This window comes from Gopherus flavomarginatus, chromosome 10 (genome assembly GCF_025201925.1).
Source record: "Gopherus flavomarginatus isolate rGopFla2 chromosome 10, rGopFla2.mat.asm, whole genome shotgun sequence".
In the NCBI taxonomy this organism is placed as follows: domain Eukaryota; kingdom Metazoa; phylum Chordata; order Testudines; family Testudinidae; genus Gopherus; species Gopherus flavomarginatus.
Window position 1 is genome coordinate 82,203,250 of NC_066626.1, and position 142,429 is coordinate 82,345,678.

The 142,429-nt window shown below is 54.8% G+C and overlaps 1 protein-coding gene and 1 long non-coding RNA gene across 3 annotated transcripts; one reads left to right on the forward strand and one right to left on the reverse strand.

Annotated features, from left to right (window-relative positions):
• Positions 1-12,420: 12,420 nt before the first annotated feature.
• Positions 12,421-65,959, forward strand: ASIC4 (acid sensing ion channel subunit family member 4). Of its 2 annotated transcripts, none has more exons than XM_050969673.1 (11): positions 12,421-12,462; positions 12,819-13,502; positions 16,568-16,712; positions 17,219-17,346; positions 19,084-19,243; positions 39,425-39,481; positions 39,778-39,931; positions 47,013-47,104; positions 47,707-47,786; positions 48,227-48,331; positions 65,332-65,959. In XM_050969673.1, the coding sequence occupies exons 2-11, from the start codon at positions 12,906-12,908 to the stop codon at positions 65,443-65,445; spliced, it is 1,632 nt and encodes a 543-aa protein (XP_050825630.1). In that variant the 5' UTR covers positions 12,421-12,462; positions 12,819-12,905; the 3' UTR covers positions 65,446-65,959. The 2 variants fall into 2 exon arrangements, with proteins under 2 accessions (XP_050825630.1, XP_050825629.1); XM_050969672.1 differs by lacking the exon at positions 12,421-12,462 and adding an exon at positions 12,580-12,621.
• On the reverse strand, positions 59,924-63,772 carry LOC127030032 (uncharacterized). Its single transcript, XR_007768270.1, has 2 exons — positions 63,555-63,772; positions 59,924-60,223 (listed from the first exon to the last, which is right to left on the reverse strand). It is a non-coding gene; the product is annotated as an uncharacterized LOC127030032 (long non-coding RNA).
• Positions 65,960-142,429: the final 76,470 nt, after the last annotated feature.

Consider the following 142,429-nt stretch of genomic DNA (forward strand, 5'->3'; position numbering starts at 1 on the left):
GCATCTCTCCCTCCCACTCAGCCCCAGGGGGCTGGTTACAGGTAGGCAGGTATCCTGAGCCCAGCAGCCCCTGCCAGCCAGGTTATTTGCATTTTCACTGACCATTTCCATCCTAGCCAATTGGTTCCCTGGATTTGAATTCAAACCCTCGGCCGTTACAGGAGCGGGGCCTGGATCCTGTCCCAAGGGGAGACAGTCACCCCCCAACAGGGCCTCCCAGCCGATTTCCTGGAGAACCCCAACGACCAGCCAGCCCGACCCCTCCTGGGTCTGCACAGGGATCTGGGCCACAGGCAGGACGAGGGGCTTCACCCCAGGGACCTTCACCCAGGTCCCACAGTCCCTCAGCATCTGGGGCTGCACCACCCCAGTTCTCTCTGTCCCAGGGTCTCGCCACCCCAGGCGTGTTTCCCCACTGACCCCTGGGCAGCCCCCTATGTCTCTCTGCTCCACCATCACCAGTCCACGCTGCTGCTGCTTCTCCTGCAGCTTTTCCTCAGGCTCTTGCTCTCTCTCACGGTCCTTTTGCTCTCTCGGGCTCTGCTCCCATCCCATCCATCTCCAATTCCCTGATGGGGAACCCGATCGTGAAGACCCTCGTCTGGTTGGGGACCAGACTCTCAGGGATGCCTGGCTGCTGCTCCAGCTGCTCCCAGATCCTCTTGTAGCCCCATCGGGGTCAGGAATCTGCTCCTCAGAGCGGTCCTCCTCCTCCAGCTGCACGATTAACTGTGCCTTGTTGAATTTCCCCATGCGTAACCCTCTCTTTGTGCACAGGATCACAATGTCCTTCTTAAGGGGATGGTGATAGGCCTTCACTTCAGCGTTCCCACGTGGCTCTGGACTCACAGGCCTGTGTGCTCTTGGCTTCCCCATGGTTTCCAGGAAGAACCCCTGGTGTGCCAGCCCTTCTCGTGATCACCACCTCTTTGCCAGGGTCGAGCTGCAGACTCCTCCGCCCCTGGGACTGCTCCTGCAATCCCCAGGGGAACCCTGCTACTGCAAAATCCTTCTCTCTCCCAGGGTCGAGTGGCAAGCTCCTCCGCCCCTGAGACTGCTCGCTGCAGTCCTCAGGGGGACCCCGTTACTCCAACAGTCCTTCTCGCTGGTCACACACTCCCAGAGGTTAACTGCCCCCTGAAACCGTCCCTCTCTGAGCCTTCAGCACGCTTGGTTCTCATTATCCCCTCTTTGTTTTACTGCTCCCCAGTCACTTACTGCAAGAATCGCCATTCACTGGGTGTAGCACATCCCACCGCTGCCACCAGTTGTCACAGAGTCCCTGGGCGATGCTCTGGAACTGCTCCCCATCAAGCCAGTCAGGACTTTGGGGAGCCTCCTCTCCCTTGGAGCAGACTTGTTCAGGGCAAGAAGCTCACACGGCTTCACCTCCTGGGTCTCTCCTTGGAGCATTCAGCATCCTCTGCCCCTCCGTGTGCTTCTCACAGCGAGTCCTCCCAGGCGGGGTCCTGGGGAAGCCAGAGGGTCCTGCACCCCCACTTCGCAGTCAGACGTGACTCTCAGCCAGCCAGTAACACAGAGGTTTATTTGATGACAGGAACAGGGTCTAAAACAGAGCTTGTAGGTACAGAGAACCGGACACCTCGGCCGGGTCCATTCTGGGGGGCAGTGAGCCAGACCCCCCCACGTCTGCACTTCACTCCTCATCCCCAGCCAGCTCCAGACTAACAACCCCTCCAGCCCCTCCTCTCTGCTCAGCCCCTTTCCCGGGCCAGGAGGTCACCTGATCCCTTTGTCTCCCACACCTTTAGCATCCCCTCGCGGGGGGGGGGGGGGGGAAGGGCCTGGCTATTAGTTGCCAGGAGACAGAGGTTCGCCCAGGAACTGAGCCCCCCCAGTATTCAGAGGGAACATTAAGAACATTCCTAGTTTGTCACACTCCCCTCTCCAGCTGATTGCAATCAGCGCTGCCCTGAGCTCTCTGAAATGCTCTTTGCCTTCGCCCGGCAGCCGCTGCTGAAAGGAAACGAATTGAAAGTCCTTGTGTGAAAGGGGCTGATGGTATCAGGCTGCTGGCGCTCAGCACCACAACAGCCTCACCAGCTGCCACCGGCCTGCAGCTCAGAGCCCCCCCAGCACCAGTGAGGGGCTGCGGGGCCCACGACTGCCAAGGGTGACCCGGCCACACGGGACAGCCCAGTGCTAGAGGGCGGCACCGCTGGGCTCGCAGCCATTGCTGCTACAGGGCACACGTGGCCAAGGGGGCACCAGGGCAGGACGGGGGCTGTGCCATTCAGTGGGGGCTTCTGGCTGCTGCTGGGCCAAACCCAGGAGAGTCACCCCCATCTCGCCTGCCCCGGCCCGACCCCTGCTATCCTACCTATGCCAGGTTCACCATGCACCATGCAGCCCTCTCCCATCCACCTCCCCCGGGGGGCACCCTGCACACCTCCCTCACCCACCTCCCCAGGGGGACACTCCACCCCTCCCCCATGTACCTCCCCTGAGGGGCACCCTGCACACCTTCCGCACCCACCTCCCAGGGGAACACTGCATCCCTCCCCCATCCACCTTGCCTGGAGGCACTGTACACCCCTCCCCCATACACCTCCCCGGGGGAGCACCCTGAACACCTCCTCCACCCACCGCCGCAGGGAGACACTGCACCCCTCCCCCACCCACCACGCCTGGGGGGCACCTTGCATACCTCCCGCACCCACGTCCTGGGGGGCACCTGCACCTGTGGAAACCAGGCCCCTGAGCACCCAGGGACTGCTGGGTCCTGAACGTACAGCCCTGAAAGCTGCCCCGGGGCCCTGTCTGCTGGATGGGCCCTGCCCCACCGCCGGTTACTGCCCCAGGGGGATGCTGTGACCAGGCCATGCAATGGGGCTGCACAGGGGGCTCTGGGGTTCAGTGGCTGGGCCTTGCAGGGGGCTGCTGCAGCCAGTGTGTGTGGCTCTGGGTCTGGCTGCACTCGGGTCATCGCCTTTGAAATGCAAAAAAACCTAACACCTCCCCCCGAACTCCACAACCTCTTCCCTGCACCACCCACGCACCGTGTCAGACAGAGGGCAGAACATCAGTGTCTGTCTGACCCGATGTGATGAACTGGGAATGTTCTTAATGTTTTCTCTGAATACTGTATTGGTGCCTCAGTGTCCCCTAGGCAGTTCTTAATATCTAGGTGATGGGATAAGGGTGTGTGATTGCTGCAGAGGAAGGGGCCAGTGCACCTAAATCCCTGGCACTCTGTCTCCTAGCAACTGATGGCCTGGACCCCCCCTCTGAAAAGGTGCCAGCTGAAGGTGTTGGAGACAAAGAGATCAGGTGACCTCCTGGCCTGGGAAAGGGGCTGAGCAGAGAGGAGGGGCTGGAGGGGTGGTTAGTCTGGAGCTGGCTGAGGACAGACGTGGGGGTCTGGCTCATTGCCCCCCAGAATGGACCTGGCCAAGGGGTCCAGTTCTCTGTACCTACAAGCTCTGTTTTAGACCCTGTTCCTGTCATCGAATAAACCTCTGTGTTACTGGCTGGCTGAGAGTCACGTCTGGCTGCAAAGTGGGGGTGCAGGACCCTCTGGCTTCCTCAGGACCTCGCTGGGGTGGGCTCGCTGTGGGAAGCGCACGGAGGGGCAGAGGATGCTGAATGCTCCAAGGAGAGACCCAGGAGGTGAAGCATGTGAGCTTCTTGCCCTGAACAAGTCTGCTCCAAGGGAGAGGAGGCTCCCCAAAGTCCTGCCTGGCTTGGTGGGGAGCAGCTCCAGAGCGTCGCCCGGGGACTCCGCGACACCCTGTGGCTGCATGTGGAGCTGGGCACAGAAACTTTTCATTCCATCGCTACGTCCTGTGATGGTGCAAATCGCTCAAGCCCCGTCAAGCAGCCCAGCAGATTTCATTATCTTTCTGGTAACTGGCAAATCCACGAACCCTGGCCAGGCTGGTCAAATAGCCGCATCTCCGGTAACCCCAGGGCGTGTCCAGTGACCCTAGGACGGGTGTGCATGGGGGTAGCCCCAGGCTGCACCGAGCTGGACGCGGGGGTGGGGTGGGGGGGGTCCCGGCTCAGCGCCTGCCCTGGGTGACAGAAGCTGGAGCCTGTCCGTGTGTCTGCTGCCACCTGCTGGGCAGACCTGGCATTGCTGGGTGAGACCAGCTCACTGGGGCGGCTCTTGCCCGGGGGCGCTGCAGGTGCCACTCAGCCGGAGACGGCAGCGCTATGTGAGGTCTCTGCACTTCAGCCACTCGAGCCTCACTGCTGCATGGCCAGCGCAGTGAGAGCGTTTGCACGGACGTGTCAGCCCAGTCTGTGCCCGCCCAGCGCAGTGAGAGCATTTGCATGGACGTGTCAGCCTGGCCTGCACACGCCCAGCGCAGTGAGAGCATTTGCACGGACATGTCAGCCTGGCCTGCACATGCCCAGCGCAGTGAGAGCGTTTGCACGGACATGTCAGCCCGGCCTGCACACGCCCAGCACGGTGCAAGTGTTTGCACGGACGTGTCAGCCCGGCCGGCACACGCCCAGCACGGTGAGAACGTTTGCATGGACTGTCAGCCCGGCCTGCACATGCCCAGCATGGTGAGACCGTTTGCACAGATGTGTCAGCCCGGCCTGCATATGCCAAACACAGTGAGAGCATTTGCATAGACGTGACAGCCCAGTCTGTGCCCGCCCAGCATGGTGAGAGTGTTTGCACGGACGTGTCAGCCTGGCCTGCACATGCCCAGCGTGGTGAGAGTATTTGCATAGACATGACAGCCCAGCCTGCACACGCCCAGTGTGGTGACAGCGTTTGCACGGACATGACAGCCCGGCCTGCACACGCCCAGCATGGTGAGAGCATTTGCATGGATGTGTCAGCCCAGTCTGTACCCGCCCAGCGTGGTGACAGCGTTTGCACGGACGTGTCAGCCCAACCTGCACACGCCCAGCGTGGTGACAGCGTTTGCACGGACATGACAGCCCGGCCTGCACACGCCCAGCGTGGTGAGAGCATTTGCACGGATGTGTCAGCCCAGTCTGTACCCACCCAGCATGGTGACAGTGTTTGCACGGACGTGTCAGCCCGGCCTGCACACGCCCAGCATGGTGACAGCGTTTGCACGGACGTGACAGCCCAGCCAGCACATGCCCAGCGTGGTGAGAGCATTTGCGCAGATGTGTCAGCCCAGTCTGTACCCACCCAGCGTGGTGAGAGCGTTTGCATGGATGTGTCAGCCCGGCCTGCACACGCCCAGCATGGTGAGAGCGTTTGCACAGACGTGTCAGCCCGGCCTGCACACGCCCAGCATGGTGAGAGCGTTTGCACGGACGTGTCAGCCCGGCCTGCACACGTCCAGCATGGTGAGAGCGTTTGCACGGACATGTCAGCCCAGCCTGCACACGCCCAGTGTGGTGAGAGCATTTGCACGGACATGACAGCCCAGCCTGCACACGCCCAGCGTGGCGACAGCGTTTGCACAGACGTGACAGCCCAGCCTGTGCCCAACCAGTGGTCATGGAAAACATTACGGTTCACAGAAAATATTAAGATCCTACCCCCCCACCCCCCCGCCGGCTTTGTCATGGCCCAGATGGCTACACCAAGGCTGCTACTGGGTGTGTCCTGGCTCCCGGCCGGGGCGGGTGGCAGTGAAGGGGGCAGGGTTTGCAGGGGGCTGAGCTTGGCACTGACCGTCAGCGTTGGCTGAGGAATGTGCACCGCCAAGTTCACAGCCAGTCCGGCAATGGGCCCAAATCAGCCTGATTCAGCCAGAAGCTCCTCGCCGGCCCAGCTGTACAAGGGCTGGCAGTGCCGAACCACCCGCGATGCACCGGAGACGGGACCGGCGTTGCTTCGGGCCTTGTCCAGGGCCAACGCGGAGCTGCTCGCTGCAGCCAGCCAGGACAGGCTGGGTCAGGCCCAGTCTCCGTGTCCCCAGTTGCTGGGATCGTTTCAAGCCTGGAGAGGGGCAGGACGTTCTGGGGAAGCCCCCTTCCTCCAGCCAAGCAGAGACAGGATCCCAGTCCCTGCACCAACGTCTGGGACCCACCGGGGCGGTATCCCTATTGTGCTGTCACGGATCCACCAGCCCGGTGCTCTCGCACGGCTCAGTGGGTCAGCCCCCCTCGGGCTCACACTGTCACTGGGCTTCCCCGCCTCCTGGGACCGACCCGCCAAGCTCTTTGCCCCCCTGCTGATTGCACCCGCTGGCTTCCTATGGGTGGGGGCATTCATGGGTATTTGTTGCTAGGTGCCAAATGTCTGAGCTATTGGAGTGGCCATTGTCTTCTGGGTAGGAAAGTATCTTGTATCTCTGGATCTCTGCATAGAGCAAACACCCTAGTTATCCATGCACCACCTAGGGGAAACTGAGGCACACACACTATTCATCCATAATATTATGACAAATTTCCACTCCGTCACATGTATCCAGGCTGCATGGGCTCATCCAGACCATCTGGTGCACTTCTGTCCCCTGTGCTGACCAGACGAAGGGGTTACTTGGCTGCTGTTCGGAAAGAGCGGTGCGGTTGAATGTAGCAACCCCGGAGCGCGACTCTGCTGTCGGTCCAAGGAAAGTCTTTACATCTGCATTAATGCAGGACACACAGGGCAGCTTAGAGCAGGTCATCCCACCACTGCCGGGAGCTTTAGCTTAAGACGCTCTAGGAGCTGGTGGCTGAACACAATGAGCTGTGCGCAGCACTTCTCTTGCATGGCCTCAGGCCTGTGAGCCGCAGCACGCGAGTTCGGGGCTCTGAGGTGGTGTCTTGGCGTCATACACAGAAGAGCTCGGTAATGGCCCAGACGCTGTTCCGATACTCATGGCCCCGTTTCCATCGGCGCGGGAACGAGGGGCGCAGCACCCCCGGGTGTCACTGTCCGACATTGGCCAGCGCTGCCAGAACAAAGTTGCGTATTTCATGATTCTGGGGAGCCCCGGAGCTGTGCTGAGCCGTGTGGCGTGAGCGGGAATCGCCCCTTGCCACCATGCGTTTGAGCAGCAGGGTTACTGTCATTAGCCAGTTTTCAGCACCCCTGAAACGTGGCCCAGCACCACTGCCGGTCTCCGATCTCCACGGGCAGGCGCAGAGCTGGGCCTGGGGGCACCGACTGGCTGGTGCTAAGTGGCTGTCGGCAGCGTAGCTCTGAGCGTGGTTCTGTTCCCAGGGGACACTGGCCTGTTCGCTGAGGCAGGCACATCGCGGGCAGGTGCGAGCAGAAGCGGACGCATGGCAGGCAGGTCCCCGGATCCTCCTCCTTCCCTTTTTTAAAGATGGGCACCACATTAGCCTTTTTCCAGTCATCCAGGACCTCCCCGGATTGCCAGGAGTTTTCAGAGATAATGGCCAGTGGCTCTGCAATCACATTCGCCAACTCCCTCAGCACCCTAGGATGCAGCACATCTGGCCCCATGGACTTGTGTTCATCCAGCTTTTCTATATCGTCCCGAACCACTTTCAGCGGCAGCTTCTCCGTCTTCCGTCCTTGGCGCCGCCCGGGGTGGCAGAAAGGTTGGTGCCACTCCTGGGCTGACACAAGGCACAGAGCAGGCCAGGGGCATGGGGCAGGGCCCAGCCCGGGGGCAGGGCAGGAAAGGAACGACCCGAGATGAGTGGGGAGCCCCGAGTGCAGCAACCTGGGGAACAACGGAGCAGAGAGAGTGAGCAGGGATCCCCCTCAACCAGAGAGCAAAACACAAATTGATGTCAACATTGCTCCCCGTACGATCACAGAGCTCCCCTGCCTGGTGACCCTGCCCCCCGCCCCCGTGCTCTGCCCCCAGCCAGCACCTCCGGGGCAGCCCCAGCTCCAAACACACCAGCCTCTGCCAGGGAGCTCAGAGCCAGTCCCTCCCAGCCTGGCAGGAGTCCCCCAGAGCGGGCAGCGTATTCACAACTGTCGGTGCGCCTGCACATACACACACACTGCACATGCACTGCACACACACACACACTGCACACACACACACTGCATTCTCACACACACTGCACATACACTGCACACATACATAGGCACACACTGCACATACACACACTGCACATGCGCAGCACACACACTGCATATGCACACACACCACACACTGCACATACACAGTGCACACAGACACACGCACTGCACATACATTGCACACACACAGACACTGCATGTACACAGCACACAGACATAGGCACACACACTGCACATACACACACACACTGCACACGCACAGCACACAGACACACACACGGCACATACACACACACCACACACACTGCACATACACAGTGCACACAGACACACACACTGCACATAGACACATTGCACACACGCTGCACATACATTGCGCACACACAGCACACAGACACACACACTGCACATACATTGCACACACACACACACACACACAGAGCACACAGCACACAGATACAGGCGCACTTCCACAGGGCCCTCCTTGGGGTTTATGGGGCCCTGTGCAGTATTATTAAACTGGTGCCCCTATGCCTGATGGCAGCCCAGGCTCACGTGTGTGTTTTAGATAAGGGGGGTGGGGTATTTTGAAGGATGTATTTAAAATACTCTGTCTGAAGATCCAAGCATTTAAGGCTAAGATGATTGTGCATATAAAAATCTGTGCAAGGATTTTTTAGAGATATGATTTTATAATTTTCACCAACTCACTAATGAAATATTTGTAAAGCAAATTTTAAACTAAGGGTCCTGTAGACTGACGTTCTGAGAAAACAGGCCAGTGACGCACAGCTGGTTTTGTCAGTAAATTCGGAAATGGAGAGTTTATCCTTGGGCGCTGGCAAGTGCCTGTGAAATGGCTTCATTACCCCTCGAATGGCTCTTTAATGGTTTCACTGTTGTGCTGACAGGTCTGGCAGCTGGAGGCTTTTTCACTATGAAGTCCTAGATCCCCTCCAGAGTAAGTCACCAGGCTACAGCAGCCAGCTGGGAGGCTGCAGGAAGGGTCAGAACAGGGACAGGAAGAGCCGAAGGGAGGGACACTAAGACCCAGGGATGCCCCAAATTTTCAGGTGCCCTACCTATGCCTAAGGATGGCCCTGCACACACCCGTACATACACCATGTACACACAGACACAGCCGCACAATACACAGTGCTCAGACACACACACAGTGTGTATGCACGTCATGCAAACACTGCCACAGGGGCACGCGCGCACACACACGGCATGCACACGCGCACACACACACACACTGCATGCACACACACGTACACACACACACTGCATGCACACGCACACAGCATGCACATGCACACACACACACAGCATGCACACACACAGAGTGCATGCACACGCACACGCAGCATGCACACACGCAGCATGCACACACACACACAGCATGCACAGCATGCGCACACACAAGCAGCATGCACACGCACACATGCAGCATGCACACACACGCAGCATGCACACACACACACACACAGCATGCACACACACACGCAGCATGCACACACACACACAGCATGCACACACACGTACACACACACAGCATGCGCACACACAAGCAGCATGCACACGCACACACGCAGCATGCACACACATGTAGCATGCACGCACACACACACACAGCATGCACACACACACGCAGCATGCACACGCACACACACAGCATGCATACACATGTACACACACACAGCATGCGCACACACAAGCAATATGCACACACACACACACAGCATGCACACGTGCACACACACAGTGCATGCACACGCACACATGCAGCATGCACACAGAGTGCATGCACACGCACACACACAGCATGCACACACACAGAGTGCATGCACACGCGCACACAGCATGCACACACACACACAGAGTGCATGCACATGCGCACACACAGCATGCACACACACACGCAGAGTGCATGCACATGCACACACAGCATGCACACGCACACACACAGCATGCACACGCACACATGCAGCATGCCTGCTCAGCATGCAGACCAGCACCGGCACATGGCCTAGCCGTGCGTGAGTGTGATGGAGTAGGGGCTGTCTGTGTGGGGAGCGGGAGAGCAGAGGAGGACTCTAGGGGATGGACGATGCCAGAGCCTGTAACCTGAGCTAGGTAAGGGAGGGGAAAGGTCAACACCTTTGCCCGGGAAGGGGGACAAAGGAAGGGAGTGGCAGGAGGGAAGCAGTTTGAGTTTGGGCTTGGGGCTGGGTGGTTGGAATTCAGGGTATCCTAGCTAGGATCCAAGCACCCTGAAAGCCCAGAAGGACTCGGTGGAGGGGTCCTGACTGTGCCTGCAAGCTCTGCTGTAACCTGTGTTCCTGTTGTCCAATAAAACTTCTGTTTTACTGGCTGGCTAAGAGTCACTGTGGGTCCCAGGAAGAGGGGTGCAGGGCCGGACTCCCCACACTCCGTGACAGTGAGGCACGCAGACACCGATGGAGACGTGTGCACACTGGGGCAGTCCCGCCCTGGCAGGATGCTGAGGGGCAGCAGGCAGAAGCCACGCCCGGGTGAGGTGGTGAAAGCTAGAGCCTGGCACCCTGTGTCCCTACCCCTGCTGCCCCGCCAGGCTGGCTCCCAGTGCTGGCGTGGGGAAGGGGAAGGGCTGCACTGGCTCTGGGGGTCCACGGCTGTGCCAGGAACCTCTCCCCACCCCGTGCTAAGCGCTCGGAGCCGGCTGGCCTGCCCCCAAGCAGCCTGGTCTGCCCCACTGGCTCAGGGACAGCTAAGGAGCTGGCACCCTCCCTGCTGCCCAGTCTCTGTAGGGGGCACAATGGGAGGGGGGAGCTGGGGGGAGCACGGTGCTGTCCCTAGGGGAGGTGGGGCAGAACAGAGCACAGGGATGGGGAGAGCACAGGGGATAGGGGTGGTGCATGGGGGCAGAGGGTGCAGGGCAGGCAGGGGCTGCAGTGCCTGGGGCGGGAGGATGCTCTGGTGTCGAAGGAGACGAGACAGTCAGGTTTTGTGCTGCCCCATCGGAGGCAGGTACAGGAGTGGGTGCTGGGTACCAGCTGGGGTCCCAACACCGGGGACCACCCCTCATCACCCCATCTTGGGATCTTAGGCTCCTGGGATGTGGCTGCTGCTGGCTTCTTCTGTGGGCTGAGCCATGCCCAGGGCTGCACACGCCCTGCCCCCGGGTGGCAGCGGGCACTTGGCCGTGGCCGGAGGGGCACCGACTGTTCCAACGGGGGCCCGGGGCAGCCCCTCGGCTCTTAGGAAGGGGAAGCCCGTGGAGATGCCAGGCCCCAGGTCCCGATGCTGCCCTGCGGGAGCTGCCGAGTGCCAAGGGGGGGCATCACGGGGTCTGTACCCTGGGCACTCTCCCTCCCCCCCACAACTGCCCCTGTGCTGCCAGCTGTCTCACCAGGGCCAGGGGATGGGCTGCCGAGCTGATCAGAGGCTGCCAGGCAGCACTGAGAACATGGAGACGCGGCTTTGAAGCCGCCCTGATGAGCTGTCTGGGTGTCGGAGCCGCGCCGACAGCGTCTCCCTTTGAGGAGCCGACAGGGGGACCGCAGCCCCCCCCCCCACCGTGTTAGGCCCCGCGCTCTGATCACCGTCTCGCCTGCCGCATCAAAGAGCCGACTGGCGCCCGCATCAGACGCCAGGATCGGGCGCCCCGGCCCAGCCCCGGTGTGGGGGACCCCGCCTGCCGGCCTGGGGTTGGAGGAGGGAGCTGGGGGGGCAATGCCAGGATGGGTCATTCAGAGCAATGCTGGCAGGCAGAGGGAAGTGTTGCTGCTGCCTGTGAACGGCTCACTCTGGGTGGGGGAGCCTCCCCCAGCCTCGCAGCCCCTGCCCCAGCTCTGCCCCTCCTGTCGCTCCCCAATTTGTGCGGCTGTGCTGGGAACCCCCCGAGGGAGCCCCCCAACTGGGGGCAGGGCCAGGCACTGTCTGAGGGGCACAAACAATCTGGGGCAGGACCCTGCGTCTGGGGAGTGGGGTGATGGGGCCGAGGACGGGCAGAAGCCAGGGTTCCTGGGGCAGGGGTGACCACACAGCCCTGCCGGGACACAGCACCTGAGCCACCAGCTGTGGTGGGCTCATGAGGGCTGGGACGTGGACCCCCCTGGGCTCTCTGTCCCTGCTGGGCACCCAGATCCTGCCAGCCTCCTTCGCCCTGATGCCAGGGCCAGCACAACGCCACCCGCCCAGCCCGGTGCCAGAGGAGCTCTAGGAATTTTCCGTTCCTGCCTGGAGCTTGTGGGGAGGGCGTCTGTCTGCACTAGCCCCCGCCCCTCGCCTCGCCCGTCACTGGAGCAGCTCAGGAGGCACCTGTCATGCTCAGCTCGCGCAAGGCGCTGGATACCGGGAGCTGCACAACAGGCTCCGGAGAGAGGAACCTCCGTGGAGGGAAACTAGGGCAGGCTGTGGGGCCAGGCACCTCACAGGGCAGATCCAGGGCAGGCTGTGGGGCCAGGCACCTCTGGGCAGAGCCAGGACAGATCCAGGGCAGGCCGTGGGGCCAGTTGCCTCTGGACAGAGCCAGGGCAGATCCAGGGCAGGCTGTGGGGCCGGGTGCCTCTGGGGCAGAGCCAGGACAGGTCCAGGGCAGGCCGTGGGGCCAGTTGCCTCTGGACAGAGCCAGGGCAGAGCCAGGACAGATCCAGGGCAGGCCGTGGGGCCAGGCACCTCTGGGCAGAGCCAGGACAGGTCCAGGGCAGGCTGTGGGGCCGGGTGCCTCTGGGGCAGAGCCAGGACAGGTCCAGGGCAGGCCGTTGGGCCAGTTGCCTCTGGACAGAGCCAGGGCAGAGCCAGGACAGATCCAGGGCAGGCCGTGGGGCCAGGCACCTCTGGGCAGAGCCAGGACAGGTCCAGGGCAGGCCGTAGGGCTGAGTGCCTCTGGGGCAGAGCCAGGACAGATCCAGGGCAGGCTGTGGGGCCAGGCACCTCTCGGCAGAGCCAGGGCAGGCTGCGGGGACGGACGCCTCCCAGGGCAAACCGACCACTGGCTGAAGCCTGAGGACACCAGGCCCAGCCGGTGACGATGCCCCAGCCCCATTCCTGCTGCCCCAGGGGGGCGCCCCTGGCCCCAGCCCTGGGCAGGTCCTTTGCCCAGATCACCGCCCGGTTCCTGCGCGTCACCAAGATCCACGGCCTGCGCCACATCGGCTCCCACCAGCGGTCGCGCCCGCGGTGCCTGTTCTGGGGCCTGGCCTTCCTGCTCTCGCTCGGCCTCCTGGGCACCTGGTCCAGCAACCGCGTCCGCTACCTGCTGTCCTGCCCCGTGCACAGCCGAGTGCGCATGGAGTGGGCCACGCGGCTGCACTTCCCGGCCGTCACCCTCTGCAACAACAACCCCGTGCGCTTCCCGCAGCTCACCAAGCCCGACCTGTACTCGGCAGGGCAGTGGCTGGGGCTGGCCGGGGAGAACCGCTCCCTGCTGCCCGGGCTGCTGGATGGGCTGCCCAACGCCCAGCGCCACTGGCTCAGCCGCCTCGCCAACTACTCGCGCTTCCTGCCGCCGCGCCGCTCTGAGCGCACCATGCACAGCCTCTTCCACCGCCTGGGCCACCAGATCCAGGACATGTTGCTGGTCTGCCGCTTCCGGGGGGAGCCCTGCGGCCCCCAGCACTTCACGCCCGTGAGTCCCCTGCCGTGGGGTTGGCACACGCGGGACTGCGGGGCTGGCAGGGGCAGGGGGGCAGCTGGCCGGGGTCCGTGGCAGGTCACTGGTTCTCTGTGTGGGGGCAGGGCAGGCGCACACAGTACTGGGGGGCTGGGTGGGGGCTGGCCGGGGTCCGTGGCAGGTCTCTGGCTCTGTGTGTGGGGGCAGGGCAGGCGCACATGGTACTGGGGGGCTGGGTGGGGGCTGGCCGGGGTCCGTGGCAGGTCACTGGCTCTGTGTGTGGGGGCAGGGCGGGTGCACATGGTACTGGGGGGCTGGGTGGGGGCTGGCCGGGGTCGGTGGCAGGTCAGTGGCTATGTGTGTGGGGATAGGGCGGGTGCACACGGTACTGGGGGGCTGGGTGGGGGCTGGCCAGGGTCCATGGCAGGTCACTGGCTATGTGTGTGGGGATAGGGCGGGTGCACACGGTACTGGGGGGCTGGGTGGGGGCTGGCCGGGGTCCGAGGCAGGTCTCTGGCTCGCTGTGTGGGGGCAGGGCAGGCACACACGGTACTGGGGGGCTGGGTGGGGGCTGGCCGGGGTCCATGGCAGGTCACTGGCTCTGTGTGTGGGGATAGGGCGGGTGCACACGGTACTAGGGGGCTGGGGAGGCAGCTGGCCGGGGTCCATGGCAGGTCTCTGGCTCTGTGTGTGGGGATAGGGCGGGTGCACACGGTACTGGGGGGCTGGGTGGGGGCTGGCCAGGGTCCATGGCAAGTCACTGGCTCTGTGTGTGGGGATAGGGCGGGTGCACATGGTACTGGGGGGCTGGGGGGGCAGCTGGCCGGGGTCCGAGGCAGGTCTCTGGCTCTCTGTGTGGGGATAGGGCGGGTGCACACGGTACTGGGGGGCTGGGGGGGCAGCTGGCCGGGGTCCGAGGCAGGTCTCTGGCTCTGTGTGTGGGGATAGGGCGGGTGCACACGGTACTGGGGGGCTGGGGGGGCAGCTAGCCGGGGTCCGAGGCAGGTCGCTGGCTCTGTGTGTGGGGATAGGGCGGGTGCACACGGTACTGGGGGGCTGGGGGGGCAGCTGGCCGGGGTCCGAGGCAGGTCTCTGGCTCGCTGTGTGGGGGCAGGGCAGGCACACACAGTACTGAGGGGCTGGGGGGGCAGCTAGCCGGGGTCCGAGGCAGGTCGCTGGCTCTGTGTGTGGGGATAGGGCGGGTGCACACGGTACTGGGGGGCTGGGGGGGCAGCTGGCTGGGGTCCGAGGCAGGTCTCTGGCTCGCTGTGTGGGGGCAGGGCAGGCGCACACAGTACTGGGGGGCTGGGTGGGGGCTGGCCAGGGTCCATGGCAGGTCACTGGCTCTGTGTGTGGGGATAGGGCGGGTGCACACGGTACTAGGGGGCTGGGGAGGCAGCTGGCCGGGGTCCATGGCAGGTCACTGGCTCTGTGTGTGGGGATAGGGCGGGTGCACACGGTACTGGGGGGCTGGGGGGGCAGCTAGCCGGGGTCCGAGGCAGGTCGCTGGCTCTGTGTGTGGGGATAGGGCGGGTGCACACGGTACTGGGGGGCTGGGGGGGCAGCTGGCCGGGGTCCGAGGCAGGTCTCTGGCTCGCTGTGTGGGGGCAGGGCAGGCGCACACAGTACTGGGGGGCTGGGTGGGGGCTGGCCAGGGTCCATGGCAGGTCACTGGCTATGTGTGTGGGGATAGGGCGGGTGCACTCAGTACTGGAGGGCTGGGGGGGCAGCTGGTCGGGATCCGAGGCAGGTCACTGGCTCGCTGTGTGGGGGCAGGGTAGGCGCACACAGTACTGGGGGGCTGGGTGGGGGCTGGCCGGGGTCCGAGGCAGGTCGCTGGCTCTGCGTGTGGGGACGGGGGGAAGGGCGCACACGGTACTGGGGGGCTCTGGGGGGGGGGACTCTGCGGGCATTTGGGCAGCTCACACGTGGTGCTGATGGGGACTGTAGAGAATGGGAGGGATAGGAGCCCCCTCCCAGATCCCTGCCCTGCTCTGCCCCAGTTAGGTGGGATCCCTGGGACATTGCTGCCTTGGGGGTCGCTCCCCAACTCCTCCAATCCTCTCCACCCTCCCCACCCCCCGTCTCAGAGATGCCACATCCAAATGCCAGGGAGGGGCCGTGTGTTACTTTGCTGGTGGGGGGGGTGAAGTGGGTTGGGGGGGCGTGTGCTGAAGCCTGGGGGGTTGAGGAGGGGCTGTGTAGCTGGAGGGGGGACATGTGCTGAAGGCTGGGGGGTTGGGGAGGGGCCATGTGGCTGGGGTGCAGGGTCACGTGTGTGTGTGGGGGGCTGTGTTGTGATGCAGGGAGGCGGGTGGGTGGACCATACCTTAACCAACCTGCCTGGTGCAGGGCAGACAGAAGCGACAGCCTCAGGGTGGCATCGCCCCACAGTGGGTCCTGGGGTGACCCTCCTGCACCCCCTACCAGATCCAGCAGGTCCCTGGGGACACGTCCCTAGGCACATTGGCATCAGCCACTGAAGGCAGGATCCTGGCTGAAGCCTGGTGCCTTGGGGTGCATCCAGGTCAGGATCGAAGGGCCCCCGGCAGAGCTGTGTGTTGGGGGGGAGCTCAGGACTGGGCTAGCAGGGCCTGCGGGTCAGGATTGAGTGGCCCCGGCAGAGCTGGGATGGAGCTCAGGGCTGGGCTAGCAGGGCCTGCGGGTCGGGAGTGAGGGGCACTGGCAGAGCTGTGTGTTGGGGGGAGCCCAGGGCTGGGCTGGGGAGGGAGTGAGAGGTTCTGAAGTAGCTATTCTGTGCTCCCCAGGACCCATGGGTGCGGTTCAGGGGCATGGTCAGGTACTCTGCGCTGTGGATATTCTCTGTCGCCCAGGGCCCATAGGGGGACAGATCCGGGCCCATGGGTCAGAGCGTAGGTCAGTGCAGTCCCAAGGCTGCTCTAGCAGACAGAGGGTTGGGCTGGGCTGGGCCGGGCACAGCCTCAGACAGGGGAGCGCAAAGTGGCTGTAAAGCCCCACGTCTCCCCGGTCCCGAGCGTGGGGCGGTGTAACAACCCAGCCCCAGGGCCGCAGGCTGAGCTCCCGCAGCGGCACTAACCCCTCCCCCACCTCCTGCCCAGGTTTACACCCGCTACGGCAAGTGCTACACATTCAACGCCGACCGGAGGCGCCCGCGCGTCACCCGCCAGGGCGGGATGGGCAACGGGCTGGAGCTGATGCTGGACGTCCAGCAGGAGGAATATCTGCCCATCTGGAGAGAGACCAGTGAGCGGGGGGGCTCCCGCAGCACCTGGGGGGGAGCTGGGGAGGGGGTCTGTCCCGGGCTGAGGGGCAGGAGACGGGGGGGCCTGTCCCAGGCAGGGGGCGAGGACTGGGGGGGGGGCTCGTCCCAGGCAGGGGGCAGGAGATGGGGGGGGGCTGTCCCAGGCAGGGGGCAAGGAGCCGGGGGGGCTTGTCCCAGGCAGGGGGTGAGGAGCCGGGGGGGGGAAGCTCGTCCCAGGCAGGGGGTGAGGACCTGGGGGGGTGCTGTCCCGGGCTGAGGGGCAGGAGACGGGGGGGCCTGTCCCAGGCAGGGGGCGAGGACCTGGGGGGGGGCTCGTCCCAGGCAGGGGGCAGGAGATGGGGGGGGCTGTCCCAGGCAGGGGGCAAGGAGCCGGGGGGGCTTGTCCCAGGCAGGGGGCGAGGAGCCGGGGGGGCTGTCCCAGGCAGGGGGCGAGGAGCCGAGGTCCGTCTGCAGCGCTGAACCTCTGGCCTTTCCCTGCCTCCCGCAGATGAGACGTCGTTCGAGGCCGGGATCCGGGTGCAGATCCACAGCCAGGACGAGCCGCCCTACATCCACCAGCTGGGCTTCGGGGTCTCCCCCGGCTTCCAGACCTTCGTGTCCTGCCAGGAGCAGAGGGTGAGGCTGGGCCGGGGTGCTGGGGCGCTGGGGGGTCGGAGGAGGGCAGAGCTACGTGAGGCTCTGGGGGGTGGAGCTGGCCAGCTGGGGCCAAGTGGGGACAGAGTTGGTCAGATGGGCTGGTGGGAGGGCAGAGCTCGCCAGGGGGCAGAGCTGGCCATGTGGGGGTAGATGAGGTGTAGTGGGGGTGGAGCTGACTGGGGGGGCAGAGAAGAGCTGGCTGGGGCGGGGCAGGCTGGGGGGCTGGGCAGGCTGAGGGGGTGGAGCTAGATGAGGGGCGGGGCAGGCCGGGGGTGGAGCAGGCTGGGGGTGGAGGGGCGGAGCTGGCCAGGGGCAGAGGGGGCGGAGCTGGCTGGGGGGGCGGAGGGTGGAGCTGGCTGGGGGGCTGGGCAGGCTGAGGGGGCAGAGCTGGGTGGGGGGGCGGAGGGGGTGGAAATGGCCGGGGGGGGCAGAGTGGTGGAGCTGGCTGGGGGGCTGGGCAGGCTGAGGGGGCAGGGCTGGGTGGGGGTGGGTTAGGTGTAGTGGGGGTGGAGCTGGCTGAGGGGTGAGGCAGGCTGGGGGGCAGAGCTGGCTGGGGGGGCGGAGGGGGTGGAAATGGCCGGGGGGGGAAGAGTGGTGGAGCTGGCTGGGGGGAGTGGAGGGGGCAGAGCTGGCTGGGATGCTGAGATGGCCGAGGGGGTGGAGCTGGATGAAGGGGCAGAGCAGAGCTGGCTGGGGGGGTAGGTGAGGTGTAGTTGGGGGTGGAGCTGGCGGCTGGGGGGGTAGGTGAGGTATAGTGGGGGTCGAGCTGGCTGAGAGGTGGGGCAGGCTGGGGGGCGGAGGGGGTGGAGCTGGCCGGGGTGGGGCAGGCTGGGGGTGCAGCTGGCTGAGGGGGAGTAGGTGAGGTGTGGGGGTTGAGCTGGCTGGGGGGGCGGAGCTGGCTGAGGGGGGGTGGGTGAGGTGTAGTAGGGGTAAAGCTGGCTGGGGCAGAGCTGGCTGGGGGGGGTAGGTGAGGTGTAGTGGGGGTGGAGCTGGATGAGGGGTGGGGCAGGCTGGGGTGCTGAGATGGCTGAGGGGGTGGAGCTGGATAAGGGGGCAGAGCTGGCTGGGGCGGGGCAGGCTGGGGGGCTGGGCTGGCTGAGGGGGAGGAGATGAGGTGTAGTGGGGGTGGAGCTGGATGAGGGGTGGGGCAGGCTGGGGGGCAGAGCTGGCTGGGGGAGCGGAGGGGGTGGAGATGGCCGGGGGGGGCAGAGTGGTGGAGCTGGCTGGGGGGAGTGGAGGAGGCAGAGCTGGCTGGGGCGGGGCAGGCTGAGGGGGCAGAGCTGGATGAGGGGGGGTGGGTAAGGTGTAGTGGGGGTGAAGCTGGCTGGGGCAGAGCAGATTGGGGCGGAGCTGGCTGAGGGGGCGGAGGGGGCAGAGATGTCTGAGGGGGGCAGGATGGGGTGCTGAGATGGCTGAGGGGGCAGAGCAGGCCGGAGGGCGAGGTGGGGCCCAGGTAGCTCCAAGGCTGTGGGGGGCCAAGCCGGCGGTCGGTTCCCCTCCCTGGCGTGGGGGGGGCAGTACCACCCCCCTGCGGTCTGGCGCTCCTGGCACGAGCCCGGCTGCGTTGGGCGATGGGCCCCGGTCCCTCCAGCCTAGCACGGGGCGAAGGCGGCACCAGGAGTGTCCCTGCGCCCGGCTCCGTGCGGGTGCTCTCCCGGGGGGCGGGGGGGCTGCCTGCTCACTTCCTCTGCCCTCACCGCCCCCTCCTGCCTGCAGCTCACCTACCTGCCCCAGCCCTGGGGAAACTGCCGGGCCAGCGTGGCCGGGGAGCAGATCCTGCCGGGCTACGAGGGGTACAGCATCGCCGCCTGCCGCCTGCAGTGCGAGAAGGAGGCCGTGGTGAGCAGCTGCCAGTGCCGCATGGTGCACATGCCAGGTGAGACCCCACTGCCCGTCCCCGTCCTGTGCCAGGTGAGGCGCCCCCCAACCCATCCCCATCCTGTGCCAGGTGAGACCCCCCCACGCCCCGCCCCCAGTCCTGTGCCAGGTGAGTCGCCCTCCATCCCTGTCCTGTTCCAGGTGAGACCCCTGTGCCCCCCAACCCACCGTCCTGTGCCAGGGGAGTCTCTCTACCCCTGGGCATTTGCCTGTCGCACTCACCTCTGTGCGCAGTACCCTGTTTCCTGGCAGTCTGGGTGAGCTCGGGGTCACAGAGCCCCAGGATTGGGGCCACGGCCCCAGCGTGGGGACAGGCTCTGGGAGGCCTCTTCAGTGGGCCAGGCCCCGAGGGGTCTCGCTCTCCCTCCAGGGGAAGTCACGCGGCTTCATCGCCTCCTGGGGCTGGACCCCTGGGCCTGCAGCCCCCCTGCCTCGCCCGCCCCGTGAGCCCCGGGCAGCGAGTCCCCCTGAGACAGACCCCGAGGGAGACTTGTACCATCTTGGGGGGCAGTGCCCCCTCCGCCAGCGTCTGCAGGGACATGCAGCCAGCACGGCCGACAGGCGGGTGATTAGTCACCTGGACCAGCCCGGGGACCTCAGAGAACAGAGAGTTACAGCTGAGACCATCCTGGTCAGCCCAGAGCCCCGTCCCTCTGACCTCCCTTTGTCCCAAGGCAGGTGCACCCAGAGCCCTCAGCAGCCAGCACTTAACTTCCTCCTCCTCCCTCCCCGCTCCCAGCCCTTTGTTCCCGAGCCCAGCGGGGGATGCGGCTCAGCTCCCTAGAATCACAGTGTAACCCTTCTGCCCCTCTGAGTTGGCAGCAACAAGGGCCGGGTTCAGTATCCAGGGGTTCCGTTTCAGTAACACAATGCATAACCGGCTCGAGCCCCCACCCAGTGACCTGGGACACTTACATACCACCCCCCCCCGGGCTCTCTAGGAGGCAATACTTCCCCTCTCGCAAGCACGGAGTCTGAGTGTAGCAAAATCTTTTTTAATAAAGGAAGGAATCAATGCGGCATCCCATTGGAGAAACACCACAAACAGGGTTATAACACAAACCATAAACAAAAACCCACCTCCAAGTACGTTTGGCACTGTCCTTTTTCCCCTTAGGGTTTTAAGTCCAATCACCCTAAAGTCCAACAACCCAAAAGTCTCTGGTCAATGCCACCCCAGAGTTCGAGAGTTTATCTGTAGAGGTCCCTTCCCCCAGCCTGGGTAGAAAGGGGCACCTTACGTGGTCTGGGGCCAACTGCCCTGCCTCTCCGTGGGTTCTGCTTCCGCCTTCTCCACGAACTGCCCCGCTTTACCAGCTGCTCCACTCTGCTCCTCCAGCCGTCCTCAGAAACTGCTCCGCTCCACCAGCTGCTCTGCTCCATGAGCTGCTCCAGTTCTCTCTGCAAACTGCTCGGCTCCAGGCGCTCTGTGGGCCGCTCCACCCATCCCACAGCTACTCCGCTCTGCCAGCCGCTCTGCTGCCACCAGCTGTCCCGTGATCCGCTCGAGCCGGGCCCATAAACTGCTCCACTCCGCCAGCAGCTCTGTTCCACAGTATAGCTTTGGGCTCCCCACTAGTTAGCACCGTACTCAGTGCTCTCAGCTCAGTGATTTTAGCTTTTTAGTGATTTTCAGCTCTTAGTGATTCCAGCTCATAGTAGGGGAGCCCCAGTGCTAGTGCACCATTAGCCCAAAGTGAGTTCAGCTCAGTCACCTGTATTTAAATTCTTAAGGGAATAAAAAAATCAACTCTGACATTCCACAGTGGAGAGAGGAGGGGGTGGAAAAGACAGTTACTCACCTTTGTAACTGTTGTTCTTCGAGATGTGTTGCTCACATCCATTCCAGTTAGGTGTGCGCGCCGCGCGTGCACGCTCGTCGGAAACTTTTTACCCTAGCAACTCCAGTGGGCCGGCAGGTCGCCCCCTAGAGTGGCGCCGCCATGGCGCTCGATATATACCCCTGCCGGCCCGCCCACTCCTCAGTTCCTTTTTGCCGGCTACTCCGACAGTGGGGAAGGAGGGCGGGTGTGGAATGGATGTGAGCAACACATCTCGAAGAACAACAGTTACAAAGGTGAGTAACCGTCTTTTCTTCTTCGAGTGATTGCTCACATCCATTCCAGTTAGGTGAATCCCAAGCCATACCTAGGCGGTGGGGTCGGAGTGAGAAGTCGCGGCATGGAGCACTGCAGATCCGAAGGCCGCGTCCTCTCTTGACTGCTGGACCAGGGCGTAGTGGGAAGCAAAGGTGTGGACCGATGACCAGGTCGCTGCCCGACAGATTTCCTGGATGGGCACACGGGCGAGGAAAGCCAGCGACGACGCCTGCGCCCTGGTAGAATGCGCAGTCACACGGCCCGTAGGAACATGGGCCAAGTCATAGCAGGTCCTGATACAGGACGTTACCCATGAGGATAACCTCTGGGAGGAGATAGGAAGCCCCTTCATGCGGTCCGCTACTGCCACGAAAAGCTGGGGGGATTTGCGGAAGGGTTTGGTCCTCTCCACATAGAACGCGAGAGCCCTACGGACATCAAGCGAGTGGATCTGTTGCTCCCTGCCTGAAGAGTGAGGTTTCGGGAAAAAAACCGGGAGGAATATCTCTTGGTTGACGTGGAAGGCTGAGACCACCTTGGGGAGAAAGGCAGGGTGTGGCCTCAGCTGCACCTTATCTTTATGGAAGACTGTATGCAGGGGGTCTACCGTGAGAGCCCGGAGTTCCAACACCCGTCTAGCTGAGGTGATAGCTACTAGAAAAGCAGTCTTCCAAGAGAGATAGAGTAGGGAGAAAGTAGCTAACGGCTCGAAGGGGGGCCCCATGAGCCGAGACAACACCAGGTTAAGATCCCAGGTCGGGGCAGGGAGTCGGACGTTAGGGTACAAACGTTCCAGCCCCTTCAGGAATCTAGTCACCGTCGGGTGAGAAAAAACGGAGCGGCCATCCCCACCCGGGTGAAAGGTGGAGATAGCCGCCAGGTGGACCCGCAAGGACGATATCGCCAGGCCCTGTTGTTTGAGGGACCAAATATAGTCTAAAATATTGGCCACCGAAACTTCCATCGGGCGGAGACCTTTCTCCACGCACCAACAGGAGAAACGCTTCCACTTGGCCGAGTATGTCGCTCTAGTGGAAGGCTTCCTGCTGCCCAAGAGTACCTCCCGTACCGGGGTGGAGCAGCGCAACTCAGAACTGGTCAGCTACGCAGGAGCCACGCCGCTAGGTGCAGCGACTGTAGGTCCGGGTGACAGAGAGTTCCGTGTTCCTGGGTGATCAGGTCCGGGTGAAGGGGCAGGGGAACTGGGTCGGCTATGGCCAGGTCCAGCAACATGGGGTACCAATGCTGTCTGGGCCACGCCGGGGCTACCATGATCACGCGGGCCCTGTCCCTGCGCACCTTCAGAAGGACCCTGTGGACCAGCGGGAACGGGGGAAACGCGTAGAACAAGTGGGTCGTCCACGGAATAAGGAAGGCATCCACTATAGACCCGGGTTCCCTGCCCTGAAAAGAGCAGAACGCCTGGCATTTCCTGTTCCCCCCGGACGCGAAGAGGTCCACACGGGGACAACCCCACCTCTGGAAGATCGAGAGGGCGACGTCCGGGCGAAGGGACCACTCGTGTGAGAGGAAGGATCTGCTCAGGCGGTCCGCCAGCGTGTTCCGTACTCCGGGGAGGAAGGAAGCCGTGAGGTGAATGGAGTGGGCTACACAAAAGTCCCAGAGTTGCATCGCCTCGTGACATAGGGGAGAGGATCTGGTGCCGCCCTGCTTGTTGATATAGTACATGGTCGTCGTGTTGTCGGTAAACACCACGACACAATGACCCCGAAGCTGGTGGCAGAACGTTTGACAAGCAAGGCGGACCGCTCTCAACTCCCGCATGTTGATGTGCAGCTTCACCTCCTGCGGGGACCACAGGCCCTCTGTTCTCAGGGATCCCAGGTGGGCCCCCCAGCCGAGATCTGAGGCATCCGTCGTTAGGGACACCGAGGGCTGGGGTGGGTGGAAAGGGAGCCCCGCACGCACTACGGACTGGTCTAGCCACCAGCTGAGAGAATCCAACACCCCCTGGGGGATTGTGATTAGCATGTCTAGTGGTTGCCTTGCTGGCCGGTAATGTGCGATGAGCCACGACTGGAGGGGCCTCATGCGGAGCCGAGCGTAACCGGTCACAAATGTGCATGCTGCCATGTGGCCTAACAGGGTTAGACATGTCCGTATTGATGTTAAGGGGGCTGCCCGCAATCGCTGAACGATCGCCGACAACGCCTGGAACCTTGGCAACGGCAGAAGGGCCCTAGCCACGGTGGAGTCCAGGACGGCCCCAATGAACTCCACCCTCTGCGTGGGGAGCAGGGTGGACTTGTCCACGTTGATCATGAGGCCCAAGGTAGCAAACAGGCCGGTGATCCTGCGGACGTGGCTGCAAACCTGTAGCTCCGACGTGCCCCGAATTAACCAATCGTCTAGGTAAGGGAACACGTGGATACGACTGCGCCGAAGATGTGCCACAACGACGGCCATGCATTTTGTGAATACCCTCGGAGCCGTAGAAAGGCCAAATGGGAGGACTGCAAATTGGTAGTGAAGGCGGCCCACCACGAATCGAAGGAAACGTCTGTGGTGTGGCCAAATGGCAATGTGAAAATAAGCGTCCTGCATGTCGAGGGCGGCATACCAGTCTCCCGGATCCAGGGATAGGATAATGGTCCCCAGGGATACCATGCGGAACTTCAACTTCACTAGGTACTTGTTGAGCTCTCGCAGGTCGAGGATAGGCCTGAGGCCTCCCTTGGCCTGGGGATCAGAAAGTAGCGGGAATAAAACCCCTTGCCTTTCTCGTTTTCCGGAACCGCCTCTATAGCTCCTTTGTTGAGGAGCGTCTGTACCTCCTGCCGAAGGAATTGCTCGTGAGAGGGGTCCCTGAAGAGGGACGAGGAAGGGGGGCGGGAGGGAGGAAATGATACAAACTGCAGGCGGTATCCCGTCTGCACCGTGCGTAAGACCCAGCGGTCCGATGTTATTTGGGTCCACGCCGGGAGGAAAAACGAAAGGCGGTTGGAAAACGGGGGGGAAGGATCCGTGGGGGAAACTGTTATTGCGCCCTCGGGCGCACCTTCAAAACGAAGGCTTGGGCCCAGGCGGGGGCTTGGAGGAGCTTTGATTCTGCCCCCCTTGGTTCCCCGACTGTCTACGCCTTCCATTCCTGCCGCGGCGCCTATTAAGGTCCTGCCGCTGGCGGAACTGGGGGTATGGCCTACGCTGCTGTTGCTGCTGCGGCCGGAAGGGTCTGCGCTGCGTTCCTGGCGTGTGCATCCCGAGGGAGCGCATAATGACCCGATTGTCTTTAAGACTTTTCAGCCTGGGGTCTGTCTTTTCTGAAAACAGGCCCTGGCCTTCGAACGGGAGGTCCTGGATGGTGTATTGGAGCTCCGGTGGAAGGCCAGAAACCTGAAGCCAGGAGATGTGGCGCATCGTTATCCCCGAGGCGAGGGTACGGGCAGCCGAGTCTGCAGCGTCCAAAGAGGCCTGTAACGAGGTTCGTGCAACCTTCTTGCCCTCGTCAAGAATCGCCGCAAATTCTTGACGAGCCTCTTGTGGCAGCAGCTCTTTAAACTTGTCCGCTGCCACCCACGAGTTAAAAGCATAGCGGCTAAGAAGGGCTTGCTGATTTGAAACCCTGAGCTGAAGAGCCCCAGCCGAATAGACCTTGCGGCCTAGGAGGTCCATATACCTGGCCTCCTTGGATTTGGGGGCTGGGGCTTCCTGTCCGTGGCGCTCCCTCTCGTTCACCGACTGCACCACCAGGGAACACGGTGTCGGGTGAACGTGGAGGTACTCGTAGCCCTTGGAGGGGGCCATGTACTTCCTCTCGACGCCCCTCGCCGTAGGGGGGATGGAGGCCGGTGACTGCCAGATTGTATTGGCGTTGGCCTGGATCGTCCTAATGAAGGGTAGGGCGACCCTGGTGGGAGCATCGGATGAGAGGATGCTGACGACGGGGTCCTCGATCTCAGAGACCTCCTCGGCTTGCAGGCTCAGATTCTGTGCTACTCGCCTAAGGAGGTCTTGGTGTGCCCTGAGATCTAGCGGAGGAGGGCTATTGGAGGAAGTACCAGCCACCGCTTCGTCGGGAGAGGAGGATGAGGAGACCCCTGGCAAGAAAGTGTCCAGTGGGGGGTCCCCCTCAGCCCTCGCCTCTGTCTCAGGAGCAAGACCAGGGTCTTGCTGCTTCGATCCTTCCTCTCCATCCGGGGAGGGAGGGGGGCGAGACAACGAAGCCTCTGGCACCCTGTGCTCCGCCGTTGCAGGCCTAGCAGGAAGCTGTTGGGGGCCCTGGGCTTGATGGTACGCCCAGGGTGTCCAAAACCCCCACTGCTGCGGACCCTGGTCCTGTTGCGGAGGGTCCTGGAATAATGCCGCCTGTCTGTCGGTGCCCAGCGCATATACGCTGTCCGCTTGTGATTACACCGATGGCTGTCTGGAAGGCCATGGCGGGGCCGACCGCGGCTGATAAGAGTCTGCGCGGTCCGGCACCGAAGATCTTCTCGGTGCCGGGGATCGGTACCGGGAGTCATACCGGCGCCGGGATCAGGACCGGGTTCTGTCTCGGTGCCGGGATCTGGACCGGTACCGGCCGCTGCTTCGGTGCCGGGATCGGGACCGGGACCTGCCACCGACGTGGTGCCGGGAGGTCGACTGAGACCGGGACCTGCCACCAGCTCGGTGCCGGGAGGTCGACCGGCGCGCTGAATGACGGCGAGACTGGCTCCTAGAGTCACGGTGCCGGTATCGACGGCTGGAGTCAGACCGTGACCGTCTGGAGGTCGATCGGCGCCCCGAGTGCGACCGGTACCGCCGAGGGGAGCGGTGCCGGGACTGCGAGCGGCGGCGGGATCTCGAGCGACCGTGGCGTCGGGACCTCGATCGCGAGCGTGAGTCCCGAGACGGTGCCGTCATCATGGGCTTGCCCTTAGATGCTACCCGCACCGGAGGTACCGGGGGTGGCGGCTGAGTTGACTCAGTCAGGGCAATAAGGTCCCGTGCCGAGGCGAAGGTCTCCGGAGTGGATGGGACCAATAGCTCAACCCCAGATCTTATGGGGGAGCTCGGCGGTACCGGACTCGACGGACCCATCGGGCCCGGAGTCGACGGTGCCGGTAGCGCCGCGGCAGATGTCGATGCCGGGCGCTCCATTCGAGTCTGCCTGGCTGGAGTTGCAGACGTTGATGGTCTCGTTTCTGCACCCGGTGCCGGGGAAGGTCGGTGCCGGGGAGTCTTTCCGGTGCCGGTGCGATCCGGTGCCAGCGTAGAGATCACGGCCTGCGAAGCTGCTGGGTCAAGTGCCGCTTCCATTAGGAGAGTCCTGAGTCTCTGGTCTCTCTCCTTCTTTGTTCTGGGCTTAAAAGCCTTGCAAATGCGGCACTTGTCCGACCTGTGCGATTCCCCCAGGCACTTTAGACACGCGTCGTGAGGGTCGCTGGTTGGCATAGGCTTTTTACAGGCTGCACATTGCTTAAAGCCCGGCGAACCAGGCATGAGCCCGGTGCCGGGTGCCGGGAAGGGCTACAGCCCAGACCGGCGAACAACTATGTACAAAACTATTTACACTACAAACTAATTAACTAACTATACTTAACCACTAACTAACAACGGTAGTAACAACAGTAGTAACAAGGAGAGCTAGGGACGTGGAGGACAGCAATGCCGCGCTCCACAGTTCCAACGACCGACACGGCGGTAAGAAGGAACTGAGGAGCGGGTGGGCCGGCAGGGGTATATATCGAGCGCCATGGCGGCGCCACTCTAGGGGGCGACCTGCCGGCCCACTGGAGTTGCTAGGGTAAAAAGTTTCCGATGAACATGCACGCGCGGTGCGCACACCTAACTGGAATGGATGTGAGCAATCACTCGAAGAAGAACTGGGGCTTCTGGCTCCACAAGGAACCTGCACCACCAGGCACAGATACCTGTCCCCAGCCTCTCTCCATTCACTGGGTTTTGGAACCCATGTCCCTTGTCTAGCAAGTACCACCCAACTGAGGGTGAGTCATTTGTCACCAAGCAGTCCCACAGCTCGGCAGTCTGGGATAGGGTAGGCGTGCCTATGCAAATACACTCTCTGACATTCTTTCCACCAGATGTCCGTGTAGAGCTTATCCTGACTCTGCTTACAACAGAATCTCAGGGTTGGAAGGGACCTCAGGAGGGATCTAGTCCAACCCCCTGCTCAAAGCAGGACCAACCCCCAACTAAATCATCCCAGCCAGGGCTGTGTCAAGCTGGGCCCTGAAAAGCCTCTAAGGAAGGAGATTCCACCACCTCCCTAGGGAACCCATTCCAGTGCCTCACCACCCTCCTAGTGAAATAGTGTGATGGAGTAGAGACTGTCTGTGTGGGGGATGGGAGAGCTGGGGATGTCTTTAGGGGAGGGACAGGATCTTTAAGCCTGTAACCTGGGCCAGGTAGGGGGGAGGGGGTTAGCACCTTGGCCCGGGAAGCTGGACAAAGGAATCGCTGGCGGGAGGAGGGGCAGTTCAGTTTCGGTTTGGGGCTGGGTGGAGGAATTCAGGGAAGCCTATGCTGGGATCCAAGCGCCCTGAACCCCGAGAAGGACTCGAGCCTCCAGGCTCTGCTGTAACCTGCATTCGTTGTCCAATAAACCTTGTTTTACTGGCTGGCTGAGAGTCACTGTGGGTCCCAGGAAGAGGGGTGCAGGGCCAGACTCCCCCACACTACGTGACACAAGCACAGGGGGAGAGCAGAGCCAGTGTGCAATGGGTGGGGGGGGGGAACAGCAGGGGAAGAGCCAGGCTGTGATGGAGTAGAGTCTATCTGTGTGGGGATGGGAGAGCTGGGGATGTCTTTAGGTGAGGGACAGGATTTTTACACTTGTAACCTGGGCCAGGTAGGGGGGAGGGGGTTAGCACCTTGGCCCGGGAAGCTGGACAAAGGGATTGGCCAGCTGGAGGAGGGGCAGTTCAGTTTCGGTTTTGGACTGGGTGAGGGGAATTCAGGGGATCCTATGCTGGGATCCAAGCGCCCTGAACCCCGAGAAGCCTTTGAGACGGCCTGCGAGCTGCACCAGGTAGATCCTGCGGACAGGCTCCGGGTTCTCACCCCCTTACTGGACCCCAAGGCCGTGGCATTGTACTGCCAGCTGGGAGAGGAGGAGAAAGGGAACTAGGAACTCTTCAAGCAGGCCCTGCTGCGCGAGTTTGGGCTGACTCCTGAGATGTACCGGGAGAGGTTCCGGAGTCAGTATAAAACCCCTGAGGTCTCATATCTGCAGCTAGCCATCCGCGTGGAGGGATACGCCAGCAAGTGGGCAGATGGGGCGCAGACGAAGGGGGATCTGGTTAAACTGCTGGTACTGGAGCAACTGTATGAGCGGTGCCCATCCGACCTGAGACTGTGGTTGAGGGACCAAAAGCCAGAGAACCCGCGACATGCAGGGCAGCTGGTTGATGAGTTTGTGAAGTGCCAGTCGGGGGGTGACAGGGAGGAGTCTCAAAGAAACAGGCCCGCCGCGATGCAGAGAGAGTCATCCTGGGACCTCCCAAAGGGGGAATAGGGAGAACCCCCTCCCAAGAGGAACGCCCAGCATCAGGGACAACCGATCGGTTCGAGGCCACCAACTGGACATGAGCTGCTATCAGTGTGGCCAGAGGGGCCACATACGGTCTCAGTGCCCCAGACTCAAGGACAGACTGAGCAGACCAACCCCAAACCAGGTTAAGTTGGTAGAGACCCAGCTGGATGAGGGGCAGCGTTCGCAGAAAAGGGGGGCTGACCACGTACCACCTGCGAAGGAGGGAGGAGGGCCCCAGATCAGCTCCTCTGATGCTCCTCGTCTGATGCTCCAGGCTCCGAGTTTTTGGTTTACAGGGTGGGCGCAGGGCTGCCCCTCCGGAGAGAGTGCCTGGTTTCCCTGGAGGTAGATGGGAGGAAGGTCACTGGGTACTGGGACATGGGCGCAGAGGTGACGCTGGCCCGGCCTGAGGTGGTGGCCTCAGATCGGATGGTGCCCGACACCTACCTGACCCTGATGGGCGTGGGTGGGACCCCATTCAAGGTGCCAGTGGCGAGGGTACACCTGAAGTGGGGGGCCAAGGAGGGCCCCAAGGATGTGGGAGTACATCCATATTTGCCCACGGATGTGTTAATGGGAGGGGACCTCGAGGACTGGCCTAGTAACACCCAGAGTGCCCTGGTCGTGAGTCAGAGTCAGCAAAGGGCACTGCACTCCGACAACGGGGAAGGTACTCGACTTGAGGTGCAGGACCCTAACCCGGGGGCAGGGAACGCCCAGGGGCACGGTTCAGAGAGGCTGCGGCCTCAGACCCAGCCAGCGAGAGAGAGCCGGTCCCCATCCCTGTCCCAGCTGCTGAGTTCCAGGCCGAGTTGCAGAAAGATCCCTCCTTGCGGAAGCCCAGGGACTGGGCTGACCTCAGTGCGGTACAGACCATGAGGAGAGGTTGCAAGGAGAGGTTCCTGTGGGAGAAGGGGTTCCTGTACCGAGAATGGGCTCCCCCAGGGGAAGTAGAGTCATGGGGGATCAGGAGGCAGCTGGTGGTTCCCCAGAAGTTTAGCCACAGGCAGCTATACCTGGCCCATGACATCCCTTTCGCAGGGCACCAGGGAATCCGACGCACCAGGCAGAGGCTGCAACAGAACTTTTACTGGCCTGGGGTCTTTACCCATGTCCGACAGTACTGCCAATCCTGTGACCCCTGCCAGAGGGTGGGGAAGGCCCAGGACAAGAGGAAAGCGGCTTTGAGGCCTTTACCCATCATAGAAGAACCTTTCCAGAAGGTGGCCATGGACATAGTGGGATCCCTCAGCAAGACGACCCGGTCAGGGAAGAAATACATCCTGGTGGTGGTGGATTTCGCCACTCGCTACCCCGAGGCGGTGGCCTTGTCCTCTATCGAAGCAGACACCGTGGCAGATGCGCTGCTGACAATTTTCAGCCGGGTGGGGTTCCCCAAGGAGGTCTTAACGGATCAGGGGTCCAACTTCATGTCGACCCTGCTCCGGTGCTTGTGGGAAAAATGTGGGGTCCAGCACAACTAGGCCTCAGCGTATCACCCCCAGTCCAACGGGCTGGTAGAAAGGTTCAACGGGACACTAAAGATGATGCTAAAAACCAGCACCCGCAGGACTGGGACAAGTACTTACCTCACCTGCTGTTCGCGTACACGGAGGTACCCCAGGAATCTACCGGGTTTCGCCTTTCGAATTGTTGTATGTAAGGCGGGTAAGGGGGGCCCTGGACCTGATGAGAGACGAATGGGAGGGGAAGGCCACTCCCGAGGGAGAGTCAGTGGTGGAGTATGTCCTGACCTTCTGTGAAAGACTTGCCGAGCTCATGGGCCTGGCCAGGGAGAATCTGGCCCGAGCCCAGAGGAGGCAGAAGGTCTGGTATGACCGCACGACGCGGCCCCGCGCCTTCGCCACCGGGGATCAGGTGATGGTTCTTATCCCCGTGAGGAGAAACAAACTCCAGGCAGCCTGGGAAGGGCCCTTCAGGGTTATCAAGCAACTAAATGAGGTAAACTATGTGGTGGAGCTGTCAAACCGGGCACATCACCGTCGGGTGTACCATGTGAACATGATGAAACCATACTATGACCGGGGGAATGTGGTGTTGGCCGTGTGTAGACATTGGGAGGGGCAGGGAGATGACCCCTTAGTGGATCTATTCCCTGGGACAAAAGCTGGTTCCCCCCTGGAAGCGATTCCCCTCTCTGATTAGCTGATCCTGGCCCAGCACTCTGAGATCAGGGGGGTGCTGCATCTATACCGACAGCTGTTTTCCAACCAGCCTGGATGCACTAATTTGACTGTCCACCGGGTGCAGACCGGATCACATCCCCCTATAAGATGCTCCCCTTTTTGGGTCACCAGGAAAACTGCCCAGGACCTAGAAAGAGAGGTCAGGGACATGCTGGCTTTGGGGGTGATCCAGCCGTCTTCCAGCCCTTGGGCCTCGCCAGTGGTGCTGGTCCCCAAAAGGGATGGGTCAATCCGGTTCTGTGTGGACTATCGAAAGCTCAATGCCATCACCGTATCTGATGCCTACCCCATGCCCAGGCCTGACGAGCTCATAGACAAGCTGGGAGGCGCTTGGTACCTCACCACTATGGATCTTACAAAGGGCTGCTGGCAAGTGCCGCTGGACGCAGATGCCAGGCTGAAATCGGCCTTCATCACTCCTCTGGGGCTCTACGAGTTTCTGACCCTGCCCTTCGGCCTCAAGGGAGCACCGGCCACCTTCCAGCGCCTGGTGGATCAGCTACTGAGGGGGATGGAAAGTTTTGCCGTGGCGTATATTGACAACATCTGCGTCTTCAGCCAGACCTGGGAGGACCACGTGTCCCAGGCTAAACAAGTGTTGGACCGACTCCGAAAGGCTGGGTTAACCGTAAAGGCTGAGAAGCACAAGGTGGGGATGGCTGAAGTATCTTACCTGGGCCATCGGGTGGGGAGCGGCTGCCTGAAGCCGGAACCAGCCAAGGTGGAGGTGATCAGAGACTGGCCCGCTCCCCAAACCAAAAAGCAGGTCCAGGCCTTTATTGGGATGGCGGGGTACTATCGAAGGTTCGTGCCCCACTTTGGCGCCATAGCCGCCCCCATCACTGAGCTGTGCAAGAAGGGGAAGCCAGACCAGGTGATCTGGACCGAGCAGTGCCAGGAGGCTCTCCGGGCGCTGAAGGAGGCTCTGGTTAGTGGCCCAGTTCTGGCAAACCCAGATTTTGACAAGCCCTTTATGGTGTTCACTGACGCCTCAGACACGGGACTGGGGGCGGTGTTAATGCAGGAGGATAAAAAGGGGGAGAGACACCCCATCGTGTACCTGAGTAAGAAGCTGCTACCCCGGGAACAAAGCTACGTGGCCATCGAGAAAGAATGCCTGGCCATGGTGTGGGCCCTTAAGAAGCTAGAGCCATATCTCTTTGGGCGACAATTCACCGTGTACACCGACCACTCTCCCCTGACCTGGCTGCGCCAGATGAAAGGAGCCAACGCCAAGCTCCTGAGGTGGAGCCTGCTCCTGCAGGACTATGACATGGACGTGGTCCATGTGAAGGGAAGTGCCAACCTGATAGCGGACGCGTTGTCCCGGAGAGGGGGCCCTGAACTTCCCCAGGTCACTGGGCAGAGTGACCCCGCTCAGTTCAGTCCCGAAGGGGAGAGAGATGTGATGGAGTAGGGGCTGTCTGTGTGGGGGATGGGAGAGCTGGGGATGTCTTTAGGTGAGGGACAGGATCTTTAAGCCTGTAACCTGGGCCAGGTAGGGGGGAGGGGGTTAGCACCTTGGCCCGGGAAGCTGGACAAAGGAATCCGCCGGCTGGAGGAGGGGCAGTTCAGTTTCGGTTTTGGGCTGGATGAGGGGAATTCAGGGGATCCTATGCTGGGATCCAAGCAGTCTGAACCCCGAGAAGGACTGAATTGGGGGGTCCTGGTTGGGCCTCCAGGCTCTGCTGTAACCTGCAATCCTGTTGTCCAATAAACCTTCTGTTTTACTGGCTGGCTGAGAGTCACTGTGGGTCCCAGGAAGAGGGGTGCAGGGCCGGACTCCCCCACACTCCATGACAAATAGTGTTTCCTAATATCCAGCCTAAGCCTCCCCCACTGCAACTTGAGACCATTACTCCTTGTTCTGTCATCTGCTACCACTGAGAACAGTCTAGATCAATCCTCTTTGGAACCCCCCCTCCAGTGCTTGAAGCAGCTATCAAATCCCCCCCTCATTCTTCTCTTCTGCAGACTAAACAATCCCAGTTCCCTCAGCCTCTCCTCATAAGTCATGTGCCCCAGACCCCTAATAATTTTTGTTGCCCTCCACTGGACTTGTTCCAATTTTTCCACATCCTTCTTGTAGTGTGGGGCCCAAAACTGGACACAGGACTCCAGATGAGGCCTCACCAATGCCAAATAGAGGGAAATGAGCACATCCCTTGATCTGCTGGCAGTGCCCCTACTCATACAGCCGACAATGCTATTAGCCTTCTTAGCAACAAGGTCACACTGTTGATTCATATCCAGCTTCTCGTCCACTGTAACCCCCAGGTCCTTTTCTGCAGAACTGCTTCCTAGCCACTCGGTCCCTAATCTGTAACAGTGCATGGGATTCTTCCATCCTAAGTGCAAGACTCTGCACTTGTCCTGTTGAACCTCATCAGGTTTCTTTTGGTCCAATCCTCTAATTTGTCTAGGTCCTTCTATATCCTGTCCCTACCCTCCAGCGTATCTACCACTCCTCCCAGTTTAGTGTCATCTGCAAACTTGCTGAGGGTGCAGTCCACGCCATCCTCCAGATCATTAATGACGATATTGAACAAAACCGGCCCCAGGACCAACCCTTGGGGCACTCCGCTTGAAACCGGCTGCCAACTAGACATGGAGCTGTTGATCACTACCCGTTGAGCCTGACAATCTAGCCAGCTTTCTAGCCACCTTATAGTCCATTCATCCAGCCCATAGTTCTGTAACTTGCTGGCAAGAATACTGTGGGAGACCATATCAAAAGCTTTGCTAAGGTCAATATATATCACGTCCCCTTCTTTCCCCTCATCCACAGGCCCAGTTATCTCCTCATAGAGGGTAGTCAGGTTAGTTAGGCATGACTTTCCCTTGGTGAATCCATGCTGACTGTTCCTGATCACTTTCCTCTCCTCTAAGTGCTTCAGAATTGATTTCATGAGGACCTGCGCCATGATTTTTCCAGGGACTGAGGTGAGGCTGACTAGCCTGTAGTTCCCCGGATCCTCCTCCTTCCCTTTTTAAAGATGGGCACTACACTAGCCTTTTCCAGTCATCCTGGACCTCCCCCGATCGCCATGAGTTTTCAAAGATAATGGCCAATGGCTCTGCAATCACATCTGCCAACTCCTTCAGCACCCTCGGATGCAGCACATCCGGCCCCATGGACTTGTGCTCGTCCAGGTTTTCTAAATAGTCCTGACCCACTTCTTTCTCCACAGAGGGCTGGTCACCTCCTCCCCATGCTGTGCTGCCCAGTGCAGCAGTCTGGAGCTGACCTTGTTCATGAAGACAGAGGCAAAAAAATCATTGAGTACATTAGCTTTTTCCACATCCTCTGTCACTAGGTTGCCTCCCTCATTCAGTCAGGGGCCCACACTTTCCTTGACTTTCTTCTTGTTGCTAACAGACCTGAAGAAACCCTTCTTGTTACTCTTAACATCTCTTGCTAGCTGCAACTCCAACTGTGATTTGGCCTTCCTGATGTCACTCCTGTATGCCTGAGCAATATATTTATACTCCTCCCTGGTCATTTGTCCAATCTTCCACTTCTTGTAAGCTGCTTTTTTGCGTTAGATCAGCAAGGATTTCACTGTTAAGCCAAGCTGGTGTCCTGCCATATTTACTATTCTTCCTACACATCGAGATGGCTTGTTCCTGCGCCCTCAATAAGGTTCTTTAAAATACAGCCAGCTGTCCTGGACTCCTTTCCCCCTCATGTTATTCTCCCAGGGGATCCTGCCCATCAGCTCCCTGAGGGAGTCCAAGTCTGCTTTTCTGAAGTCCAGAGTCCATATTCTGCTGCTCTCCTTCTTTCCTTGTGTCAGGATCCTGAACTCGACCATCTCATGGTCACTGCCTCCCAGGTTCCCATCCACTTTTGCTTCCCCTGCTAACTCTTCTACTAACTCACCCCTGCCCAGGGGTGGGGGGTGCAGATCTCTCTGGGGCGCTGGTTGCTGAGCATCTATGTCTAGGCAGTCGAAGCTCCACTGATACGGGACCTAAGGCCCAGAGAGCTGGGAGCCCATCACCCTTGTGTTAGCCTGCCTAGAGAGCAACAGGCCTGTCTATCCCCCAGGTAACTGCTGCACATAGGGGAAACTGAGGCACACATAGGCTTCATGAATATATTACAGCCATTTCTTGCTTCATTGCAGTGGCGTTTCTGGTTAGGACATTGCAAGGCAGAAGGGTGGGCTTGGGGACGCAGAAGGCTGTTCGGTGGGTTGGGGGGGTGTCTCCGGTTCCAGCGTGAAAGGGCACGGGAAGGGGAGGCTCTTGCCCCAGTCCTAGGACATAGGCTGGGATGCCACGATGACCTAGGACTGCTCTGGCCAGCCAGGATCAGGGCCGGTCTCTCTGGCTGTCCTGCCTTCACCGCGGCTGGTGCTGCTGCTGTCTGGGCTCGGAGGCTCAAGTGAGAAGAGAGACAGGGGAGCAGGACAGAAGAGTCCTGGTGTCAGGGACTCACAGGACTCGTGCTCTCCCTTGGCTCCATACGGTCCCTGGGAGGAGCCCCCTTCAGTGTGACAACCCTTCTCGGGGGTCCACTCTCTCTCAGGGTCAGGCCCCTCCACCTCCTGGCGCCGCACCTCTCTGAGCCTCAGCACGTCTGTCTCTGCTGTGGGCCCCCTCAGGGAGTCCACTCGCTCTGGGCTCCCGGGGCCTCCACTCCCAGAGGGAATAATGCCCCCCCACACCCTGTTCTCTAGCCTGGAACGACTCTCAGCCAGCATAAAACAGGAGGTATATTGAGTGTTGAACCCAGCACAGGAAACTCTCCGGGGCTCAGGCCTGGCCAGTCTCAGCCCAGCACATCGAGGTGTAACCCTTCTGCCCCTCTGAGTTGGCAGCAAGAAGGGCCGGGTTCAGTATCCAGGGGTTCCGTTTCAATAGCGCAATACAAAAACCAGCTCGAGCCCCCACCCAGTGACCTGGGACAATTACACACCACCCCCCAGGCGCATCTAGGAGGCAATACTTCCCCACTCGCAAGCACGGAGTCTGAGTGTAGCAAAATCTGCAGCATTATGTTGGGGAAACACTACAAACAGGATTCATAACACAAACCGTGAGCAAAAGACCCACCCCCAAGTAAGTCTGGCAGTGTCCTTTCCCTCTCAGGGTCTTGAGTCCAACCACCCAAAAGATCACTCCAAATCCCCAAAAGTCCAACACCCCAAAAGTCTCTTGAGTCCCGCAACCCCCAAGTCCCCCAACAGTCCAACAACCCAATGGTCTCTGTCCTTGTCACGGAGTGTGGGGAGTCCGGCCCTGCACCCCTCTTCCTGGGACCCACAGTGACTCTCAGCCAGCCAGTAAAACAGAAGGTTTATTGGACAACAGGAACACAGGTTACAGCAGGGCTTGCAGGCACAGTCAGGACCCCTCCACCGAGTCCTTCTGGGCTTTCAGGGTGCTTGGATCCTAGCTAGGATACCCTGAATTCCGCCCACCCAGCCCCAAGCCCAAACTCAAACTGCTTCCCTCCTGCCACTCCCTTCCTTTGTCCCCTTCCCGGGCAAAGGTGTTGACCTTTCCCCTCCCTTACCTAGCTCAGGTTACAGGCCCTGGCATCGTCCATCCCCTAAAGTCCACCCCTGCTCTCCCGCTCCCCACACAGACAGCCCCTACTGCATCACAGTCCCCCGTCAGTGCAGCCCCAGAGTTCAAAAGTTTATCCGCAGAGTTTTACCCCACCCTCCCCAGACTGGGTGGAAATGTGGGGGGAAAGGAGTATGCAGCGTGCTAAGGGGCACCTTACATGGTCTGAGGCCAACTGCCCCACCTCTCCGTGGGGTTCTGCTGCAGCCTTTACCACGAGACGCTCCACTCCACCAGCCTCTCCAGCCGTCCCACAAACCGCTCCGCTCTGCACTGCTCCACTCCACTCACCGTCCTGCAAACGGCTCAGCTCCACTCCGCTCCGCTCCGCTCCCCGTCCCATGGGCCACTCCAACCATCCCACAAACTGCTCCGCTCTGCGCTGCTTCACTCCACTCACCGTCCTGCAAACGGCTCAGCTCCACTCCGCTCCGCTCCGCTCCCCGTCCCATGGGCCACTCCAACCACCCCACAAACTGCTCCGCTCTGCACTGCTCCACTCCACTCACCGTCCTGCAAACGGCTCAGCTCCACTCTGCTCCGCTCCCCGTCCCACGGGCCACTCCAACCATCCCACAAACTGCTCCGCTCTGCACTGCTCCACTCCACCCACCGTCCCGCAAATGGCTCAGCTCCACTCCGCTCCGCTCCCCGTCCCATGGGCCACTCCAACCATCCCACAAACTGCTCCGCTCTGCACTGCTTCACTCCACTCACCGTCCTGCAAACGGCTCAGCTCCACTCCGCTCCGCTCCCCGTCCATGGGCCACTCCAACCATCCCACAAACTGCTCCGCTCTGCACTGCTCCACTCCACTCACCATCCTGCAAACAGCTCAGCTCCACTCCGCTCTGCTCCGCTCCGCTCCCCGTCCATGGGCCACTCCAACCATCCCACAAACTGCTCCGCTCTGCACTGCTCCACTCCACTCACCGTCCCGCAAACGGCTCAGCTCCGCTCCGCTCCCCGTCCCATGGGCCACTCCAACCATCCCACAAACTGCTCCACTCTGCCAGCCACTTAGCACTAGATCTTCAGGCTCTCTCATAGTTCACACAGCACTCAGGGAGGTCAACTTGCAAGAGGGAAGCCTCACTGCTTGTGCACCATTGGCCTAAAGCAAAGTCAGGTCAGCAGCCTGTACTTAGACTCCTAATAGAATTGAAATGAGCTCTGATATTCCGGAAGGAAGGAAGGAAGGAAGGAAGGAAAAGGTGTGGCTGATGTTTCAATCCCTCAATAGGGACACCTCCTACCCCACTATGAGATACAAATACCCATCCTCAACCTTTCTCAATTCACTGGGTTTTGGAACCCATGTCCCTTCTCTAGCAAGTGCTACTTAGTTGATGGCGAGTCCCTCTGTCATAAAACAGTTTCACTGTCCTTGATTCACATAATCAGGGTAACAACACTTTATTCTTCCTGCCCCAATAACAGAGAAACTGGGGGTCCCACAGCAGCAAGAAGTGACCATGTGGGCTCTTGCTAGGCGGGGTGTGGGTGCCTATGCAAACAAGATCAGCCCCTGAAGTTCTTTTCCACACTCGCCACAATTCACTGCCAGATGTCAAGGTAGAGCTCATCCTGACTTTGCTCACACGGGTCTCTCCTGCATCCAGGGGGCCTCTGGCCCTCCCCAGTCCAGCTGCCCCCTCCTTGTAGCTGATCATCCAAAATCATCTCCCCCTACGGCTCCTCCCCTATCCATTGTCTGCAGCCCCAGGTTAACAAGTCACCTGGACTCCTCTCTTCCCTCCTTTGTTCCCACCCTGGCTGGAACAGGCTGGTCAGGTCACCGGGGTCGTCTCTCCTCAGCCCATTGTCCTCACACAGGCCAGAACCAGCTGGCTGCCAAGATGGGCTGGGCCCCCTGGTCAGCAGTCGCTGGGTACCCCAGCTCCAGGCCGTTATCCGTGGCCAGGCTGCTGAGCGAGGTCACACCTGATCCTCTCAGCCCTTGTTACGCACACAGTGCACAGGGAAATTGGGGCACACACAGGATTCATGGAAAACACTAAGAAACACGCCCCCCCCTTTTCACAATGAGATGCGCCTCTTTGAGCTTCCCCACACATAACCCCCCTCCGGGCCCAGGGCTGCGAGTCCTGCTCTGGGCGGTGGCTTCGTACCACTTTCTTGCTCTTTCCTGTCACTCCCCTTGTCCTGCTGCTGCACGTCTCTTACCGCGAAATGCTGCTGCTGCATTCAGCATCCTGCTGCTGCCTGCCCACGCTGGCTGCGTGTCCCTGCAGACGCTGCTGGAGGGGGCGCTGCCCCCCAGATGATACAAGTCTCAGGGGGACTCGCTGCCCGGGGCAGGGGGGCTGCAGGCCCAGAGGTCCAGCCCCAGGAGGCGATGAAGCCACATGGTTTCCCCTGGAGGGAGAGTGAGACCCATCGGGGGCCTGGCCCACTAACGGGGCCTCCCAGAGCCGGGCCCCATGCTGGGGCCGTGATCCCGATCCGGGAGGTCTGTGACAGCCACGCCTCACGGAAGGGAGATGGTGGAGGGTGCTGGCGGGAAGAGGGGTTTTTGCCCTTGCAGGAGGAGGAGCTGCGGGGCTGAGGGAGGGGGCACCCCAAGGCTGAGCAGGGCACCCCAGCGGGAGGGGCACCGTGGGGCCAAGGGAGGCAGCCTGGGGGGGGAGGAGATGCTGGGGGTCCAACAGGTGCCCTGTGAGGCCAAGGAGGATGCCCTGCGGCGGGGGCAGCCAGGCACCCGAGGTTGGCAGCGGCTCTGGGACAGACCGGGGCTGGCAGGGATCCACAAGCATCTCTAACCGGGTTCATCCTCCCAGGGAACGAGTCCATCTGCTCGCCCAACGTCTACATTGAATGCGCCGACCGGACGCTCGGTAGGTGCCGCTGGGCATCATGCCTCTCCGAGGGACCACCAGGGTCAGCAGGGAATGGCAGGCTCCACGGGGGTGGGGGGACACGCTGCCGGGAGGGAGGGGTGGCTGGCACCATGGGGAGGGGGAGGGGCTGGTGGGGAGAACACTCCCTGTGTGAGGCTGGGGGGCCTGCCCTGCTGGGCGTGCTGGGAACTTTGGGGTGCAGGAGGGGGCAGCTGGGGCCCCCCGTGTGCCCTGCAGTGGGCACAGGGCAGGGAGTGGGGCCCGAGGCCCATGTCCTGCCATGTGCCGGGCAGATGCGGCGGTGCAGGACTCCCAGGAGCGCTGCAGCTGCCCCACGCCCTGCAACCTGACGCGCTACAGCAAGGAGATCTCCATGGTGCGCATCCCCAACAAGGGCTCGGCCCGCTACCTCGCCCGCAAGTTCCACCGCAACGAGACCTACATCCGGTGAGTGTCCCCCGCTGCCCCCTGCCCTACAGCCCCACAGCGCCCCCTGCCACTGCCCCCCGCTACCTCGCCCGCAAGTTCCACCGCAACGAGACCTACATCCGCTGAGTGTCCCCCGCTGCCCCCTGCCCCACAGCTTCCCCTGCCACTGCCCCCCGCTGCCTCGCCCGCAAATACCACTGCAACGAGACCTACATCCGGTGAGTGTCCCCCGCTGCCCCCTGCCCCACAGCCCCCCTGCCACTGCCCCCCGCTGCCTCGCCCACAAATACCACCGCAACGAGACCTACATCCGGTGAGTGTCCCCTGCTGCCCCCTGCCCCACAGCCCCACAGCGCCCCCTGCCACTGCCCCCCACTGCCTCGCCTGCAAGTACCACCGCAAAGAGACCTACATCCGCTGAGTGTCCCCCGCTGCCCCCTGCCCCACAGCGCCCCCTGCCACTGCCCCCCGCTGCCTCGCCCGCAAATACCACCGCAACGAGACCTACCTCCGGTGAGTGTCCCCCGCTGCCCCCTGCCCCACAGCGCCCCCTGCCACTGCCCCTGCTACCTCGCCCGCAAATACCACTGCAACGAGACCTACATCCGGTGAGTGTCCCCCGCTGCCCCCTGCCCCACAGCCCCACAGCGCCCCCTGCCACTGCCCCCGCTACCTCGCCCGCAAGTTCCACCGCAACGAGACCTACATCCAGTGAGTGTCCCCCGCTGCCCCCTGCCCCACAGCCCCACAGCGCCCCCTGCCACTGCCCCCCGCTGCCTCGCCCGCAAATACCACTGCAACGAGACCTACATCCGGTGAGTGTCCCCCGCTGCCCCCTGTCCCACAGCGCCCCCTGCCACTGCCCCCCGCTGCCTCGCCCGCAAGTTCCACCGCAACGAGACCTACATCCAGTGAGTGTACCCCGCTGCCCCCTGCCCCACAGCCCCACAGCGCCCCCTGCCACTGCCCCCCGCTACCTCGCCCACAAATACCACTGCAACGAGACCTACATCCGGTGAGTGTCCCCCGCTGCCCCCTGCCCCACAGCCCCACAGCGCCCCCTGCCACTTCCCCCCGCTGCCTCGCCCGCAAATACCACTGCAACGAGACCTACCTCCGGTGAGTGTCCCCCGCTGCCCCCTGCCCCACAGCGCCCCCTGCCACTGCCCCCCGCTACCTCGCCCGCAAGTTCCACCACAACGAGACCTACATCCGGTGAGTGTCCCCCGCTGCCCCCTGCCCCACAGCGCCCCCTGCCACTGCCCCCCGCTGCCTCGCCCGCAAATACCACTGCAACGAGACCTACATCCGGTGAGTGTCCCCCGCTGCCCCCTGCCCCACAGCCCCACAGCGCCCCCTGCCACTGCCCCCCGCTACCTCGCCCGCAAGTTCCACCGCAACGAGACCTACCTCCGGTGAGTGTCCCCCGCTGCCCCCTGCCCCACAGCGCCCCTGCCACTGCCCCCCGCTACCTCGCCCGCAAGTACCACCGCAACGAGACCTACATCCGGGGAGTGTCCCCCGCTGCCCCCTGCCCCACAGCCCCACAGCGCCCCCTGCCACTGCCCCCCGCTACCTTGCCCGCAAGTACCACCGCAACGAGACCTACATCCGGTGAGTGTCCCCTGCTGCCCCCTGCCCCACAGCGCCCCCTGCCACTGCCCCCCGCTGCCTCGCCCGCAAGTACCACTGCAACGAGACCTACATCTGGTGAGTGTCCCCTGCTGCCCCCTGCCCCCTTTCCCACAGCGCCCCCTGCCACTGCCCCCCGCTACCTTGCCCGCAAGTACCACCGCAACGAGACCTACATCCGGTGAGTGTCCCCTGCTGCCCCCTGCCCCACAGCGCCCCCTGCCACTGCCCCCCGCTGCCTCGCCCGCAAGTTCCACCGCAACGAGACCTACATCCGGTGGGTGTCACCCGCCGCCCCCTGCCCCACAGAGCCCCCTGCCACTGCCCCCCGCTACCTCGCCCGCAAATACCACTGCAACGAGACCTACATCCGCTGAGTGTCCCCCGCTGCCCCCTGCCCCACAGCGCCCCCTGCCACTGCCCCCCGCTGCCTCGCCCGCAAGTTCCACCGCAACGAGACCTACATCCGGTGAGTCTCCCCCTCTGTCCCCTGCCCCACAGCCCCACAGCGCCCCCTGCCACTGCCCCCCGCTACCTCGCCTGCAAGTACCACCGCAACGAGACCTACATCCGGGGAGTGTCCCCCGCCGCCCCCTGCCCCACAGCGCCCCCTGCCACTGCCCCCCGCTACCTCGCCCGCAAGTACCACTGCAACGAGACCTACATCCGCTGAGTGTCCCCCGCTGCCCCCTGCCCCACAGCCCCCCCTGCCACTGCCCCCGCTACCTCGCCCGCAAGTTCCACCGCAACGAGACCTACTTCCGGGGAGTGTCCCCCGCCGCCCCCCTGCCCCACAGCGCCCCCTGCCACTGCCCCCCGCTACCTCGCCCGCAAGTACCACCGCAACGAGACCTACATCCGCTGAGTGTCCCCCGCTGCCCCCTGCCCCACAGCCCCACAGCGCCCCCTGCCACTGCCCCCCGCTACCTCGCCCGCAAATACCACTGCAACGAGACCTACATCCGGTGAGTGTCCCCCCCTGCCCCCTGCCCCACAGCGCCCCCTGCCACTGCCCCCCGCTACCTCGCCTGCAAGTACCACCGCAACGAGACCTACATCCGCTGAGTGTCCCCCGCTGCCCCCTGCCCCACAGCCCCCCCTGCCACTGCCCCCCGCTGCCTCGCCCGCAAATACCACCGCAATGAGACCTACCTCCGGTGAGTGTCCCCCGCTGCCCCCTGCCCCACAGCGCCCCCTGCCACTGCCCCCCGCTACCTCGCCCGCAAGTACCACCGCAACGAGACCTACATCCGGTGGGTGTCACCCGCTGCCCCCTGCCCCACAGCGCCCCCTGCCACTGCCCCCCGCTACCTCGCCCGCAAATACCACTGCAACGAGACCTACCTCCGGTGAGTGTCCCCCGCTGCCCCCTGCCCCACAGCCCCCCCTGCCACTGTCCCCCGCTACCTCGCCCGCAAATACCACTGCAACGAGACCTACATCCGGTGAGTGTCCCCCGCTGCCCCCTGCCCCACAGCGCCCCCTGCCACTGCCCCCCGCTACCTCGCCCGCAAGTACCACTGCAACGAGACCTACATCCGGTGAGTGTCCCCCGCTGCCCCCTGCCCCACAGCGCCCCCTGCCACTGCCCCCCGCTGCCTCGCCCACAAATACCACTGCAACGAGACCTACATCCGGTGAGTGTCCCCCGCTGCCCCCTGCCCCACAGCGCCCCCTGCCACTGCCCCCCGCTACCTCGCCCACAAATACCACTGCAACGAGACCTACCTCCGGTGAGCTCCCACCCCCTCCCCAGTGCCCCTTGCCCCTCTTTCCCCTGCCCCACAGTGCCCCTACCCCAGCCCCCCAACACCCTCTGCCCCTGCCTCCAGTTCCCATTGCCCCAGCGCCCCCCTTGACCCTGCCCCACAGCGCCCCCTGCCACTGCCCCCCGCTACCTCGCCCGCAAATACCACTGCAACGAGACCTACATCCGGTGAGTGTCCCCCTCTGTCCCCTGCCCCACAGCCCCACAGCGCCCCCTGCCACTGCCCCCCGCTACCTCGCCTGCAAGTACCACCGCAACGAGACCTACATCCGGGGAGTGTCCCCCGCCGCCCCCCTGCCCCACAGCGCCCCCTGCCACTGCCCCCCGCTACCTCGCCCGCAAGTACCACCGCAACGAGACCTACATCCGCTGAGTGTCCCCCGCTGCCCCCTGCCCCACAGCCTCACAGCGCCCCCTGCCACTGCCCCCCACTACCTCGCCCGCAAATACCACCGCAACGAGACCTACATCCGCTGAGTGTCCCCCGCTGCCCCCTGCCCCACAGCGCCCCCTGCCACTGCCCCCCGCTACCTCGCCCGCAAATACCACTGCAACGAGACCTACATCCGGTGAGTGTCCCCCGCTGCCCCCTGCCCCACAGCGCCCCCTGCCACTGCCCCCCGCTACCTCGCCTGCAAGTACCACCGCAACGAGACCTACATCCGCTGAGTGTCCCCCGCTGCCCCCTGCCCCACAGCCCCCCCTGCCACTGCCCCCCGCTGCCTCGCCCGCAAATACCACCGCAACGAGACCTACCTCCGGTGAGTGTCCCCCGCTGCCCCCTGCCCCACAGCGCCCCCTGCCACTGCCCCCCGCTGCCTCGCCCGCAAATACCACTGCAACGAGACCTACATCCGGTGAGTGTCCCCCGCTGCCCCCTGCCCCACAGCGCCCCCTGCCACTGCCCCCCGCTACCTCGCCCGCAAGTACCACCGCAACGAGACCTACATCCGGTGGGTGTCACCCGCTGCCCCCTGCCCCACAGCGCCCCCTGCCACTGCCCCCCGCTACCTCGCCCACAAATACCACTGCAACGAGACCTACCTCCGGTGAGCTCCCACCCCCTCCCCAGTGCCCCTTGCCCCTCTTTCCCCTGCCCCACAGTGCCCCTACCCCAGCCCCCCAACACCCTCTGCCCCTGCCTCCAGTTCCCATTGCCCCAGCGCCCCCCTTGACCCTGCCCCACAGCGCCCCCTGCCACTGCCCCCCGCTACCTCGCCCGCAAATACCACTGCAACGAGACCTACATCCGGGGAGTGTCCCCCGCCGCCCCCCTGCCCCACAGCGCCCCCTGCCACTGCCCCCCGCTACCTCGCCCGCAAGTACCACCGCAACGAGACCTACATCCGCTGAGTGTCCCCCGCTGCCCCCTGCCCCACAGCCCCACAGCGCCCCCTGCCACTGCCCCCCACTACCTCGCCCGCAAATACCACCGCAACGAGACCTACATCCGCTGAGTGTCCCCCGCTGCCCCCTGCCCCCTTTCCCACAGCGCCCCCTGCCACTGCCCCCCGCTACCTTGCCCGCAAGTACCACCGCAACGAGACCTACATCCGGTGGGTGTCACCCGCTGCCCCCTGCCCCACAGCGCCCCCTGCCACTGCCCCCCGCTACCTCGCCCGCAAATACCACTGCAACGAGACCTACCTCCGGTGAGTGTCCCCCGCTGCCCCCTGCCCCACAGCCCCCCCTGCCACTGTCCCCCGCTACCTCGCCCGCAAATACCACTGCAACGAGACCTACATCCGGTGAGTGTCCCCCGCTGCCCCCTGCCCCACAGCCCCCCCTGCCACTGCCCCCCGCTACCTCGCCCGCAAATACCACTGCAACGAGACCTACCTCCGGTGAGCTCCCACCCCCTCCCCAGTGCCCCTTGCCCCTCTTTCCCCTGCCCCACAGTGCCCCTACCCCAGCCCCCCAACACCCTCTGCCCCTGCCTCCAGTTCCCATTGCCCCAGCGCCCCCCTTGACCCTGCCCCACAGCGCCCCCTGCCACTGCCCCCCGCTACCTCGCCCGCAAATACCACTGCAACGAGACCTACATCCGGTGAGTGTCCCCCTCTGTCCCCTGCCCCACAGCCCCACAGCGCCCCCTGCCACTGCCCCCCGCTACGTCGCCTGCAAGTACCACCGCAACGAGACCTACATCCGGGGAGTGTCCCCCGCCGCCCCCCTGCCCCACAGCGCCCCCTGCCACTGCCCCCCGCTACCTCGCCCGCAAGTACCACCGCAACGAGACCTACATCCGCTGAGTGTCCCCCGCTGCCCCCTGCCCCACAGCCCCACAGCGCCCCCTGCCACTGCCCCCCACTACCTCGCCCGCAAATACCACCGCAACGAGACCTACATCCGCTGAGTGTCCCCCGCTGCCCCCTGCCCCACAGCGCCCCCTGCCACTGCCCCCCGCTACCTCGCCCGCAAATACCACTGCAACGAGACCTACATCCGGTGAGTGTCCCCCGCTGCCCCCTGCCCCACAGCGCCCCCTGCCACTGCCCCCCGCTACCTTGCCCGCAAGTACCACCGCAACGAGACCTACATCCGGTGGGTGTCACCCGCTGCCCCCTGCCCCCTTTCCCACAGCGCCCCCTGCCACTGCCCCCCGCTACCTCGCCCGCAAATACCACCGCAACGAAACCTACATCCGCTGAGTGTCCCCCGCTGCCCCCTGCCCCACAGCCCCCCCTGCCACTGCCCCCTGCTGCCTCGCCCGCAAATACCACCGCAACAAGACCTACCTCCGGTGAGTGTCCCCCGCTGCCCCCTGCCCCACAGCCCCCCCTGCCACTGTCCCCCGCTACCTCGCCCGCAAATACCACTGCAACGAGACCTACATCCGGTGAGTGTCCCCCGCTGCCCCCTGCCCCACAGCCCCCCCTGCCACTGCCCCCCGCTACCTCGCCCGCAAATACCACTGCAACGAGACCTACCTCCGGTGAGCTCCCACCCCCTCCCCAGTGCCCCTTGCCCCTCTTTCCCCTGCCCCACAGTGCCCCTACCCCAGCCCCCCCTTTCCCTGGCCCCCCAACACCCTCTGCCCCTGCCTCCAGTTCCCATTGCCCCAGCGCCCCCCTTGACCCTGCCCCACAGCAGCCCCCTGCCCAGCAGCCACTGTACCTCAGCACCCTTCTTGCCCCCCGGCACCCACTGTACCCCAGCACCCTTCCTGCCCCCCAGCACCCGCTGCCCCAGCATCCCTCTGCCTCAGCCCCCTAGTTCCCCCTGCCACAGTGGCAGCCCCACAGCACCCCCTATTGTCTCCAGTCCCACAGCACCCACCTCCCCTGGTGCCTCAGGGTGCCCAGTCCCCTGGCACAGGCCCCCCAGTGCTCTGCAGCCCAGCACCAGCCCAACATCACCTCCTGCCCAATGTCCCCAGCCCCAGCCAGCGCCAGACCCCCCCCCCCAGCACCCAGTGCCAGACCCCAGACCCATAGTTCCCAGTGCTCCTGGGCCCACCCCACAGCCTGGCAACATCCCACGATGCCCAAGCTGAGCCCCCCCGCTGTCCCTGAATGCTGTAACCTGCACCGACCCCCTGCCTCACTGTGCCCACGCCGAGCTCCCCCCAATGCTATGCCCACGCTGAGCCCCCCCAATGCTGTGCCTGCGCTGAGCCCCCCCCAATGCTGTGCCCGCGCTGAGCCCCCCCCAATGCTGTGCCTGCGCTGAGCCCGTTTCCATGTGTCCCGCCCACAGAGAGAACTTCCTGGTGCTGGACATTTTCTTCGAGGCGCTGAACTATGAGGCCATCGAGCAGAAGAAAGCCTATGAGCTGGCGGGGCTGCTGGGTGAGTCGCTGGAGCCCTCGCGCCACCACCCCTGGGCACCCCCTGTACCACCCCGCCCATCCAGGGTGCCTCTGCCCCTGGTACTCCCTGTCCCTGGGCACCCCCTGCGCCACCCCACACATCCAGGGTGCCCCCGCCCCTTGTACCCCCTGTCCCTGGGCACCCCCTGCGCCACCCCACCCATCCGGGGTGCCTCCACCCCTGGTGCTCCCTGTCCCTGGGGACCCCCTGCACCACCCTGGCCATCCGGGGTGCCCTGTCCCATTCCCCCACCCCTTGTTCCTCCTGTTCCGGGGAACCCCCTGCACCACCCCACCCATCCAAAGTGCCCCGTCCCATTCCCCCGCCCCTTGTACCTCCTGTCCCTGGGCACCCCCTGCGCCACCCCGCCCATCCAGGGTGCGCCCGCCACTGGTACTCCCTGTCCCTGGGCACCCCCTGCGCCACCCCGCCCATCCGGGGTGCCCCCACCCCATCCCCTTGCACCCCCGGGCACTCCCTGTCCGGGCCGATGGGCGCAGAGGGCTGAGCCAGGCTGACTCCGGCAGGCCTTCCCCCCATGCCCCCCAATACCCCATGACCAGCTCTCTCTCTGCTGCCAGGGGACATCGGGGGGCAGATGGGGCTGTTCATCGGTGCCAGTATCCTGACCATCCTGGAGATCCTGGACTACATCTATGAGGTGAGCGCCAGCGCGGGCAGCTGCCTGGCCTGTGTGTGGGGCCGGGGGGGCACACAGAGCCTGGGCACCCGTCTCTCGCCCCCCGTTGCAGTTCGGGGCTGAGTGTCCGCCCTGGGCACCGGGGGGCCAGATGGCTTGGCCCAGCATGTCGGCTCTACACCGCCCCCTGCAGGCCCCTGGCGTTCTGCCAGCCGGGGTGGGGGGGCACTGATCTCCCCATGGCTCACCTCCCCCCTGCCCCGGCACACCCCACAAAGGAGCAGGCGACCAAGGGGGGTGGAGTGGGGGGTGCGTGAGCTCCGAGATGGGCAGAGGAGGGGCCAACCCGCCACCCTGAGTGAATGTGTAAGTGCGTGTCTGGGCCTGTGTGTACATGTGTGTCTGGGCGTGTGTGTACCGTGTGCTCTGAGCAGCCCCCCCTCACACTCTCACCTGCCCAGGTGGTCCGGGACAAGGTGAGCCGGGCTCTGGGCCGTGCCAAGCCGCCCCTGAGGAAGCCGTCGGGCAGCATCGCCACGCTGGGGCTGGACGAGCTCAAGGATCAGGTACTCGGCCCCTGGGCGTGGTGAATGGGGCCCGGCCGGTGACGCCTGGGTGGGAGGAGGGTGAGTGAGGCAGGGGGGTCCTGCGAGGACAGAAATGGGGGCTGGCCAGTGAGACGTCTGGGGCGGGGAGGAATCTAAGCACAAAGGGGGGATTTTGTTAGTGCGGCACGGGGCTGAGATCAACGCTGCTGGGTCCCTGCACAGAGAAGGCTCCTTGCCAGGCTGGGCACAGCCCCAGGCCCTCTCCCCCGGTCAGGCTTGGTGCACCCCATCTCGGGGCCCCATTGGGCTGGGCACGGCCCCTGGGCCCCCACCAGGCTGGGTGCACCCCCCAGTCGGGCTGGGCCTGGCAGGTTGTTCAGCACGTCCCGCTCCCCAGACAGGCCGGGTTTTACCCTGTCTCAGACCATAGAGGTTTCAGGCCGGAAAGGCCCAGCTAGTCCTGCCCCGGTGCCGGGCCGGAACTAAGTAACCCCAGCCTGTCCCCGACAGGGGCTTGGCCCACCCCTTCCTAAGAACCTCCCGGGTCGGGGGCTCCACCGGCTGCACTGTGTCGCTGCCCGTCGCCCGGCTGTCTGGGCAGGTGCCCGGTAGTGCTGGCCGAGGTCTCTGCTCGTGACAAGGGGGCCCTGCGGCCCTGAGACAGGCCCACGGCGTCGGCCCCAAAGCTGCATTTGGGGTGCGTTAGTGGCACTAGGCCAGAGCCCAGGCCCTGGGGCCGTGCCGTGAGCGCGGAGTGAACCGCTGTGAAATGACACTGGGAAACGCTGCTCCAAGGTGCCGGAGCTCGCCCAGGTCATGAACTCACCCACTGTGGCCATCAGAGCGGCGCTGACTCATGTTGTGGAAATTCCTGTCCGTTCCAGCTGAGGAATAAGGAGAGACTCATAGACTCACAGACTCTAGGACTGGAAGGGACCTCGAGAGGTCATTGAGTCCAGTCCCCTGCCCTCATGGCAGGACCAAATACTGTCTAGACCATCCCGGATAAACATTTATTAACCTACTTTTAAATATCTCCAGAGATGGAGATTCCACAAAACTCCCTAGGCAATTTATTCCAGTGTTTAACTACCCTGACAGTTAGGAACTATTTCCTAATGTCCAACCTAAATCTCCCTTGCTGCAGTTTAAGCCCATTGCTTCTTGTTCTATCCTTAGAGGCTAAAGTGAACAAGTTTTCTCCCTCCTCCTGGTGAGACCGTTTTAGATACCTGAAAACTGCTATCATGTCCCCTCTCAGTCTTCTCTTTTCCAAACTAAACAAACCCAGTTCCTTCAGCCTTCCTTCATAGGTCATGTTCTCAAGACCTTTAATCATTCTTGTTGCTCTTCTCTGGACCCTCTCCAATTTCTCCACATCTTTCTTGAAATGCGGTGCCCAGAACTGGACACAATACTCCAGTTGAGGCCTAACCAGCGCAGAGTAGAGCGGAAGAATGACTTCTCGTGTCTTGTTTACAACACACCTGTTAATGCATCCCAGAATCACGTTTGCTTTTTTTGCAACAGTATCACACTGTTGACTCATATTTAGCTTGTGGTCCACTATGACCCCTAGATCTCTTTCTGCCATACTCCTTCCTAGACAGTCTCTTCCCATTCTGTATGTGTGAAACCGATTGTTCCTTCCTAACTGGAGCACTTTGCATTTGTCTTTATTGAACTTCATCCGGTTTACCTCAGACCATTTCTCCAATTTGTCCAGATCATTTTGAATTTTGATGCTGTCCTCCAAAGCAGTTGCAATCCCTCCCAGTTTGGTGTCATCTGCAAAGTTAATAAGCGTACTTTCTATGCCAACATCTAAGTCGTTGATGAAGATATTGAACAGAGCCAGTCCCAAAACAGACCCCTACGGAACCCCACTTGTTATACCTTTCCAGCAGGATTGGGAGCTATTAATAACTACTCTCTGAGTACGGTTATCCAGCCAGTTATGCACCCACCTTATAGTAGCCCCATCTAAATTGTATTTGCCTAGTTTATCGATAAGGTTATCATGCAAGACCATATCAAATGCCTTACTAAAGTCTAGGTATACCACATCCACCGCTTCTCCCTTATCCACAAGGCTCGTTATCCTGTCAAAGAAAGCTATCAGATTGGTTTGACGCAATTTGTTCTTTACAAATCCATGCTGGCTATTCCCTATCACCTTACCACCTTCCAAGTGTTTGCAGATGATTTCTTTTATTACTTGCTCCATTATCTTCCCTGGCACAGAAGTTAAACTAACTGGTCTGTAGTTTCCTGGGTTGTTTTTATTTCCCTTTTTATAGATGGGCACTATATTTGCCCCCATCCAGTCTTCTGGAATCTCCCCCGTCTCCCATGACTTTCCAAAGATAATAGCTAGAGGCTCAGATACCTCCTCTATTAATTCCTTGAGTATTCTAGGATGCATTTCATCAGGCCCTGGTGACTTGCAGGCATCTAACTTTTCTAAGTGATTTTTAACTTGCTCTTTTTTTATTTTATCTTCTAAATCTACCCCCTTCCCATAAGCATTCACTATGTTAGACATTCCTCCAGACTTCGCAGTGAAGACCGAAACAAAGAAGTCATTAAGCATCTCTGCCATTTCCAAGTCTCCCGTTACTGTTTCTCCCTCCTCACTGAGCAGTGGGCCTACCCTGTCCTTGGTCTTCCTCTTGCTTCTAATGTATTGATAAAAAGTCTTCTCGTTTCCCTTTATTCCCATAGCTAGTTTGAGCTCATTTTGTCCCTTTGCCTTTCTAATCTTGCCCCTGCATTCCTGTGTTATTTGCCTATATTCATCCTTTGTAATCTGACCTAGTTTCCATTTTTTATATGACTCCTTTTTATTTTGTAGGTCATGCAAGATCTCGTGGTTAAGCCAAGGTGGTCTTTTGCCACATTTTCTATCTTTCCTACCCATCGAATAGCTGCTTTTCCGGACACAGCTAGTCAAGCAAGGAGCCCCGGGAGGGGCGATCTGTTTATTTCAACTGCAGTTGGGTTCGAACTCACAAGTAATTAAGAACGAAGAAAACACTTACACCAAAGTATTATATGGAGTTGACTATGATAATCTATCGCTCTATGATTGGCCAAAATTTGCTATCATTACCATACATAATTAGCAAGCTACATGTATCTACTCGCCCCTACCCCCTCTTGTGTTAGTTTGCAAAGCAAGCAGTTAGTTATCTATAGGATGCAGGCGCAGAAAGTTCCATTGTCTGCGGGTTTGGAGTTTGGCTACATTTCCTCTCGAAGGAACTTCCTGAGTTAAGACTATCCATAGCTGATGCTGCATTTTTCCCTTCTTTCTCCCATGTGTATGTGACAAATTTGCCCCCCGGTAGTTAAGTAGAATAATTCTTATTTCAATTTCTCCCCTTTAATCATGATCCATATAGTGGGCTCATGATCATACTTTCCACAGCAGTAGGAGTGTTACAGTGAATACGTAGGGATTAGAATATCAGCATCTGGCATGGTTCCCACCTTTGCCAAAACCTGTCGTCTTGTAAAGAGAGAAATATTCCCTTCGGTTTGCTAGTTGCCCTAGCTCTTTTAGACATTATGCACATGGACAGTTTAAACACACAGAAAAATAAACACAATCATCAGTAAAATCATAACACCTCCCTTCAGGAGTCCCTTAAGCCAGCCTGTTAGGGAAGGGAACTAGGAAAATAAACCATCAAACCAATCATGTGTCCAGCTGCCTTTATCAGACCTGTCTCGGGCGATGTCTCTAACCCCTCAGACAGAGACCAACACCTACAAAATCTCCACCAAGCATTCTCAAAACTACAATACCCACACGAGGAAATAAGGAAACAGATCAACAGGGCCAGACGTGTACCCAGAAGCCTCCTACTGCAAGACAAACCCAAGAAAGAAACCAACAGGACTCCACTGGCTATCACATACAGTCCCCAACTAAAACCCTTGCAACGCATCATCAGGGATCTACAACCCATCCTGGACAATGATCCCACACTTTCACAGGCCTTGGGTGGCAGGCCAGTCCTCGCCCACAGACAACCTGCCAACCTGAAACATATTCTCACCAGTAACTGCACACCGCACCATAGTAACTCTAGCTCAGGAACCAATCCATGAAACGAACCTCGATGCCAACTCTGCCCACATATCTACACCAGCGACACCATCACAGGACCTAACCAGATCACCCACATCATCACCGGTTCATTCACCTGCACGTCCACCAATGTAATATACGCCATCATATGCCAGCAATGCCCCTCTGCTATGTACATCGGCCAAACTGGACAGTCTCTACCGAAAAGGATAAATGGACACAAATCAGACATTAGGAATGGCAATATACAAAAACCTGTAGGAGAGCACTTCAACCTCCCTGGCCACACTATAGCAGACCTTAAGGTGGCCATCCTGCAGCAAAAAAACTTCAGGACCAGACTTCAAAGAGAAACTGCTGAGCTTCAGTTCATCTGCAAATTTGACACCGTCAGCTCAGGATTGAACAAAGACTGTGAATGGCTTGCCAATTACAAAACCAGTTTCTCCTCTCTTGGTTTTCACACCTCAACTGCTAGAACAGGGCCTCATCCTCCCTGATTGAACTGACCTCGTTATCTCTAGCTTGCTTGCTAGCATATATATACCTGCCCCTGGAAATTTCCACTACATGCATCTGAGGAAGTGGGTATTCACCCACGAAAGCTCATGCTCCAAAACGTCTGTTAGTCTATAAGGTGCCACAGGATTCTTTGCTGCTTTTACGTCTCTTAAGTGGGCTGCTCTGTCAAAGGTGTCTTTATAGGTGTCATTCACAAATACACAGCACTCTTGGCCTGTGAGGGCAGAAGTACGTCCTTGAGCTGCTAAAAGACTAGCTAAAGCCATACGACTTTGCAAAGCGAACTGTCTAAGCTACTTACGCTCAGTGGCTTGATTTGTGACTATGGTAGCAGGTTCATTAGCCATAATTTCTAAAATACCCTGGAGTCTTATAACCCCTCTCCTAAGTCTGCGATTACTAGGGAATGTTGCCCATGTCATTGGTTCAAGGGCTGCACCCTCCTCAGCTGGAGGTGTCCCTTACATTTCTAATCTTGTCTTTGTGTCATTATTTCACAACACCAGTGGGGGGAAACAACCAGGCAAGATAACAAGAACCTGAGAAGTGTACTGGAAGGGTATGATCGGCTTTATTCCTACACACCCAGTAAGAACCGAACCCTGTTGGAACAGGGCCGGGAGGTGCATCCCGTGTCACTCCCAATGCTTTTTGTAACAAGAATGTATAACGTCCCTGTCACAGAGTGTGGGGGAGTCCGGCCCTGCACCCCTCTTCCTGGGACTCACAGTGACTCTCAGCCAGCCAGTAACACAGAAGGTTTATTGGACAACAGGAATGCAGCCAGCTCCTTCCTTTTGTCCGGGTTCCGGGCAAACGTGCTGACATCCCTCCCCCCCACCTGGCTCAGGTTACAGGCTTAGGTCCTGTCCCTCACCTAAAGTCCTCCCCTGCTCTCCCACTCCTCACACAGACAGCCCCTACTCCATCACATCTCTCCCCCCTTCGAGACTGAACTGAGCGGGGTCACTCTGCCCAGTGACCTGGGGAAGTTCAGGCCCCTCTCCGGGACAACGCATCCGCTGTCAGGTTGGCACTTCCCTTCACATGGACCATGTCCATGTCATAGTCCTGCAGGAGCAGGCTCCACCTCAGGAGCTTGGTGTTGGCTCCTTTCTCTGGTTCAGCCAGGTCAGGGGAGAGTGGTCGGTGTACACGGTGAATTGTCGCCCAAAGAGATATGGCTCTAGCTTCTTAAGGGCCCATACCATGGCCAGGCATTCCTTCTCGATGGCCGCGTAGTTCTGCTCCCGAGGTAGCAGCTTTTTACTGAGGTACACGATGGGGTGTGTCTCCCCCTTTTCATCCTCCTGCATTAACACTGCCCCCAGTCCCGTGTCTGAGGCGTCGGTGAACACCATAAAGGGCTTGTCAAAATCTGGGTTTGCCAGAACTGGGCCACTAACCAGAGCCTCCTTCAGCGCCCGGAGAGCCTCCTGGCACTGCTCGGTCCAGATCACCTGGTCTGGCTTCCCCTTCTTGCACAGCTTCAGTGATGGGGGCGGCTATGGCACTAAAGTGGGGCACGAACCTTCGATAGTACCCCGCCATCCCAATAAAGGCCTGGACCTGCTTTTTGGTTTGGGGAGCAGGCCAGGCTCTGATCACCTCCACCTTGGCTGGGTCCGGCTTTAGGCAGCCGCTTCCCACCCGATGGCCCAGGTAAGATACTTCAGCCATCCCCACCTTGTGCTTCTCAGCCTTTACGGTTAACCCAGCCTTTCGGAGTCGGTCCAACACTTGTTTAACCTGGGACACGTGGTCCTCCCAGGTCTGGCTGAAAACGCAGATGTTGTCAATATACGCCACGGCAAAACTCTCCATCCCCCTCAGTAGCTGATCCACCAGGCGCTGGAAGGTGGCCGGTGCTCCCTTGAGGCCGAAGGGCAGGGTTAGAAACTCGTACAGCCCCAGAGGAGTGATGAAGGCCGATTTCAGCCTGGCATCTGCGTCCAGCGTCACTTGCCAGTAGCCCTTTATAAGATCCATGGTGGTGAGGTACCGAGCGCCTTCCAGTTCGTCTAGGAGCTCGTCAGGCCTGGGCATGGGGTAGGCATTGGCTACAGTGATGGCATTGAGCTTCTGATAGTCCACACAGAACCGGATCGACCCATCCTTCTTGGGGACCAGCACCACTGGCGATGCCCAGGGGCTGGAAACCGGCTGGATCACCCCCAAAGCCAGCATGTCCCTGACCTCTCTTTCAAGATCCTGGGCAGTTTTCCCAGTGACCCGAAAAGGGGAACACTTATAGGGGGATGTGACCCAGTCTGCACCCGGTGGACAGTCAAATTAGTCCAGGCTGGTTGGAAAACAGCTGTCGGTATAGATGCAGCACCCCTCTGATCACAGCTTGCTGGGCCAGGGTCAGCTGATCAGAGAGGGGAATTGCCTCCAGGGGGGAACCAGCTTTTGTCCCAGGGAATAGATCCACTAAAGGGTCATTTCCCTGCCCCTCCCAATGTCCACACACGGCCAACACCACATTCCCCCGGTCATAGTATGGTTTCATCATGTTCACATGGTACACCCGACGGTGATGTGCCCGGTTTGACAGCTCCACCACATAGTTTACCTCATTCAGTTGCTTGATAACCTTGAAGGGCCCTTCCCAGGCAGCCTGGAGTTTGTTTTTCTTCACGGGGATGAGAACCATCATCTGATCCCCAGTGGCGAAGGCACTGGCCCGTGCCGTGCGGTCATACCAGACCTTCTGCTTCCTCTGGGCTCGGGCCAGATTCTCCCTGGCCAGGCCCATGAGCTCGGCCAGTCTTTCCCGGAAGGTCAGGACATACTCCACCACTGACTCTCCCTCGGGAGCGGCCTTCCCCTCCCATTCGTCCCTCATCAGGTCCAGGGGCCCCCTTACCTGCCTTCCATACAACAGTTCGAAAGGTGAAAACCCGGTAGATTCCTGGGGTACCTCCCTGTACGCGAACAGCAGGTGAGGTAAGTACTTGTCCCAATCCTGCGGGCGCTGGTTCATAAATGTTTTTAGCATCATCTTCAGCGTCCCGTTGAACCTTTCTACCAGCCCATTGGACTGGGGGTGATACGCTGAGGCCCAGTTGTGCTGGACCCCACATTTCTGCCATAAGGACCGGAGCAGGGCCGACATGAAGTTGGACCCCTGGTCCGTTAAGACCTCCTTGGGGAACCCCACCCGGCAGAAAATGATCAGCAGCGCATCTGCCACGGTGTCTGCTTCGATAGAGGACAAGGCCACCACCTTGGGGTAATAAGTGGCGAAATCTACCACCGCCAGAATGTATTTCTTTCCCAACAGGGTCATCTTGCTGAGAGGTCCCACTATGTCCATGGCTACCTTCTGGAAAGATTTTTCTGTGATGAGTAAGGGCCTCAAAGCCGCTTTCCCCTTGTCCTGGGCCTTCCCCACCCTCTGGCAGGGGTCACAGGATTGACAGTACTGTCGGACATGGGTAAAGACCCCAGGCCAGTAAAAGTTCTGTAGCAGCCTCTGCCTGGTGCGCCGGATTCCCTGGTGCCCTGCGAGAGGGATGTCATGGGCCAGGTACAGCAGCTTGTGGCAAAACTTCTGGGGAACCACCAGCAGCCTCCTGATCCCCCATGACTCTACTTCCCCTGGGGGAGCCCATTCTCGGTACAGGAACCCCTTCTCCCACAGAAACCTCTCCTTGCAACCTCTCCTCATGGTCTGTACCGCACTGAGGTCAGCCCAGTCCCTGGGCTTCCGTAAGGAGGGATCTTTCTGCAACTCGGCTTGGAACTCCGCAGCTGGGACAGGGAAGGGGACCTGCTCTCTCTTGCTGGCTGGGTCTGAGGCCGCAGCCTCTGTGAGCCGTGTCCCTGGGCGTTCCCTCCCCACCAGGTTAGGGTCCTGCACCTCGGGCAAAGTATCTTCCCCATTGTCGGGGCGCAGTGCCCTTCGCCGACTCTGACTACGAGTCACAACCAGGGTACCCCGGGCATTGCTTGGCCAGACGTCCAGTTCCCCCCCCCATTAACACCTCCCTGGGCAAATGTGGGTGTACCCCCACATCCTTGGGGCCCTCCTTGGCTCCCCTCTTCAGGTGTACCCTCGCCACGGGCACCTTGAATGGGGTCCCGCCCACGCCCATCAGGGTCAGGTAGGTGTCGGGCACCATCCGATCTGAGGCCACCACCTCGGGCCGGGCGAGCGTCACTTCTGCGCCTGTGTCCCAGTACCCAGTGACCTTCCTCCCATCTACCTCCAGGGGAACAATGCACTCTTTCCAGAGGGGCAGCCCCGCGCCCACCTGGTAAACCAAAAACCCAGAGCCTGGAGCATCCAGCCCCCCAGAGGAGCTGACCTGGGGCCCTCCTCCCTCCTTCGCAGGTGGTACGCAGCCAGCCCCCCTTTCCTGGGAATGTTGCCCCTCATCCGACTGGGTCTTTACCCAGTCAAACCTCTGCAGGTTGGGTCTGCTTGGTCTGTCCCTAAGCTTGGGGCACTGGGCCCGTATGTGGCCTCGTTGGCCACAGTGATAGCAGCCCATGTCTCGTGGGTCCCCTTGAGTGGGTCGGATGGACCTGATGCTGGATGTTCCCCTTTTCGGGGGGTTCTCCATAGGCCCCCTTTGGGAGGTCCCATGATGACTCTCTCTCTGCGTTGAGGCAGGCCTGCTCCTTCGAGACTCCTCCCTGCCATCCCCTGCCCAACTGTCCACAAATTGGTCGGCCAGCTGGCCTGCGTGCTGTGGGTTCTCCGGCTTCTGGTCCATCAACCACAGCCTCAAGTCGGACGGGCACTGCTCGTACAGGTGCTCTAGTATGAATAGGTCAAGCAGGTCCTCTTTAGTTTGGGCCCCAGCTGTCCACTTGCAGGCATACCCCTGTGCCCGGTTGACCAGTTGTAGACCTCACGGGTTTTACGCTGACTCCAGAACCTTTTCCGGTACATCTCAGGAGTCAGCCCAAACTCGCAGAGCAGGGCCTGTTTGAACAGTTCGTAGTCCCCTGCCTCAGCCCCTTTCATTCGGCTGTACACCTCCACGGCTGTGGAGTCCAGTAAGGGGGTGAGAACTGCGATCCTGTCTGCAGGGTCAACCCTGTGCAGCTCGCAGGCATTCTCAAAGGCCGTCAGGAAGGGATCTATGTCCTCCCCCTCACGCCGGGGCAGCAAGTGCTTATCAAAGCTCTTTGCAGGCTTGGGTCCCCCCTCACTCACCGCAGCCAGGACCCCGCTGCTTCTCAGCCAGACCAGCTCCAACTCATGCTAGCACTGGTTCTCCTTGTGTTTACACTGGTTCTCCCGCTTCTTCAGTTCTTGCCTCCTTAACTCGAGCTCTTCCCGTCTCAGCTCCCTGTCATTTTCAATCCGCATCCGTTCCAGGGACGGGGAGCTCCGCCAGGACGATCCCCTGCTGGCCGCCGGGGTCAGGGTGCCCTCGGTATTCACTGGGCTTCCCCCAACCCATCCCCTAACTATAGGTGGGCAGGGTCTTGGGGTGTCCTCAGCAGCAGTCTGGCCCCTCCCAGCCATGTCAGGCCCCGGGGCCCACACTGCATCTGCCGGGTGACTTCCCTCAGGGACAGGGCTCGGTTCATCCAAGCGATTCTTCTCCTCCAGTTGGGCAATTAGCTGTTCTTTGGTGGACCTCCCAATGTGCAGCCCCCTCTGCCTGCACAGCTCCACCAGGTCTTTCCTAAGGCGCTTAGCATACATCTTCCTGCTGGCCACTCGCCAGCCTGTGCTCTCAGCTTCCTACCGGTTCCAGGGAGACCCCTCATGCACCAGCCCTTTTTCAGGTCACCCCTTCTCTGCCAGGGTCGAGCTGCAAACTCCTCTGCCCCTGGCACTGCTCCTGCAATCCCCCCGGGGGATCCTGTTACTGCAAAGTCCTTTGCTCTGGTCACACACTCCCAGGGGTTAATCGCCTCCTGAAACCGTCGCTCTCTATCTCTTCAGCCCACCTGGTCCCCCTCAATCCCCCTTCATTTTACTGCTCCAGTCACTTACTGCAGGAAGCGCCATCCATGGGGTGCAGTAGATCCCGCTGCTGCCACCAGTTGTCACGGAGTGTGGGGGAGTCCAGTCCTGCACCCCTCTTCCTGGGACTCACAGTGACTCTCAGCCAGCCTGTAAAACAGAAGGTTTATTGGACAACAGGAATGCAGGTTACAGCAGAGCTTGGAGGCCCAACCAGGACCCCTCAGTCAAGTCCTTCTGGGGGTTCAGGATGCTTAGTTCCCAGTCTGGGATTCCCTGAATTCCAACCACCCAGCCCAAAACCGAAACTGAACTAACTCCCTCCAGCCGGCCCCTTCCTTTGTCCAGCTTCCCAGGCAAAGGTGCTGACCCCCTGCCCCCTGCCTGGCTCAGGTTACAGGCTTAGGTCCTGTCCCTCACCTAAAGACATCCCCAGCTCTCCCATCCCCCACACAGACAGTCCCTACTGCATCACATCACTCCCAATGCTTTTTGTAACAAGAATGTATAACGTCCCATAAACCCAATAGGCCCATGCTCCAAGGAGACGTCTACATCTCTGCGTTTTTGCCTGCATACAGACATTCGTCCATCAGAGTTTTCCCATACCATGGTGCAGCTTTCATAGCAGACACTATTGGCGCAGACACTTTTGCGGTTAATATCGTCAGTGGTGTCAAAACAATAAACAAGGGCAGTGGCTCACTCTCCGTCACCACCTGGGCCCACATAGTATTTGCAAGTACTGTCCCCTAAAAACAAGCCTGGCCCATTCCCCAGGAGACACCACTCACCTTGCGCCTCGAAGGTTAACAAATATCTGGCGTTAGGGCTTATACCTTCTTGTTGCCAAGTATGAGTTGTAGCCCAATAGGGAGTAACATACACCTTTGAACGAGTAATATTTGCAGCCGTCAAAGGGATAGGAAGGAAAGAAAGTCCTCGTTCTGCATCGGGAGGCACCTGGGTGCACACCCAACATGAGTCATTCCTTCATCTGGGATTCTATTCCTCACCACATGGCTAAATCTAATGAAATTATTATGCTCATAAGAAAGGGAAGGGGAAAACAACATAATTAACAGAGGAAACATTTTCACAATAGGTTAAAATACCAACAAATAAAAGAAAAAAAGAGCAATAAACGTTAATCCAAATAATACAGTCCAATCTTCTATATCCATCAAAACCCTGATATCAGTCGTTTAGGGCCTTAGCTGCCCTGTAGTCATCTACTTCTGGTTGGCCTTGCCGGTCGGCCAACAAGCATCGCTCCCTTGCTGGGGACCTTATCCATGTGTTCCCTTTCGAGTGAATTTAAGTTTCAGTCCAGACAAGGTCTGCACCATCCACTGGTCCTCTGGAGAGAGAACACGAGATTTATTTCCTGTGGATACCTGTGGAGGCAAGGCGTTAGAAACAGAATAGTCTTTCTTGGCTCGGGTATAATGAATCCAGGAGTCTCTTTCAGCTACTTTGATGGCCGTAGGAGTAGTCAACAGGATCTGGAATGGCCCCTCCCAGATAGGTTGGAGAGTCTGCTTCTTGTAAGTTTTCACAAGCACGAAATCACTGGGCTGAAACGAGTGGGCATTCACGTCCAGGGGCTGTCCTTGGAAATGGCAGGCGTACTTGTGAATGGAGGTAAGCTGCTTCTGGAATTGTAAGGCATAGGAGGTTAGTTCAGTGTCCCCCCAAAACTAAATCACTTAAGAGTATCCTTCCAGGCACGTGAGATGAGGGAGGTCTACCAAACAGTAGTTCGAAAGGGGAAAGCTTAAGTTTTCCCCTGGGGGTACTTCTGGCATTGTGCAGGACAAGAGGAAGGGCCTGTACCCACTTAAGGTTACTTTCTTTACATAGTTTTCTTAAATTCTGCTTCAAAACAAAGTTCATTCTCTCAACGTGGCCTGAAGATGCCAGGTGCCAAGGTACGTGCAGCTTCAAGGTGATACCAAGTCCAGTCATTAAATGCTGAAGAACAGTCGAAGTAAAGTGGGTGCCCTGATCACTTTCAATGACCCTTGGGGTCCATATCTGGGCACTATTTCATGCAGGAGAAGCTTGGCCATTCTTGCAGCAGTGGCTTTCGAAGTGGGAAAGGCCTCCACCCACCCTGTCAACTGATCCACTGTGACTAGTAAGTGTTTGAATCCCTGACAAGGGGGCATATCAGCAAAGTCTATTTGTAACCTTTCAAAAGGAATATATGTCCATGGTCTTGCTCCAGGAGGGCCTTTGGGTTCCCCCCTTGGATTGAACTGGGCACATTGGGACGCAACTAATTTAGCCTGCCAACATACTCCAGAGGCAAACCACTGTCTCTTTACAACTTGGGCCATTCCGGTTGCTCCCATGTGTGTGTGCTTGTGGAGATTTTGGTAGCGAGGTGAGGTAGCGAGCTGGGAGGACCCTTCTGCCATCCGACATGTACCGGACACCATCAGGGTCCATCCGTGCACCCACCTGTTCCCACCTTTCCCTTTCTCTTGAATCCACTTTGCAGTATGTCCACTTAGCCCAATCTGGTGGCCATCCGGAGAGCTGCTCTTTTAATTTCTATGCCTCATCCGGAGTGTATTTATCCAAGAAACATGCTTGGGTTTTCAAAGGTTGCCTTGTAGCAGTCTGTGCAGTCCTATCTGCAAAGTCATTGCCTCTAGATAATTCATCTTGTAGTCCAGTATGCCCCATACAGTGCATTACTGAAATGGCAGCTGGCAAATGAATAGCTTCTAGTAATTCTTCTACAAGGGCTGTCTTGATGCTCTCAGCCTACAGTCTCTTTTCATGTGCCCTTCTTGATGACAGCAATAACAAATTAAAGGTCCTCTGGACCCCCCTTTACTGGGTCCCAATCTACCAACAAACCCTTGTCCTCTTCCTTGGCCTCTGCCGACACCAGGCTCTGCTCCCTTCAATACAGCCGCCAACATTCTTATATTCCCTTTATCTTCCTTCCCGCCCCAGCCTTTTGTCGGGCTTCTTGCCCATTAAATACTCTGGTGGCAATAGCCACTATCTGAGAAAGGGGCATCCCTGCAAATCCGTCTACATCATTTAATCTCCTCCTTATATCCTCCACAGCCTGGTCTTTAAACAATCCTCTTATCACTGGCACATTTGCTTCTGCCTCAGGATCTAGGCCCCCAAACAACTTAGCAGCTTTTATTAGTCTTTCATAATAGTCTGAGGGGTGTCCATCTGGGCCTTGCTGGACAGAAGTTACTTTACTCCAATTAGGAGTTCTCTGCCCAGCCTTAACTTATATTGATCTCCAGCATTATTGTCATCCCAGTTAGGATCGCAGTCAGGGCATTCTGTCCTGGTGGCTGTGGGGTAAATCACCTATAGACTCCTGAGCTCGACTGAGCACTTGTTTCCTTTTTTCCTCAGAAAGTAGGGGTTTTAAAGGAACTTGGATATCTTGCCATGTAGGATTATGAGTGGCAAAAATAGTTTCAAATGTCCTATGTATAGATTCTGGGTCGTCCCTGACCTTTGGGGTGGTAATCTTCCAATTCAATAGGTCACTGATAGAGAAGGGAATATGGACATAGCGGTCAACAACCTGACCCGCTCCAGTAGGAACAGGGTACTGTCTTAAGGGCATTTGGAGTACCGGAAAGTTCTGTCCTTTCTGTTTAATGAGCTTGAAATTGACATCTCCAGGAACACTCTCGGGAGACCAACCCCATGAGCTGGTTGAGGAATCGGGGAGACTTCGCCTGCGAACGTGGCTTCGGGTATTATAGGCCACTGGATCAGGATACAATGTGGCTCGGGGTCGGGATGGGGTTGGAGGCAGATCCTGCACCGGTGTAGAGGCGGTCCCTGGAGCCACCTGATTTACCTGAACGGGAAGGGGTTGAGGGGACACAGCTGGTGGGGGAAATGGCCTATAATCATCTTCCTCTGATCTACACTGCTGGTAGGGAGGAGGTTTAGTTTGTTGTAACATGGGAGTGCACTCTTTGTCTTTACAAATTGGGGCAGCGTTATAAAACAAATACAAATAATTCATTTGTTCTGGTCTTAAATCTTCCAGGATGGTTCTAAAGGTTTTGAGGCAGACCTCATTAAATGAGCCATTTTCTGGCCACTGTTCCTCTGGTGGCTGATTAAAAATGTAAGAGGTCCAGGCTGTTATACAAAGGATATTAAGTGGCTGCTTGGACAAGCCAGCGGTGCCACCGAGTCTTCCCCAAATCTTGAAAACGCATCCCAGGAGTGTGCCGGCATCGAATTTCCCCTGACTGTTTCCTACGTCAGGTCTGACTGACTTCTAAATTCCCTGTTTCAGTTCTCCACTGTCCTCAGTGTTACCGAGAACAAAGTCCTGGAGTCAGTGACGGGGAGACCACCCAGGCTATTCAGTCAGCCTCTGTTCCTGCCTGGTTAATCTTCTGTCATCCGAAACTTGTCTTTATACTGGGCTGGCACTCTAAGAGTGTTTAACTGCCAAACGGATGTCCCAGTAATTTCACCAAGGCTGTCCCAAGGAAACCGCCGGGTCTAAGACCCACGTGTACACATAACACAAAACAGAGACAATTTACCCGTCTCCTGAAGAGGCCTCAAGCTCTCCTAACGCAATCTGTCTCGTTGCTTGTGGTCCATCTCTCAGAGTCCTCCTTATCGTCCCCGCTGGGGGCCAACTCCCAAGACAATACAACCCAAGGTAAACTCACCTCTGCGCGCGCTGGTCCTTCTCGAGGGAGGGGCCCCGGAGCGGTTCTGAGCTGGAGAATTCCCTTCGTGGTCGCCAAAACTGTTGTGGAAATTCCTGTCCGTTCCAGCTGAGGAATAAGGAGAGACGGACACAGCTAGTCAAGCAAGGAGCCCTGAGAGGGGCGATCCGTTTATTTCAATTGCAGTTGGGTTCGAGCTCACAAGTCATTAAGAACGAAGAAAACACTTACACCAAAGTATTATATGCAGTTGACTATGATAATCTATCGCTCTATGATTGGCCAAAATTTACTATCATTATCATCCATAATTAGCAGGCTACATGTATCTGCCCCTCTTGTAACCCCTTATTGTTCATCTACTCGCCCCCCACCCCTTGCGTTAGTTTGCAAAGCAAGCAGTTAGTTATCTATAGGATGCAGACGCAGAAAGTTCCATTGTCTGCGGGTTTAGAGTTTGGCTACATTTCCTCTCGAAGGAACTTCCTGAGTTAAGACTATCCATAGCTGACGCTGCATTTTTCCCTTCTTTCTCCCATGTGTATGTGACAAATTTGCCCCCCTGGTTGTTTAATAGAATAATTCTTATTTCACTCAGCACCCGCCGGATTTACTTTAATTTCCTCCTAGTGCAAAAATCGAACTGGTTAAAACTCCTTGGAAATGCTCATAGCTAGTGTCTGTGCGACCAGCAGCACGGCCCGGGGACCCCTCCCAGGCCTCAGGGAACCAGCCCGGGGCTGGCTGCCTGCCCAGGGGCCTGGTGCTGTCCTGGCAGGGGCTGGGTTCTGTAGGCAGCAGCAGACTCGTCCGGCGCCCCCCAGCCTGAGCTCCTGGATGGGAGGCTCTGGGGCCGGCTGCGCTGTTGCTCTGGGGTCAGTTGGGGGAGCTCTGTGCACAGCAGTGGAGTGATGCCAGGGTCCCATGGCGTGGGGCAGTCCAGAACCCAGCCCTAGTGAGTGGCATGTGTCCAGGCTGGTGCTATCCCGGCAGGATGCTCGTGGCCGCCCCGTCACAGCACGAGCACGGTGGCCAGGCTGCGCTGCCCCCTACTGGGCAGGTAGGGCTGGTGTCTGGCAGGTGCCTCTGTCATGTCTGGATCATGATCCCACTGCTATTGCTCTGGGACAGGAGTTACAGCGTCACTGGTTCCTCCGTGCGAGGGGAGATGGAGGGAGCTGGGCGCCAGGGCGAGGGGTCCAGGCCCTGGGTGCTATTGGCCAATACAAACAGCTCCAGCTGAGTCGCTCTGTACGTGGCTGGTGTTTCCAGTGCCCAGCTGCAGCCAGGGACTCTGGGGAGGTCGTTTAATCTCCAGCCCATGGAGCGAGGGGGGAGCCAGGCCCAGGCTAATGGCGAGGGGTGTTTGTCCCCTGCAGGTGATGGGGCCTGGCTGACCCTGCCCTGGGCTGTAACCACGTCCCCACACACACGTGGTCGGTGTGGTGAAGGCAGGGCCTGACACAGCCCCCTGGGGCCTGGACCGTGGCTGGCTGGCACCAGGCTCCTCGCCCCGTCCAGGGGGGTCTCAGGGATGGGCAGGGCCTCGCCAGCAGGAGGCAGAGAAACGCCTGGGGGGTGCGGGGGGGCGGCTGCGGCAGGGGAAACGTACAGCCCAGCAGAGCTGGGCCATGGGCCTTGCAGGTGGGGAAGGGGTCTCGCCAGGGGGGGACCAGGCCTGGCTCCCTGGGAGACGGGGTGGGGGGGGAGCACCAGGCCTGGCTCCCTGGGGGGCGAGGGGGCCTGGCTGCCACAGTGACTTTATCTTCCCCTGCAGAGCCCCTGCGGGATGCTGGGCCGACGCGCCGAGGGCACCTACAGCACCAGCATCCTGCCCAACCACCGCCACCGCTATGCCCACCAGGGCGTCTTCGAGGACTTCGCCTGCTAGGCCAGGCTCCGCATGGAGAGCGGCGCCAGCGCCTGGCACGGGGGGCACCAGGCCCCTCCTCTCCCCAGCCACCCCCGCAGCCCATCAGCCACGCCCTGCCCCAGGACCGGCCCAGCCTGGCAGCCCCACGCCCAGCCAGCGCCGGGGTCGGCCCAGCACAAAGCACACGGCGCAGAGCAGAGCCTCGCAGCCCTGCCCCTGGGAGCAGCCAGCCTGGACAGACGCGGCACCGGCCGGAAAACAGCCCGGCCCGAGGATCGGACCCAGCGTGGGGACTGGGGGAGGGCAGGGACCCAGTGTGAATGCTGCATTCGGCTGTGGAGGTGAACCCTCCCTCCAGTGTGGGTGAACCCCCCCCACACACACACCTGGTGGGGCTGCAGCCCAGTCGCTCCCACCCAGTGGGGAAGGGGCCTCGCCCAGAACAGACTCACGCCGCCCTAGAGCCTCATCCCCAGCAAGCGCCCCCTGCCCCAGCTGCAGCAGCCAACTGCATAAGCCCCCCTGCACCTCCTGCCCCCACACATGCACCGTCCTGCATCCCCCCCAGAGCTCCCCACTCCCCACCCTAGTGCAGCCCCGCCCCCAGTGCGCTCCCCCCACAGAGCTACCCACAGAGCTCCCCACCCCAGTGCAGCCCCGCCCCAGTGCGCCCCCCACAGAGATCCCCACCTCCACCCCAGTGCACTCCCCCTAGAGCTCCCCACCCCAATGCAACCCCGCCCCAGTGCACACCCCCCACAGAGCTCCCCACGCCCCCATCCCAGTGCAGCCCCGCCCATGCACAGACCTTACTTCTGCCACCCCCAGTGCAGCCCTGCCCCCTGTCTCGATTCCTTGCTGCGCCCCACAGCCCCCACCATCCCTGGGTGCTGAGCACCCCACACTGTGTGTTTGTGCCCCGAGCCCACCCCTCCCCTCGCAGCGACCGCCCAGGCTGCAGGGCCTGAGCTAAGGTCTCCACACTGCCAGCCGCTGCCTGTGCCACCCAACAAACCCCCCACCCCAGGAAGCTCCCACTGCCTGCGCCGGCCGGGCGGGGCCCTGGGGTGCTGCTGGAGGGCACAGCCCCTCGGGGGCACCAGGTGTGCGGGGGCAGCACCCAGCCACGAGGGGTCACCATGGCAGCAGGGTCCTGGCCTGGCGGGGACACAGCACCTTGTGCTGTAGTTGCAGCCTCTGCTCCCGGGGTAACGGGCTGGCAACAGGACGTGGCTGAGGGGTGGGGGATGTCCCTGTGTGAGCATTGGGCAAGGGAGAGATGCCCCCTCCCTACCCCTGCAGGGGCTTTTAGCCCTCCGGCCCCTTCGCGTTCAGCCCCAGGCCCAGCCTGTGTTCCCTTCCCCATCCCCAGCTGCACAGAGTGGGGCAGTGAAGGGGGAAGGGCCCCCCAGAGCAGACTCCTGGCCCCCCCCCCGTGAGCGTAGGGCTCAGAGCAGCCCACAGGCTGGGCACAGACTGAGCTCCTGGGAGTGTCCCGACCCCTCAGACAACGTCCTGGCATCTGCACAGCCATGTGCACTCCAGGGGGCTGGACAAACAGACGTGAGGCCACGTGCACCCCGGGGGGGCTGGACAGACAGACGCGCATGGCCCCACGCTCCCGGAGGGGCTGGATAGACAGACACGGGGTGACAGGCACCCCGGGATGCGCACACAGTGCTGGGCACCCGTCTGTGCGAGGGCCGCGCTGACAGACCTGCATAAGGCCTGGATTTGTGAGCCCACGGTGCCATGAACCCGCGCACGGCACAGTGCTGGGGCTCGGGGAATGTGCCCTTGGGCGCTTGGGAATGGCCTCATAGGAGCGCCCACGGGGGTGTCTGTGTGCACACTCAGACACAGCCACACGCCTCTGTGGACACCCGGCCAGCCCACGCCCCAGGGCCCCGCAGCCACAGGCTGCCCATGCTGTGTGCCTGGCTGCACCCAGCACTCGCATGTTTGGCTGTGTCTGAGCTGAGCTGGGCACAGGCCTGGCAAGGTGGGGTCTGGGTGCAGGGGGACGGACCCCCCCATGGGAACAAGCTGGCAAGCAGGGCAGGAGGCTGAGCATGCCCCCTCTACAGCCCTGGTGTGTGGATGGCCACATGTCCCCTGCCACACGCACAGCCACACGGTCCCTGGGGGCTGGACAGACAGACGCATGTCGCCATGCGGTCTGAGGGGGATGCATAGACAGACGCATGTGGCCCCTGGGGATGGACAGACACACGGCCATGCTGTCCCTGGGGGAGATGGACAGACGCATGTCGCCATGCGGTCTGAGGGGGATGCATAGACAGACGCACGCATGGTCCCTGGAGGGGATGGACAGACACACACGGCCATGCTGTGATTGGGGGGATGGACAGCCAGACGCACACGACCTGGAACCGCGAGGGGCGATGTCCCGGGGGAGGGTCGCAGTCACCCCATTGTTCTGTTGAATGTCAGAGACGTGAGTCCCCATTTTATAAATATACAAACTGCTCCGTAATAAAGAGGCACAAGTAGACCCCGAGCTGGGCGCGCCGCGTGGTGTCCTGCCGCGGAGCTGGGCGGCCGCGAGGGCAGTGCCCCGATGGCACTGAGCAGTGGTGTAGCCAGGTTCAAACATCAGGAGAAGCGAACACATAAAAAAAGGCGCCACCTGACATATCAAATTACACCTCTACCTCCATATAACGTGACCCGATATAACAGGAATTCGGATACAACGGGGGAAAGCAGTGCTCCGGGGCGCTGCGCACACACCTGCTGGGACGGCTCTGCAATCTGTGGCCCCTGGAAGCAGGCAGCGCACAGGAGCAGGGGGCGGGGTGAGCACAGTCCCCCTCATGAGAGACAATCGGCAGAGGTGGGCAGGGTCTGTTGGGGGTTTGCATGGGGGAGAGGGGGTGGGGGGCTGCACTGGGAGACTCTCCAATGCACCACCTGGCCACGCTGGCTCTGTGCATCATGAGGCAGCAAGAGAGAGAGGCCGAGGAGACGGTGCCCTTCCCCTCCCAGCTGGGTCTGCCAGTCCCTGATCTCACAGAGTCTCAGCGCTGCAGGCCCCCAGCCCCCAGGTACTGGGCTGCAGTGCAGGCTAGAGGGGCTGATACAGAGAAGTCAGGACCAGTCAGAGCACTTCCCATGTCATCATGAAAACTCACTCCTGGAAAGGTGAGTGAGGTCATATGGGGGCGGGGGGTAATCTATATCAAGGTGGGTGAGGTAATATGGGGGCGGGGGGTAATCTATATTAAGGTGGGTGAGGTTATAAGGGGGGAGGGGTGTAATCTATATCAAGGTGGGTGAGGTAATATGGGGGCGGGGGGTAATCTATAACAAGCTGGGTGAGGTAATATGGGGGCCGGGGGTAATATATATCAAGGTGGGTGAGGTAATATGGGGGGCCGGGGGTAATCTATATCAAGGTGGGTGAGGTAATATGGGGGCGGGGGGTAATATATATCAAGGTGGCTGAGGTAGTATGGGGGCGGAGGTAATCAATATCAAGGTGGGTGAGGTAATATGGGGGGCGGGGGGTAATCTATATCAAGGTGGCTGAGGTAATATGGGGGCGGGGGTAATCTATTTCAAGGTGGGTGAGGTAATATGGGGGGCGGGGGGTAATCTATATCAAGGTGGCTGAGGTAGTATGGGGGCGGGGGTGTCACGGAGTCCCCGGGCGATGCTCTGGAGCTGCTCCCCACCAAGCCAGGCAGGACTCTGGGGAGCCTCCTCTCCCTTGGAGCAGACTGTCTGCAGGGCAGGAAGCTCACACGTCTTCACCTCCTGGGTCTCTCCTTGGAGCATTCAGCATCCTCTGCCCCTCCGTGCGCTTCCCACAGCGAGTCCACCCCAGCGGGGTCCTGGGGAAGCCACCGGGTTCTGCACCCCCACTTTGCAGTCAGACGTGACTCTTAGCCAGCCAGGAAAACAGAGGTTTATTTGATGACAGGAACAGGGTCTAACACAGAGCTTGTAGACACAGCGAGCTGGACCCCTCGGCTGGGTCCATTCTGGGGGGCAGTGAGCCAGACCCCCAGGTCTGCCCTCCACCCTTGACCCCAGCCAGCTCCAGACTAACCACCCCTCCCAACCCCTCCTCTCTGCTCAGCCCCTTTCCCGGGCCAGGAGGTCACCTGATCCCTTTGTCTCCAACACCTTCAGCTGGCACCTTTGCAGAGGAGGGGCCCAGGCCATCAGTTGCTAGGAGACAGAGTGCCAGGCATTTAGGTGCACTGGCCCTTTGCTCTGCCAGATACTTAAGAACTGCCATGGGGACACTGAGGCACCAACACAGTATTCAGAGAAAACATTAAGAACTTTCCCAGTTCGTCACATCTCTCCCCCCTTCGAGACCAAACTGAGCGAGGTCACTCCAGCCAGTGACCTGGGGAAGTTCGAACCCACCAAGGTTCCCATGGATGCCCCAGCATCTCTCCCATTCCTTGGTGTGAGTTACACCAGGACAGTCCAGTCTCACGCCCTCCCTTAGGTCGTGTGTGCTTGATGGCACTTGCAGGCCGCAGGTGGGAAGGTTTATGCAGCCCACACCCTTTGCCACCCCAATACCCCTGGGGTTCAAGCTGGGATTGGGTCTTTCCCCAGCCCTCCGGTCTGTGATTCGGGCTCTTTTGGTTAAGAGCCCCCATCTTGGCCTTTGCCAGCTCTGGGCTTGGGCAGCCGCTTCCCACTTTGTGGCCCAGACACAACACCTCTGCCGTCCCCCCTTGCACTTTCCACGTCAGTCCCACCTTCTTGAGGCAGCCCAGCCCCCTCTTCACCTGGGACACCTGTTCCTCCCAAGTCTGGCTAAAGGTGCACATGTTATCAGTGTCTGCCAGGGCCAAGTTCTCCATCACCCTCTGCTTGTCTAGAATCTCCCCAGGCCTAGGCATGGGGTCGGCACCAGACACTGTGATGGCTTTAAGCTTTTCATAGCCCCCATAAAACCAGATCATCCTGTCTCCCTTGGGGATCAGCCCCACGGGTGAGGCCCATGGGCTGTAAAACGGCTGGATCCCATCTAAAGCCAGCAGGCCCTTGATCTCTCTCGCCAGGTTCTGGGCTGCTTTCCCAGTGACTCTGAATGGGGAACACCTGATGGGGAGATTGGCTCCCACCTCAGGGAAGAGATCCCCCAAGGGGGTCTTCCCCCTTCTCCATCCAATCCCTCCCCTTCAGGTCCAGGGGTCCCCTCACTCTCCTCCCATCCAGCAGCTCAAATGGGAAGAACCCTGTGGATTCCTGGGGCACCACCAGCTGCCTCCCGATTCCCCCCAGTTCTACTTCCCCTTGGGGAGCCCATTCCCGGTACAGGAATCCCTTCTCCGGCAGGACTGTGTCCCTGCAGCCTTCCCCAAGGGGGTTTGCAGCGCTGTGGCCAGCAAGTTCCCTCAGCTTCTCCAAGGAGGGATCCCTCTGCAACTCGGTCTGGGATTCAGCAGCTGGGGCAGGGAGTGGGACCTGCTCCCTCTTGCTGGCTGGGCCTGGGGTCACAGCCCCCCTGAGCCCTGTCCCTGGTAGCTCCCTCCCTGCTGTGTAATCACTTCCCAGCAGCACGTCTGGACCAGGCAAACCTGTTTGGCAGCTGACCTGCCCTGCCTGGGTGCCCCCCCACTCAGCTGGGGTCTCAGCTCTCCTTGTGCTCAGCGCTGCCCTTGCTGTCCCAGTGGGGGCAGGCAGCGAGCTCTCTGCTCTGGTCACAGCATCAGAGCCAGCGTGAGCCCCCTCTCCGGTGTGCAGGGGGGCGGGGAGCATCTCTCCCTCCCACTCAGCCCCAGGGGGCTGGTTACAGGTAGGCAGGTATCCTGAGCCCAGCAGCCCCTCCCATCTGCCAGCCAGGTTATTTGCATTTTCACTGACCATTTCCATCCTAGCCAATTGGTTCCCTGGATTTGAATTCAAACCCTCGGTCGTTACAGGAGCGGGGCCTGGATCCTGTCCCATGGGGAGACAGTCACCCCCCAACAAGGCCTCCCAGCCGATATCCTGGAGACCCCCAACTACCAGCCAGCCCGACCCCTTCTGGGTCTGTACAGGGATCTGGGCCATAGGCAGGGCGAGGGGCTTCACCCCAGGGAACTTCACCCAGGTCCCACAGTCCCTCAGCATCTGGGGCTGCACCACCACAGTTCTCTCTGTCCCAGGGTCTCGCCCCCGCAGGCGTGTTTCCCCACTGACCCCTGTGCAGCCCCCTATGTCTCTCTGCTCCACCATCACCAGTCCACGCTGCTGCTGCTTCTCCTGCAGCTTTTCCTTGGGATCTTGCTCTCTCTCACGGTCCTCTCGCTCTCTCGGGCTCTGCTCCCATCCCATCCGTCTCCAATCTCCTGATGGGGAACCCAATCGTGAAGACCCTCGTCTGATTGGGGACCAGACTCCCGGGGATGCCTGGCTGATGCTCCAGCTGCTCTCAGATCCTCTTGTAGCCCCATCTGGGCCAGGAATCTGCTCCTCAGAGCGGTGCTTCTCCTCCAACTGCACGATTAACTGTGCCTCGGTGAATGTCCCCATGCGTAACCCTCTCTTTGTGCACAGGATCACAATGTCCTTCTCAAGGAGATGGTGATAGGCCATCACTTCACCGATCCCAAGTGGCTCTGGACTCACAGGCCTGTGTGCTCTTGGCTCCCCCATGGTTTCCAGGAAGAACCCCGGGTGTGCCAGCCCTTCTCGTGATCACCACCTCTTTGCCAAGGTCGAGCTGCAGACTCCTCCGCCCCTGGGACTGCTCCTGCAATCCCCCGGGGAACCCTGCTACTGCAAAAATCCTTCTCTCTCCCAGGGTCAAGCGGCAAGCTCCTCCACCCCTGAGACTGCTCGCTGCAGTCCTCAGGGGGACCCTGTTACTCCAACAGTCCTTCTCGCTGGTCACACACTCCCAGAGGTTAACTGCCCCCTGAAACCGTCCCTCTCTGAGCCTTCAGCACGCTTGGTTCTCATTATCCCCTCTTTGTTTTACTGCTCCCCAGTCACTTACTGCAAGCAGCGCCATTCACGGGGTGCAGTACATCCCACCTCTGCCACCAGTTGTCACGGAGTCACCGGGCGATGCTCTGGAACTGCTCCCCACCAAGCCAGTCAGGACTTTGGGGAACCTCCTCTCCCTTGGAGCAGACTTGTTCAGGGCAAGAAGCTCACACGGCTTCACCTCCTGGGTCTCTCCTTGGAGCATTCAGCATCCTCTGCCCCTCCGTGCGCTTCCCACAGCGAGTCCACCCCAGCGGGGTCCTGGGGAAGCCACCGGGTTCTGCACCCCCACTTTGCAGTCAGACGTGACTCTTAGCCAGCCAGTAAAACAGAGGTTTATTCGATGACAGGAACAGGGTCTAAAACAGAGCTTGTAGGTACAGCGAACCGGACCCCTCAGCTGGGTCCATTCTGGGGGGCAGTGAGCCAGACCCCCAGGTCTGCCCTCCACCCTTGACCCCAGCCAGCTCCAGACTAACCACCCCTCCCAGCCTCTCCTCTCTGCTCAGCCCCTTTCCCACCTGATCCCTTTGTCTCCAACACCTTCAGCTGGCACCTTTGCAGAGGAGGGGCCCAGGCCATCAGTTGCTAGGAGACAGAGTGTCAGGCATTTAGGTGCACTGGCCCTTTGCTCTGCCAGATACTTAAGAACTGCCATGGGGACACTGAGGCACCAACACAGTATTCAGAGCAAACATTAAGAACATTCCCAGTTCGTCACAGGGGGTAATCTATATCAAGGTGGGTGAGGTAATATATTTATTGGACCAGCTTCTGTTGGTGAGAGAGAGACACAAGCTTTGGAGCTTTCACAGAACTCTTCTTCAGGAAGAGGAAAGAACCCCATGAAAGCTCCAAAGCTTCTGTCTCTCTCTGTTTCTCACCAACAAAAGTTGCTCCAATAAAAGACATTACCTCACCCACTTTGTGGCTCTAATTTTCTGGGAACAACAGGGCAACACCAACCCAGCACACAAAAATGCAGGATTCACATGAACAGCACAGAGTGACCATCACACCAGGACACTATTTTCACAATTCATTTTAGCATAATGTCATCATCACACCAAGGAAGTAGCACTATCGGCACAATGAGATAAATACAGCCACATGTGCATGTCAAAAATTCACAGTCCCAGCGCACTGGGATCCACACAGCAGGATAGTAATGTCAGTCTCTGAGTCCATCCCCACTAAACTAAGTCCAAAGTTTCAGCTAAACACAAGGGCACCTGCAAAGAGCTGTAGTAACAGCAGGATCTACACTGGCACAGTAGGAGGAGTTGCATGTCAGGGAACTAATTGCCAATCCCAGTGCAAAGCAATATGGGATCCAAGCACCAAGTCCTTAGAACCAGAATTTGTACTCACAGGAGAGTGGGATGAAATTAGAGAAGTTACAGAAGGCAACTCCCAAGAAACAAGTGTCACGGAGTCCCCGGGTGATGCTCTGGAACTGCTCCCCACAAAGCCAGGCAGGACTTTGGGGAGCCTCCTCTCCCTTGGAGCAGACTTGTTCAGGGCAAGAAGCTCACACGGCTTCACCTCCTGGGTCTCTCCTTGGAGCATTCAGCATCCTCTGCCTCTCCGTGCGCTTCCCACAGCGAGCCCGCCCCAGCGGGGTCCTGGGGAAGCCAACGGGTTCTGCACCCCCATTTTGCAGTCAGACGTGACTCTCAGCCAGCCAGTAACGCAGAGGTTTATTCGATGACAGGAACAGGGTCTAAAACAGAGCTTGTAGATACAGAGAACCGGACCCCTCGGCTGGGTCCATTCTGGGGGGCAGTTAGCCAGACCCCCACGTCTGCCCTCAGCCAGCTCCAGACTAACAACCCCTTCCAGCCCCTCCTCTCTGCTCAGCCCCTTTCCCGGGCCAGGAGGTCACCTGATCCCTTTGTCTCCAACACCTTCAGCTGGCACCTTTGCAGGGGAGGGGCCCAGGCCATCAGTTGCTAGGAGACAGAGGGTCAGGCATTTAGGGGCACTGGCCCTTTGCTCTGCCAGATACTTAAGAACTGCCATGGGGACACTGAGGCACCAACACAGTATTCAGAGAAAACATTAAGAACATTCCCAGTTCGTCACATCTCTCCCCCCTTCGAGACCGAACTGAGCGAGGTCACTCCAGCCAGTGACCTGGGGAAGTTCGAACCCACCAAGGTTCCCATGGATGCCCCAGCATCGCTCCCATTCCTTGGTGTGAGTTACACCAGGACAGTCCAGTCTCAGGCCCTCCCTTAGGTCGGGTGTGCTTGATGGCACTTGCAGGCCGCATGTGGGAAGGTTTATGTGGCTTGAACCCTTTTGCCACCCCAATACCCCTGGGGTTCAAACTGGGATGGGGTCTTCTCCCAGCACCCTGGTCTGCGATTCGGGCTCTCTTGGTTAAGAGCCCCCATCTTGGCCTTGGCCAGCTCTGGGCTTGGGCAGCCGCTTCCCACCTTGTGGCCTAGACACAACACCTCTGCCGTCCCCCCTTGCACTTTCCAGCTTTTACCGTCAGTCCCACCTCCCTGAGGCAGCCCAGCCCCCTCTTCACCTGGGACACCTGTTCCTCCCAGGTCTGGCTAAAGATGCACATGTTATCAGTGTCTGCCAGGGCCAAGTTCTCCATCGCCCTCTGCTTGTCTAGAATCTCCCCAGGCCTAGGCATGGGGTCGGCATCGGACACTGTAATAGCTTTAAGCTTCCGATAGCCCCCATAAAACCAGATCATCCTGTCTCCCTTGGGGATCAGCCCCACGGGTGAGGCCCATGGGCTGTAAAACAGCTGGATCCCACCTAAAGCCAGCATGTCTCTGACCTCTCTCTCCAGGTTCTGGGCTGCTTTCCCAGTGACTCTGAATGGGGAACACCTGACGGGGAGATTGGGTCCCACCTCAGGGAAGAGATCCCCCAAGGGGTCTTCCCCCTTCTCCTCCCAATCCTTCCTTTCCGGGTCCAGGGGTCCCCTCACTCTCCTCCCATCCGGCAGCTTGAACAGGAAGAACTCTGTGGATTCCTGGGGCACCACCAGCTGCCTCCCGATTCCCCCCGTTTCTACTTCCCCTTGGGGAGCCCATTCCCGGTACAGGAATCCCTTCTCCTGCAGGACTCTGTCCCTGCAGCCTTCCCCAAGGGGGTTTGCAGCACTGTGGCGAGCAAGTTCCCTCAGCTTCTCCAAGGAGGGATCCTTCTGCAGCTCGGTCTGGGATTCAGCGGCTGGGGCAGGGAGTGGGACCTGCTCCCTTTCGCTGGCTGGGCCTGGGGTCACAGTCCCCCTGAGCCCTGTCCCTGGTAGCTTCCTCCCTGCTGTGTAATCACTTTCCAGTAGCAGGTCTGGACCAGGCAAACCTGTTTGGCAGCCGACCTGCCCTGCCTGGGTGTCCCCCCACTCAGCTGGGGTCTCAGCTCCCCCCGTGCTCAGCCCTGCCCTTGCTGTCCCAGTGGGGGCAGGCAGCGAGCTCTCTGCTCTGGTCACAGCATCAGAGCCAGCGTGAGCCCCCTCTCCGGTGTGCAGGGGGGCGGGGAGCATCTATCCCTCCCACTCAGCCCCAGGGGGCTGGTTACAGGTAGGCAGGTATCCTGAGCCCAGCAGCCCCTCCCCTCTGCCAGCCAGGTCATTTGCATTTTCACTGACCATTTCCATCCTAGCCAATTGGTTCCCTGGATTTGAATTCAAACCCTCGGCCGTTACAGGAGCGGGGCCTGGATCCTGTCCCAAGGGGAGACAGTCACCCCCCAACAGGGCCTCCGAGCCGATATCCTGGAGAACCCCAACTACCAGCCAGCCCGACCCCTCCTGGGTCTGCACAGGGATCTGGGCCATAGGCAGGGCGAGGGGCTTCACCCCAGGGAACTTCACCCAGGTCCCACAGTCCCTCAGCATCTGGGGCTGCACCACCACAGTTCTCTCTGTCCCCACAGGCGTGTTTCCCCACTGACCCCTGGGCAGCCCCCTATGTCTCTCTGCTCCACCATCACCAGTCCACGCTGCTGCTGCTTCTCCTGCAGCTTTTCCTCAGGCTCTTGCTTTCTCTCACGGTCCTCTCGCTCTCTCGGGCTCTGCTCCCATCCCATCCGTCTCCAATCTCCTGATAGGGAACCCAATCGTGAAGACCCTCGTCTGATTGGGGACCAGACTCCCAGGGATGCCTGGCTGATGCTCCAGCTGCTCTCAGATCCTCTTGTAGCCCCATCTGGGTCAGGAATCTGCTCCTCAGAGCGGTCCTTCTCCTCCAGCTGCACGATTAACTGTGCCTTGGTGAATTTCCCAATGCGTAACCCTCTCTTTGTGCACAGGATCACAATGTCCTTCTTAAGGAGATGGTGATAGGCCATCACTTCACCGTTCCCAAGTGGCTCCGGACTCACAGGCCTGTGTGCTCTTTGTTCCCCCATGGTTTCCAGGAAGAACCCCTGGTGTGCCAGCCCTTCTCGTGATCACCACCTCTTTGCCAGGGTCGAGCTGCAGACTCCTCCGCCCCTGGGACTGCTCCTGCAATCCCCAGGGGAACCCTGCTACTGCAAAAATCCTTTTCTCTCCCAGGGTCGAGCGGCAAGCTCCTCCGCCCGAGACTGCTCGCTGCAGTCCTCAGGGGCACCCCGTTACTCCAACAGTCCTTCTCGCTGGTCACACACTCCCAGAGGTTAACCGCCCTCTGAAACCGTCCCTCTCTGAGCCTTCAGCACGCCTGGTCCTCATTATCCCTCCTTTGTTTTACTGCTCCCCAGTCACTTACTGCAAGCAGCGCCATTCACGGGGTGCAGTACGTCCCGCCGCTGCCACCAGTTGTCACGGAGTCCCCGGGCGATGCTCTGGAACTGCTCCCCACCAAGCCAGGCAGGACTTTGGGGAGCCTCCTCTCCCTTGGAGCAGACTTGTTCAGGGCAAGAAGCTCACACGGCTTCACCTCCTGGGTCTCTCCTTGGAGCATTTAGCATCCTCTGCCCCTCCGTGCGCTTCCCACAGCGAGTCCACCCGAGCGGGGTCCTGGGGAAGCCACCGGGTTCTGCACCCCCACTTTGCAGTCAGACGTGACTCTCAGCCAGCCAGTAACACAGAGGTTTATTCGATGACAGGAACAGGGTCTAAAACAGAGCTTGTAGATACAGCGAACCGGACCCCTCGGCTGGGTCCATTCTGGGGGGCAGTGAGCCAGACTCCCACATCTGCCCTCACTCCTCGACCCCAGCCAGCTCCAGACTAACCACCCCTTCCAGCCCCTCCTCCTCTGCTCAGCCCCTTTCCCGGGCCAGGAGGTCACCTGATCCCTTTGTCTCCAACACCTTCAGCTGGCACCTTTGCAGGGGAGGGGCCCAGGCCATCAGTTGCTAGGAGACAGAGTGCCAGGCATTTAGGTGCACTGGCCCTTTGCTCTGCCAGATACTTAAGAACTGCCATGGGGACACTGAGGCACCAACACAGTATTCAGAGAAAACATTAAGAACATTCCCAGTTCGTCACAACAAGGCATTGACCAAATGGCTGGGTGGATGTTAAACAACCATCACCAGCTATTGTGTGCAGCAAGTGAATGACAATTAGTAACTTAATGACCACCATCACCAGAGAATTACTCAACCCTGGGACTCAGCAATGCCTCCCCCTCCTCCCAACATGATCACAAGCCCTTCCCTTAGGAGACAAATCAGGTTTCCCCTGATAGGAGAGGGAAAATCAGGCAACTTCTCCCTGCCCCCCAACATGGTGCCTGGACTTGTGTTTGCCAGAGCACGTGGACTAAACATGATCTGAGCCAGAGGGCCAGAAGCGATACAACAGCAGCTAGTTCGTTTCGGCCTTCCCCTGGGAGAAAATTCCATCCACACCCCTGTGATGGTGCTGCCCGTGGGAGCTAGCTGAGGTCACTCAGTCAGGGTGAACTGCAAACAAAACAGGGCAGATAAACCCCAAACGCTGGTGGTTATTCCAATACTTAGATTTACCAACCAGCACAAAACAGCTTCTGTAGTACCTCACTTGTTACTTAGAAGCTTAAACAAGGCAGTTCCCTTAAAGTGCCCAGCCTCAGGCCTCCATCCAGACACACCTGTCAGATATGATGATGATTCCTGAAAATCTTATCTCATGATATAAAAGAAAAGGTTCTTCCAATCCCAAAGGATCAGCCACATACCCAGGTTCAATTATAACTTAGATCTTACCCACAATACACACTACAGCCAATTCTTATTAACTAAGCTAAAATTCATTTTAAAAGAAAAAAGAGAGAGTTGGTTAAAAGTTCAATATACATACAGACTTGAATTCAGTTCTTGAGGTTCAGATGCACAGTAGAGGTGAGTTTGTAGTTGCCAAAAGTCATTTTAGAAATAGTCCATAGGTTATAATCCAATCTCCTTATTCAGGGTGGCTCCAGTCAGTGACTGGGGATCTCAATCCTTGTGGCTTAAGGTTTCCCCCTCTTGAAACCCAAAGCAGATCTGAGATGAAGCAGGATCGTGTCCCAGGGTTCTTACACATTTCCAGCAGCCTTTTGGCCTGAGAAAACAATAGGCTTAACTCTCCTTCTCCCAAACATCCTGGCAATTAGCACAGAGTAATTTATCCCTTAAACAGTTCAGATACAGGTTACCACAACCTTCAAAGAGACACATAGACAATAATAGCAGCAAAGAATCCTGTGGCACCTTATAGACTAACAGACGTTTTGGAGCATGAGCTTTCGTGGGTGAATACCCACTTCCTCAGATGCATCTGAGGAAGTGGGTATTCACCCACGAAAGCTCATGCTCCAAAACGTCTGTTAGTCTATAAGGTGCCACAGGATTCTTTGCTGCTTTTACAGATCCAGACTAACACGGCTACCCTCTGATAATAGACAATAATACTATTTCACTCAAGTATCATCTTAAATGCTAATATTCCTTTTTTGATCTTTGAATTAAAACTATAGCAATAGACAAGACTTGTTTGCTTACATCACAAGACCTGAGCAAACATCTTCCTTTCTACCTCTAACAATGCAGACTTGCATTTCAAAGCTCTATTCATTTACATATCTTGCTAACCAGTACTTAAGGTTCACCCATGGATCAGGTCAGTGGGTGAGGTGAGTTAATTAACTCTTTCTGGCCCTGTCACCTTTCAATGAGATATTATATTATACTCATAACGTCACAACCCCCAAGGCAGATATTGTACTGCTATGAAGATTTCCCCTGATACTCTCAGTTTTCCTCTCCTACCCCCTACCCTCAGGGCCTGTTCTAGCAATTTTGCTGCCCCAAGCACGGCGGCACGCTGCAGGGGGCGGTCTGCCGCTTGCCAGTCCCGCAGCTCCGGTGGACCTCCTGCAGGCTTCCCTGCGGGGGGTCCGGTGGTCCCGCGGCTCTGGTGGACCTCCCACAGGCGTGCCTGCGGATGCTCCACCGGAGCCACGGGACCAGCAGACCCTCTGCAGGGACGCCTGCGGGAGGTCCACCGGAGCCGCCTGCCGCCCTCCTGGCAACCGGCAGAGCGCCCCCCGCAGCATGCCACCCCAAGCACGTGCTTGGCGCGCTGTGGCCTGGAGCCGGCCCTGCCTACCCCTATCCCTTTCCCACTGCCTCTTCCCTTCCACCCCTCACCCCCTAAGAGGCAGTCACCCAGATGCCAGGGACGGGAACCAAGCACACTACATGGCCACTGTCACTGAGAGGCAGGCATCTCTGCCTGGGCAGGGAGAGCAAGCAGGGACACCACACCCCACAGGAGACCAGGAGATATGCCTCCCCCCACACCAATGCCTGTCCTGGTCCAGCTGCCTGGGTGCAGGGGATGTTTTTGGAGATGCCTCTGGCTGAGCCCCCTGCCCCCCACCATGCAGACGGCCATCCCACCAGCAGCCAGGTGCTGGATCTCACAGCCACCTGGGGGGTTTCCAGTCCCCCCCCCACAAGCCATCCTCACCACAAGGAAGACTCCCTTTGAAATACGCTTAGCAGCTGCTACTACTGGCTGCCTTTAGCTGGGTGAGAGGTTCGGAGCTGCTGCTGCAGAGCCAGAGAAAGCACCCCTGCCCGAGTGCCACGAGAAGCAGGTAGGAGAAGGAGGTGGGGTCGCTCAGCTGCTCAGCCCCTTGCTCCAGGAGCAGTTCCCCTCGCTGATTGGCTGGTGGCCAAAAACCAGCTAAACGGGGAGCACTCACACTCCCCTAGCTAGCTACCCTCCTGCCCCCGCCCCTGCCGAACAGCTGATGGCTCGTGGGCCCCCACGAGCCCCACGAACAGTTGACTGGTGGGTGAGTGGGTGCCCCTGCCCCCTATAGGGGCATGCCCTGACCGACCCCCTTCTTCTTCCCCACGCCCCAGCCTCTCCTCCTCCCCAGGAGCCCAGCTTGCTGGAGCTCAGTTCTTTCCCCCTCTCCTCACTGCTCAGCTTCTCCCTCCCTCCTGCTGGGCGACAGCTAATCCGCGAGGCAGGGAGGGGGCAGGCAGGGCCGGTGCAAGGATGTTTCGCACCCTAGGCAAAACTTCCACTTTGTGCCCTCCCCCCTGCCCCCACCCTGAGGCACCCGCCTTCCGCCCCAGCTCAGCCCTGCTCCGCCTCCTCCCCCAGCACGCCGTGGCTGCTTCACTTCTCCCGCCAATCAGCTTAGGCACCACCAGCCTGGGAGGCGGGAGAAGTGAAGCAGCGATGGCGTGCTCGGGGAGGAGGTGGGGCAGGGGTGAGCTGGGGCAGGGAGTTCCCCTCGTGTCACCCCCCCTTCCTTGCTGCAGGCGGCCCTCCCCGCGCTCCCCTGCCCCAGTTCCCTCCGTCTAAATGCTGGTGGCGACCAGGGGGGCTGAAGATCCAGCCGCCTCGGTCGCTGCCGAAGAGAATGGCACCCCCCAAATCCTAGTGCCCTAGGTCGCCTAAATGATTGCACCAGCCCTGGGGGCAGGGTTTATGCAGCACACTAGAGGAAGCTGGCAAAGCCTGCCTGCAGGAGCCTGGCTTGCTGGAGCTCAGTTCTTCCCCTCCCCTCCCCGCCGTGGGATCAGCTGTCTCCCTCCTGCTGGGAGACACAGCTGATCGGCGGGGGTGGGATAAGCAGCATGCTGGGGGAAGCCAGGCAGGCCAAGCTTCAGAGCGGAGTGTGGGCCCCGCCCTGGCGCCATGCTAACCACCATGCTAACCCCCTAACCTAGTCCCAGATTTGGACCTTAGCGTCCAAAATATGGGGGTTAGCATGAAAACCTCCAAGCTTAGTTACCAGCTTGGACCTGGTAAAGCTGCCACCACCCAAAAAATTAGAGTGTTTTGGGGCACTCTGGTCCCCCCAAACCTTCCCTGGGGACCCCAAGACCCAAATCCCTTGAGTCTCACAACAAAGGGAAATAAACCTTTTCCCTTCCCCCCTCCAGGTGTTCCTGGAGAGATACACAGAAACAAGCTCCGTGAATCTAAACAGACGGATTCCACCCTCCCCGTTCCCAGCCTTGGAAAACAGAAGTACCGAGAGCTAATCTCTCTTCCCCCCTCACCCAGAGGGAATGCAAAGTCAGGCTAGTAAATCTAACACACACAGATTTCCCCCTGACTTCTTCCTCCCACCAATTCCCTGGTGAGCACAGACTTAATTCCCTGGAGTTCCCCACTAAAGAAAAACTCCAACAGGTCTTAAAAAGAAAGAAAAATACATAAAAATGGTCTCTCTGTATTAAGGTGACAAATACAGGATCAATTTCTTAAAAGAAATATGAATAAACAGCCTTATTCAAAAAGAATACAATTTAACACATTCCAGCAACTGCATACATGTAAATACAAAAAAACCAGACCTATCTTTGTACTCACAACTTGGAAACAGAAGATTAGAAAGCAGGAAATAGAAAAATCCTTCCCATAGCTGAGAGGGACAGGCAGAAGACCAAGAACTCAGACACAAACTTCCCTCCACCCAGATTTGAAAAAGTCTGGTTTCCTGATTGGTCCTCTGGTCAGGTGTTTCAGGTTACTTCTTTCCAGGGGTAAGATACATTAACCCTTAGCTATCTGTTTATGACACGCCCCCCAAATTGGAGACAGTGGGGAACCTCACTGGCGGCGATTTCCTCCTAGAACTTTAAAATAAACAGATTAATACAACATATGCACCTTTACATATACCACTAAGTATATAACTAACAAACTTCTACATTTTAAGAACACTTTTTAACTACTGGATTCTGGGAAACTCTCACGGGAGAGTGCATCAGCTACTTTGTTAAAAGCTCCTGAGATGTGCTGAATTTCAAAATCAAAATCTTGGAGAGCTAAACTCCAATGAAGAAGTTTCTTGTTGTTCCCCTTGGAAGTATGAAGCCACTTTAGCGCAGCATGGTCAGTTTGTAGCTGGAACCGCCGTCCCCAAACATATGGGCGTAGCTTTTCCAGGGCGTACACAATGGCGTAGCATTCCTTTTCACTGACTGACCAGTGACTTTCCCTCTCAGACAGTTTCTTGCTGAGAAACACGACAGGATGGAAGTTGTGATTCGTTGCTTCCTGCATGAGAACTGCTCCTATACCACGCTCAGATGCATCCGTGGTTACTAGGAATGGCTTTTCAAAGTCTGGGGCCCTGAGCACAGGGTCAGACATGAGCGTTGCCTTAAGTTGGGTAAAGGCCTTTTGACACTCATCAGTCCACTTAACTGCATTTGGCTGGGTCTTTTTGGTCAGGTCGGTCAGTGGGGCAGCGATTTGGCTGTAGTGTGGTACAAATCGCCTGTAGTACCCGGCCAAGCCTAAGAAGGATTGGACCTGTTTCTTTGACTTTGGGACAGGCCACTTTTGGATAGCATCCACCTTGGCCTGTAGGGGGTTTATGGTTCCTCGACCCACCTGGTGCCCCAGGTAAGTCACTCTGTTTTGGCCTATTTGACGCTTTTTGGCCTTAACAGTTAGTCCGGCCTGCCTGATGCGCTCAAAGACCTTTTCCAGGTGTAGTAGGTGTTCGGGCCAGGAGTCCGAAAAAATGGCCACATCATCGAGGTAGGCAACTGCATATTCTCCCAGTCCTGCTAGTAGACCATCTACCAGCCTCTGGAAGGTGGCGGGTGCATTTCGAAGGCCGAAAGGAAGGACATTAAATGCATACACCCCCGCATGGGTGACGAATGCTGACCTCTCCTTGGCAGGTTCATCTAGCGGTACTTGCCAGTACCCCTTGGTTAAGTCTATTGTAGAGATGAACTGGGCCCATCCCAACTGTTCCAGTAGCTCATCGGTGTCAGGCATTGGATAGTTGTCTGGACGAGTTACCGCATTTAGCTTACAGTAGTCCACGCAAAAGCGTATTTCCCCATCTGGTTTGGGTACCAGAACCACTGGAGATGCCCATGCACTGGTAGATGAGCAGATTATACCCATCTGTAGCATGTTCTGGATCTCCCGTTCTATAGCAGCTTGGGCATGAGGAGACACCCGGTAGGGTGGGGTTCTGATTGGGTGAGCATTACCTGTGTCAATGGAGTGGTATGCCCGTTCAGTCCGTCCTGGGGTGGCTGAGAACAATGGGGCGAAGCTAGTGCACAGCTCCTTGATTTGTCGCTGCTGCAGACGTTCCAGGGTGGTTTAGAGGTTCACCTCTTCCATGCCACCATCTTTTTTCCCTTCATAGTAGACACCGTCAGGCCACTCAGCATCATCTCCCTGGACTGTAAACTGACAAACCTGTAAGTCTCTGGAATAGAAAGGCTTGAGAGAATTAACATGGTACACTCTGGGCTTTAGTGAGGACTTGGGAAATGCTATGAGGTAGTTCACAGTTCCCAGGCGCTCTTGGACCGTGAATGGCCCTTCCCATGATGCTTCCATCTTATGGGCCTGTTGCGCCTTCAAGACCATAACCTGGTCTCCTACCTTGAAGGAACGTTCTCTGGCATGTCTGTCATACCAGGCCTTTTGCTCTTCCTGAGCATCCTTTAGGTTCTCTTTAGCAAGGGCTAAGGAGTGTCGGAGGGTGCTTTGTAGGTTGCTTACAAAGTCCAGAATGTTAGTTCCTGGAGAAGGCGTAAACCCCTCCCATTGCTGCTTCACCAACTGTAATGGCCCCTTAACCTCGTGACCATACACAAGTTCAAACGGTGAAAACCCTAAACTGGGATGTGGTACAGCCCTGTAGGCAAACAGCAACTGCTGCAACACTAGGTCCCAATTATTGGAGTGTTCGTTGACAAATTTACGTATCATGGCCCCCAAAGTTCCATTAAACCTTTCCACCAGGCCATTGGTTTGATGGTGGTACGGGGTGGCAACCAAGTGGTTCACTCCATGAGTTTCCCACAGTTTTTGCATGGTCCCTGCCAGGAAATTAGATCCTGGATCTGTAAGGATGTCTGAGGGCCAACCTACCCTGGCAAAAATGTCTGTTAGGGCCAGGCACACAGTGTTAGCCCTGGTGTTGCCTAGAGCTACTGCTTCCGGCCATCGGGTAGCAAAGTCCACAAAAGTCAGTACGTACTGCTTTCCTCTGGGCGTCTTTTTGGGAAAGGACCCAGAATATCCACAGCTACTAGCTGAAATGGGACCTCAATTATGGGGAGTGGCTGGAGAGGGGCCTTGACCTGGTCTTGGGGTTTTCCCACTCTTTGGCATACCTCACAAGACCGGACATACTTGGCAACGTCCTTGCCCATCCCCTCCCAGTGGAAGGACTTCCCCAACCGGTCCTTGGTTCTGTTCACCCCAGCATGGCCACTGGGATGATCATGGGCTAAGCTTAAGAGCTTCCCCCGGTACTTAGTTGGAACCACCAACTGTTTTTGCGGCTGCCATTCTTCCCAGTGTCCACCAGAAAGAATCTCCTTGTATAAAAGTCCTTGGTCTATAACAAACCGGGATAGATTAGAAGAGCTGAGAGGTGGTGGGGTGCTCCGTGCTGCCGCCCAAGCTTTCTGAAGGCTGTCATCTGCTTCCTGCTCAGTCTGGAACTATTCCCTTGAGGCTGGGGTCACCAGTTCTTCCTCAGACTGGGGACTTGGGCTTGGTCCCTCTGGAAGCGCTGTAGCTGATGGGGTTGTTTCCGTTGCTGGTGAACCGCCCTCCGCTGGCGCACCTGCGGGTATTTCAGGCTCTGGCTGAGCCTTTTGGGTATGGCTGTCTGTTGTTTCTGCCAGTTCTGGCTTGCTGGCGCCCTCTGGCATTGAGTTTGAAGATGTGGTTGCAATTGCTGGTGCTGGTTGCTGTTCCAGTTCCGGGCCTGGGACTGGAGGCGCTGTGGCTGTTTCAGTGGTTGGCATGGAATCCGGGTCCACTACCTCTGTCTGGGTCTCTGGTAACACAAATGGGGCATCTGTGGACGGCTCAGGAACAGGAATGGGTCTGGAAGCTTGCCTGGTTTGGCTACGTGTAACCATTCCCACTCTCTTGGCCCGCTTCACCTGGTTGGCCAAGTCTTCCCCCAGTAGCATGGGGATAGGATAATTGTCATAGACTGCAAAAGTCCACATTCCTGACCAGCCTTTGTACTGGACAGGCAGTTCAGCTGTAGGCAAGTCTACAGCTTGTGACATGAAGGGGTAAATTGTCACTTGGGCCTTTGGGTTGATGAATTTGGGGTCTACGAAGGATTGGTGGATAGCTGACACTTGTGCCCCCGTGTCTCTCCACGCAGTAACCTTCTTTCTGCCCACTCTCAAATTTTCCCTTCGCTCCAAGGGTATTTGAGAGGCATCTGGGCCTGGGGATCTTTTGGGTGATGGTGGTGTAGTGAACTGCACTCAGATGGCGTTCTTTGGACAGTTGGCCTTGATATGTCCCAGTTCATTACACCTAAAGCATCTTCCATCTGATGAGTCACTGGGTCGAGGTGAGTTACTGGAGACTGGTGAAGTGGAAGAATAGTGTGTCTGTGGCTTTACCTGGGTTGTAGGTGGGGTTTTTGGCTGCCCTCGGTTGTAGGGTTTATGGTCGGTGTGCCCTCTGGGGTATTCGTTCCCCTTGACAGTAGCTTTCTTGCTTTCTGCCACTTCCATCCATCTGGCTCCAATCTCCCCCGCCTCGGTGAGATTTTTGGGTTTTCCATCTTGTATGTACCGTGTTATGTCCTCAGGAACACCATCCAAGAACTGCTCCATTTGTATGAGGAGGTGCAGTTCTTCCAAGGTTTTAACATTGTGTCCTGATATCCAGGCCTCATAATTTTTCCCAACGTAGTAGGCGTGTTTGGGAAATGACACATCTGGTTTCCACTTTTGGGTTCTGAAACGCCGACGGGCATGATCCGGGGTTATCCCCATTCTGTATCTGGCCTTGGTTTGAAAAAGTTTATAGTCGTTCATGTTCTCCTTAGGCATTTCAGCTGCCACCTCTGCTAAAGGTCCACTGAGCTGTGGCCTCAGTTCTACCATATACTGGTTTTCAGGGATGCTGTACCCAAGACAGGCTCTTTCAAAATTTTCCAAGAAGGCCTCGGTGTCATCACCTGCCTTGTAGGTGGGAAATTTCCTGGGATGTGGAACCATAATTGGCGAAGGGTTGTTAGGATTGGCTGGAGCCTGTTGCTTAGCCTTTTCTAATTCCATGGCCTGTCGGTGGGTTTCCCTCTGGAGTTCCATCTCTTTTTGTTGTTTTTCCATGTCTCGGCGGTGGGCCGCGTCTTCTTCTTCTTGTTTCCTTCTGTGGGCCACCTCTTCTTCTTCTAGTTTTCTTTTGTGGGCTGCCTCGTTGGCTGCTTGTTCTCTTTTGTAGGCTGCCAGTTTGATGCTTTCTTCCTTTTCTTTCAGCTCCAGTTGTCGCCTGTGTTCAGCTTCTTTGATTTGTTCTTCGGCCTCCCTTTTTTTCCTTGGAAGTCATGGTTCCTGTTTTCTTGTGTTGGGGTGCCCTCTGGTGTTTGTTGTCTGAACTGCAGGTTCTCTGTTGCCTCCTGGGATCTGCCTAGCAACAGTGCCTTTTTCCCTTTCTTCCTCTAGCTAATCTTTTCAATGTAAAGTAAACCAGAAAAATCACGTTATTTGCATGTATATAGTGCTGGTATTTGACTCCTAATGGGAGTGCTATTGTTGGACAAAAGACCTGTTTGTCACAGCTTAATGGTTCCTTGCTTAATATGCAAGCCAGAAACGGCAAGAGAGAGCAGAGAAAAAAAAGTTCTCTCTGGTTCCCTTTAAAACCAAACTGTTTCTCTCTGCTTAAAAGCCCCTAGCAGAGAAAAGAAAAATATAATATTCCTATTGGCTTCTGGATTCTATCTTTCCCACAAATGCTGCCACCATGTCATAACCTAGTCCCAGATTTGGACCTTAGCGTCCAAAATATGGGGGTTAGCATGAAAACCTCCAAGCTTAGTTACCAGCTTGGACCTGGTAAAGCTGCCACCACCCAAAAAATTAGAGTGTTTTGGGGCACTCTGGTCCCCCCAAACCTTCCCTGGGGACCCCAAGACCCAAATCCCTTGAGTCTCACAACAAAGGGAAATAAACCTTTTCCCTTCCCCCCTCCAGGTGTTCCTGGAGAGATACACAGAAACAAGCTCCGTGAATCTAAACAGACGGATTCCACCCTCCCCGTTCCCAGCCTTGGAAAACAGAAGTACCGAGAGCTAATCTCTCTTCCCCCCTCACCCAGAGGGAATGCAAAGTCAGGCTAGTAAATCTAACACACACAGATTTCCCCCTGACTTCTTCCTCCCACCAATTCCCTGGTGAGCACAGACTCAATTCCTTGGAGTTCCCCACTAAAGAAAAACTCCAACAGGTCTTAAAAAGAAAGAAAAATACATAAAAATGGTCTCTCTGTATTAAGGTGACAAATACAGGGTCAATTTCTTAAAAGAAATATGAATAAACAGCCTTATTCAAAAAGAATACAATTTAACACATTCCAGCAACTGCATACATGTAAATACAAAAAAAAAAAACCTATCTTTATACTCACAACTTGGAAACAGAAGATTAGAAAGCAGGAAATAGAAAAATCCTTCCCATAGCGGAGAGGGACAGGCAGAAGACCAAGAACTCAGACACAAACTTCCCTCCACCAAGATTTGAAAAAGTCTGGTTTCCTGATTGGTCCTCTGGTCAGGTGTTTCAGGTTACTTTTTGTCAGGTGAAAGAGACATTAACCCTTAGCTATCTGTTTATGACACCCTGCCCCATGTGCAGGCTGCCTGCTGCTGCAGCCGCTCCCACCCAGAGCCAGCAGCTCCCTGCCTGTTCCCTGCCCCATGCTCCACCCCAAGGCAGCCGGCTCCAGCTATGTGGGAGAGAGGCCTCCCCCCCACATTGGGAAAGCAGCCCCTGTGCGGGGTGTTGGGTTTCTGGGTGGTGCCCCAGGGGACCCCGTGCTGTCAGGCCAGGTTTGCCTGGACAAAGGAATGGGGGGGGGGCTGCGAGGGCCCCTCCTTGTGCTGAGCTCAGTGGGGGCCCCGAGCGTGTGGAGGGAGGAGCGACCCCATTGCCCTCCCACCATGTGAACACACTGCCATTGCCCCCACCCCATGCATGCGGCCCTGATGAGGGGCAGCACCGACACCCCAATCACAATTCTGCACACCCCCCCACCCAGGAGGCACTGGACGAGCTGTGGTGGGATCCCACTGTCACTCTGTCTGGAGCGGCGCAGGACCATGAGTGCTAGCACAGAGCACCCCGAACTGGGGTGTCTATCACAGATTTCACCTGCCCTGTAACATGCGAACACCCGAAGCACCGGAACAGTCTGACCAGTCACAGACAGTCCCCGTGGGCTCTCCGTCCAGCCACCCACCCAGCAAGCTGCTTTGGGATCGCTGGCTGCCAGGCACCAAAGATCACAAATGATTCTGGTTATTCCCCATGTCAGAGATCAGCCGCTTGCCCCAGGTCAGTTTGTACCTTAGATCACACACCAGAGACAGGGCCTGTGGCCAGCCCCATAGCAACTGACTGAGGATTTACTAATTAGGGAAAAGACGTGAGAGAGTTTGTTCCAGAACAGAGCAGAACACGTCTACACACAACTGAGTGACAGTCTGTGGGTCCAAACAGTGACACTCGGTCAGCGCTGTCTCTTAGGGCTGGCGCAGGCTGAGCCCGGGGATCTCTGCTTCAGTTCGGTAGCTCCGCCCTGGGACCCTCCAAAGAGCAGAAAAAAGGAAACATTTTCTTGTCGGCTGTTTTTGTTTCCTTCCTCCAGAACTCAAGCGGTGGGAGGAGCCTTTTCGTGCAGCCTCGTCAAGGGTGTGTAGTGCCCCCGCTCCACCTTCTTTAATGCCAATCTGCTGAGACGTGTTGATGGACAGGGCTGGGTTCTTCTGGATCCCGCCACCCATTCAGCAGGGTCAAACTTCTATGTTTCCCTGTGAATTTATTTGGTGGTGCCTCCACCCCCCTCCCTCCTTCCTGGCAGGGTCCCCAGGGCAGCTTGGGAGGAAAATTCTAACCACAGGGTAACCCCCACTTACTTGCCAGATCATTGGAGACTCCCAAGAAATAACACAAATACATACAATATATTCAACACAATTATATTAAACAGGAGACAAATATAACAAGGTAAAACACTATTGTTAGGGTCACTGGTGCCCACGCTGCTAATACCTGTGACTTTCCCCAGTCACGTGACAAGGTAGCAAATGTAAGATCAGTGTCCCATCAGTACCGTGCTTTGTTGGGGCCCTTGATGACCTGTGGCCACAATATCGTCTCTGCAGTGGTTCAGTGTGGCTGACCGGGTTCAGTACAGCCCCAAGGACTCACAAGTGGGAGGAGGTGGTAAATCCTCCCACAGGTGTAATATGTAGCAGGTCCCCAAACCCTCACTCCCTGGCTTGAGGACACAGTTCAGGGAATAGGGGGTCCCCAAAACAAGTTCCCTGACTGACTAACTAAAAGATGGTGCACTCACAAACTTCATGAATGATCCTCAGGTTCAGAGCTGACTCTGGACTCCTCGGTCACTGCAGAGGGGCTGGTCTCTGCTGTCAGTGATCCTCTTTGGGCAGGAGTCAGGCTGCTTTGCTCCCAGGATCTCCCGTCCCCACAAAGGGGTGCAGGGCTCACGGTGCAGGTTACACAACTACACTAACATCCAAACTGTAGCCTCCTAGCCCAGACTCCAGTCACACTCACAGCAGGCAGCAGCCCTGGACTAGCAGCCAGAGCAGAGTTGACCAGGTTGGGACTGGGCTCACCTAGGGAGCTGGAGGAGAACCCAGCCTGGCTGGGGAAGTTTCCCAGCAAAACTCTAGAAACGGTGATAGAAAAGGCCTAAAAATCAACAGGCCCAGGCCTGTATCTTCCTCTCTTTCCCTGGCTTTAGCCCAAAGAGGGGCCTAGGGATTTGAATAACAAGCAAAACCTGGGAATCCAGGACAAGACATGTATCTAGTCTCATTTAACCATGTCAGCTATTTACTAATTAGTCCGCTTGGCACAAAAGTTTATGCAGCTGTTTTCCCATGTATCCTCAAAGATATGTAATACTAAAGGTCAAGGTATGTACCTTATACTCCCTTCAAAATGATAAATGTATCCGCAACAGATGTATCTTGTATCCCCTTCCCCAAAATAATCATGTATTCTGTGTAACCTGTTATCTATAGGTCAGTATAATGACGTTTACTAAAGTTGTTTGTTACTGATTATAAAAGGGACTCATGTCCCCCATGTAAGGTGTGCTCTTCTCTGGCATTAGTCGAGAAGAAACACCCGCTCAGCTGAACGAAAATAAAGGTGTGGTACCCGTCTTCTTGTTCTCCGTGCCTCCTTGGTGTAATTAGGTAAGCTCCAGGGGGAAACGGGCCCTGTTTGGCCAACAACTGGCGACTCCGCCGGGACTTCTCTCCCTGTAGAGGGCGCTGACCGGCGACCGAGGGCGATTCCGAGGAGTGGCCACCTCGAGCCACTGATTCGCTCGGGCCTCGGGTCGTTGTAATCGGTCGGGACGGCTGCGTCCTCTCTAAAGAGAACTCCTAACGACACGGAGACAAGACGGTGCCAGAAGGGGAAGGTCCAACAGCCGGACGCGGCCACTCCGGGTGGTAAGTGCGTTTTACCTCTTGGGTTTAAAGGATATAACGCCCCCGCAGTGTGATTGGACCTCATAGGTAACCCCGGTGTGGGAAGATATTGTGGTTGCTTGAAGGTTATGCTAAGCAAGCCAGGTAATTAATGAATAATACCACTAATTTCACGAGCCCGTAGGCTGTATTGGATAATTACTGGGATATAGAACAGCCTCAGGGCTTGCTTCCGTTTTTGGGGGGAGTCTTGCTTTTCTTCATATTGATGTTGTATTGGAGGCCAAAATTGTGATAACCAGGTCTAGGACTTAAACCGACTCCAGCCGCCCTGAGACTCCTGCGAGGGGAAACCCTGTGACCAGGATATCTTAATCGCAAGGGGGGTCGGTCGAACCCGTGACCAGGTTTAATTACACACAAGCATAATGGGGTCCGGACAAAGCATTTATGCTGGGACGCCCTTAGAATGTATGCTAAATAATTGGAAGGCGTTTAGACGTCAGGCTGATTATGGAATGCCATTATGTAAGGATGATTTGATAAAATTCTGTACTGTGGAATGGCCCTGAAGGGGGAGAGTGGGAAAGGGGGGGGCAACACGAAGGGACGAACAGGATTACAGGAGAAGGGAAGAGGCCCCCGTTTGGGACGAAATCAGTGTGCTATCTGTAAGGAAGAGGGACACTGGAAGAATGAATGCCCCCAGCGACATAACAGACGGGAGGGAAGCAGGAATAGGACCCCGCCTGTGCCCGTTTTCTATAACGAGGCACACGATGAGTCGGCTGTATAGGGAGGCCGAGGGACCCAGCGGCCCCTCCTAGCGGCGCAACCCGCTGGCCTGGATCCCACGGTGATAATTGAGGTAGGGGGCCGCCCAGTTGAAGCCCTGATCGATACAGGAGCTGCCCTTAGCTTGCTTCCCCTAGCTGAGGCTCCCCGGGGGAGAGCTCAAGGGTGTGCTGTAGTCCAAGGGATAGAAGGACAAAGTATAAAATTGGAAAAATCTCTACCTCTTCTAGTAAAAGTAGGAGACTGCCATATATCCCACCAATTCGTTTGCAGCCCCTCCTGCCCCATTGCGCTGCTAGGACGAGATCTACTTACTAAACTGCAAGCAGAAATCTCGTTCAACAATAATGGGACTCTGGAGGTTAGGCTCCCTAAACACCAAATTTCTAACTATCAAATGGCCCTGTTAAATGTTAAAAATCCTTCCCCAGCACAGCCAGAGAGTGAAAAGAACCAAATGCCAGGGGTTAATCCTGAGGTCTGGGCTGAGGAGGGAGGTTTTGCTCGGGCTCGAAATGCTTTGCCAGTACACATTTCCCTTAAGGAGGGAAGCCGTCCAGTCCGAATTCGACAATACCCCCTTAAGTTAACCATTCGGATCGGACTGAAGCCTTTGATTCAAAAGTTTTTGCAGTGTGGGTGGTTAAGGGAAGGCACTTCTCCATATAATACTCCAATAATGGGAGTGCCTAAGCCTAACGGACAATATCGATTAGTCCAGGACCTGAGGCAGGTTAATAAGTTGATAGAAGCCCCCTATCCGGTTGTCCCAAACCCCCATACTATTTTAAGCCAAGTCCCCAAGAGCCACGGGTGGTTCTCTGTAATAGATTTAAAAGATGCTTTCTTTTCCATACCTCTTGATCAGGAGTCTCAGAAACTGTTTGCCTTTGAATGGGAAGATCCAGATACCCATTACAAGGCTCAGTATCTTTGGACTGTTGTCCCCCAGGGACTGACTTGTGCCCCCGAGATTTTTGGCAGCCAACTAAAAAGAGACCTGGCTCCGTTCCTAGCTGCACATTTCTCATGTAACATAGTTCAGTACTGTGATGATTTACTCCTAAGTACTGAAACAGAGACTGCTTGTAAGGAATGTACAATAGAGCTCCTCAATTTTCTTGGAGCTCAGGGATATAAGGTTTCTAGAGAGAAAGCCCAATTGGTCAAACAACAGGTTACTTTTCTCGGATATCAGCTTCGTCAGGGACGTCGTAGCTTGGGTAAAGACAGAATCCAGGCGATACTTGAAAGCCCTCAACCCCGAAATCCCAGAGAGCTAAGGGCTTTCTTGGGACTGACCGGTTTTTGCCGGCTTTGGATCCCTGACTACGGCGGAAAGGCTAAACCACTATATGAGTCCCTCACTAAAGAGGGTCTGCTTAACTGGGAGTGGACTAAAGAAAAAGAAAAAGCATTTCAAGAGCTTAAAGAAGCCTTGGTTCAGCCTCCCGCACTGGCTCTCCCGGATCCCCGGAAGCCGTTCACTCTATACGTTCATGAGAGAAGGGGGGTGGCGTCCGGGGTTCTGTGCCAGAGGTCGGGACCGGCCTGGCAACCTCTGGGTTATTACTCCAAGGTATTGGACCCCGTCGCTAAGGGCTGGCCAGCTTGTCTCCGAGCTGTAGCTGCGACCGCTCTCCTTGTACAGGAGGCTGAAAAACTAACCCTGGGTGGGGATACTGAGGTTGTGGTACCCCATGGAATACCTCAGATATTGGGAACAGGAGCCGGGGAAAAACATTTAAACCCCAGCAGGCATACCAGATATGAGATAGGACTTTTGTTAGCTCCTAACCTAACTTTTAAAACAGTTAGTTCCCTCAATCCAGCTACTTTACTACCAAAGCCCCAAGTCCCTTATGGGGCTAGTCCCACCCATGATTGTATTGAAGTTTTACAACAAGAAACTAAACCTCGCTCTGATCTTTCAGATATACCCTGGCCCAACCCCGATGTTGAAATGTATGTAGATGGATCTAGTTATGTAGAGGACGGGAAGCGATTTACAGGAGCAGCCGTCATAGTTAAGGAGGGAGAAGTGTATAAGTTTCAGCTAAGCCCCAACCTATCTGCCCAGGCGGCGGAACTGGTGGCTCTTATTGAGGCGCTCCGAAGGGGAATTGGAAAGACTATTAATATATATACTGACAGTCGTTATGCATACATGGTGGTGCATGCCCATGGAACCTTATGGAAAGAAAGGGGTTTCATTACAGCCTCAGGCCAAAGAATAGCCCATGGGGCTCTTATTAAGACACTGCTTGAGGCCCTGATGCTTCCTCTCCGGGTCGCGGTAGTACACGTGCGTGCACATGGGAGGGCCCCCGAAACTGAACAGCGAAAATATAATCGATTCGCTGATCAAGCTGCAAAAGAAGCCGCACGAGAAGGGGCCATATGGCTCCTCTGGGTCCAAGATACAGAACCCAAAACCCCTGCTCCTCATTATACAGCGGAGGAAGTGTCCCACGCCCAGGCTGCAGGGGCCCAATTAACTCCCACTGGGTGGTGGAAGTTGCCAGGAGGGGAGTTTTTTGTACCTAGACCAGTACTTCAGGAGATTCTCCTATCCCTACATAAGGAGGGACATTTGGGATCAGGAGCTATGGTTGATTTAATCACCCGATCTACTCGGGGATTAGGTGCGCATATGGAAGCCCAAAGAATTGTCAATAACTGTTCTGTTTGTCAGCGAACAAACCAAAAGGGGTGCGGACCGCCTGCCCCAATGGGAGGTCGGCCTTGGGCTGCCTACCCTTTTCAGAGATGGCAGGTGGACTTTGCTGAAGTCCCCCCTTGTAGGGGTTATAAGTACTTGCTTGTCTTTGTTGATCAATTAACTGGCTGGGTGGAGTGCTACCCTACACGACATTGTCAGGCACGAGCCGTTACCAAAGCTTTGTTACATGAAATACTGCCCCGCTTCCACCTCCCGGAGGTGATTGAGTCAGACCAAGGAAGTCATTTTATTTCCCAAGTGGTTCAGCAGGTGTCACGAGCCCTTGGGATCCAATGGAAATTGCACACGCCCTGGAGACCACAAAGTTCGGGCCAAGTGGAGAGAATGAATAGAACTCTTAAGGACACTCTCACAAAACTGTGCATAGAGTCTGGGCTAAAGTGGCCTGACGCCTTACCACTTGCCCTTACTCGCATTCGGAGGGCCCCACGTAAGGGTCTAAAACTTTCACCCTTCGAGCTGGTCTTTGGGTTCCCTCCCCGAGTACTCATCCCGGGATACCGAGAGGATATAAACTGGGAAGTGGGGAATGACTCTTTATGGAAACAGGTTTCTGCGCTGCAATCTGTTTTGTTACAGTTACATCGCTACGCGGCGCCTTTCCAGACCCTTCCCCTGGAACAACCGGTGCATTCTTTCCAGATCGGTGATCAGGTCCTTGTCAAAAAGTGGAAGCGTGATCCACTCACACCGCGGTGGGACGGTCCGTATACTGTATCGCTCATCAGCCAGGCCGCTGTTAAGGTCCTTGGGAGCGACAAGTGGACGCATCATTCCTGAGTAAAGCGGTTCCTGAGCCCTGATTCAGAGAACAGCCAAGCTGAAGAGGACATCAGCCCTCTGTCCCCTCCGGCTCCGGAAGCCCGGAGAGACACAGGCGAAGACTCTACCTGGGAGTACCAAGGATTGGAAGGACTAAAAGGACTGTTTAAAAGACAGAAACAATGAAACCATTCTTTGTATTTCTGGTCTGTATGTTTACTTATGCATATAATTGGGAAAATAGGTTTCTGCAACTAGGGGAACTAATAGCAGATTCTTTTAACCTTACTAATTGCTGGGTATGTGGCGGTCCAGGAGAATTAAATGAGTGGCCCTGGGTAGCTCAGCCGGTACAGCCTAAGTGGTGGCTAAGTAGTTTGAGCATAGTACATAAGGGAACGGGAAGGTGGACTGAAAACCAGGGCCCCTGGCGACTCTATTCTGCTGGAATCGGTGTCTTTTGCCTTAATCGAACAAGGCATGGGGGAAGATATATGGGGGAAAGCAAATGTGAATGGACCCTATCACTGGGTTTTGATTGCTGGGATCCCCACTGTCGCCCATATGACTGTTTAAAGTACCAAGGACGATGGAACCTTACCCATGTAAAGCTAACTAACAATAGCTGGGTAAAGTGTTCCTACTGGAATCACAGAGGTGATGGCTGTAAAGCAGTAGGATTAGATGGGTACTTCGATGCCCTCTTCCTAAGCTGCCAGCGAGACAACACCACTGACAAAAATCATGTGGTGCGGTGGTACCAATGGGCATGGCAACACCTTAATGGAACCCGAGTTACCCATTTTCGACAATTTTGGGCTAGTACCAATAACCCGAGATTTGGTTGTAACTGTGTATGGAAGGCAGGAGCTGGAGCATGGAAATGCAACTATTGTAACCCAAATGTAGACAACTTCCTAGGGGGACCTATAGAATCAGGCAACGCTCTCTATTACGAAGAGCCGGGCCCCACTGATTCCCCTGAGACCTGGGATGGTCCCTTTGCTAACGGAACTTGGGCATTAAAAGGTCATTATTGGATCTGTGGCTCTTATGCTTATCGCAGATTGCCTCCAAACTGGTCGGGAATATGCTACATAGGATACATTAGGCCTTTGTTCTTTCTCTTACCTCAAGCCCAGGGAAACAAATTGGGAGTTAAGGTTTATGATGATATTGTACAAACCTGAAGGAACTGAGGCGCAAAGCCCATAAGCTCTTAAAATGTTTTTAAGGGGGGGGAAACTTGATAGAAAAGGCCTAAAAATCAACAGGCCCAGGCCTGTATCTTCCTCTCTTTCCCTGGCTTTAGCCCAAAGAGGGGCCTAGGGATTTGAATAACAAGCAAAACCTGGGAATCCAGGACAAGACATGTATCTAGTCTCATTTAACCATGTCAGCTATTTACTAATTAGTCCGCTTGGCACAAAAGTTTATGCAGCTGTTTTCCCATGTATCCTCAAAGATATGTAATACTAAAGGTCAAGGTATGTACCTTATACTCCCTTCAAAATGATAAATGTATCCGCAACAGATGTATCTTGTATCCCCTTCCCCAAAATAATCATGTATTCTGTGTGACCTGTTATCTATAGGTCAGTATAATGACGTTTACTAAAGTTGTTTGTTACTGATTATAAAAGGGACTCATGTCCCCCATGTAAGGTGTGCTCTTCTCTGGCATTAGTCGAGAAGAAACACCCGCTCAGCTGAACGAAAATAAAGGTGTGGTACCCGTCTTCTTGTTCTCCGTGCCTCCTTGGTGTAATTAGGTAAGCTCCAGGGGGAAACGGGCCCTGTTTGGCCAACAACGGTGAGTCATCCTTCAGTAGGGAAGTTAAAACCCAGCTGAGGGATCTGCTGTCCGGTCCTTAGAGGCCAGTTCTCAGGGGGAACCTGCCGGCAGGCCTGGGACTCCCCAGCTCCCCACACAGCCAGTCCTGCCCTGGCCCTGGCTGACTCCACACTCTCCAAAACAGCTTCTCCCCTTTCCTGAACTCCCTGGGAGGGCATCTCACTCCCTAGTGGTTGCTGGGCAGACTCTGAGTTTGCCTTGGCTCCCTCTCCTGAGCTGCCAGCAGACAGAGGCCCAGGAATCTTGGTAATTTCCTTGGGGGTTACTGGTGCAAAGGGACAATTCACAAAGTTGTTCCCTCCTGCTGTCCCACAAGGGCCCATTGAGCTTTGGGCAGGAGATGATCCCTCCCAGCTGGGTTCACAGTTTCAAAGCAAATATTAATGACAGTCATAAAACAAACCTTCACTCTCCCCTTACTGCCTGTGATCATAGAATATTAGGGTTGGAAGGGACCTCAGGAGGTATCTAGTCCAACTCCTTGCTTAAAGCAGGACCAATCCCCACATCACTCCCTCAGGGATTGAACTCACAACCCAGGGTTTAACAAGCCATTGCTCAAACCACTGAGCTATTCCTCCCTTCCCCAAACTAGTCTCTGGGAGATTGATGCCTGCAGCCACCTACAAGCATTTCATAAGCACTAAACACATTGTTAGAAGGTCCATACCCACAGAACCAGGCTAACATAGAGGCTGGTTTCCAGCAATGACTTTGTCAGTGCTCAGCTGAGGCCTAAAGCCTTGGCAAGAGTTGGCACCTGGTCTGCCAGGGTCCCCACACCTGTGAGTGAGCTGTGCCCGGTAGCCAGGGTTCGCTACAGGAAACAGCTGCTTCCTGGGGCCCGGGCAGGGCTAGGCCATGCGCTGGCACAAGACATCCATTTGATGTTATCTGATTAAAATATGACAATATAGATCATTGTTGCAACCACTGTTATATATTTGAACCTAATCTTATACAAGATGTGGAACCACTTAAATCCTTTCAAACAAAGTCCTCAGCACAGAGAGTGGAAAATCACAGGTAAAAGGTGGGGTTTGGAGTCAAGTGGGCAAGTCACCTGTCCACGCCTAATTTCCCTCAGTCACTGCAGGAAGCCGTTACCTACGCTCCCGACAGCACATCCATGGGACAGTTCACTCAATGTAGATGGGGCGTCTCCCATGGTCCATTGTGAGTTGTGGCCTTTTGATGGGCTACTCAGTTTGAACAGTCTCTCCAAGATGTGGCTAATTACTTCATGGCAGAAGCTATAAAAGGTGTTGGAAACATCTGCACTGTGCCTCTATCCTGCTCCTGCCTCTTTCCTGCTCAAACCTCTGGATGATCATGACCGAGCTCCTTACCAGCCAGGCCAGATTCCTGGGAAAGCCCAGATGTGGATTGGCGTCTCCAAGTTCATTGTTGGCTTTAGTGTTTCTTGATGGGGCACTTACTGAGAATAGTCTTTTCTCAGGAACCCAACCAACTGCTTCACTGAGACTACTTAAAATTAAACAAGTGCACAGCCAATATTCATAACTTCGAATACAGTAATGATACATGTATACAAATAGGATGAATATATCCAGTAGATCAGAACCTTTGAAGAGATGTGCTACATGGCATATGTAGCATAAAAGATATTCCAGTTATGTCACGTATACATTCATAAGTCTCTTTCCATAAAGAATTATGGGGTGTAACTTCACAGCCTGCACCAAGAACTTTGCATTTATTGTATATATTTCATTCCTTTAACAAATCTTAACTCTCGCCTTCCTTTCAAAGAAACCATTAGATTTTAGATACTGAAGGACTGGCAACAGTGTGATTTTTGGGTAAGATCTGAGTTGTATATTGACCTCGGTATGCGGCTAGTCCTTTGGGATCAGAAGAACCTTTTATCTGAAGAGATTGGTTTTAAAGAACCATTCATCTCTAAATCTAGTGTTTTTGGTGGTAATACAAGGACTGGAATGCCCAAGAAAACGACTTTTATGACTTCTTGTTAGCCAGTGTGATGAAACAGAGTCATAGAATCATAGAAGATCAGGGTTGGAAGGGACCTCAGGAGGTATCTAATCCAACCCCCTGCTCAAAGCAGGACCAATACCCAACTAAATCATCCCAGCCAGCAGTGGCAGCTCCAGGCACCAGCGCGCCAAGCGCGTGCCTGGGACGGCAAGCCACAGGAGGCAACTTGCTGGTCCCTGGGAGGGTGGCAGTCAGGCAGCCTTCGGCGGCTTGCCTGCGGGGGGTCCGCTGGTCCCACAGATTCTGTGGCAGTTTGGTGGCGGGTACTCCAAAGCCGTGGGACCGGCGGACCTCCCACGGGCGCACCGCCAAAGGCTGCCTGACTGACGTGCTTGGGGTGAAGAAAAAGCTAGAGCCACTCTCCAGGTGGGGCTTTGTTAAGCCAGGCTTTAAAAACCTCTAAGGAAGGAGATTCCACCACCTCCTTAGGTAACCCATTCCAGTGCTTCATCACCCTCCTAGTGAAATAGTGTTTCCTAATATCCAACCTAAACCTCCCCCACTGCAACTTGAGACCTTTGTTCCTTGTTCTGTCATCTGCTACCACTGAGAACAGTCTACATCCATCCTCTTTGGAAGCCCCCTAAAGGTAGTTGAAAGCAGCTATCAAATCCCCCCTCATTCTTCTCTTCTGCAGACTAAACAATCCCAGTTCCCTCAGCCTCTTCTCATAAGTCATGTGCTCCAGCCCCCTAATCATTTTTGTTGCCTCCGCTGGACTCTTTCCAATTTTTCCACATCCTTCTTGTAGTGTGGGGCCCAAAACTGGACACATGACTCCAGATGAGGCCTCACCAATGTCAAATAGAGAGGAATGATCACATCCCTCGATCTGCTGGCAATGCCCCTACTTATACACCCTAAAATGCAGTTAGCCTTCTTGGTAACAAGGGCACACTGTTGACTCATATCCAACTTCTCGTCCATTGTAACCCCCAGGTCCTTTTCTGTAGAACTGCTGCCTAGCCACTCGGTCCCTAATCTGTAACAGTGAATGGGATTCTTCCGTCCTAAGTGCAGGACTCTGCACTTGTCCTTGTTGAACCTCATCAGGTTTCTTTTGGCCCAATCCTCTAATTTGTCTAGGTCACTCTGGACCCTATTCCTACCCTCCAGCAAGTACAGGTGACTGGACTAGATGACCTCTTGACATCCCTTCCTGTTCTATGATTCTACCTCTCCCCCCAGCTTAGTTTACCTTTGTTGCTGGTTTCGTATATCTCATGGGAGAATAACCTACAGTTTGAGGTATCTCTGCCCTATTTCTCAGCAGTTTGTTCTGAATTTGGTGTTCTCAGTTGTGCCCCACAAAGTCATGGTTACACTCCGCCACCACTGGGCATGGACGGGTGCAGGATCCGGGCACCTGGACTGAGGCTTCCAGCTGCAGCCAATTCAATTAACGGAGCAGGAGAAACCAGCCCCGTGGGCCTGGAGCCCTCATGACAGCACAGACCTGAGCTCCCCAGCAGAGCAATGACCTGGATCCTTGGAGTATGGTCAGAATTAGCCTCTCTGGGGCCAGGAGAGCCCTACAGAGACCATGGGCCCAAGGGTGAGTGGCTGAAGAAAGGGGTGAGTAAGGGGCAGGTCGGGCTCCTTCTCCCAAGCAGGTGGGAACCTAGGCATGGACACACCAGGAGTGAAGATGTTTGTAGCATTCAGCACCATTGCAACCGACAGGTTTCCAGGCCCCCTTTTTGTTTGATGTCCCTGTGATGATGCAGCTCTGGCAGGACCCAACTGTGAGTGCCAATTCAGGACCAATTGCTCAAACAGGGCAGTTACAGCCCCAGGCTGGAGTTTTTCCACCTCTGAGGCAAACCAAACCAGTCAGACAAAGAGGACTTTGGTCTCAACCCACTGGCTAACCACAAGTCACACAAGCAATTTCCTTAGACACTCCAGTCTCCCAGAATCACCACCAGTCCCAGTAGTCCTGGGGCCGAACGGTTATGAAAACCAACACCCCAGTAAAAGAAAAAAGGTTCTTCTGATCCCAAAGGATCAAGCTCCAGACCCAGGTCAATATACACATCAGATCTTACCCACAAATCACGCTGTTGCCAATCCTTTACAATCTAAAATCTAAAGGCTTATTCGTAAGAAGAAAGAAATGTAGATGAAAGTTAAAATTGGTTAAAGGGATCAAATACATACAATAATTTCAAAATTCTTGGTTCAGGCTTGTAGCAGTGATAGAATAAAATGCAGGTTCAAATCAAGTCTCTAGAGTACAACCCCAGCTGGGATGGGTCATTCAGTCCTTTGTTCGGAGCTTCAGTTTGTAGCAAAGTCCCTCCAGAGGTAAGAAGCAGGATTGAAGACAAGATGGAGATGAGACATCAGCCTTTTATAGTCTTTTCCAGGTCTAAGAACCTTTTTGTTCTTACTGTGGAAAATTACAGCAAAATGGAATCTGGAGTCACATGGGCAAGTCCCTGCACACCCTGCTGAGTTACAATGCGTATCTGCCTTCTCTCCATGGGTCAGTTGTGTAGCTGATGGTCCTTAATGGGCCATCAGGCAGGTTAGGCAGAGCTAACACCAACTTGTCTGAGGTGTCTCCCAGAAGCGCAGCATAAGTTTGAAATACAGACAATACAGAGCCAATACTCATAACTTCAGCTACAAAACTTATACATACAGACAGCATAATCATAACCAGCAACCCCTAACCTGGTCTTAGACACTTTATATGACCCCCTTCATACAAGATTCGGTGCTACTCCAGGACTTTGGTTGCAACCATGTTCTCTAATGTCCCAGATTATATCAGTAATGTCACAGTCCCGCCCTCCAATCTCATACCGGATGGCTGCAATTTGTCACCCTCACCCACTCTGAAAATTGAGTTGTCCTTGCTGAGAGGGGCGGGTGTCACAGTTGGAACCATTTTAGAGGTTAGAAGAAAAAAGAACTTTCAGAAGAACACTTGCTTTTTACATGTCTTAATATTTACTAAACTGAGGAATAAAGTGTTCAGGCGAGCACAGGCTAACAGTTCTTTATAAAGAAAACATTTTACGGCTGTAGGTAGTTTAGAAATGAAGTCTGAGAAATAACAAAGGGGGTTGGGGCTGGACACGACACAAAGGGAGGGAGGCTGCAGAACAGCAGAGGCCTTTCAGCCCGTCACAGACAGAGTGAGACAATGATGCAAGAGGCTGCAGAGAACGTTTTAAACCAGCATGAAAGGCAGCAGGCCTGTATTACTGGCCACAGGGCAGAGAGACGAGAACAGCAGCTCACCCCTGCCCTGGGAACTCGTCAGACGGCAAGAATTGTGGGATGGTCTGTCTTGGACAAGCCACGCCTCTTGGCTGAGCCAATCAGAAGCTATTCTGTAGACACATCATAAAATTGCATTTTCCTGAACCAATCAGAATGGGCCAAGAGACGTGGCTATTGACCACGGGGCCGGTTTAAAAATGCAGCTGTTTAAAGAAAGGAGTGAACAGACCAACGCTGTACAGAACGCCAGTTTGTGCACAACTACAGCAGCCTTTAAAAATAGCCTTGCTGGATTTTGACATTTTGCCTAAAGGAAAACTGCTCTAAAAACTTTTACTTGTAAACTGTAAAGAAAGCTTTAGATTGACCCCCTTTGAACAAACCACACCCAGGCTAACGTTAGAGAAAAAGCAGCTTACGCAGAACAGTGGGTAGCACTTGTGAGCAGAGACAAGAATGCTATGGATGACAAGAATGAATGGATCTAGACTGTTCTCAGTGGTGGCAGATGACAGAACAAGGAGTAATGGTCTCAAGTTGCAGTGGGGGAGGTCTAGGTTGGATATTAGGAAAAACTATTTCACTAGGAGGGTGGTGAAGCACTGGAATGGGTTACCTAGGGAAGTGGTGGAATCTCCTTCCTTAGAGGTGTTTGAGGTCAGGCTTGACAAAGCCCTGGCTGGGATGATTTAATCGGTGTTGGTCCTGCTTTGAGCAGGGGGTTGAAGTAGATCCCTCCTGAGGTCCCTTCCAACCCCGATATTCTATGATTCTATGATTCTATTTCTCCCCTATACCCTTTTTTCTTTCCTAAGATTTTAAAAATCTAAATGCTGTTAAAACAAGGAACATTTTAACAAAAAAACTTTTAGAACCTCAGTCCAAAGGAGCATGCACGTAGATTGCTTTATTTACAAAATTCAGGTAAGTTTAGCAGACATCCTTCTTTGTTTTCAGTTTTGTATCGGGAATTGTGTTACCTCTTTTTACAGAAAGCCTTTAGTCTTTGTCTTTAAAAATGGTAGAAGGACTCTCATGAAAGTTACCTCTAACCTTTACGTAAATGGAGTAAGAGAAATGGACAAGTAATGTATTTTATACTCTTTCACATTTGTTGGAAATTAGCCCCCATTGACGTTAGCATGGAGGATATTGTATTGCCAACCCCAAATGTTCAAAATCATGAGTCAGCCTCACTAAAAATCATGAGATTGAAGTCCAGGCAGATGAGTGATGAACCCAGGAAGCTGAGTAGCACATATCACCTCCACAGCTGCCCCGGAACCTGCATGGGGCATAATAAAGCAAAAACTTCCCCACAACCAGGGTCTGGCGCCAGCGACAAACTCTGGGAGAGGCTGAGCCTCCCCTGGCCTATGATACCCACTGTCCATACTGAGACTGGGTCTCCCGGGGTCTCCACGACACCCGGCAAGAGGCTGACTGGGCCTCCACGGGTGCCACCACAGCAAGATACACAATGGCTGTGTGATCTGCCAACCTGCACGTAAAGATTTGTTTGTTAATTATAAACCTGCTGAGTTTGGTTCCAGGTGCCATAAACAGACAGACAAACATGGACCTGACCTGAGTCTATCCCCGCCAGGCAGACCCACTCTTTCAAATAAACCAGCTGACTTCTGGGCAGGAAGGTTTTGCTTTTCCAATCCCACTGTTGCCAAAAATAGCTTAGGGGTTAGACTGAAGTTATGTAGCTGAGGGACTAGGAAGTCTGTTCCTTCAGAGCCCCAGAAGTTTTACTGGCTTCAGAGAGGTAGCCATGTTAGTCTGTATCAGCAAAAAGAACAGGAGTCCTTGTGGCACCTTAGAGACTAACAAATTTATTTGGGCATAAGCTTTTGTCGGCTAGAACCCACTTCATCAGATGCAAGGAGTGGAAAATACAGTAGGAAGATATATATACACAGAGAACATGAAAAGATGGGGGTTGCCTGACCGATCTAGTGAGTTTTCCTGACACACTGGCAGTGCGATCCTACTTAACAGAAAGATACACAGTTCACCCCTCCTTCCTAGTTGATTGCAGAGTCCGGGGCCCTCCCAACTGCAGGACTAGGGCGTTCCATTCCTTTCCTGACAAACACCTGTTAGATAATCCGTAGTCCTGCCACGAGTGCAGGGCACTGAACTAGACAATCTCTCAAGGTCCCTTCCAGTCCCATGATTCTATGATTCAGTTGGGGAGTGTAGCTAACTATGGAACTAACTGACACGAACTCTCTTCCTTCGCTTCCTTTCCCTTTAGACTTATGATGGGGGCACCAGGGGGACCACACTGAGGTTACTCAATTATGGCAAACTGCAAAGAATGGGGCAGACAGTCCCCGAAGCTGGTGGTTATTCTAATACTGAGATTCACCCAGCTATCAACAGAAAAGCTTCCACAATACCCTACTGGTTACACAGAAGCCAAAACACAGTTCTCTTAAAAGCAACCCAGCCTTTGGGCTTCCACCCAGACAACCCAGTCAAATATGAGGACGATACTGAAAATCTTATTCATCGTATAAGAAAGTTCTACCAATCCCAAAGGATCAGACACATTTCCTCTGAGGTTAATGAATATTTCAGATCTTACCCGCTTACAGCCAATCCTTATTAATTAAACTAAAAATTAATTTTTAAAAAAAGAAAAGAAAAGAGAGCGAGTATTGGTTAAAAGATCAATATAGACACATATATGAGTGGTTCGGGACTATTTAGAAAAACTGGAAGAGCACAGGTCCCTGGGGCAGAATGCGCTGCATCCGAGGGTGCTAAAGGTGTTGGCGGATGTGATTGCAGAGCCATTGGCCATTATCTCTGAAAACTCACGGTGACTGGGGAAGGTCCCGGATGACTGGAAAAAGGCTAATGCAGTGCCCATCTTTAAAAGAGGGAAGAAGGAGGATCTGGGGAACTACAGGCCAGTCAACCTCACCTCAGTCCCAGGAAAAATCATGGAGCAGGTCCTCAAGGAATCAATTCTGAAGCAGTTAGAGGAGAGGAAAGTGATCAGGAACAGTCAGCATGGATTCACCAAGGGCAAGTCATGCCTGACCAATCTAATTGCCTTCTATAATGAGATAACTGGCTCTGTGGATGAGGGGAAAGCAGTGGACATGTTATTCCTTGACTTTAGCAAAGCTTTTGATATGGTCTCTCACAGTATTCTTGCCAGCAAGTTAAAGAAGTATGGGCTGGACGACTGGACTATAAGGTGGCTAGAAAGCTGGCTAGATCGTCTGGCTCAATGGATAGTGATCAATGACTCCATGTCTAGTTGGCAGCTGGTTTCAGGGTCAGTCCCGGGGCCGGTTTTGTTCAATATCTTTGTTAATGATCTGGAGGATGGTGTAGACTGCACCCTCAGCAAGTTCGCAGGTCACACTAAACTGGGAGGAGCGGTAGATACGCTGGAGGGTAGGGATAGGATACAGAGGGACCTAGACAAGTTAGAGGATTGGGCCAAAAGAAACCTGATGAGGTTCAACAAGGACAAGTGCAGAGTCCTGCACTTAGGACAGAAGAATCCCATGCACTGCTACAGACTAGGGACCGAGTGGCTAGGCAGCAGTTCTGCAGAAAAGGACCTAGGGGTTACAGTGGACGAGAAGCTGGATATGAGTCAGCAGTGTGCCCTTGTTGCCAAGAAGGCTAACAGCATTTTGGGCTGTATAAGTAGGGGCATTGCCTGCTGATCGAGGGATGTGAACATTCCCCTCTATTTAATATGGGTGAGGCCTCATCTGGAGTACTGTGCCCAGTTTTGGGCCCCACACTACAAGGATGTGGGAAAATTGGAAAGAGTCCAGCGTAGGCAACAAAAATGATTAGGGGGCTGGAGCACATGATTTATGAGGAGAGGCTGAGGGAACTGGGATTGTTTAGTCTGCAGAAAAGAAGAGTGAGGGGGTATTTGATAGCAGCCTTCAACTACCTGAAAGGGGGTTCCAAAGAGGATGGAGCTTGGTTGTTCTCAGTGTTACCAGGTGACAGAACAAGGAACAAAGGTCTCAAGTTGCAGTGGGGGAGGTCTAGGTTGGATATTAGGAAAAACTTTTTCCCTAGGAGGGTGGTGAAGCACTGGAATGGGTTCCCTATGGAGGAGGTGGAATCTCCTTCCTTAGAGGTTTTTAAGGTCAGGCTTGACAAAGCCCTGGCTGGGATGATTTAGTTGGGGTTGGTCCTGCTTTGAGCAGGGGGTTGGACTAGATCCCTCCTGAGGTCCCTTCCAACCCTGATATTCTATGATTCTATCACCTGTACCACCATTCCAAGTGCACCTCCCAGAAGGGAGGGTCTCCCCCCAGACTAGCTGTTTAGACCAGAGGTCGGTGCCTTTCAGAAGTGGTGTGCCAAATCTTCATAAATTCACTCTAATTTAAGGTTTTGCGTGCCAGTAATATGTTGTAACGTTTTTAGAAGGTCTCTATCTATAAGCCTATAGTATATAACTAAACTATTGTTGAATGTAAAGTAAATAAGGTTTTTAAAATGTTTAAGAAGCTTCATTTAAAATTAAATTAAAATGCAGAGCCCCCCAGACTGGTGGCCAGGACCAGGGCAGTGTGAGTGCCACTGAAAATCAGCTCTCGTGCCGCCTTCGGCCCCTGTGCCATAGGTTGCCTACCCCTGGTTTAGACAAAACTAACTTCAAGTTCCCATCCATTGTCCCGTCAGGAAGAGACAATGGGGGGCCCCAGAAGTTAATGGAAAGACCTTGAAACTGAGAAGAAAACCCCAGTCGTGGAAATCTAAGAAAGGAGGGCGCTGTCCCCGCTCTGTGTAACCAGGAATCTCCATTCTTTGAGAGAAAGGAAAAAGAATTGCAAACCCTTAAAAGGGGAGGGCTCTGAAGTGAAGGGTGTCCAGACAGTAAGGGTCAGTGTGTAAGGGGGGTGCTGTTTGTGAAACTCTGTGCAGAGTGTCCTCCCCACAGTGAACTGATAATGGTGGGGGCAGAGGGGGTTGGTGTAAGCAGGGTCTGAATGAGCTCTGCTCTGACATCTAGCGATGAGCTAGGGGAGGAGACTTCAGGAACTGACCTTGTTTGCATAGACATGCCCACTCAGCCTAGGTGCGCAGCACGATGGGGCTGCTGTCTGAAAACAGGATACTAGGCTCCATGGTTTAATGATGCTGCCCTTGGTGGAACACAACTGAGGTGCCAATTTAGGAGGATTTGCTCAAAGCAGGACAGTTACAGACCAAGGCTGGGTTCCTTTACTATTAAGGCAAACTAAACCAGCCAGACAAAGAGGACTTCGGTCTCACCTCACTGGCTAACCACAAGTCACACAAGCAATTCCCTTAGACACTCCAGTTTCCCAGTATCACCACCAGTCCCACTCATCATGGGGACGAACGGTATGAAAACCAACACCCCAGTAAAAGAAAACGGTTCTCTCAATCCCAAAGGACCAAGCCCCAGAGCCAAGTCAATAGACAAGTCAGATCTTTCCCACAAATTACGCTGTTGCCAACCCTTTAGAATCTAAAATCTAAAGGTTTATTCATAAAAGGAAAAAAATAGAGATGAGAACTAGAATTGGTTAAATGGAATCAATTACGTACAGTAATGGCCAAGTTCTTAGTTCAGGCTTGTAGCAGTGATAGAACAAACTGCAGGTTCAAATCAAGTCTCTGGAACATCCCCCACTGGGATGGGTCATCAGTCCTTTGTGTAGCGCTTCAGTTTGTAGCAAAGTCCCTCCAGAGGCAAGAAGCAGGATTGAAGACAAGATGGAGGAGCTGCAGTAGCCTTTTATAGTCTCTTGTCGTGTGGCCTCTCTTTCTTTGTTTCAAAGACAAGCATTCGGGTACATGGCAAGAAAAAACTTTACAGTCCTGTCCATAGGCCTGTCCCTGCCTTGCTGAGTTACAAGATGTATCTGCTTCTCTCAGTGGGTCAGTTGTAGCTGATGGTCCTTAATGGGCCATCAAGCAGGCCAGGCAGAGCTGACACCAACTTGTCTGGGGTGTCACCCAGAAGCACAGCACAAGTTTGAAATACAGACAGTCTAGAGCCAATACTTATAAAATTTTAAATACACAAATGATACATGCACCCAGAGAGCACAATCATAGCCAGCAAATCATGACTTTATTTTAGACAACTTATCTGACCCCCTTTATACAAGATTTGTTGGTATTACAGGATCTTGGTTGCAACAATGATCTATATGGTCCCAGTTCATATTAATAATATCACACATGGCCCATTGGTCTGACCTAACCTGGCCGTTCTTATCTTAGCCCTTTTTACCTGAACACAGTAGAAACAAACAAGAGGAGGCAGTTGTCTTGCATTTGTAACCCTGCTGTCAGGTTGTGCCAGCAGCAAGAAGAGTCGGGATCAGTATCTAGGGGTTCCTCTTAAAATTGCATCCACGTTACACAGTGACCAACTCAGCAGCTAATGAATCGTGCTCTCTCGAGCTTTACTCTGTACCCCGATGGACCAGCCAGCTTGAGTTAACGGCAGCCCTGAGATTTAACAAGGAATTTGTGTGTGGATGGGATTTGACTTAAGAGCAACCATTGAGCTATAACGTGAGTTCACTAGAACTGGGCAATAAAAAGCCAAATAGATTTATCAATGTGCTGGAAACTTTGAAATATAAAAAGAAAATTCAATCTGAACTGGACAGAAATTGAAAAATTTCAAAGTTTTCAGCTAATCAAAATCTAAACAAAATTCAACCAGAAATATTTTTTTCATTAGTTTCATTTTGATTTCAAGCTTTTTGAAAATAAAATAAAATTAAAAGGAGTTTTCTAAATGAGAATTCATTTCAAATAAAAAAATTGAACAGTTCATTTTGAAAATATCAAAACTGGCCATTTTGACATTTAATTTTTTTTTCCAAAAATGAACAACTCAGCAAAATCAACACAAAGTCACAAACCATTTTGGTGTCACTGAATCTCCATTCTTTGCCAAAAAGTTGTGTGTGAAAAGCTTTTTGCCTAACTCTGGCTTTAACTTGGTGTTGAAGAAAAGCCCAGAAACTTTGTTTGACGCTGAATTGTTTCAAATGACCTGTGCCCATGAATCTTATCTAGAGGGGACAGGCTTTTCCATGCACACAAACATAATTCCTGTAATACAATATAAAGTAATTACTGTGACCTTATCATGACTGTCCCCACTCGGGACTTTCCAGCAGCAAGAAACCGAAAGCGAAAAGTCTGACATCACAGGGATTTCTTGCTGTTGCGGGGGATGAAAGGGGCTAAGCTATATATAGAGAGGAGGCCATAGGGAAGATCCCACATCACTTTTGGGACAAGTGATCAGAGATCAGCACCGTGCCCCATTGGGCCTCTCTCGTTCTGCAGCCCAGCATTTAACCCGAGCTGAATTGGATCATTCAGTGGACGCAGAACAGCTGTCGCTGCAGCCCCTGAAGTGAGAGACCAGATGTGGGACAAGCTCAGCAGCATCTGGTGAGTACAGAGCCCAGCTCAGCAAAGACTTGCCCCACTCCTGAGTGACTGGGTGTGAGGACAGGGAACTGGCACAGTCAGACGGCAGCGCCTTAGTTCAAAACACACGTGTTACTTTTTTAAAAACAACCCTCATTTGCTCTCTTGGGAAAGGGAGATTAAACCCTGTGCTTGGATTTGGGTGGTTCATTGAAGGAGGGGGGCTGAGGGCACACCTCTGAGTGACGTAGTTACACCGATATAAGTCTGGTGTAGCCCTGGCCTCAGACCCTCTGTTCCCGAAGGAGCAGCACACACCAGCTTAGATGACTCAACTCAGGATCACTGCTCCGCGTAACCCTGCACTTGGCTATCGCTATAGATCGCTCTATACCGTGAGAACAGGAATAAAGCTGGTATCAAAGAACAGAGATTCACGTGACAGCGAGTAAGAATATTGGACACAAATGGTTTCATATAAAACAAAATCATAACCCACTTTCCAGAGCCGACCCCTAACACACAGGCCCTTCCCCGTCTTCTCCAGGACAGCTGCCCAGGCCCTTTGCCCAGTGCTTCGCCAGGTCGGTGGGGGCCCTCTCCCATAAGCTCAAACCCTCTGGCAGCTTGTCCTCATGGCCTGAAGGACCGGCAGGGCGTGTCTCTGCACCCCCAGATAGATCAGACCGAACCTTCGACCTTCATTTGAAAACAGAGTCGTCCCCCCTCAACCGCTGCTGTTTACCTCTCCCCGTTCATTCCTTCCACGGTCTCCACCCACTCTTTGTTAGCATTTGACTCACTACATTAACAGACTTCTATTGTGAGACACACAAAACCCACCGGGGAGATGAGTGTCTCCCGCCCGCTGTCCGGAGCAGCTGGTCTCACCACGCGCTCCCTTTAAGTGGCCTGCCTGTATCTGCAAGGCTGGAGAACACAATTTCCAGCAGAAACAGAACTCCCCACATTCGCCGCACTTACATCTCACGCTGACTGTGATGACCAGCGTGACACAGGCTTTCAGCAGACGTTACATGACCCCGATGGTGAACCCAGGGGATCCCTGTACCCTGTACCCTCTGCCAGCTGGCACTGAGAGGTCCGTGGGTCACAGACATGAATAGCAGGAGGTGCTGGGGGTCATGGTACAGGGGCACTGGCAGAGCCCTGTGGTTACTGTATGGATTGTTCAGTAAACTGAGTCCATTCAAACAAAATATATTTTAATCCAGCCAAGTACAAGGTCAGATATCTAGGAACAAGGGACACAGGCCAGACCCACAGACTGGGGGGCTGTACCCTGGAAAACAGAGACGCTGACAGACATGTAGGGGTCACAGTGGAGACACATCTGACAGTGAGCTCCCCGTGCGATGCAGTGGCACAAGAAGCCAGTGCCCACCTGGGCTGGGTACACAGGGGAGAAGCGAGTGGGAGCAGGGAGGTGATTTTACCTGGACTATGGCACTAGAGAGACCGATACTGGAATCCTACATCCAGTGCTGGGCTCCACATTTCAAAAAAAAAAAAATTAAAAATTTGGACAGGTCTAGAAAAGAGCCGCAGAAAAGGGCTGCAGAAATAGCAGTACAGTGTGAGCCTTAATGAGCTGAGTCTGCGCAGCTGAGCAGGAGGCAGAGGGACAGGTGACGTGATCTGTGTGGAAGCCCCTCCTCAGGCAGATACCAGCAGGTATTAGCTCTGGCTCTCTCAGGAGGTATCTAGTCCAACCCCCTGCTCAAAGCAGGACCAACCCCAACTAAATCATCCCAGCCAGAGCTTTGTCAAGTGTTACCAGCTTTTCTTGTTACTCTGGGGTTTGCTTATTTATTAGGGATACTCTTGGGGGTGGGGTCTGCATGTCTATCGATGTGCTGCTTGTGTCACTTGTGTTCTCAAACACAGCTCTGCTACTCCCTGCTGCAAGTCTCCTCCCAGTGGAGCTCTCCTGCTGGACCTCGGTTCCCCCGGGCTGGGTTCTTCCAGCCCAGAATCAGACACGCACACACACACAAACACAGGCTTAAGGATAGCTCAGTGGTTTGAGCATTGGCCTGCTAAGCCCAGGGTTATGAGTTTACTCCTTGATGGGGCCATTTAGGGATCTGGAGCAAAAATCAGTACTTGGTCCTGCTAGTGAAGGCAGGGGGCTGGACTTGATGACTTTTCAAGGTCCCTTCCACTTCTAGGAGATTGTTATATCTCCTGTTACTTTATTATTTCTTACACACACGTTAACAGAGTGCATCTGAGAGGATCAAGTTAATCAGCACTCCCAAGCTGACTCCTAATATGTTCCTGGGCTCAGCAGGCTGGGTCGAGCAGCGCTCCCAAGCTGCCACCCTCATATATCACCGTTCAGCACGTCCCTGTCCCCACTTTCACATTACAATTGTTCTGGTCATAAGCCACCTGATGAGCAAACCCCACAGGGTTTCTGGGCGCCGCAAGGATCTTTAGCTGAAGTACGAGGAGCGTCGTTGCAGAGCGAATGAGGAAACCAAAAAACACTCACGACCGGGAAAGACAGAGAGAAGCAACCAGCTGTCACAGAGTCCCCGGGCGAAGCTCTGGAGCTGCTCCCCACAAAGCCAGGCAGGAATTTGGGCAGCCTCCTCTCCCTTGGAGCAGACTTGTTCAGGGTGAGAAGCTCACACGGCTTCACCTCCTGGGTCTCTCCTTGGAGCATTCAGCATCCTCTGCCCCTCCATGCACTTCCCACAGCGAGCCCGCCCCAGCAGGGTCCTTGGGAAGCCACAGGGTCCTTCACCCCCACTTTGCAGTCAGACGTGACTCTCAGCCAGCCAGTAACACAGAGGTTTATTCGATGACAGGAACACGGTCTAAAACAGAGCTTGTTGGTACAGAGAACCGGACCCCTCAGCCGGGTCCATTCAGGGGCCCAGCGAGACAGACACCCCACGTCTGCCCTCACTTCCCGTCCCCAGCCAGCTCCAAACTGAACCCCCCTCCAGCCCCTCCTCTCTGGGCTTTGTCTCTTTTCTGGGCCAGGTTTGTCATCTGATCTCTTTGTCTCCAACACCTTCAGCTGGCACCTTTGCAGGGGAGAGGCCCAGGCCATCAGTTGCTAGGAGACAGAGTGCCAGGCATTTAGGTGCACTGGCCCTTTGCTCTGCAGCAATCACACACCCTTATCCCACCACCTAGATATCAAGAACTGCAGAGAGGACACTGAGGCACTAACACAGTATTCAGAGAAAACATTAAGAACATTCCCAGTTAGTCACATCTCTCCCCCCTTCGAGACCGAACTGAGCGAGGTCACTTCAGCCGGTGACCTGGGGAAGTTTTAACCCACCAACGTTCCCATGGATGCCCCAGCATCGCTCCCATTCCTTGGTGTGAGTTACACCAGGACAGTCCAGTCTCACGCCCTCCCTTAGGTCGGGTGTGCTTGATGGCACTCGCAGGCCGCATGTGGGAAGGTTTATGCAGCCCAAACCCTTTTGCCACTCCAATACCCCTGGGGTTCAAACTGGGATGGGGTCTTCTCCCAGCGCCCTGGGCTGCAATTCGCGCTACCTTGGTTAAGAGTCCCCATCTTGGCCTTGGCCAGCTCTGGGCTAGGGCAGCCACTTCCCACCTTGTGGACCAGATACAACACTTCTGTCGTCCCCACCTTACACTTTCCAGCTTTTACTGTCAGTCCCACCTCCTTGAGGCAGCCCAGCCCCCTCTTCACCTGGGACACCTGTTCCTCCCAGGTCTGGCTAAAGATGCACATGTTATCAGTGTCTGCCAGGGCCAAGTTCTCCATCGCCCTTTGCTTGTCTAGAATCTCCCCAGGCCTAAGCATGGGGTCGGCATCGGACATTGTAATGGCTTTAAGCTTCCGATAGCCCCCATAAAACCAGATCATCCTGTCTCCCTTGGGGATCAGCCCCACGGGTGAGGCCCATGGGCTGTAAAACGGCTGGATCCCATCTAAAGCCAGCATGTCCTTGACCTCTCTCTCCAGGTTCTGGGCTGCTTTCCCAGTGACTCTGAACGGGAAACACCTGAAGGGGGTTTGGCTCCCAGCTCAGGGAAGAGATCCCCCAGGGAGTCTTCCCCCTTCTCCTCCCAATCCTCCCCTTTCAGGTCTAGGGGTTACCTCACTTTCCTCTCATCCAGCAGCTCGAATGGGAAGAACCCTGTGGATTCCTGGGGCACCACCAGCTGCCTTCCGATTCCCCCAAGTTCTACTTCCCCTTGGGGAGCCCATTCCCGGTACAGGAATCCCTTCTCCTGCAGGACTCTGTCCCTGCAGCCTTCCCCAAGGGGGTTTGCAGTGCTGTGGCCAGCAAGTTCCCTCAGCTTCTCCAAGGAGGGATCCCTCTGCAGCTCGGTCTAGGATTCAGCAGCTGGGGCAGGGAGTGGGACCTGCTCCTTCTCACTGGCTGGGCCTGGGGTCACAGCCCCCATGATCCCTGTCCCTGGTAGCTCCCTCCCTGCTGTGTAATCACTTCCCAGCAGCACATCTGGACCAGGCAAACCTGTTTGGCAGCCGACCTGCCCTGCCTGGGTGTCCCCCCACTCAGCTGGGGTCTCAACTCCCCCCCTGCTCTGCCCTGCCCTTGCTGTCCCAGTGGGGGCAGGCAGCGAGCTCTCTGCTCTGGTCACAGCATCAGAGCCAGTGTGAGCCCCCTCTCCGGTGTGCAGGGGGGCGGGGAGCATCTCTCCCTCCCACCCCAGGGGGCTGGTTACAGGTAGGCAGGTATCCTGAGCCCAGCAGCCCCTTCCAGCCAGGTCATTTGCATTTTCACTGACCATTTCCATCCTAGTCAATTGGTTCCCTGGATTTGAATTCAAACCCTCGGCCGTTACAGGAGCGGGGCTTGGATCCTGTCCCAAAGAGACACAGTCACCCCTCAACAGGGCCTCCCAGCCGATATCCTGGAGAACCCCAACTACCAGCGAGCCCGACCCCTCCTGGGTCTGCACAGGGATCCGGGCCACAGGCAGGACGAGGGGCTTCACCCCGGGGACCTTCACCCAGGTTCCACAGCCCCTCAGCATCTGGGGCTGCACCACCCCAGTTCTCTCTGTCCCAGGGTCTCGCCCCCACAGGCGTGCTTCCCCACTGACCCCTGGGCAGCCCCCTATGTCTCTCTGCTCCACCATCACCAGTCCACGCTGCTGCTGCTTCTCCTGCAGCTTTTCCTCAGGCTCTTGCTCTCTCTCACGGTCCTCTCGCTCTCTCGGGCTCTGCTCCCATCCCATCTGTCTTCAATCTCCTGATGGGGAACTTGATCGTGAAGACTCTCGTCTGATTGGGGACCAGACTCCCGGGGATGCCTGGCTGCTGCTCCAGCTGCTCCCAGATCCTCTTGTAGCCCCATCTGGGTCAGGAATCTGCTCCTCAGAGCGGTCCTCCTCCTCCAACTGCATGATTAACTGTGCCTTGTTGAATTTCCCCATGCGTAACCCTCTCTTTGTGCACAGGATCACAATGTCCTTCTTAAGGAGATGGTGATAGGCCATCACTTCACCGTTCCCAAGTGGCTCTGGACTCACAGGCCTGTGTGCTCTTGGCTCCTCCATGGTTTCCAGGAAGAACCCCTGGTGTGCCAGCCCTTCTCGTGATCACCACCTCTTTGCCAGGGTCGAGCTGCAGACTCCTCTGCCCCTGGGACTGCTCCTGCAATCCCTAGGGGAATCCTGCTACTGCAAAATCCTTCTCTCTCCCAGGGTCGAGCGGCAAGCTCCTCCGCCCGAGACTGCTCGCTGCAGTCCTCAGGGGCACCCCGTTACTCCAACAGTCCTTCTCGCTGGTCACACACTCCCAGAGGTTAACCGCCCTCTGAAACCGTCCCACTCTGAGCCTTCAGCACGCCTGGTCCTCATTATCCCTCCTTTGTTTTACTGCTCCCCAGTCACTTACTGCAAGAATCGCCATTCACTGGGTGTAGCACATCCCACCGCTGCCACCAGTTGTCACAGAGTCACTGGGCGATGCTCTGGAACTGCTCCCCATCAAGCCAGGCAGGACTTTGGGGAGCCTCCTCTCCCTTGGAGCAGACTTGTTCAGGGCAAGAAGCTCACAAGGCTTCACCTCCTGGGTCTCTCCTTGGAGCATTTAGCATCCTCTGCCCCTCCGTGTGCTTCCCACAGCGAGTCCACCCCAGCGGGGTCCTGGGGAAGCCAGAGGGTCCTGCACCCCCACTTCGCAGTCAGACGTGACTCTCAGCCAGCCAGTAAAACAGAGGTTTATTCTATGACAGGAACAGGGTCTAAAACAGAGCTTGTAGGTACAGAGAACCGGACCCCTCGGCTGGGTCCATTCTGGGGGGCAGTTAGCCAGACCCCCATGTCTGCACTTCACTCCTCATCCCCAGCCAACTCCAGATTGAAACCCCCTCCAGTCCCTCCTCCTCTGCTCAGCCCCTTTCCCGGGCCAGGAGGCCACCTGATCTCTTTGTCTCCAACACCTTCAGCTGGCACCTTTGCAGAGGAGGGGCCCAGGCCATCAGTTGCTAGGAGACAGAGTGTCAGGCATTTAGGTGCACTGGCCCCTTCCTCTGCAGCAATCACACACCCTTATCTCACCACCTAGATATTAAGAACTGCACAGGGGACACTGAGGCACCAACACAGTATTCAGAGAAAACATTAAGAACATTCCCAGTTCGTCACACCAGCTTACCCATGGAAGTTATTTATTGCCAGTGTTAACCGTAGGGGAGCCAAACAAACAAAACAGGGATAATATCCAGTCTAACTTATAAGTGATCACACAAGTCAGGGTCAGGGGGCTACACCTAGAGAGAGGGGGAGAGCTGGGTTCTCACCACCCCATGAAGCTTGAATCGATCGGGAGTCCCAGGTGGGATCTGGTGGCGGTAGCTGGGGGGGCCGGAGTGCTGGAGCCAGGCAGCCCCCATTACGATCAGGCAGGAGAAGATGAAGTCCCAGTGGAACCGATGCAGATTTTGGATCCAGGCATCAGAGCACTGACTGGAGCCTGGGTCGGGGTTTTTGTAGGGAAACAACAATGGTTCAAGGGAGACACTCGGTTTGTTTGTGTGTAAACAAGGGAGATACCAGAGTTGTTTTGTTCAGGCTCCACATGGGAGCTGATCGCTCCTGGCTGCGGGTGGTGCTCTGTGGAGGGAGCTCACAAGGCAGTTCGGGAGCGTCACTATTTTGGATCCCAATGAAGGATTTATGACTAGAGTTGGGCTGAGAACTGCTGAGCTAGGGGGGTGCAGGCAGGTTCATTGACATCTGGAGCAGAGATCCCCCATCATGCCGTGCTCCCTGCTTCTCTGGTCCCAGAGCTGCGTGCGGTTCTCGCCTTGGAATCTCTGGTCTCCAATCTGTAGCTAATGGAGCAGGGGCACTTGAACTTGACCCTCTCCGGTAAGTGCCCCACCCCCACTGGTTCAGTGACTCTTTAAACGTTTATCCGCAGTGGAACAGGAGAGCCCCACATCAGCCTGTCCCGTGGCCCAGGGGTGAGAGCTCTCTACTGTGCGGGGGGAGATCCAGAGTCAAACCCCTCTGCCCCATCGAGCTGGGATGGGGGGGGGGGCTGAATCCCACTCTCCCCCCTGCTGGGTGACTGCACTAATTCCTGTGCTAGCAGTGTGGGCTGCTGGCACAGTTCTTGCAAACAGCAGCTTAGGTGCCTGACCCCGGCCCGGCTCCCAGCTGTGAATACCACCCAGAGGGAGGCGCCTCCCTCCAACCTAGACTTGGGAGACAAACACCAGGAGAGGAGCAGGGCTTAGCACCCCCCTTTGCTTGGCATCTCCCATTGGCTAGCTCGGTGGCTCCACACCCAGGGTGCTGGGTTTTGGGAAGCCCATTCGTTGTCTAGGAAGCCTGGGAACCCAACCCAGACTCGGTGAATCCCTCTGCATCTTGCAAGTAGATGTCAGTCCTGCTCCGGCTGTTCTGTAACTGAGCTTGCAGAGTCCCTTTCCCTCCAGGCAGAATAGATCCAAGGCCGTTTCCCTGCTTCCACGAGGAGCCCATGGAGCAGCTCTGTGCGTGTGAAGCCAGCAGGGTTGGACGCACACAAAGGCAGCAGGGAAGCGTGTTCGCCAAGGTGGGTGATCAGGACAAAGCATTTAAAAAATGCCCAGAGTGTGACGTTATTGATATAATCTGGGACCTTAGAGAACATGGTTGCAACCAAGGTCCTGTGGTGGCACCAGATCTTATGTAGCAGGGGGCCATATAAGGTGTCTAAGACCAGGTTATAGGTTACTGGTTATGATTATGCTGTCTGTATGCATGTGTCATTTTGTAGTTGAAGTTATAAATATTGGCTCTGTACTGTCTGTATTTCAAACTTATGCTGTGCTTCTGGGTGACACCCCAGAGAAGTTGGTGTTAGCTCTGCCTAGCCTGCCTGATGGCCCATTAAGGACCATCAGCTATATAATTGATCCATTGAGAGAAAGCAGATATGCCTTGTAACTCAGCAAAGTGCAGGGACTTGCCCATGTGACTCCAGACTCCATTTTGCTGTAATTTTCCACAGTAAGAACAAAAAATTGTTCTTACACCTGGAAAAGACTATAAAAGGCTAATGCTTCATCTCCATCTTGTCTTCAGTCCTGCTTCTTACCTCTGGAGGGACTTTGCTACAAACTGAAGCTCTGAACAAAGGACTGAATGACCCATCCCAGCGGGGGATGTTCTCCAGAGACTTGATTTGAACTTGCAGTTTATTCCATCACTGCTACAAGCCTGAACTAAGAACTTGGCCACCACTGTATGGAATTGATTCCATTTAACTGATTCTAACTCTCATCTCTAGCTTTTTCCTTTTATGAATAAACCTTTAGATTTTAGATTCTAAAGGATCAGCAACAGCATGATTTGTGGGTAAGATCTGATGTGTATATTGACCTGGGTTCAGGGCTTGGTCCTCTGGGATCGAGAGGACCTTTTTCTTTTACTGGGGTGTTGGTTTTCATAACCATTCATCCCCAGGATGAGTGGGACTGGTGGTGATACTGGGAGACTGGAGTGTCTAAGGAAATTGCTTGTGTGACTTCTGGTTAGCTAGTGGAGTGAAATCAAAGTCCACTTGGTCTGGCTGGTTTGGTTTGCCTTAGAGGTGGAAAAACCCCAGCCTGGGGCTGTAACTGCCCTGTTTGAGCAATTGGTCCTGAATTTGTACCTCAGTTGGGTCCCGCCAGAACTGCATCGTCACAGAGGGGTTCTGAAAGGTGGGGGTGTCATAAACAGATAGCTAAGGGTTAATGTCTCTTTCACCTGGAAAGGAGTAACCTGAAACACCTGACCAGAGGACCAATCAGGAAACAAGACTTTTTCAAATCTGGGTGGAGGGAAGTTTGGGGTGTGAGTTCTTTGTTTTTGTCTTCTGCCTGTACTCTCTCTCGGCGATGAGAGGATTTCTGTCTCCTGCCTTCTAATCTTCTGTTTCCCAGTTGTAAGTACAGAAAGGACAGTGGTTATATGTTTTTTTTGTATGTACATGTGTGTAGTTGCTGGAGTGTTTTGAATTGTATTCTTTTGAATAAGGCTGTTTATTCATATTTCTTTTAAGCAATTGACCCTGTATTTGTCACCTTAATACAGAGAGACCATTTTTAAGTACTTTTTCTTTCTTTTTATATAAAACTTTCTTTTTAAGCCCTGTTGGAGTTTTTCTTTACTGGGGGACTCCAGGGAATTGAGTCTGTAGCTCACCAGGGAATTGGTGGGAGGAAGAAGTCAGGGGGAAATCTGTGTGTGTTAGATTTACGAGCCTGACTTTGCATACCCTCTGGGTGAAGAGGGAAGTACTTGTGTTTCCAGGACTGGAAACAGGGAGGGTGGAATCCCTCTGTTTAGATTCACGGAGCTTGCTTCTGTGTATCTCTCCAGGAACCCAGGGAGGGAACACCTGGAGGGGAGAAGGGAAGGGAAATGGTTTATTCCCCTTTGTTGTGAGACTCAAGGAATTTGGGTCTTGGGGTCCCCAGGGAAGGTTTTTGGGGGGACCAGAGTGCCCCAAAACACTCTAATTTTTTGGGTGGTGGCAGCTTTACTAGGTCCAAGCTGGTAACTAGGCTTGAAGGTTTTCATGCTAACACCCATATTTTGGACGCTAAGGTCCAAATCTGGGCTTATGTTATGACAGGGGGCAGGCTTCCAGTGTCTGGCCCCTGGGCAGTGGAGTTCAGAACTGTCACTGGCGGGGAGCCTGGGGCATTGTGCGGCAGTGGCTGGAGGACACAAGAATTGCAGCGTCTGCACTCGCACTGCAGTGACTTATGTAGGTGGCCGTGGCTTTTCGCCGTTCCGGGACATGGTGTCACTGCAGCTCTGTAACCGGGAGTTCACGTCAGCTGGAGGCAAATGTTAGTGTTGATAAATGCTTAACGAGGTTGATGCAAGTTGGCTGATGTCAACCTGCCTTTGGAGTATAGACCAGGCCTCAGTTCAGTTCTGTCCCCAGTTTTGTTCACAAAGGACAGAGCAGAGATAAAGGAGGTTCAGATAACAAGAAAATCACTAGGGTCTGGGAAACCCGCTGTGTGAGGAGAGATTAATGAGAGGGGGCTGTTTAGTTTAGAGAGACAATGATATATGTACAAACTAATGAATGGCAGAGAGCACGTTGGTCAGAGCTTCTCTTTACCCCCTCATAATGCAAGAACAACGGGACACGCGATGAAGCGGAGGGAAGAAAAAGTAAAACTGACACATGGACACTCATGTACATAACACGTAACTCTGCTGTAGATCTCATGGCCACAGGCTGTCATGTGGGGGATTCAGAGGAGAATATGAGAATCAGACAGACAGGCAGCACCTCCTCAGTTACATGAGAGAGAATGAAAACCCAAAACCAAGTCTCCAGTTTTTTGAAGGGACCTAAATCCTCCCCCTCAAGGCACAAGCCACTCAGGCACTAACTACCTGGAGTTAGAAAGAAATTCTCTAGGGGTGAATTATTCTGCACTTGTCCACTAGAGGGGAATCTTCCCCCTTCCCCTGAACCAGCTGGTACCAGTCAGTTTCAAAGAGAGAAGAAGGGGCTAGATGGACGCCTAGTCTGATCTGGTTGGGTGTTTCCTGTGTTCCCATTAGAGTGAATCGAAATGTGTCGGACATTTTACCTCGAAAGGCAACGTAACCAAAGCCAAATCTTGTGTTTTAACAGACTGAGCTTACCTGGAGAATTACTCTTGGCTGAAGTCAATGTGCTACTCGGTGCAAAGATGAGTTGCCAGGAAATATTCGTGAGCAGCATGACACCACATGGAAGAATTTGTTCTACCTCTAAAGCAAGTGACTCTTCCAATAACCACACATCCTTAACTGAAGAAAAGTTAGAAATTGCAGAAGCAGCAAAGCGGAGAGCAGTGGAAATTCTGAGAGATGCCCTGAAGAAGAAGGACCGAGTGCTGATGGAGAAGCCCCAGGATCTGTTTTTCGGTGATAGTGGAGATCCCAAATTCTGGATGGAACGCCATGCGATACTGACAGAAGAGTTAATTGAACGCCTCATCTCAGAGCTGGAAGCTGTGAAGTTTGTGGAGGATCTAACCAGGAAATATACCTATGCATATGTTTATCCAAAGTCTGGTGACAAAACAGTGTATTTGTGCCCACAATTCTGGAAGGCTTCTACATATCTTGAAGAAGAGTCCCAGCCAGGGACTCTTATCCATGAAGCATCTCACTTCCTGGGAATACGAGATATCACCTATTCCAAGGAGAGTATCAATGTTGCCTGCAGAGGGAAGTTGGCAAAGTTGAAAGTTGGTTCAGAACTCAGTGTCCCAGATCTGAATTCCCTTGGGAAAGCAATATTAAATGCTAACAACATCGCATATGAATTTGAAATTACCCTAAATCACAAGGGAAGATTCGAGAATGGAAAATACTCCTGCTGTGATGAAAAAGCTATGAACTCAGTTTGTGCGAGAGCTGTGCCTGATGAGTTTCTTATTCACTATTTCAGGGAAAGGTAAGCAACTCTCCTTTCCCATGGGCAGTGCATGTTGTCTGTGGTTCCCTCCCTATTAACTATATGGCAGTGGTGCCTAGGGACCCCACACAGGCAGTGGTGAGTTGGAGCCAGTTCCCACCAGTTCCCAAGAACCGGTTGCTAAAATTAGACCTCCGTGGAGAACCGGTTGTTAAAGGGCCAGGGAGTGGGCAAAGAACTCCAGTCCGTGGGCCGGACCATCTTGTTGCTCCCAGGATTTCCAGCTGGGGAGGCTGAGGTCCCCCCAGCCCCTCCCCTGTTTCCCGCCAGCTGCAGCGTGACCAGCCGCCGGCACCAGCTGGGCAGCTCAGCTGAGCTGCTGAGTCATCCTGCTGCTTTGAGCTGCAGGCAAGGTAAGCGGGGGAGGGCTGCAAGCTCCAGCGCCGCTGGGGGGGGGGCAATTTTCCCCAGGCCCTGCATGGGCCCCCAGCCCCACGAGTATGTGTTCCCCCACTTCCACCCCCCACTTAAATCAGAACTTTTTATAGGGAACCAGTTGTTAAGATTTTGGCAGCTCATCACTGCACACAGGGATTGTGTCCCCATGGTGCCAGGGGCTGAACTCATGATGAGGAGACAGTCCTTTGCCCCAGTGCACTCGCAAGCCAGGATTATAATAAGGTACAAATAGGTGGAAGAAAGACAACCAGGGCAAGGGTGAGAGGTGACGGTGACAGTAAAATGAACACCAGGCGCCAGACCCTCAGCTGGTGCAGACCAGCAGGCATAGCTCCATTTACTGCAATGGAACCAATTACATTAGCTGAGACCTGTTCACATATCTCAGCCTTCCTCATGCCAGCCACTGTCAGACTACAGCTAACGTCTGCCTAGACAATGGATCATGTGATGTCTCCTGGATGGAAGCTGGAGGCATGCAGGTAAGTATAGTGGTCAGTAGGTTTCCGGTATAGGGTGGTGTTTATGTGGCCATCGCTTATTAGTACAGTAGTGTCAAGAAAGTGGACCTCTTGTGTGGACTGGTCCTGAATAGAGACTGGGAGTGGCTGGCTCTCTACAAAAGCAATTTTCCCTCTCTTGGTATTGACACCTCCTCATCAATTATTGGGAGTGGACTATATGCACCCTGACTAAATTTGCCTTCAACATTGGTTCTCCACTTGTAAGGTAACTCCCTTCTCTTCATGTGCCAATATATATTTATGCCTGTATCTGTATTTTCATTCCATGCATCTGAAGAACTGGGTTTTTTTCACACTAAAGCTTGTGCCCAAATAAATCTAACAGGGCTAACCCTCTGATTGTCAGACTACAGTCATTATCTGCCTACAACCACTGTCACACTACAGCCACTGTCAGACAGCAAATCAGGGTTTCCCCTCCACTCTGAACTCGGGGGTACAGATGAGGGGACCCACATGAAAGACACTCTAAGCTTATTTCTACCAGCCCAGGTTAAAACTTCCAAGGCACAAATTCCTTCCCTTGTCCTTGGACGGTATTGCTGCTACCACCACGTGATTTACACAAAAACTCGGGGAAGGGTCACTCGGAATCCCTATCCCCCCAAAATATCCCCCCAAGCCTCTTCACCTCCTTTCTGGGGAGGCTTGAGAATAATATACCAACCAATTGGTTACATAGTGAGCACAGACCAAACCTTTTGTCTTCAGGTCACTGAAAATCAATCAGGTTCTTAAAAAAAGAACTTTATTATAAAGAAAAAGTAAAAGAATCACACCTGCAAAATCAGGCTGGAAGGTAACTCTACAGGGTAATAAGATTTTAAACACAGAGGATTCCTCTCTAGGCTTACCTTCACAGTTACAAAAAAAGGAATAAAAATCTTTGTAGCATAGGAAAATTCACAAGCTAAAACAAAAGATAACCTAACACATTTCCTTGCCTACTTACAATTTCTGTGGTTTTAGATCTATTATTCCAAGTATATTTTTAGGAGATGTAGCTGTTTTGCCTCTCCCTCCGTCCACAGAGGGAACAACAAAGACAGAGCACAAACAAATCCTCCCTCCTCACAAAGATTTGAAAGTATCTTCTTTCCTCATTGGTCCTTTTAGTCAGGTGCCAACTAGGTTACTTTTTAGGAGCTTTTTAACCCCTTACACGTAAAGTGATTCAGTCCAGCTGCCAAGGAGTGATTTTATGCTACTCTTCTCTCTATATTTATGACACAGCCATGGTCAGACTACAGCCACTGTCAGACTACAGCCGTTGTCTAGCCATTGTCATCCTAGCCACTGTCAGACAGCCATCCTCAGAATACAGCCATTGTGAGACAGCCACTGTCAACCGAGCAACTGTCAGACTACAGCCATTCATAGCCAACCATTGTTAGCCTAGCCATGGTCAGACTACAGCCACATTCAGACAGAAATGATCAGAGAGCCACTATCAGACTACAAGCATTGTCAGACAGCCATTTTCAGACTACAGCCATTATCAGTCTAGCCACTGTCAAACAACCTCTGTCAGACTACAGCCATTAACATAAGAATGGCCATACTGGGTCAGACCAAAGGTCCATCCAGCCCAGTATCCTGTATGCCGACAGTGGCCAATGCCAGAGGGAGTGAACCTAACAGGCAATGATCAAGTGATCTCTCTCCTGCCATCCATCTCGACCCTCTGACAAACAGAGGCTAGGGACACCATTCCTTACCCATCCTTGCTAATAGCCATTAATGGACTTAACCTCCATGAATTCATCTAGTTCTCTTTTAAACGCTATTATTGTTCTAGCCTTCACAACCTCCTCCAGCAAGGAGTTCCACAGGTTGACTGTGCACTGTGTGAAGAACTTCCTTTTATTTTGCTGCCCATTAATTTCATTTGGTGGCCTCTAGTTCTTATATTATGAGAAAAAGTAAATAACTTTTCCTTATTCACTTCCTCCACATCACTCATGATTTTATAGACCTCTATCATATCCCCCCTTAGTCTCCTCTTTTCCAAGCTGAAAAGTCCTGGCTTCCTTAATCTCTTCTCATATGAGACCCAAACCACTAATCATTTTAGTTGCCCTTCTCTGAACCTTTTCTAATGCCAGTATAGCTTTTTTGAGATGAGGATACCACATCTGTATGCAGTATTCAAGATGTGGGCATACCATGGCTTTATATAAGGGCAATAAGATATTCCCTGTCTTATTCTCTATCCCTTTTTTAATGATTCCTAACATCCTGTTGGCCTTTGTGACCACCTCTGCACACTGCGTGGACCTCTTCAGAGAACTGTCCACGATGACTCCAAGATCTCTTTCCTGATTTGTTGTAGCTAAATTAACCCCATCATGTTGTATGTATAGCTGGGGTTATTTTTTCCAATGTGCATTACTTTACATTTGTGCACATTAAATTTCATTTGCCATTTTGTTGCCCAATCACTTAGTTTTGTGAGATCTTTTTGAAGTTCTTCACAGTCTGATTTGGTCTTAACTATCTTGAGCAATTTAGTATCATCTGCAAACTTTGCCACCTCACTGTTTACCCCTTTCTCCAGATCATTTATGAATAAGTTGAATAGGATTGGTCCTAGGACTGACCCTTGGGGAACACCACTAGTTACCCCTCTCCATTCTGAAAATGTACCATTTATTCCTACCCTTTGTTCCCTGTCTTTTAACCAGTTCTCAATCCATGAAAGGACCTTCCCTTTTATCCCATGACAGCTTAATTTATGTAAGAGCCTGTGGTGAGGGACCTTGTCAAAGGCTTTCTGGAAATCTAAGTACACTATGTCCACTGGATCCCCCTTGTCCACATGTTTGTTGACCCCTTCAAAGAACTCTAGTAAGACACAATTTCCCTTTACAGAAACCATGTTGACTTTTGCCCAACAAGTTATGTTCTTCTAGGTGTCTAATAATTCTATTCTTTACTACTGTTTCGACTAATTTGCCCGGTACTGATGTTAGACTTACCGGTCTGTAATTGCCGGGATCACCTCTAGAGCCCTTTTTAAATATTGGCGTTACCTTAGCTACCTTCCGGTCATTGGGTACAGAAGCTGATTTAAAGGACAGGTTACAAACCATAGTAAATAGTTCTGCAATTTCACATGTGAGTTCTGTCAGAACTCTTGAGTGAACGCCATCTGGTCCCGGTATTCTTCCCACCACAGGGATGTTAAATGTTATTAGACTCATAGACTCTAGGACTGGAAGGGACCTCGAGAGGTCATCGAGTCCAGTCCCCTGCCCTCATGGCAGGACCAAATACTGTCTAGACCATCCCTGATAGACATTTATCTAACCTACTCTTAAATATCTCCAGAGATGGAGATTCCACAACTTCCCTAGGCAATCTATTCCAGTGTTTAACTACCCTGACAGTTAGGAACTTTTTCCTAATGTCCAACCTAAATCTCCCTTGCTGCAGTTTAAGCCCATTGCTTCTTGTTCTATCACTGGAGGCTAAGGTGAACAAGTTTTCTCCCTCCTCCTGATGACACCCTTTTAGATACCTGAAATCTGCTATCATGTCCCCTCTCAGTCTTCTCTTTTCCAAACTAAACAAATCCAATTCCTTCAGCCTTCCTTCATAGGTCATGTTCTCAAGACCTTTAATCATTCTCGTTGCTCTTCTCTGGACCCTCTCCAATTTCTCCACATCTTTCTTGAAATGCGGTGCCCAGAACTGGACACAATACTCCAGTTGAGGCCTAACCAGCACAGAGTAAAGCGGAAGAATGACTTCTCGTGTCTTGTTTACAACACACCTGTTAATGGATCCCAGAATCACATTTGCTTTTTTTGCAACAGTATCACGCTGTTGACTCATATTAAGCTTGTGGTCCACTATGACCCCTAGATCTCTTTCTGCCATACTCCTTCCTAGACAGTCTCTTCCCATTCTGTATGTGTGAAACTGATTGTTCCTTCCTAAGTGGAGCACTTTGCATTTATCTTTATTGAACTTCATCCTGTTTACCTCAGACCATTTCTCCAATTTGTCCAGATCATTTTGAATTTTGACCCTGTCCTCCAAAGCAGTTGCAATCCCTCCCAGTTTGGTATCGTCTGCAAACTTAATAAGCGTATTTTCTATGCCAACATCTAAATCGTTGATGAAGATATTGAACAGAGCCGGTCCCAAAACAGACCCCTGCGGAACCCCACTTGTTATACCTTTCCAGCAGGATTGGGAGCCATTAATAACTACTCTCTGAGTACAGTTAACCAGCCAGTTATGCACCCACCTTATAGTAGCCCCATCTAAATTGTACTTTCCTAGTTTATCTATAAGAATATCATGCGAGACGGTATCAAATGCCTTACTAAAGTCTAGGTATATCACATCCACCGCTTCTCCCTTATCCACAAGGCTCGTTATCCTGTCAAAGAATGCTATCAGATTAGTTTGACACATTTGTTCTTTACAAATCCATGCTGGCTTTTCCCTATCACCTTACCACCTTCCAAGTGTTTGCAGATGATTTCTTTAATTACTTGCTCCATTATCTTCCCTGGCACAGAAGTTAAACTAACTGGTCTGTAGTTTCCTGGATTGTTTTTATTTCCCTTTTTATAGATGGGCACTATATTTGCCCTTTTCCAGTCTTCTGGAATCTCCCCCATCTCCCATGATTTCCCAAAGATAATAGCTAGAAGCTCAGATACCTCCTCTATTAACTCCTTGAGTATTCTAGGATGCATTTCATCAGGCCTTATGATCACTATTTCCAAGTGGTCCTGTTATAGTTACCTCTTGGACCAGCTCCTGTGCTCCACTCAGAACTAAATTTAGAGTTGCCTCTTCCCTTGTGGGTTCCTGTACCAGCTGCTCCAAGAAGCAGCCATTTCAAGTATCGAGAAATTTTGTCTCTGCATTTCATCCTGAGGTGAAATGTTCCCAGTCAATATGGAGATACTTGAAATCCCCCACTATTATTGAGTTCTTAATTTTGATAGCCTCTCTAATCCCTTAGCATTTCATCATCACTATCACTATCCTGGTCAGGTGGTCGATAATAGATCCCTAATGTTATATTCTTATTAGAGCGTAAATTTCTATCCATAGAGATTTTATGGAACATGTGGATTTGCTTAAGATTTTTACTTTATTTGATTCTACATTTTCTTTCACATATAGTGCCACTCCCCCCCTGCACGACCTGTTCTGTCCTTCAGATATATTTTGTACCCCGGAATGATTGTGTCCCATTCATTGCTCTCAGTCCACCAGGTTTCTGTGATGCCTATTATATCAATATCCTTCTTTATCACAAGGCACTCTAGTTCACCCATCTTATTAGTTAGACTTCCAGCATTTGTGTACAAACACTTTAAAAACTTGTCCGTTTATTTGTCTGCCCTTTTCTGATGTGCCAGATTCTTTTTTATGTGAATGTTTCTCATCTGATCTGGCCCTTACATTATCCTCTTCCATCCTCTGCTCCTGACTATAACTCAGAAAATCTCTATCACTAGACTCTCCTCTAAGAAAAGTCTCTGTCCAATCCACGTGCACCTCTGCAGCAGTCGGCTTTCCCCCATCTCCTCATTTAAAAACTGCTCTACAACCTTTTTAATGTTTAGTGCCAGCAGTCTGGTTCCACTTTGATTTAGGTGGAGCCCATCCTTCCTGTATAGGCTCCTCCCATCCCAAAAGTTTCCTCAGTTCCTAATAAATCTAAACCCTTCCTCCCTACACCATCATCTCATCCACACATTGAGACTCTCAAGCTCTAACTGCCTACCTGGCCCTGCACATGGAACTGGGAGCATTTCTGAGAATGCCACCATCGAGGTCCTGGATATCAGTCTCTGTCAGACTACAGATACTGTCAAACTACAGCCATTGTCAGACAGCCACTGTCAGACTACAGTCACTGTCAAACTACAGCCCTTTTAAGACTACAGCCACTGTCAGCCTAGCCACTTTCAGACAGCCAGTGTCAGACTAAAGCCAGTGTCAGACAACCACTGACAGCTTAGCCATTGTCATACAGCCATTGCTAGCCTAGCTATTGTCAGCCAGTCACTGTCAACCTAGCCCTTTTCAGACTACAGCCACTGTCAGACTACAGCAACAGCCATGGGCACCATGGCAGAGAATTGAACAGGAGGAGGTGAGCATTTAGGAGAAGGTATGAAGGTGCTGGTGGATAAAAGACAAGCCGGCAGTAAGGGATGAAGTAATGGGTAGAAGGAAGGCCAGGGTCAGTGCTGTGATACTATAATTCAGGAGCTCTCAACCTCTCTTTCTGAGCCCCCCACCATGCTATAAAAACTCCACACACCCCCCCCCTCCGCCACAATTGTTTTTCTGCATATAAAAGCCAGGACTGGCATTAGGGGCACCAAGCAGGGCAAGTGCCCCGGGCCCCACATCACAGGGGGCCTCACAAAGCCGCATTGCTTAGGCCTCGACTTCAGCCCCGGGGGGCAGGGCTCAGGGCCCTGGGCTTAAACACCAGGGAATGGGGCTTTGGCTTTCTGCCTTGTGCCCCAGCAAATCTCATGCCGGCCCTGCTTGCTGGACCCCCTGAAACCTGCTTGCGGCCCCCCAGGGAGCCCCAGACCCCTGGCTGAGAACCACTGCTGTATCTGACTGGAGGGATGGGGCTGAACAGGGAAGGGCCCAACTGGCAAAGTCCAGGAGCTGGGGTTTGACATGGGAGAGGAGAGGGAGCCAGGGGAGTGACACAACGGGGTGATGTGGTTGGAGCAGGGAACTGGGAAACTCATCCCAGCAGGAGAGTTTGAATGAACCGAAGGGGGAAGGTGGCTGGGTGTGAGGCTGGAGATGAGAGGGCAGGAGTTGAAGTGTGAGATGATCAGGCCTGGGCCCCACAAATCGGAATGTCGGGGGTGGGGAAGATTGTTTGTGTTTCCCTACCTGGGTGAGTGTCGGAGTCGAACCCCTCAGCGGAACCGGCTGTGCAATCAGCAAACAGAGCCCTGGCTGGTCCTGGAGCCCCTCGCTGGGCAATGAACTACAGGAAAGCTCTTCCCTCCCACCCAGGATTCCTGGTCACCTGGGGCCAGAATTCAAAGCCACAACAGGCAAAGCCTTTTGTCAGCTCACAGCAGAGCAAGATCCGGGTCAGATTTCTGCTCAGTTCCCACGGGACCCACTGTCAGCGGGCCCTGCCTTCTGTTGTAACCTTCCCCGGGAACTTGCCTCAATGCAATAATCCCAAGTCCTCTGTAACAGTTCCCAGGGCACTCACAGCCGAGTCACCTGGTGAATCCCTGCTGTTACCTGGTGTTCTTTCAACCCAAAGCTCTTGGTAACTTTTACTCTGTGAGAGGTGGTGTCAGGAAATAAATCAGGGGAGATGCGGCTGCCCGACTGATAGATGGCTGCACAAACAGGACAACACAAGAGTGCTTTCACTTAAAGCTAAACTTTACTTAGTCTCAAGCACTTACACACGTCTGCAACAAGTTAGTAACACACCACGCAACCCTTGATAATTACCAAAGCTGAGTGTGGCTTTTGAGTGGCACAGCAGCAGCCCATCTGCCGGTGGGGAACACAAGATGCATCCAGAGAGAGAGACCAGTCCCGAAGAGTCCCCCTACCTCAAACTTTCCCCCTTATTTATACATTAGTAATAGAATGACATGTCCCTTAAAGAAAACTTGTTAAGCCAGCAGTTCCAATGGTCAAGCAAGAGGCTTCTTCTGAATATTGATTAACCAGGTGTGGGTTTTTCCGGAGTTTGCAGCCCTGAGACTCCGACAGACATTCCTAGAGCACATTCTGCTCTTCTAAAATGTATTAGCAACTTCAGCACAATTCTTATCAGGAAGGATGCGGGGTCAAGCTGCCTTTTCTGTGGCAGTCAAAACTCCCTCCCCTCCTGCCTTGGTCAAGCTGAGTTTGCTACATGGCCACTTTTAACAACAAGCGATAGTGGTTTTAGGCACTTTACTGGTTTTCCAAAGTTTTCCCATATACTGCCCCTAGAGAGAGGGAGCCTGGCCTGTGGGGGCTGGCTGTTAACTCGTTAGCACCACCAACTCATTAGCTGCTCAACGCTCTTCTCTGGGCTATGCCAGCCCTGTCCTCACATTGTAGGCTAGCAGGAGGTTCCCGTCATACAGACGAACAATAGGGAAGTGGAGACTACAGTGATAGAACAATACAGAAATGAGGATTTCACATCCCAGTTATTGATAAGCGAGTTCTTGCCAGACAGGATGCTATCAGACTAAGTTTCCTTTTACATCTTCTAGACTCTTCCCTTTCTCTGGAGGTGACAGGAATATCAGGAGAGGATTGTATTCCTAACAGCCCAATAGCACCTTTTTTCAATGTGGCTAGTTTGGAATGTGAGGATGTGACCATTCGTTGAAGAACCAGGCCTCAGACTGTCACAGTAAGAGAAGGCCCTTAGACCAGCAGACAGTGATTTTGATTATTTCTTTTATACCTCTGTAACTAGCTAAATGATAAACATATACCTAAATTCTTAGAGTACAGGCCTTTACAGACAGGCCTGAATACCTATATCCCAATAGTCCCCCCTCCAATAGTGGAGACAGAATACGAGTCAACTGCAGCTGTGCCATTGATCTGATCCAGTGCGGCAAGTCCTATGGTCCTAAGTTGAATTCTGGGTGTTTATCCAAATGAAGCCTACAGAGGTTCACCCGTCACCAAGGACCTAACTCAGCCCTGGTGTAAGGGGATGCAGCTCCCATGGAAGTTGATGGGAGCAGGTCCAGACTGCCCAAGAAGGTGCCAGAGCGGGGATTTTAGACCTGGAGACTAATTTTTTTATTTTTCCTCCCTTTTCTGTCAGCTCGCCAGGAAGGAAGAAGATCAATGAAGTCCTGCAGTCATTATTGCCGGCAAGAGACAAATTGCAGAAACACTTCCCTGAGCTTTGGAAAATTGCAGATGCTATTGACAATGTTCACAAAGGAGCGACAATAGCAAATGTTACTGGAGGGACAGTGGGAATTGCTGGGGGGATAACAACCATTGTAGGCCTCGCTCTCATGCCTGTTACATTTGGAGCATCCCTGATAGTCTCTTTTACAGGGCTTGCTGCTTCTACAGCAGGAGGACTGACCAGTGCAGCTGCAACCACCACAGATGTGGTGACAAGTAATTTCATGAAGGAGACAGTAGAGCAACTCTTAAAAAAGTGTCAGGTTGAGCTGGAAAATATCAAAAAGGCTATACAATGCTTGGAAAGTTATGGAGACATTGCTTTCATGTTTCCAGTCGCACAGATAGCGGCAGGGGCAGGACGAGCTGCTCTTAACATCCCCAAAATGGTCAAAGCTGGACAGCTCCTGGCTAATGTTAGTAAAGTTTCAAAATTTGCAGGAGCTGCTACTACTAGCATTCTAACAGGTGTTACCCTGGGGTTAGATATTTTCTTTTTAGCAAAGGATTCTGTGGAACTCCACAATGGTGCAAAAACGGAGTTAGCAGCTAAAATCCGAGAAGCCGTCAATGAAATTGAAAAAGTGATTTTCCAAGTCAACGAAATGGAGCAAATGATTTGCCAAATCAATGAAATGTACAAGGCACTAACTGCAGATAAACAAGAGTGAATTTTGGGCAAAAATCAGTGGCTCAGTCCTGCAAGATGCTGAATATCCATCCCCACTGCCTTCCACAGGGACTGATGGGATTCAGCGCCACACATGATCCTGCTCTTTAGCCTAGTGATGTTCCTACAGAACACACCCACTCCCAGGCCCCACTCTTTATTTACGCACATTCATGATTATTACATTTTACACATATTAAAACCCATCCTGAAATTAGTCACTGAATTTCTTAGTAGCAGCCATAGTTAAAGACTTTTTCCACAATTAAATGTTAACAGGTGTGGATAGTGCAAGCTAGAAGTTCCAACTTGCTTCTTAACCTCAGTCTGTCCCCCTGCACTGCTGTTTTGTTTTGTTTCCTTTCTTTCTATCCAACTGTGAACTTTTTCATTTTTGGGCTCAGCCCAGAGAAGAATTTTGGAAGATTTGAGAAGATTGGCTCAGACATTCGAGTTCTATTTGTATTAAAAAAAACCAGAAACAGCCCCATATGCTTCTCCTCTAAAACAACTGAATCATTTCTGTTCAAATTTGGCTTGCTTTGTAGATCTCATTGAGATTTAACAACCAGGCTTGAAGAAAGTAAATTGTACAATCTTAACACTACGACCATTTAATATTGTTCATAATGTTCTATTTCCTTAAGAGGAAAATTAAATTCCATGTGGTCGACTCACTGAGTGGATTTGCAGACAGAATTTCAGGCAGACCAGACAGGATTTCAGCCTGACTATTAAAGAGATCAGATGATGCCTCTCATAAGCGGATGTTTGCGCAGTGTCATTGTACAGAATTTCTCTATTATTGTGCAGTGTCCTGAGGGCCAGGGTGAGAATAGTGTGCAAGTGATCATTGGAATTACCCAATGCTCGTTAGAATAGAACTTTGAAGTGCAAACCTGCATTGTTAGAAACTAGAGGTAATACTAGGTATATAGACTCATAGACTCTAGGACTGGAAGGGACCTCGAGAGGTCATCGAGTCCAGTCCACTGCCCTCATGGCAGGACCAAATACTGTCTAGACCATCCCTAACAGACATTTATCTAACCTACTCTTAAATATCTCCAGAGATGGAGATTCCACAACTTCCCTAGGCAATCTATTCCAGTGTTTAACTACCCTGACAGTTAGGAACTTTTTCCTAATGTCCAACCTAAATCTCCCTTGCTGCAGTTTAAGCCCATTGCTTCTTGTTCTATCATTGGAGGCTAAGGTGAACAAGTTTTCTCCCTCCTCCTGATGACACCCTTTTAGATACCTGAAATCTGCTATCATGTCCCCTCTCAGTCTTCTCTTTTCCAGACTAAACAAACCCTATTCCTTCAGCCTTCCTTCATAGGTCATGTTCTCAAGACCTTTAATCATTCTTGTTGCTCTTCTCTGGACCCTCTCCAATTTCTCCACATCTTTCTTGAAATGCGGTGCCCAGAACTGGACACAATACTCCAGTTGAGGCCTAACCAGCGCAGAGTAAAGCAGAAGAATGACTTCTCGTGTCTTGTTTACAACACACCTGTTAATGCATCCCAGAATCACGTTTGCTTTTTTTGCAACAGTATCACACTGTTGACTCATATTAAGCTTGTGGTCCACTACGACCCCTAGATCTCTTTCTGCCATACTCCTTCCTAGACAGTCTCTTCCCATTCTGTATGTGTGAAACTGATTGTTCCTTCCTAAGTGGAGCACTTTGCATTTATATTTATTGAACTTCATCCTGTTTACCTCAGACCATTTCTCCAATTTGTTCAGATCATTTTGAATTTTGACCCTGTCCTCCAAAGCAGTTGCAATCCCTCCCAGTTTGGTATCATCCGCAAACTTAATAAGCGTATTTTCTATGCCAACATCTAAATCGTTGATGAAGATATTGAACAGAGCCGGTCCCAAAACAGACCCCTGCGGAACCCCACTTGTTATACCTTTCCAGCAGGATTGGGAGCCATTAATAACTACTCTCTGAGTACGGTTATCCAGCCAGTTACGCACCCACCTTATAGTAGCCCCATCTAAACTGTACTTTCCTAGTTTATCTATAAGAATATCATGCGAGACAGTATCAAATGCCTTACTAAAGTCTAGGTATATCACATCCACCGCTTCTCCCATATCCACAAGGCTCGTTATCCTATCAAAGAATGCTATCAGATTAGTTTGACACAATTTGTTCTTTACAGATCCATGCTGGCTATTCCCTATCACCTTACCACCTTCCAAGTGTTTGCAGATGATTTCTTTAATTACTTGCTCCATTATCTTCCCTGGCACAGAAGTTAAACTAACTGGTCTGTAGTTTCCTGGATTGTTTTTATTTCCCTTTTTATAGATGGGCACTATATTTGCCCTTTTCAAGTCTTCTGGAATCTCCCCCGTCTCCCATGATTTCCCAAAGATAATAGCTAGAGGCTCAGATACCTCCTCTGTTAACTCCTTGAGTATTCCAGGATGCATTTCATCAGGCCCTGGTGACTTGCAGGCATCTAACTTTTCTAAGTGATTTTTTACCTGCTCTTTTTTTATTTTATCTTCTAAACCTACCCTCTTCCCATAAGCATTCACTATATTGGACATTCCTTCAGACTTCTCAGTGAAGACGGAAACAAAGAAGTCATTAAGCATCTCTGCCATTTCCAAGTCTCCCGTTACTGTTTCCCCCTCCTCACTGAGCAGTGGGCCTACCCTGTCCTTGGTCTTCCTCTTGCTTCTAATATATTGATAAAAAGTCTTCTTGTTTCCCTTTATTCCCATAGCTAGTTTGAGCTCATTTTGTGCCTTTGCCTTTCTAATCTTGCCTCTACATTCCTGTGTTATTTGCCTATATTCATCCTTTGTAATCTGACCTAGTTTCCATTTTTTATTTGACTCCTTTTTATTTTGTAGGTCACGCAAGATCTCGTGGTTAAGCCAAGGTGGTCTTTCGCCACATTTTCTATCTTTCCTAACCATTGGAATAGCTTGCTTTTGGGCCCTTAATAGCGTCCCTTTGAAAAACTGCCAACTCTCCTCAGTTGTTTTTCCCCTCAGTCTTGATTCCCATGGGACCTTACCTATCAGCTCTCTGAGCTTACCAAAATCCGCCTTCCTGAAATCCATTGTCTCTATTTTGCTGTACTCCCTTCTACCCTTCCTTAGAATTGCAAACTCTATGATTTCATGATCACTTTCACCCAAGCGTCCTTCTACTTTCAAATTCTCAACAAGTTCCTCCCTATTTGTTAAAATCAAGTCTAGAACAGCTTCCCCCCTAGTAGCTTTTTCAACTTTCTGAAATAAAAAGTTGTCTGCATTGCAGTCCAGGAACTTATTGGATAGTCTGTGCCCCGCGGTGTTATTTTCCCAACATATATCTGGATAGTTGAAGTCCCCCATCACCACCAAAACTCGGGCTTTGGATGATTTTGTTAGTTGTTTGAAAAAAGCCTCATCCACCTCTTCCGCCTGATTAGGTGGCCTGTAGTAGACTCCCAGCACGACATCACCCGTGTTTTTTACCCCTTTTAGCCTAACCCAGAGACTCTCAACACTTCCATCTCCTATGTCCATCTCCACCTCAGTCCAAGTGTGTACATTTTTAATATATAAGGCAACACCTCCTCCCTTTTTCCCCTGTCTATCCTTCCTGAGCAAACTATATCCATCCACACCAACATTCCAGTCGTGTGTATTATCCCACCAAGTTTCAGTGATGCCAATAATGTCATAGTTGTATTTATTTATTAGCACTTTCAGTTCTTCCTGCTTATTACCCATACTTCTTGCATTTGTATATAGGCATCTAAGATACTGGTTTGATCTTGCCTCCCAGCTTTGCCCTGACCCTCCTTTCTCTCTGCCATTATAGCCCGTGCTCCCTCCTGTTTCCAACCCATCTCCCAGGTCTTGTTCCCCACTTACCTGTGGGGTTTGCTCACCTGTCCCCGTCGAGCCTAGTTTAAAGCCCTCCTTACTAGGTTAGCCAGTCTGTGCGCAAATAAGGCCTTTCCCCTCCTCGAAAGGTGAACGCCATCTCTGCCTAGCAGTCCTTCCTCGAATAGCATCCCGTGGTCGAGGAAGCCAAAGCCCTCCTGGCAACACCATCTTCGCAGCCAGGCATTCACCTCCACAATGCATCTGTCTCTGCCCGGGCCCCTACCTTCGACAGGAAGAATCGAAGAGAATACCACCTGCGCGCCAAACTCCTTAACCCGTACTCCCAGAGCCCTGTAGTCACTCTTGATCTGCTCAGTGTCACACCTCACAGTATCATTTGTGCCCACATGGATGAGTAGCATGGGGTAGTAGTCAGAAGGCTGGATAATCCTCGACAATGCCTCTGTAACATCTCGGATACGGGCCCCTGGCAGGCAGCATACCTCCCGGGATGAACGGTCAGGGCGACAGATGGGTGTCTCCGTCCCCCTCAGCAGAGAGTCTCCAACCACCACTACCCTACGTTTCTTATGTAAAAAGAATGAGGAGTACTTGTGGCACCTTAGAGACTAAAATTTGTTTGAGCATAAGCTTTCATGGGCTACAGCCCACTTCTTCGGATGCATGGAATGGAAGATATATATTGAGGATATATATATATACACACATACAGAGAGCACAAAAAGGTGGGAGTTGTCTTACCAACTCTGAGAGGACAATTAAGTAAGGAAAAAAAACTTTTGAAGTGATAATCAAGATAGCTCTGAAACTAGGTATGTGTGTTTACTTATATCTGGTAAATGCTAACCATGTAAACAGACAATTCCTATCTATCACTATACATATTGATTCAGGGACCAAAAGGGAATGTTAACGTTTAGATGAATCTTGGGTGAAATAATGTCATTATCTAGATGTCTCTCTAAAGTTTGTGATAAACTGTTTAATGGAAATTACCTTGGGTAAACCTGCATTGTTTTCCTAACCTTGCTGGCAATTAACTAAGAGTCACATCAAAAAGAATATTTACCCAGGACTGAATGGTCAAGAGGCTTCTGGAAATGTATAAAAGCCTGGGGACCTGATTCTGTTTCATCTCATCTCTGCTTGGATGCTCATAATGGACATTGACTTAGTAGCTCTGGACTGATCTGAAAAGAACTGTCTGCACCTACAAAGCTCAACAATTCCATGTATCTGAACCTCAAGAATTGAGCTCAAGTCTGTCTGTGTATTGATCTTTTAACCAACAAACGTTCTCTTTTCTTTTTTTAATAAATTTTGGCTTAGTTAATAAGAATTGGCTGTAGCGTATATTTTGGGTTAGATCTAAGTTATCATTGGACCCGAGTCTGGGGCTTGGTCCTTTAGAATCGGAAGAACCTTTTCTTTTATATGATGAGAAGATTTTCAGAATTTATCATCATATGTTTGACAGGTGTGTCTGGACGGAGGCCTGAGGCTGGGCACTTTAAGGGAACTGCGTTGTTTGAACTTCTGAGAACCAGTGAGGTACCACAGAAGCTGTTTTGTGCTGGTTTGGTAAATCTAAGTTTTGGTAGATCCGCCAGCTTTTGGGCTTTGTCCAAACTGTCCTGTGTGGAGTTCATCCTGATTGAGTGACCTCAGCTGGCTCCCTTGGGCAACCATTGTCACACCCGATAATAGCACAACCTCCAATTAAAAGGAATTAATTTACCTTGTTGCCAAGTAGTTAGATGGAGTTTAAAAAGGAATTTAACAGTGTGAAACTCCATGATTTGCTCTTTTCATATGCGATTTGCCGAATAAAGACTTGATCCGAAATACATGGCCTGGTTTTTAAGCCTCAATGAGCTTTATAAATGAGTCAGATACTGTGTGATTTAGGAGTCCCCAGCTTTCTTCCTCCAAGTGCACCTTGTTCATTAGGTGCAATGAGACACTATTCTACAGAAGGCACAGTCTCTGTCTGTCAGAATTGGTGAAACCATTCTGTCTCCAGGTGGCTAGGAGACTGTTCCAGCCTGGTGAGTGATGACCTGGCTTTAGTACTGCAGGTCTATGTCACCTTTCAGGTGGATACAGCAATGTGGCCATGAAGCCATCAGCCCGTAGGAATCTCTAGCTAGTACACTGCAGTGTGTCTCCTCAGCAGGGCTGGATTAACTCTTCGATGGGCCCAGAGCTATTAGATTTTGTGGGGCGCTTGTGTGAGAGGGTGTGGGCTCTAGGTGGGGGTGGGGGTGTAGGAGGGGATCAGAGGTCAGCCCTTACCTCTGGTGGCTCCTGAAAGCAACTGGCACACCCCTCTTGCAGCAGCTCCTAGGAGGGAGGGCAGAGGGTCTCTGCAGCGTGCTGCTGCTTGCAGGCACAAAACCCCACAGCTCCCATCAGCTGCAGTTCCCAGCCAAAGGGAGCTGCGGAGTCTGCACTTGGGGTGTGGGCAGCACACAGAGACATTCCCCCTACATCCCTTCCCCCCTATGGCCACAGGGACGTGCCCACTGCTTCCAGGAGCAGTGTGGAGGAAGGGTTGACAGGAAGCCATCTTAGCCCTGCTGCGCTGACAGCGGCAGCAGTGGCCGGGGGCCCATGGGCCCTTTTAAATTGCCCGGGCTCCTGGGTAATTGCTCCCTTTGTCCCTCCGTCAGCAGGCCTGTTGTGGAGCCCCCCTTAGTCTGGGGCCCTGGGCTGCAGCCAGGGCCAGCTCCAGCGGTTTTGCCGCCCTAAGCAGCCAAAAAAAAACAAAGCCGTGATCACGATCACAATCTGTGGCAATTCAGCAGGAGCTCCTTCACTCCAAGCAGGAGTGAGAGTCCATCCACTGAATTGCTGCCGAACACCTGGATGTGCCCCCCCAAGCACCTGCTTGCTAAACTGGTACCTGGAGCCGGCCGCGGCTGCAGCCCTTAAAGCCCCTGCCTTAATCCGGCCCTGACTGTGAGTACATCACACATCTCCTCTGCTCTCTACCCTGGCTTCCTGCAGAATATCAAATCAAGTTCAAGGTCTCTGTCCTTATACTCCAAGTGTTCCACAGCCTGGGCCCAAGGCGTCTAAAGTGGCCGAAAGCTCCAGGACGAAGACCGTGATTGACAGCTTTGCTCCCCTGCCACACGGGTAACATGTATCCAGCAGGAGACAGAGCTTTCTCCAGGGCTGGCCCAAGACGTTGGACTGAACTCCAACAGGAACTAAGGACAATCAGAAACCTCACCCCCTTCTGCTCCAAGTGCCAGGCACGCTTTCCCCCGGCTCTCACTCGTGGCAGCAGACAGCACACAGAAATATCCAATTATCTTTGAGAGGCAAGATTTATGCTCGGTTTACAGCTAACTTTTTGGGAGGGAGCCCTTGACAACTTCCTAGGGAGCAACAATACGAAGATGCTACAACATTTTTATGAGTTTCACCATTGTAGCTGTCACCCCCACCACCACTTGGTGAGCCCCAGGATTTACCATCATACTATCTTCCAGATCCTGAAAGAGGTACTGTCATATAAATAAAGGGAAGGGTAACCATCTTTATATATGCAGGAACATCAAATCCCTCCTGGCCAGAGGTGAGAATCACTTACCTGTAAGGGGTTAATCAGTTCCATTAACCTAGTTGGCACCTGACCAGAAGGACCAACAGGGAAAGACACTTTCAAATCTGGGTTCGGGCAGGGTTGTTTGTGTTCTTTGTTGTTCTCTCTGAGACAAAGAGAGAGACCAAACAAGTAATCCAGCTCCTACTGAATGATACATCTAAAGTTACAGAAATAGTAAGTAATAGCAAGCAAATGCATTAGATTGTCTTTTGTTTTAGCTTGTGAATTTTCCCTATGCTAAGAGGGAGGTTTATTAATTTTTTTTTTTTTTTTTGGGTAACTTTAAAGTTTTGCCTAGAGGGGAAATCCTCTGTTTTAAATCTCATTATCCTGTAAAATTACCTTCCATCCTGATTCCTTTTACTTTTTTTCTTTATTATAAAGTTCTGTTTAAGAATCTGATTGGTTTTTAGTGTCTTAAAAAACCCAAGGGTCTGGTCTGTGCTCCCTTATTTACCTATTTGGTTGGTAGATTATTCTTAAGCCTCCCCAGAAAAGGGGGTGAAGGGACTTGGGGGGATATTTTGGGGAAACAGGAACTCCAAGTGGTCCTTTTCCTGAATCTTTGTCTAACTGACTTGGTGGTAGTAGCAATGCTGTCCAGGGACAAGGGATTTGTGCCTTGGGGAAGTTTTTAACCTAAGATGGTAGATAAGCTTAGGGGTCTTTCATGCGGGTCCCCACATCTGTACCCCAGAGCTCAGAGTGGGGAGGGAACCCCAACATGTACACACCTGGTGAGAAGGAACCAGATGGGTCAGGAAGAGTGGCCTTGTGGCCCTTCCCTTGACTAGGAAGTGATCAAGATTCTATTCCTAGTCTACCACAGACACCCTGTGTCACCTTGGACACGTTGCTGGGGTTCTAACAGCTAAAATGTCCATTAACTCCCTATTCCTATCCAAAATGTCAGGTGTTATTCTAGGGGCACTGACTATAAATCAGTTAGGTATACCAGGTGGTCTAATCTCCCAGATGTCACGGTGAATAATCCAGTCCCACATGCTTCCTCCCCATGGACCCGGCAGGATTCGGTATGTGGGAGCCCACACCCCCCTAACCGGTCCATATGCTTGGAAGGAGCACTGTGAATGTCCACACTTCCACCCAGAAAGTGTCCAAGTATGTCTCCATGACCACAGATCAGATGGTACTCCTGATGTGTCTGTAAGGGCAGTGGGCCAAGTCTGGTGCTCAAGATCATTCCAAATGGCCATCAGCTGGTCATTCAGGAAATCCTGAATTTCTAAACATACTAGATCCCACTGCAATGCCTTCCTAGCCTCAGTTATATTCAATACCATCTCTGTCAGTAACTTCTGGGTCATAGAACTAAGGGCGGAAATGACATGTAACTCACCAATTCCAGCCTGTACTTGCATTAGCTGTGCCCCAGAAATAAGGCTAGTGGTCTTCTCTAGTTGGCCCAGTTTCTCAACATGTTCTTGGTTTTTAAGAATATTCCAAATGGCTGCTGCACTATTGGCCCCAACCCACAGGGATCCAGTCAGGTCCCTCTTCTTCCAGAGGAAATAACCCAGGCCCACTGCTGTGCTAATCTAATGGCAGCCCCTTGTGAGCAATTTGGGTATGTAGAGGTGATCTGGAAATTGGATAAGGGCAATGTAAATTTGTCAGTCCCTAGTGTTGTATTAATCACAGTCCATTGATATCCTAATACATCTCTCTTTGGTGTAGTACTATATCACATCGGTTGGTTGTACACCTTTAACTAATCTCAGGTACTTTCAAGAGGCATTGACATTAATAGCATAGGAGGGGGTGTATTGCAATAAGGTACAGGTTACATTATTTATTAATTACTGGAATAATTTCAATACAGGTAAAATTTCCAGTGGCAGAACAAACTCTTTGGGTATTTGTTTAATCAATCACTAATTAGGTGACCAAACAACAATAAGGGCTTCTTTCATGTAACACAGTACAAATTCCAGGAAGAGTCAGCATATCTACTTCACTATGGAACCCATCAATTTCAATTATAGATTCTTGGGGTTCACTTGTAGTGATATCCTAGATTTCTATTTCCACTGATCCATTTATTCTCCAGTCAATTGTTCACTTATATGGGATATCCTGAACTTATTTATTTATAGATTGTTTGGGGAAAAAAAATTAACTAAAGTGTGAAGGCCTTGGCCATTGGTATACAGCATTGTCTGTATCTGGATGTATTACAGGGGTAATAGTGTAATGGAGGAGACGGCGGGGCAGTGGCAACAAGGTTCCTTTGGTACTTGTCATTTAAAATCCAATTAGGGAAGGCAATACATGCTGAAGGATTTATCCAAACCACAGGGCACAGCCTGTAGAATAAACCCCAACATCCAATCAATACCAC

Bases quoted from the DNA above. Each gene is read 5' to 3' on its own strand.
- ASIC4 (XM_050969673.1), top strand. From the start codon at position 12,906: ATGCCCCAGCCCCATTCCTGCTGCCCCAGGGGGGCGCCCCTGGCCCCA. The intron at 39,932-47,012 runs GTGAGTGTCCCC...TCCCGCCCACAG, and splicing joins CGCAACGAGACCTACATCCG to AGAGAACTTCCTGGTGCTGG. The intron at 48,332-65,331 runs GTACTCGGCCCC...CTTCCCCTGCAG, and splicing joins TGGACGAGCTCAAGGATCAG to AGCCCCTGCGGGATGCTGGG.